Below are 144,179 nucleotides of genomic sequence, written 5' to 3' on the forward strand. Positions count from 1 at the left end.
CATAAATAAAATTCATGTTCTTTTTTTCATACAAATAGAGCTTTCTTTTGGGGTATTTGATCACCTCTGCAGTTTTTATTTTTTTCGATATAAACAAAAAAAAACAATATTTTTTACTTTCTGCTATAAAACATACCCAATAGAAAAACTGAAAAAATCTAATTTCTTCATCAATTTAGGCCAATATGCTTTCTGCTAAATATTTTTGGTTAAAAAAAAAACAAAAAAAAAAAAACAATAAGCGTATATTGATTGGTTTGCGCAAAAGTTATAGCGTCTACAAAATAGGGTATAGATTTATGGCATTTTAATTTTTTTTTTTTTTTTGGCTCCCCACGCTGGCCACAGAACACCGTGTACGAACCTGATGTACACCTTACGGCGATTCGCGCAGCAGAGCCAACCTGCTGTAGTGTAACTGTGGCCGCTGGACGACAAGCAGTTATTTATTTACTTTTTAAACGGTCCGTTTTTGTTTTCATGCATCCTGAATTCTTGGAAGCGGACCACAATTTTAATTTTGGTGCGCCGCTATAAATAAAGTTCTAAAAAAAATAAAATGTGCATCACACCGCCCCCTTCTGCACATTACTGCACCCCAAAATGGACTTCTGCCCTGGTTTAGTGTGCGGGGCCCTTAGTAATTGATGTGGCTATAGTCAATGCGGCATAAACTGTATGTAGCATTAGGTGCAGTACTGTGTTCCAGCAGTATATTTAAAGTATTTTGTTTCGCTCTAGACAAACCCTCCCTCTATACCTTTGGCATTGGGTGCCAGCTCCTGGCGGTCATAAACTGTTCCATATACATAGCAGTTCAATCCTTGCAGAAGTGAGGGGGACACCGCTCACCATTTTAAAAGCCAATTGTCATATTTACTGAAATATCCAGTGTACAGACTGTATCACCTGGCGCTTATAACCCAAACGTGATCACAGGGTGTGATCAGGGAAATGCTAATGGGTCTTCCTGTCTGCAGTTGGAAACAAAATCAAGTTGGGGTGAGAGCTTTTCAGCCATTCACAGGATGCCCTTTATTTTTATCAGTGAATACAAGCCCTCCTCTGATTGGCGATGGAGGGGCAGGCAGATGACGTCAATACTTCCACCTCAGCCAATCAGAGTAGGTGCGAACAGTCCTCAGGTTTGGCTTTTACATTATTCAACATTTTTAAAACCTTCAGTGTTTTATTACCTCCCAGGGCCCCATGGCTGCATAGGCTTCTTTTCTTTAAAGGGCACTTTCACCCCCTTCCTGCCCAGGCCAATTTACAGCTCTCAGCGCTATCACACTTTGAATGACAATTGCGCGGTCATGCAATGCTGTACCCAAATGAATTATTATCATTTTTGTTAACAGAGCTTTATTTTGGTGGTATTTAATCACCACAAGTTTTTTTATTTTTTGCTAACGAAATGAAAAATACTGAAAATGTGTTTCTGTTACAAAATTTTGTAAATAAGTCATTTTTCTCCTTCACTGATGTGCGCTGATGAGGTTGTACTGATGGGCACTGATAGACTGCACTGATGGGCACTGATAGACTGCACTGATGAGGAGGCACTTACATGCGGCACTGATGGGCACTGAGAGGCGGCACTGATGAGGAGGCACTAATATGCAGCACTATTAGGCAGGACTGATGGACGGCACTGATAGGCGACAATGATAGGCACTGATAGGCGGCACTGATGGGCACTAATAGACAGCACTGATAGGCAGCACTTATAGGCAGCACAGATAGGCGACAATGATAGGCACTGATCGGAACTAATAGACGGCACTGATGAGGAGGCACTGATAAGCATCACTGATGGCCACTGATTGGCAGAACTAGTGGGCACTGTTGGGGCTGCACTGATCACCAGGACGCTAATGATTAGTGCCCTGATTGCCAGTGCACATGTCCCCGCTGGGGAATGCTGATTACCAGCTCTCCTCTCCTTGCGTGCTGTCAGCGTGAGGAGAGGAATACCGATAACCGGCATCTCCTGTTTATGCTGTAATCAGCTGTGATTGGATGCAACTGGTCACCTACGTCATAGGCTCTTTACCGTGATTGGTGATTTGCTATGTCCGAGGGACATGACACACCACCGATTGCCACGCTGTGCACTCCCCCCCGGGCACGCATGCATGGCAAGAATGGGAACCAGATGCCGCCCGAATCCAGCATGTCACTTGCCACTGTCACCTGCCACCCATATGCAGTTTGTCACTACTTATACTACTTCTGGCAGTGGCGTCTGAGTGGGTAAACTTCCACATGCGGGCGGGCAGTGAGAGATGATGTAACTACTGTATCTCTCTGCTCACTCATGGCTGCAGCTCTGACAAGGGGACAGGGGGAGGGGGATCTGACCAATATCAGTAATATCGGTACGTTTCTGACCGATACCGATTTGAAAAATGTGAATATTGGGCCTAATAATTGGCCGCTCCGATAATCGGTCATCTCCCAGTCCACGTCTCTCTTCCTCCCCTCCACGGCTCTGAGCTCTGCACCACTCACCCCCCATCCTCCACCTGTGCGAACATCTCCCCACCCACACCCCCAAAGCTGCTCCCCACACAAGGCTTCTATGTTTATAGGTGACAGTGGGGAGCGGAGGGTGGGAGCCTCCGAGAGGACAGCTGTCTTTATAAACACACAAGGTTTCTATGTTTCTAGGTGACAGTGGGGAGCAGAGGATAGGAGCCGCTGAGAAGACAGCTGTCCTTGTAAACACACAAGGCTTCTATGTTTCTAGGTGACAGTGGGGAGCGGAGGGTGGGAGCTGCCGAGAGGACAGCTGTCCTTATAAACACACAAGGCTTCTATGTTTCTAGGTGACAGTGGAGAGCGGAGGGTGGGAGCTGCTGAGAGGACAGCTGTCCTTATAAACACACAAGGCTTCTATGTTTCTAGGTGACAGTGGGGAGCGGAGGGTGGGATCCGCCGAGAGGACAGCTGTCCTTATAAACACACAAGGTTTCTATGTTTCTAGGTGACAGTGGGGAGCGGAGGGTGGGAGCCGCCGAGAGGACAGCTGTCCTTATAAACACACAAGGTTTCTATGTTTCTAGGTGACAGTAGGGAGTGGAGGGTGGGAGCCGCCGGGAGGACAGCTGTCCTTATAAACACACAAAGCTTCTATGTTTCTAGGTGACAGTAGGGAGTGGAGGGTGGGTACCGCCAGGAGGACAGCTGTCCTTATAAACACACAAGGTTTCTATGTTTCTAGGTGACAGTGGGGAGCGGAGGGTGGGAGCTGCCGAGAGGACAGCTGTCCTTATAAACACACAAGGTTTCTATGTTTCTAGGTGACAGTAGGGAGAGGAGGGTGGGAGCCGCCGGGAGGACAGCTGTCCTTATAAACACACAAGGCTTCTATGTTTCTAGGTGACAGTAGGGAGTGGAGGGTGGGTACCGCCGGGAGGACAGCTGTCCTTATAAACACACAAGGTTTCTATGTTTCTAGGTGACAGTGGGGAGCGGAGGGTGGGAGCTGCCGAGAGGACAGCTGTCCTTATAAACACACAAGGTACCTATGTTTCTAGGTGACAGTAGGGAGTGGAGGGTGGGAGCCGCCGGGAGGACAGCTGTCCTTATAAACACACAAGGCTTCTATGTTTCTAGGTGACAGTAGGGAGTGGAGGGTGGGTACCGCCGGGAGGACAGCTGGCCTTATAAACACACAAGGTTTCTATGTTTCTAGGTGACAGTGGGGAGCGGAGGGTGGGAGCCGCCGAGAGGACAGCTGTCCTTATAAACACACAAGGCTTCTATGTTTCTAGATGACAGTGTGCCCAAGGTGCTGGAATGGAGTTCTGCCACATTCCGGGTGAAAACAATCCCTGGATGAGAGGGCCACATGAGATGGCCTGGGGGGGGGGGGGGGATTGTGTTTATCACATTTGCTGTAAATGGTGCCCTTGCCAAATGGGCAGCCTCCTGTGTTCAGAAAACAGCAGGGCAGCTGTAAGGAAGCCAGTGGAGCTGTCTGTACATTACAATGACCTTCAGTCTCCAAGGAAGCCCTCAGGTATGGCACACTGTCACATACATTGCTGGACCAATAGAACTTTGCAAACATTTCTGGAATTTGAGCTCAGCCTGTAAAATGACCTTAATGCTGCAATTGGTACACAACAAACTGGGGTCAGTCGGTTTAGTTCGTTGAGCAGGTATGGCGAGCAGGAGTGACTGCTCCTCCCCTGTATGAGGGTCTCTGTACCACACCGAGTACACCTCTCCATTCTGTCTACCGCACTCTACCTCTCCACAGCTGGACTCCCGCATCCGGCAACGCGCAATGGACCCTCACATGGCCGCGCACGCCCCGGAGCCCCGCCTTCTCCACGTCACCAGACAGGCCGGGGCAGACATGGCGGAGCGGAGAAGACACAAGAAGCGGATTCAGGTAAGTAAGGTGATGCTGGGTAGTTGAAGCCTTCGGGCTGGTCATTACAGGGCTGCTGATGTGAGTAGGTGTTGTGTGTTTGGGAAAGGGGACCCCTAGGGATATGTCGGCATATATGTGAGGGGAGGGGGTACACCCCCCATGACTATGGCGGATAAAGGCCCTGCGAGTCCTGGGATGTGATATCCGCTGTCCTGAGAGGATGGACAACCCTACCGGAAGATTCCTCTACATCTGTACAAGGCATAGGGCTGCTGGGATCTCCAGATGTGGCCGCTTGTGTCATCTACACACATCCTCACAACAGCTGGACCCTCTCCTCACTCATCTCCTCACCACTGGACCCTCTCCTCACTCATCTCTTCACCACTGGACCCTCTCCTCACTCATCTCCTCACCACTGGACCCTCTCCTCACTCATCTCCTCACCACTGGACCCTCTCCTCACTCATCTCTTCACCACTGGACCCTCTCCTCACTCATCTCCTCACCACTGGACCCTCTCCTCACTCATCTCTTCACCACTGGACCCTTCCCTCACTCATCTCCTCACCACTGGACCCTCTCCTCACTCATCTCCTCACCACTGGACCCTCTCCTCACTCATCTCTTCACCACTGGACCCTCTCCTCACTCATCTCCTCACCACTGGACCCTCTCCTCACTCATCTCCTCACCACTGGACCCTCTCCTCACTCATCTCCTCACCACTGGACCCTCTCCTCACTCATCTCCTCACCACTGGACCCTCTCCTCACTCATCTCTTCACCACTGGACCCTTCCCTCACTCATCTCCTCACCACTGGACCCTCTCCTCACTCATCTCCTCACCACTGGACCCTCTCCTCACTCATCTCTTCACCACTGGACCCTTCCCTCACTCATCTCCTCACCACTGGACCCTCTCCTCACTCATCTCTTCACCACTGGACCCTCTCCTCACTCATCTCCTCACCACTGGACCCTCTCCTCACTCATCTCCTCACCACTGGACCCTCTCCTCACTCATCTCCTCACCACTGGACCCTCTCCTCACTCATCTCCTCACCACTGGACCCTCTCCTCACTCATCTCCTCACCACTGGACCCTCTCCTCACTCATCTCCTCACCACTGGACCCTCTCCTCACTCATCTCCTCACCACTGGACCCTCTCCTCACTCATCTCCTCACCACTGGACCCTCTCCTCACTCATCTCTTCACCACTGGACCCCTTCCTCTCATCTCCTCACCACTGGACCCTCTCCTCACTCATCTCTTCACCACTGGACCCTCTCCTCACTCATCTCCTCACCACTGGACCCTCTCCTCACTCATCTCTTCACCACTGGACCCTCTCCTCACTCATCTCCTCACCACTGGACCCTTCCCTCACTCATCTCCTCACCACTGGACCCTCTCCTCACTCATCTCTTCACCACTGGACCCTCTCCTCACTCATCTCCTCACCACTGGACCCTCTCCTCACTCATCTCTTCACCACTGGACCCTCTCCTCACTCATCTCCTCACCACTGGACCCTCTCCTCACTCATCTCCTCACCACTGGACCCTCTCCTCACTCATCTCTTCACCACTGGACCCTTCCCTCACTCATCTCCTCACCACTGGACCCTCTCCTCACTCATCTCTTCACCACTGGACCCTCTCCTCACTCATCTCCTCACCACTGGACCCTCTCCTCACCACTGGACCCGCTCCTCACTCATCTCCTCACCACTGGACCCTCTCCTCACCACTGGACCCGCTCCTCACTCATCTCCTCACCACTGGACCCTCTCCTCACTCATCTCCTCACCACTGGACCCTCTCCTCACTCATCTCTTCACCACTGGACCCTCTCCTCACTCATCTCCTCACCACTGGACCCTCTCCTCACTCATCTCCTCACCACTGGACCCTCTCCTCACTCATCTCTTCACCACTGGACCCTCTCCTCACTCATCTCCTCACCACTGGACCCTCTCCTCACTCATCTCCTCACCACTGGACCCTCTCCTCACTCATCTCCTCACCACTGGACCCTCTCCTCACTCATCTCTTCACCACTGGACCCTTCCCTCACTCATCTCCTCACCACTGGACCCTCTCCTCACTCATCTCCTCACCACTGGACCCTCTCCTCACTCATCTCTTCACCACTGGACCCTTCCCTCACTCATCTCCTCACCACTGGACCCTCTCCTCACTCATCTCTTCACCACTGGACCCTCTCCTCACTCATCTCCTCACCACTGGACCCTCTCCTCACTCATCTCCTCACCACTGGACCCTCTCCTCACTCATCTCCTCACCACTGGACCCTCTCCTCACTCATCTCCTCACCACTGGACCCTCTCCTCACTCATCTCCTCACCACTGGACCCTCTCCTCACTCATCTCCTCACCACTGGACCCTCTCCTCACTCATCTCCTCACCACTGGACCCTCTCCTCACTCATCTCCTCACCACTGGACCCTCTCCTCACTCATCTCTTCACCACTGGACCCCTTCCTCTCATCTCCTCACCACTGGACCCTCTCCTCACTCATCTCTTCACCACTGGACCCTCTCCTCACTCATCTCCTCACCACTGGACCCTCTCCTCACTCATCTCTTCACCACTGGACCCTCTCCTCACTCATCTCCTCACCACTGGACCCTTCCCTCACTCATCTCCTCACCACTGGACCCTCTCCTCACTCATCTCTTCACCACTGGACCCTCTCCTCACTCATCTCCTCACCACTGGACCCTCTCCTCACTCATCTCTTCACCACTGGACCCTCTCCTCACTCATCTCCTCACCACTGGACCCTCTCCTCACTCATCTCCTCACCACTGGACCCTCTCCTCACTCATCTCTTCACCACTGGACCCTTCCCTCACTCATCTCCTCACCACTGGACCCTCTCCTCACTCATCTCTTCACCACTGGACCCTCTCCTCACTCATCTCCTCACCACTGGACCCTCTCCTCACCACTGGACCCGCTCCTCACTCATCTCCTCACCACTGGACCCTCTCCTCACCACTGGACCCGCTCCTCACTCATCTCCTCACCACTGGACCCTCTCCTCACTCATCTCCTCACCACTGGACCCTCTCCTCACTCATCTCTTCACCACTGGACCCTCTCCTCACTCATCTCCTCACCACTGGACCCTCTCCTCACTCATCTCCTCACCACTGGACCCTCTCCTCACTCATCTCTTCACCACTGGACCCTCTCCTCACTCATCTCCTCACCACTGGACCCTCTCCTCACTCATCTCCTCACCACTGGACCCTCTCCTCACTCATCTCCTCACCACTGGACCCTCTCCTCACTCATCTCTTCACCACTGGACCCTCTCCTCACTCATCTCTTCACCACTGGACCCTTCCCTCACTCATCTCCTCACCACTGGACCCTCTCCTCACTCATCTCCTCACCACTGGACCCTCTCCTCACTCATCTCTTCACCACTGGACCCTTCCCTCACTCATCTCCTCACCACTGGACCCTCTCCTCACTCATCTCTTCACCACTGGACCCTCTCCTCACTCATCTCCTCACCACTGGACCCTCTCCTCACTCATCTCCTCACCACTGGACCCTCTCCTCACTCATCTCCTCACCACTGGACCCTCTCCTCACTCATCTCCTCACCACTGGACCCTCTCCTCACTCATCTCCTCACCACTGGACCCTCTCCTCACTCATCTCCTCACCACTGGACCCTTCCCTCACTCATCTCCTCACCACTGGACCCTCTCCTCACTCATCTCTTCACCACTGGACCCTCTCCTCACTCATCTCCTCACCACTGGACCCTCTCCTCACTCATCTCTTCACCACTGGACCCTCTCCTCACTCATCTCCTCACCACTGGACCCTCTCCTCACTCATCTCTTCACCACTGGACCCTCTCCTCACTCATCTCCTCACCACTGGACCCTTCCCTCACTCATCTCCTCACCACTGGACCCTCTCCTCACTCATCTCTTCACCACTGGACCCTCTCCTCACTCATCTCCTCACCACTGGACCCTCTCCTCACTCATCTCTTCACCACTGGACCCTCTCCTCACTCATCTCCTCACCACTGGACCCTCTCCTCACTCATCTCCTCACCACTGGACCCTCTCCTCACTCATCTCTTCACCACTGGACCCTTCCCTCACTCATCTCCTCACCACTGGACCCTCTCCTCACTCATCTCTTCACCACTGGACCCTCTCCTCACTCATCTCCTCACCACTGGACCCTCTCCTCACCACTGGACCCGCTCCTCACTCATCTCCTCACCACTGGACCCTCTCCTCACCACTGGACCCGCTCCTCACTCATCTCCTCACCACTGGACCCTCTCCTCACTCATCTCCTCACCACTGGACCCGCTCCTCACTCATCTCCTCACCACTGGACCCTCTCCTCACTCATCTCCTCACCACTGGACCATCTCCTCACCACTGGACCCTCTCCTCACTCATCTCCTCACCACTGGACCCTCTCCTCACTCATCTCCTCACCACTGGACCCTCTCCTCACTCATCTCCTCACCACTGGACCCTTCCCTCACTCATCTCCTCACCACTGGACCCTCTCCTCACTCATCTCTTCACCACTGGACCCTCTCCTCACTCATCTCCTCACCACTGGACCCTCTCCTCACTCATCTCTTCACCACTGGACCCTTCCCTCACTCATCTCTTCACCACTGGACCCTCTCCTCACTCATCTCCTCACCACTGGACCCTCTCCTCACTCATCTCCTCACCACTGGACCCTCTCCTCACTCATCTCTTCACCACTGGACCCTCTCCTCACTCATCTCTTCACCACTGGACCCTTCCCTCACTCATCTCCTCACCACTGGACCCTCTCCTCACTCATCTCCTCACCACTGGACCCTCTCCTCACTCATCTCTTCACCACTGGACCCTCTCCTCACTCATCTCCTCACCACTGGACCCTCTCCTCACTCATCTCCTCACCACTGGACCCTCTCCTCACTCATCTCCTCACCACTGGACCCTCTCCTCACTCATCTCCTCACCACTGGACCCTCTCCTCACTCATCTCTTCACCACTGGACCCTTCCCTCACTCATCTCCTCACCACTGGACCCTCTCCTCACTCATCTCTTCACCACTGGACCCTCTCCTCACTCATCTCCTCACCACTGGACCCTCTCCTCACTCATCTCCTCACCACTGGACCCTCTCCTCACTCATCTCCTCACCACTGGACCCTCTCCTCACTCATCTCCTCACCACTGGACCCTCTCCTCACTCATCTCCTCACCACTGGACCCTCTCCTCACCACTGGACCCTCTCCTCACTCATCTCCTCACCACTGGACCCTCTCCTCACCACTGGACCCTCTCCTCACCACTGGACCCTCTCCTCACTCATCTCCTCACCACTGGACCCGCTCCTCGCTCATCTCCTCACCACTGGACCCTCTCCTCACCACTGGACCCGCTCCTCACTCATCTCCTCACCACTGGACCATCTCCTCACCACTGGACCCTCTCCTCACTCATCTCCTCACCACTGGACCCTCTCCTCACCACTGGACCCGCTCCTCACTCATCTCCTCACCACTGGACCCTCTCCTCACTCATCTCCTCACCACTGGACCCTCTCCTCACTCATCTCCTCACCACTGGACCCTCTCCTCACCACTGGACCCGCTCCTCACTCATCTCCTCACCACTGGACCCTCTCCTCACTCATCTCCTCACCACTGGACCCTCTCCTCACCACTGGACCCTCTCCTCACTCATCTCTTCACCACTGGACCCCTTCCTCTCATCTCCTCACCACTGGACCCCTTCCTCTCATCTCCTCACCACTGGACCCTTTCCTCACTCATCTCACCACTGGACCCTTTCCTCACTCATCTCACCACTGGACCCTTTCCTCACTCATCTCACCACTGGACCCTCTCCTCACTCATCTCACCACTGGACCCTCTCCTCACTCATCTCACCACTGGACCCTCTCCTCACTCATCTCACCACTGGACCCTCTCCTCACTCATCTCACCACTGGACCCTCTCCTCACTCATCTCACCACTGGACCCTCTCCTCACTCATCTCACCACTGGACCCTCTCCTCACTCATCTCACCACTGGACCCTCTCCTCACTCATCTCACCACTGGACCCTCTCCTCACTCATCTCACCACTGGACCCTTTCCTCACTCATCTCACCACTGGACCCTCTCCTCACTCATCTCCTCACCACTGGACCCTCTCCTCACCACTGGACCCTCTCCTCACCACTGGACCCTCTCCTCACCACTGGACCCTCTCCTCACCACTGGACCCTCTCCTCACCACTGGACCCTCTCCTCACCACTGGACCCTCTCCTCACCACTGGACCCTCTCCTCACCACTGGACCCTCTCCTCACCACTGGACCCTCTCCTCACTCATCTCCTCACCACTGGACCCTCTCCTCACTCATCTCCTCACCACTGGACCCTCTCCTCACTCATCTCCTCACCACTGGACCCTCTCCTCACTCATCTCCTCACCACTGGACCCTCTCCTCACCACTGGACCCGCTCCTCGCTCATCTCCTCACCACTGGACCCTCTCCTCGCTCATCTCCTCACCACTGGACCCTCTCCTCACTCATCTCCTCACCACTGGACCATCTCCTCACCACTGGACCCTCTCCTCACTCATCTCCTCACCACTGGACCATCTCCTCACCACTGGACCCTCTCCTCACTCATCTCCTCACCACTGGACCCTCTCCTCACCACTGGACCCGCTCCTCACCACTGGACCCGCTCCTCACTCATCTCCTCACCACTGGACCCTCTCCTCACCACTGGACCCGCTCCTCACTCATCTCCTCACCACTGGACCCTCTCCTCACTCATCTCCTCACCACTGGACCCGCTCCTCACTCATCTCCTCACCACTGGACCCTCTCCTCACTCATCTCCTCACCACTGGACCCTCTCCTCACCACTGGACCCTCTCCTCACTCATCTCTTCACCACTGGACCCCTTCCTCTCATCTCCTCACCACTGGACCCTTTCCTCACTCATCTCACCACTGGACCCTTTCCTCACTCATCTCACCACTGGACCCTCTCCTCACTCATCTCACCACTGGACCCTCTCCTCACTCATCTCACCACTGGACCCTCTCCTCACTCATCTCACCACTGGACCCTCTCCTCACTCATCTCACCACTGGACCCTCTCCTCACTCATCTCACCACTGGACCCTCTCCTCACTCATCTCACCACTGGACCCTCTCCTCACTCATCTCACCACTGGACCCTCTCCTCACTCATCTCACCACTGGACCCTCTCCTCACTCATCTCACCACTGGACCCTTTCCTCACTCATCTCACCACTGGACCCTCTCCTCACTCATCTCCTCACCACTGGACCCTCTCCTCACCACTGGACCCTCTCCTCACTCATCTCCTCACCACTGGACCCTCTCCTCACTCATCTCCTCACCACTGGACCCTCTCCTCACTCATCTCCTCACCACTGGACCCTCTCCTCACTCATCTCCTCACCACTGGACCCTCTCCTCACTCATCTCCTCACCACTGGACCCTCTCCTCACTCATCTCACCACTGGACCCTTTCCTCACTCATCTCCTCAGCACTGGACCCTTTCCTCACTCATCTCCTCACCACTGGACTCTCTCCTCACTCATCTCCTCACCACTGGACTCTCTCCTCACTCATCTCCTCAGCACTCCAGTGAACCTCCTCACTCATCTCCTCAGCACTGGACCTTTTCCTCACTCATCTCCTCACCACTGGACCCTCTCCTCACTCATCTCCTCACCACTGGACCCTCTCCTTACTCATCTCCTCACCACTGGACCCTCTCCTCACTCATCTCCTCACCACTGGACCCTCTCCTCACTCATCTCCTCACCACTGGACCCTCTCCTCACTCATCTCTTCACCACTGGACCCCTTCCTCTCATCTCCTCACCACTGGACCCTCTCCTCACTCATCTCCTCACCACTGGACCCTCTCCTTACTCATCTCCTCACCACTGGACCCTCTCCTCACTCATCTCTTCACCACTGGACCCCTTCCTCTCATCTCCTCACCACTGGACCCTCTCCTCACTCATCTCCTCACCACTGGACCCTCTCCTTACTCATCTCCTCACCACTGGACCCTCTCCTCACTCATCTCCTCACCACTGGACCCTCTCCTCACTCATCTCCTCACCACTGGACCCTCTCCTCACTCATCTCCTCACCATTGGACCCTCTCCTCACTCATCTCCTCACCACTGGACCCTCTCCTCACTCATCTCTTCACCACTGGACCCCTTCCTCTCATCTCCTCACCACTGGACCCTCTCCTCACTCATCTCTTCACCACTGGACCCCTTCCTCTCATCTCCTTACCACTGGACCCTCTCCTCACTCATCTCTTCACCACTGGACCCCTTCCTCTCATCTCCTCACCACTGGACCCTCTCCTTACTCATCTCCTCACCACTGGACCCTCTCCTTACTCATCTCCTCACCACTGGACCCTCTCCTCACTCATCTCCTCACCACTGGACCCTCTCCTCAATCATCTCCTCACCACTGGACCCTCTCCTCACTCATCTCCTCACCACTGGACCCTCTCCTCAATCATCTCCTCACCACTGTACCCTCTCCTCAATCATCTCCTCACCACTGGACCCTCTCCTCAATCATCTCCTCACCACTGGACCCTCTCCTCACTCATCTCTTCACCACTGGACCCCTTCCTCTCATCTCCTCACCACTGGACCCTCTCCTTACTCATCTCCTCACCACTGGACCCTCTCCTCACTCATCTCCTCACCACTGGACCCTCTCCTCGCTCATCGCCTCAGCACTGGTACCCTCTCTTATTACTGGACCCCCTTTCTCCTCTCCTCATTACTGGACCCCCTCTCTCCTCCATCTATTCTGTACTGGATCCAAACCCCATGAGGTTGTGTCTGGGCCCCACGTTCCCCAAGTGTATACAGTATCTCACAGAAGTGAGTACACCCCTCACATTTTTGTAAATATTTTATTATATCTTTTCACGTGACAACACTGAAGAAATGACACTTTGCTACAATGTAAAGTAGTGAGTGTACAGCTTGTATAACAGTGTACATTTGCCGTTCCCCTCAAAATATCTCAACACACAGCCATTAATGTCTAAACCACTGGCAACAAAAGTGAGTACACCCCTAAGTGAAAATGTCCAAATTGGGCCCAAAGTGTCAATATTTTTTGTGGCCACCATTATTTTCCAGCACTGCCTTAAAGCGGGGTTCCACCCAAATTTTGAACAATATCTGTATGTATTCTCTTCCTTGCCTAGATACTGACATGCCGTTTAAAAAAATTTAAATCGCTGTAATTAACTTTTATTTTTCTATTCTTCTTTGCACTTCCTGGTTCTCCTCCCGTGGGAGTAGGCGTGTTTCTAGCCTCTCCCAGACTCCTGGGAGCTAGTCTCAGGCTTCCCAGGATGCCACTGAGCATGTGCGGGAATGAGCGGTGAATGCTGGGAGCACAGCATTCACCACATCCAGGAAATAAATGCTTGTGGGCTTCAAATGCCCACAATGAAGATGGAAACCGCCTGCAGTGAATAATATAAGTTATTCTTTCCGACGAAATCTGACACAGGCGGACATATTACACACAATATGTGAGTATGTAATGCTGAGAAGAAAAGTTTGTGAATGAACTAAAAAAAAAAAAAAACGATAGATAGGTGGACCCCCGCTTTAACCCTCTTGGACATGGAGTTCACCAGAGATTCACAGGTTGCCACTGGAGTCCTCTTCCACTCCTCTATAACAACATCACGGAGCTGGTGAATGTTAGAGACCTTGTGCTTCTCCACCTTCCGTTTGAGGATGCCCCACAGATGTTCAATAGGGTTTAGGTCTGGAGACATGCTTGGCCAGTCCATCCCCTTTACCCTCAGATTCTTTAGCAAGGCAGTGGTCGTATTGGAGATGTGTTTTGGAGTTGTTATCATGTTGGAATACTGCCCTGCGGCCCAGTCCCTGAAGGGAGGGGATCCATGTTCTGCTTCAGTATATCACAGTACATGTTGGCATTCATTGTTCCCTGAATGAACTGTAGGTCCCCAGTTCCGGCAGCACTAATGCAGCCCCAGACCATGACACTCCCACCACCATACTTGACTGTAGAAAAGACACACTTGTCTTTGTACTCCTCACCTGGTTGCCGCCACACACACCATCTGAACCAAATAAGTTTATCTTGGTCTCATCAGACCACAGGACATGGTTCCAGTAATCCACGTCCTTAGTCTGCTTGTCTTCAGCAAACTTTTTGCGGGCTTTCTTGTGCATCATCTTTAGAAGAGGCTTTCTTCTGGGATGACAGCCATGCAGACCAATTTGATGCAGTGTGTGGCGTATGGACTGAGCACTGACAGGCTGACCCCCCACCCCTTCAAACTCTGCAGCAATGCTGGCAGCACTCATACATCTATTTCCCAAAGACAACCTCTGGATATGATGCTGAGCACGTGCACTCAACTTTGGTGGACCATGGCGAGGCCTGTTCTGAGTGGAACCTGTCCTGTTAAACCAATGTATGGTACTGCAGCTCAGTTTTGGAGTCTTGGCAATCTTCTTATAGCCTAGGCCATCTTTATGTAGAACAACAATTCTTTTTTTCAGATCTTTGCCATGAGGTGCCATGTTGAACTTCTAGTGACCAGTATGAGATAGTGAGAGCGATAACACCAAATATAACACACCTGTTTCCCATTCACACCTGAGACCTTATAACACTAACGAGTCACATGACATCGGGGAGGGAAAATGGCTAATTCGGCCCAATTTGGACATTTGGGTGTACTCACTTTTGTTGCCAGCAATTTAGACATTAATGGCTGTGTGTTGAGTTATTTTGAGGGGACAGCAAATGTACACTGTTATACAAGCTGTACACTCACTACTTTACATTGTAGCAAAGTGTAATTTCTTCAGTGTTGTCACATGAAAAGAGATAATAAAATATTTACAAAAATGTGAGGGGTGTACTCACTTTTGTGAGATACTGTATACACCCAATCACTACAAACTTACACTTACTGTCAATGTTATTCCTAAGTTATGGGTTGTCGCTCAACATACACATTAGTCTGGTAGTACAATCTCCATCATGGTGGCCATACAGGCTTCAATTTTATTATCCAGTCAATGAGCAATTTTAATCAGTTGATCAGCCAGGGAATAAAATTATCAGTCATGTTGCATCGATTGACAGCACTGAGATGCTTTGGGCATGGATTTGTATTCTCAATCGATCAGATGATTCGATTACATGGTATAATCAGAGATAAGATTGTAAATTAGCTATCGCATCTTCCGATCTTTGATCTAAATCCACCTTCTCGTGTGTGTGGCATAACGATCAAATCGGTTGTTGACTATAGATCAACTATTTATATTAGGAGAGATTGGAAAAAAAATATAATTTATCAATGCATGTATGGCCACTATAAGATCTACCAAAAAGTAAGTAGTACAAGAGGCTGCCTGATAGTCCAGATTGGATACTTTATGTGTATCCTCATTGAATCGTTTTTGTTATGTATTGTGTGTGTGGTGAGCTTTATATTTGCAGCATCCACTAAAATAAAACCCGCTGATTCTACTACAAAGGTCCTTGTTGGAGCACTTCTTGTTATTGGGTGACAACTAGAGCTCCACAATTAATCGTCAAGAATCGTTATCGTGATATTGACTAAAGTGTTTCACAATTCTTTCTATGCAAAGAATTCTCTCTGCTCTTCTGAAGCCACAGCCATCTTAAGAAAGGAAGAGAAAAACTGGGCAGTCTGCCAAGGATCAAAACATTCTTTATCAGTTGAACTTAAGTATAAACATTGTAACAATTTGTCAATGGAATAGACTTTGTTGTAAGTGAAAAAAGTTTAACCACTTAAACACTAAACCTTTTTCTTGCATTTGTTGGTTTTAAGTTAAAATCATTTTTTTTTTTTGCTAGAAAATTACTTAGAACACCCAAACATTATATATATATATATATATATATATATATATATATATATATATATATATATATATATATATATATATATTTTTTTTTTTAGTAGACACCCTAGAGAATAAAATGGTGGTTGTTGCAATATTTTATGTCACACTGTATTTGCGCAGCGATCTTTCAAATGCAATTTAAAAAAAAAATGACTTTAATGAATTAAAAAAAAAAAAAACAGTAAAGTTAGCCCTTCTTCCTTTTTTTTTTTTTTTTTTTTTTTTTTTGTATAATGTGAAAGATTTTACATCGCGAGAATCGTGAGAGAATCATGATCTTTTTATTATAAGCAAAAAAATCGTGATTCTCATTTTGGCCAGAATTGTGCAGCTCTAGTGACAACTGCTGTGTCCTGTGTTGTCACCATGTCACATGCCCTGGTGGAGATTGCAAGGGGTTGTGCCAACACACATTACCTAAACATGGTCTCCTGTTGTCACAATCACTATCCTGATAAATATGATGCAACAGTCTTTTGGGGGTGTGTGCGTAGATGGGAAGTGGCTACAAAGAGGTTCCAGGAGATCAGCAGCACTGAAATACAACACATTTTTAATAAAAGTTATTTATTGAAGTCCAACTCGGAAGAAAGAAAGAAAATTATCTCTTTTGCAGTGAAGCTGTGCTAGTTTTCTGCAGAGGAGAGGAGAAGCAGTTTTTTTTTTTTTTTCTTTTCTGATCCTCCACTCCTCCCTGATCTGGCATTGGACTGTCCCTCAGCATCTTTGTGTCCTGAGCAAGGTTATGCACCCTGCTTTGCTTTTGATGACATCCTGACCCTAGAGCGCAGGGATGCAGAAGTCGGGTGACTATCTAGCTGCAGGGAGGAGCAGAGGATTGGGTAAGTATATTTCCTTTTATTGTTCCCCCAAACATAATTGAGTAATTAACCCCTGCAGTGCAGGCACAGTTCCACTGCAAAGGAATTTTTTTTTTCTCCTGATGTTGGGCTGTAAAGCTGGTATGATCTACGTTGCACTCTTACATTGGTCCTGCTTGGCACAATGTGAGTATTTGTATCTCATGCCCGAGGGGCATGAATACAAGTTATATTCTAATTGATTGAGGGGCAGTGACATCACAATCTCTACTCTAGTCCAATCAGAGAACACATATTCATTGAAAAAAAAAAATGCAAGGTTTTCTGTGAATGGTGATGATGCAGTGTGAGTGACCCCTGTGGTTCGTGTACAGAGGTTAAGCCACTTGCACAGAACTTGAAAGATCCCAGAGATCAGTGTATTATTACCCCCCTACTACTACAGTGAATGTCAGTTTCCCCAGCGGCCCCTCAGTTATGAGATATGCATACTTGCTTTGTGCTAAGCTGCACCAATGTAAGTATGCAATACATATCATACTAAGTTCAAGTTGTTTACTGCACAGAATTCTTTAGCGTACTAAATGTCATTCATATAAAGTGATTGTAAATAAATAAAAAAGAATAACAAACAGGTTTATACTTACCTGCTCTCTGCAATGGAATCGCAGAGTGGCCCCGAACCACCTCTTCTCGGATCCTTCGCCTGTGCTCCTGGCTCTTCCCCTCCGCTGAGGTCCCCAATAATAAGCCACTTTCTATGGGAGCACTCGCGTGGGCTCGCTCCAGATCCTCCCTGTCTATGTCTATTGACACAGACAGTGGGACTTGGCCCTGCCCCCTGCTCCCTTCAATGGCTCTCACTGCCTCAGAAAAGCAAGTGAGACCAGGAAGTGTGGGGAGAGAGGAGCTGCAGGGTAAAAAAATGTTTAGGCTTTATTACCACTTTCAATATCATTTTTAAAGTCACTTAAGGTAAATTTCAATAAATCTGCAGCTTCATTAAAATATCTGGTGATCCTGCCAAGAAGGTCCTTTTTCGGACACTTCCTGTTAAAGGGTGACAACTGTCTCCCAGTTGTGTTCCTGTGTTGCAACCCTTTCACATGCTCCCTTGGCGGAGGCTACAAGTGGCTGTGTTGACTCACATAGTTCAGGTATGGGCCACCATTGTACTTATCGAGAATATAGAATAATGCCTCAATCAAAGGGGTATAAGGGCATAGGGGTGGGTACCATCATCCTTGAACGTAAAGTGATGAGGAATAAGGGAGTGTCAGGGGCTACTCCAGAAAAATGCCCCACTACAACAGGAATTGGTTATGGACTATCTCGGTACCCAGAAATCAAACAAGGTAAATATAAAATTATTAATTTATTGAAAAGAACAAGATTAGAAAAACATTTGATGCAATAATATTAAAATATATTGCATACTATAACACTTGGTGCAAACTAAGCAATATAAACCCCACAATATAGCGGAGAATAAAAAGATGTAGGTCAAGGCGTTATCCTCGACACGTTTCGCAAAACAATTTGCTTCTTCAGGAGAAGTTGACCTTTAAACATCTATAGAAAGATATAATCTTATAGTTATATAGTCACATGTAGTGAAAAAATATATACATATACAATTTGCATTAAAAAAAAAAAAAGTTAATCTGATAATTGGGAGTGATTATGGTCGGGCATGGCTTACCAATGGGGACCCAAGAAAAGGGTAACAGGCAGCACAAGTTTGATGCACCCTGACTGTGTAATTCCCCCCCCCCCCCCCCTCGCAGCGGACACTGAAAGATGCAATAACTTAATTCAAAAGTATTTTAGAAATATATATAAGAGATATGTGGGTGTGTGTGGGGGGGGGGGGGCGCGAAGGAACAACAAGAGGGAGGTGGGGGGAAAGGAGGATGGAAAGGAGTGAAAACACATTGATACAGTTAAACATTAGACCCACCAAATAGATGGCGTATGAAGAGTACAACATCCGGGGACCAGGAGCAAGGTTCAAAACGTAACCACGCAGCAAGGAAGGGCAGATGGGTTATAGCGCAGACAATATCCAGCATTCAAGTACTGTCTAAAGGTAGTTCCCCTGCAATCATTAAACTGAAAGTGGGTACAATGAATATATGCAGGAGGCAGGACCGCCAGTCATTGCCTGCCACAACAGTATAAAGCGAGGGACAATAAGAAGTATCAAGTACTCCCTCTGCAGAGATGTACATTTGTAGCCATCAAATGAACCAGTCCTACCTTGCGATTGCTGAGTTGAAACCTGTCCCCGGGTGGCAGCCATCTATGTAAAGGCCACCATAGGCATCTTTTTTTTATAGTGCCTCTAACCATGCACACGCCAGTACGCTGTCTGAGCGCCGACGACTGACGTCACCTGGTTCGTCTCGCCCACGGTGCACGCGTGATGCTTGCGGTGAAGTAGCCACCGTGCACGATGCGCATGCAGGTGACCCACACAAGAGGGCGGCGCAGGGCTGTCCATGAGGGAAGGAGGAGGAAGGGCCATCCTAAAGTTTGGAGGCCCACCTCCCAATGGCAAGGCGCATGTCCGCCACTAGGGGGAGTTTCCGCCTCAAGCTGCCCCAGATCCCAAGGCAAACCATACCGGACACCAGAAATTAATTGTGCAACAGTAGTTAGCAAAGCAGTGTGTGCATCTCACAGACACGGCCACGGCAGGAATTTCCTCCTGGTTCATGCTCAAGATGCACACAAAAGCCAGGCAGGTACAGCATGTATTTAACACAAACAATGTGTCACCAGTCAAAATCTCACCATAGAGGATCACACACAGTTGCAGATGGATCCTAAGATTAAAATGAAGAATTATATTAAAGTATATGCATAACCCAGTTAGCATTCGGTACCCGTCCTGGTCGTCAAAGGCACAGATACATGGAGAAGGGAAAAAAAGAAAAATGGATGAGATGCAAAACAGAGAAAAAGGAAAATAGATGAGATACAAAGAACAGAGCAAAAAGGAGGGAGAAAGAGACCACAATCAAGGATTAGCAATAACAAAAAGCAAGACCCAAAAATAGGAACGGAGACCCAAGGGGACATGGCCAAAATTGAAAAAAGTGGGATCGGGGGACATGTCGTTCATAGGTAGATTTGTATGAAAGGGATTCATTGAGACCAGGTGGCGTGAGGGCATTAAGCCGCTCAATCCAGATGGTTTTGCGTCTCGACCCCCCTAACCCCCCCCCCCGAGGGTCTTCTGGGACAGCTTCCAAAGCAAGGAGTTTAAGGAATTTGACAACTCCTGGTGCACCGTAGTGAGCTTGCCATTAGAGGCATTATATAGATGGTCTCCTATTCTTTGCCTAAGTTCTAATGGTCCTGCCTACATAAAATGCATTGCAGGCACAGACCATTAGGTAGATAACTCCCCTCGTGCCACAATTGGCATGTTGAGGGGAAGAAAAAGTCTCACCATTTGGAAGGATGAAGGTTGAACCTTCCTGGATCCAGGGACAGTGTGGACAATGTCCACACCGAAATGTACCATGTAGATCTGACCCAGCTAATGACAGCTGATCACATGATGTAAACAGAAGCTTGTAATTGGCTGATAGCGTGAGGAGAAAAAAATAAAGCCGATTGCTGGCTTTTGTAAAAGGGACATCAATCCCACACAGTCACCAGCATGCTGCTAACCATGGCCCACCAGTGCTCCTAATCAGTGCCCATCAGTACTGCTAACCAGTGCCGCCTTATCAGTGCTGCCTCATCAGCGCACATAAATGAAAGAGAAAAATTTAAAACTGCGTTTGAAAAACCACTGCGCAAATACAGTGTGACATAAAAGATTGCAAACTCCACCGATTTTTTTTCTATAGGGCCTCGCTTTAAAAATATATATAATGTTTAGGGGTTCTAAGACATTTTCTAGCAAAAAATACTGATTGTTGGTCTGGAGTTGAAGTGGTTATATTTGTTACATTTATTTACATAGCATAACTTTAAAAAAAAATTAAGCATTGCTGCTCATCCTAGACTTGTACACTGTGCTAACGAAAGGTTAAAGATCTCAAAGTTGGGTGATGGTACATTGTATGTTAATGTACTTTTCTGCTCTTTTCTGCTCTTTGGATACAGAGGAAGCTATCAGACTGACAGCACCTGAACACACTGAGAAGACCTGACTTGCAGAATGGAGCTGCATATTAGCTACAGGGTGGCAACTAAATTTACACATATTATCCATATTCCGCAAGGAGGGCGGACATGGACATCCTCCCGTTTCAGTGGTTACACCTGGATGATGCCTGCACCTACAGGCATCATCCTGGTATTGCTCTTCTTAGCCGGCGGTTCTCTTCAAGGCAAAAGTGATCTGAGTGGCTAAATAGCTACTCAATCACTTCTGCGGGTGGCGGAGGGGGGTCCCACCCACCGCCTCTCCGGTCCCACACGGAGGCCGGGAATAATGCGGCCAGTGGCGATGGCTGACATCATTCCCCTCTCTCTGTAACCAGGAGCAACAAGCAGTTTGTCACTTCCGGTTCCGACCCTTTTGTTTACCTGTCCAGCAATGGCCAGGTAATTAGCTGATCAGACCGATCTGTGTCTGATCGGCTACATGGGAGGCCAGAGGAGAGATTTGGGGTCTGATAGACCCCAAATCTTTCCATAAAGAGGACCTGTCACGGCCCATGCTATCACAAGGGATGTTGTTAATCCCTTGTGATAGCAATAAAGTTAGTACAAAAAAAAAGTGTAAACAAATTTACCTAACAAATAATAAAAACTTTTTTTCAAAGTGCCCCGTCCCATCGTGCTTGCGCACAAATGCGAACGCGTCCGTTACTCCTGTACGCATATGTAAACGGCGATCAAACCACACATGTGAGGTATTGTCACGAATGTCAGAGCAAGAGCAATAATTCTAGCACCAGACCTCCTGTGCAACTCTAAACTGGTAACCTGTAAAAGCGTTTAAAGCGTCGCTTATGGAGAATTTTAAGCACTGTAGTTTGCCGCAATTCCACAGGCAGACGTCATTTTAAAGCGTCACATGTTTGGTATCTATTTACTTAGCGTAACATCTTTCACAACATGCAAAAAAATTGTGCCAATTTTTTTTTTTTATTATTCATGAAAGGGTTTTTTTTTCCCCAAAAAATTGTGTTTGAAAAACCGCTGCGCAAATACTGTGTGACATAAAAAATTGCAACACCCACCATTTTATTCTATAGGGTCATAGGGCTAAAAAAAAGTATATATAATGTTTGGGGGTTCTAAGTGCTTGTGCTGTGTAATTTGGCCCCTTCTATCAACTGCAAAAAAAAAAAAAAAAAAACCTGGCTAATCCTGCATGGCTGTACCCTCCCCCTTGTAAACTGCTCACCGTTTATCATGGCTGCTGAGCCCTGACACCATGGTCAATTTACATGCCTCCGTCATCTGTAGCCCTGCTCTGTCCTTCCCTGTCCTCTCCACCCTCCCTGCCTGTCTGCTCATGTCAGTGTCCGTCCCTTCCCGCTGCTATCATAACTACAATGAAAACCTCCTATCCCCTCTGTAACATAATGTGTACCTATATCAGTGCTCGCGTGACTCCTTTGCTCTCTCTCTCCTCTCTTCCCCTCCTCCCCAGCGGACGTAATCGGGAGTGCTCTGCCCCACCTGCTAGAGCTGTCAGCCTGGCAGGGGAGATAGCCGAGGTGTCACGTGAGCGCTGGGAGCCACTCAGTATATTTTTTATATATTACAGACACAGGGACACATATTATTATGTTACAGAGGGGATGGGAGATTTTTATAGTAGTGGGTTAACAACCACTTTAACAATATTTTAGCCTGCTTGCTGCTGCCTCCCTGCTGCCCATTAGGTATCTTCATGCTGGAAGGCGGAGACAGACTGTGTTATTGACTTTCTCAGGGGTCACATGATCTGGAGCTTGTCCTGTTAGCTCCAGATTGTAACCAGTGACCTGAAGCAATCTGTTACAGCTCAGTCACTGTGGTGTGTGGCCATGCTGCTTTATATCTGTGTTATGTGGTTGGCAGGAAGTCAAAGTAATTTTACTATTTACTAAGAATAGTGGTGGTATAGATGCACTTTATTATGACGTATGGCCTCACGGACCAGTAGTGCAGTAAAGGGGGGGTTGAGATAATCTTTTTCAAGAAAAGTTTGCGTATTATTCCTAATGCTAAGATAAGTCAGTCTGCTGATCATGTTAAGGGCCTTTTCACACCAGGTTCGGTAGCAGTGTGTTAGGTGGCTGTTTTAGTGCAATCTGGCTGCAGCAACAGTGACTACGTGGTTAGCACTCCACCCAGCAACAATAGGGTTTTTGGTTTGAATCGAACCACAGCACTACATGCACAGAGTTTGCACATTCTCCCTGTGCCTGCGTGGGTTTCCTTTTGAGTACTCCGGTTTCTTCCCACACTCCAAAGAAATGCTGGTAGGTTAATTGGCTCCTGTCTAAATTGGCCTTAGTATGTGTATGTATGAATGTGAGTTAGGCACTTTTTTTTTTTTTTTAGTCGCAGCAAAAGTACATTGTAAACAAATTCTAGTAAAATGTCCATACAGCATACTGTCATTACAGTTGAAGACCATACAAATGAGATCACAAAAAATTCCAGATAAGTAGTAAACAAGGCAGGAAAAATTGTGTGCTTTTCCTATAGACACTGTGTATTATATGAGCAAGTAAGCTACCCAGATCCTGGCCTATATGTCTAATCTGGAGCAATAGATTGTGAGCTCCTTGAGGGCAGGGATGAATGTGAATGTGCAATATACCAGTATATGCAAAGCGCTGCATCAGTTGATGGCACTATATCACTACCTGTTATAAATAAGACAAGGCAAAATGCCTAGTAGAGCTGCACATTTAACCGTTAAAAAATCGTGATCTCAATTCAACCCCCCTCACAATCTCTATTGAAGAGTTTCCCGATTCTTTCATGTAACAAGTGTAGAGACTTCTCTGCTCACTCAGCTGTCCAAAAAAAATGGAGCAGTCTGCCAAGCTTTTAAAGCAGAGTTCCACCCACTTTTGAGAGGTGGTCTTAAATGAAAGACCACCTCTCCACCGCTCATTTTTGTCTACTGGGACATGTGTGCATCTCAGAAGACAGCCGGCCATTCACAAAGCGCCATGCGCAGTAGGGAACGGGCAATGAAGCCGCAAGGCTCCACTGTCTGTTTCCCTTAATTAGAATGGCGATGCCGATGGACAGATCGGCCTCGGGGGGTGCCGACATCGCGGGCTCCCTGGACAGGTAAGTTTCCTTATTAAAAGTCAGCAGCTACAGTGTTTGTAGCTGCTGACTTAAAAAAAAAAATTGCTGGTTTAACACCGCTTTAACAAGATTGTCAGTGCTAGTAGATAACTAGAAACATTGTAACTCTTCCTTTTTAGATCAAAGGGATAAACTTCTGTGTGTAAATGCAGGAAGTTTAAGGACTTAAAGTGGTTGTAGACCCTCCCTAGTGACTTTTAACTATAGGTAAGCCAAGAATAAGGCTAGGGGAGAGGTCCCTGTTTCCAGGAGGAGGAGGAGGACTGTGATTGGCCACTGCTAAAGCCAATCACAGTCCTGCTAGCCCTGGCCACCATCTGGAGGAAGAGGGATTTCACTATGATTGGGAAAACCACAATCGGGATATAGTTTGTGGAATTACTGTTGAGCTTCTGGGAACTTTGTTGAAATTATTCCTAAACCTTTGTGTCACTTGCTACTGAACCCCTGCACTCTTTGTCCCTTTAAGGCACAGCCAGTATTCAACGTAATGAAAATCACACCCAACCACTTTTTCTTAGCTGCGGGGGCCCAACTTATGATCCTGCACACAGGCCTACTACTTTCAGAAAATGCCCCTGACCTGAGCTCATCATTGCACATCCATTCCAAATGCTTGTATGTGACATCACATTCACATACATCACATACAAGCACGTGGGCTGGATGCGAGAGTTGGATCAGCAGGATGAGTGTGCCAGCACAGGTAGATGTGTCTCATGTCTGCTTCCTTTCACCATTCTGCATATCACACACATCATAGATGAGAAGAGGGTACAGCAGTGGGGAAAATGAGCAGGAGGGATTCAGAGGTGGAACAGAAGAGCAGGGGGGTACAGCGGTGGAAGAGATAAGAAGGGGGTTCAGCAGTGGGACAGAAGAGCAGTGGGGTTCAGTGATGGGCCAGATGAGAAGGGGGTTCAGTGTTGGGGCAGAAAAACAGGGGGATAAAGTAATGGGGCAGATGTTAAAGGAGGTGTATTGGTGGGGCAGGAGAGCAGGGGGTACAGAGGTGGGGCAGAATAGCGTGGGTACCGAGGTGAGACACATGTGCATGAGGTACATTGGTGGGGCAGATGAGAAAGCGGGTTACAGTGGTGCAGCAGATGGGTTCAATGTTAGGACAGATGAGAAGGTGATTCAGTAGTGAGACAGAGGAGCATGGGGATTCGGCAGTGGAGCAGATGTGCAGGGAGGTACAGTGGTGGGCCAGATAAGAAAAGGGGTAAATTGATGTGGCAGATGAGCAGGGGGGGTTACAGTGTTGGGACAGAAGAGCAAGGGGGTACAGTGGTGAGGCAGATGTGCAGGAGGTGCAGTGGTGGGAGGGATAAGAAGGGGGTTCAGCAGTGGGACAGAAAAGCAGGGGGTTACAGTGGTGGGACAAATGAGCAGGGGGTTCAGTGTTGGGGCAGAGGAGAAAGGAGGTACATTGGTGGGACAGATGAGCAGAGGGTTACAATGTTGGGGCAGAGGAGCAGGGGGTACAGAGGTGGGGCAGATTGCAGAGGAGAAAGGAGGTACATCGGTGGAATACATGAGCAGGGGGTTACAGTGGTGGGGCAGAAGAGTAGGGGAACAGAGATGGGACAGATGTGCAGGATGTACAGTCGCAGATGAGAAAGGGGGTTACAGTGGTGGGGCAGATGAGCAGATAAGTTCAATGTAAGGACAGATGAGAAAATGGTTCAGTGGTGGTGCAGATGAGAAAGGGGGTACATTGGTGGGGCAGATGTACAGTGGTGGAACAGATGAGCAGGGGGTAAAGAGTTGGGGCAGATGTGCAGGGGGTTACAGTGGCGGGGCAGATGTGCAGGGGGTTACAGTGGCGGGGCAGATGAGCAGGCGGTTACAGTGGCGGGGCAGATGAGCAGGGGGTTACAGTGGTGAAACAGATTTGCAGGGGGGACAGTGATCTGAGGTGTGAAGGTGCATAAATTGGGGCTCATTTGAGGTGTGGAGTTGCAGGAATTGGGGCTCATCTGAGCCGTGAGAGTGCAGGATGTTCATTTCTCACTACTAAAGTGGTTTACAGAATTTTTGAATTTACTTTATAAAAAATCCTTTTCGTGATTGAGTGTGTGAAGTTGAAATTTTTTTGTTATAAAATCGGAACGCTCAATTTCTTTGAAAACATTTTTCGGCACACTGTGCTCAAAAGGTTGCCTACCCCTGGTCTAAAACTTTTTCTGACACTTTTTTACAAAGTTTACAAACCTTTTTCTTACAAAGTTAAAATGAGTATATTTTGCTAGAAAATTACTTGGAACCCCCAAACATTATATATTTTTTTTTTTTAGCAGAGACCCTAGGGAATAAAATGGCAATTGTTGCAATATTTTATGTCACACTGTATTTGCACAGTGGTCTTTCAAACGCAATTTTTTGGCAAAAAATACACTTCAATGAATTAAAAAAAAAAAAAATGTTTAATGTGAAAGATGATGTTGCGCCGTGAGAATCATGAGAGAATAGTGATCTATCGTCTAAGCAAAAAAATCATGATTCTCATTTTAGGCAGAATCGTGCAGTTCTTATGCCTAGTCTCCTAAATGGCCAGAAAAAAAAAAGTGTGGCACGCAGTTTATTTTTTCCTTTGTGTAGGAAAGTGGAAAGCAATACACCGCCTTTCAACAAGTTGCAGACACTTGAACTTAAAGCCGATCTTAACTGCATCTAAGCCAAAAACGAAATTTAATACATTTTTAATTTTCAGAGCAAACTCCCCCATCCATCAATGTCTCTTTATTTTGTTGAGAAACCACTTTGAAAAACAACCCCCTAGCATTTCTGTCTGTGGCCATCTTAAGGAAAAATTATTAATTTAGCATTTACTTCCTGGAATCCATCTGCCCTTAGCTCAAGCATGCATGCAGGAGAGTGTGCTTAGCTGAGAAAACCTCCCCTCCCCTCCTGAAGACTCCTGGGATGTATGACAGTTTGCCTAGGCAAGAAACCAGAAGGTAACTGAAGAAATGTAAAACAAAAAAAAAAGTTTAAAACAAGTAAATATGATAAACTTTTCTATCTATCTATTAATGCTAGCAGCATGAGGATTAAAATGTAATTAATGTTGATTGCAAGAGGGAAGTTCCACTTTAACCACTTGCCAATGCAGCAGGGCGGCTCTATTGCGTGAATCACTGTACCAGCACAGCGTTCTGTGTAATGGACACAGTGGGCACGCTCAGGGCGCTGGAGCCGATGCGCGTGTCCGGCGGCCGCAATGTCCACCGGCCACCTGTGATCGCTCCACAGAGAGGCAGAATGGGGATCTGCCAGTGTAAACATAGCAGATCCCTGTTCTGTCAGGGGAGTACAGTGTGATCGTCTTTTCTTAGTGATTAGGAACAGCGATTTCTCTGTACTCCCAGTCAGTTCCCTCCCCCCACAGTTAGAAACACCTCCCTAGGACACACTTAACACCTTGATCGCCCCCTAGTGCCATCCCCTTTTCTTTGCCAGTGTAATTTATACAGTAATCAGTGCATTTTTGTAGCACTGATCGCTGTATAAATATCACTGGTCCCAAAAAAGTGTCCACTCTGTCCGCCACTATGTTGCAGTCCCGCTAAAAATCGCTGATCACCTGCTAAAAATCGCTATAACCTTTGCACAAACCAGTCTATATACGCTTACTGCGATTTTTTTTTTTCTACCAAACATATGTAGAAGAATACATATTGGCCTTAGCTAATGAAGATTTTTTTTTTTTTTTTGGATATTTATTATAGCAAAAAGTAAAAATATATTGTTTTTTTTTTTTTTTTTCAAAGTTGTCTTTCTATATTTTTTGCGCTATAAAAAAAACCCAAAAAACTGCAGATTTGATCAAATACCACCAAAAGAAAGCTCTATTTGTGGGATAAAAGACACCGATTTTGTGTGGGTACAGTGTATAACGACCGCGTAATTGTCAGTTAAAACGACGCAGTGCCGTATCGCAAAAAAATGGCCTGGTCAGGAAGGGGGTAAATCTTTCCGGCCCTGAAGTGGTTAATGAAATGACATTGTGTGATGTTTCAATAAAGCTTGTTGAAAAAAAGAAGTAAACCTCAATTGGCACATTGGCACTGCTGTTTTCACTACTGTACAATGGTATGAACCAGCCCTCATCAAAGCTTTTTTGCTTATGTATCCTATGTATTTTACAATCATGAGGTTAGTTTGAATTTCCTAGGAGTGCGATAGTTATAAAATGGTGTTCGTTGGAAAGCTTATTTTAGATCTTGTGTGTGTTTTTTTTTTTTTTTTTTTTTTTTGTAAGTTGTGCGGAAACTATATGGTGTAGACCTAATTTTATTTTAGCTTTTCCGAAGGAAAATACTTGTCAGTTCCTTGTGGTTTAAAACTGCCATCCATGTAAACCTTCAGAGTACTTTTTCAGTTTGGCACAGACATACATTTTTATACAAAGGACCCTTTTTTATTGGCCAGACACCTGAAACCCATTTCAGCTTTGATTTCATATTAGTAACTGCCTTTTATGATGTGAGTCAGTTCACATATGTCCTGATCTGAGTTCAGTTAAATGTGAGTAAAAGTTTATGCTCCATTTTAAAACTGCAGAAAATCTCAAGCTGGCAGAGGATGCAGTCTGTCTTTTTTTGACCTCTCTTACTCACTAAAAGAAATTACAAGTTTCTTTCACCCCTCGAGTCAGTCCAATGTACTGCAGAACTGTCACACGTAATGCTAGACCTCTTACCCTTCTACACAGTGTGGGCTCTGTTGGAGTCCGCCTCCTCAGTGAACAATCTGTCCGCTGATCCCCGCTGAGCAGGTGGGTGGCTGGTCTGCTCCGCTTTGCAGAGCAGACATAGTCGCACCCCACTCTCCACTCTCCCCTGTGGGCAGTTTGATATACTGCCATCTAATCTGCCAGACCGATGAGGAATTGGATCCCCATCCGTCTGTTTTTAGCGTATAGGATCGGATTGGATGTGAGTGGGTGTCAACGTACACATGTTGACAATTGCTGTTCCATAGAGGAGACTGGAGAGTCCGCCTGAAAAACTGACAGGCGGACCCGATCAGTCTGTTAGTGTGAAAGGGGACTGTGTATAGTGTGTAGCAAACATGTTACAAATCTTTCCTTTTATTGTACAGTGGAACCTTGGTTTGTGAGCAACGCGGTTAACGGGCGTTTCGTAAAACGAGCACTGTATTTCTAAAAATCCTAACTCAGTTTGCAAGTGTTGTCTCGCAAAACTAGCAGGATTCAGGCCAAAGCGGTTTGCAGTACCGCTTTTGGCCTGAGGTGGGGGGCGTCGGAACCGAACAGCGCCGATCGTCGGCGTTTGGAAATGCACGGAAAGGCCCGAGGGCAGTTCGGCTGACCTCGGAAAGGCTCGTGAACGGTGTCTTTCCGAGGTTTGCCGAGGTCAGCCAAAGTGTGCTCGGGCCTTTTCGGCCGTTTCCGAGGCTCTCCGGCGCTCCCCGCCTCTGGCCGCATGCGGTATTGAAGTCAATGCGGAACGAATTATTTTAATTTCCATTGACTTCAATGGGAAAACTCGCTTTGATATGCGAGTACTTTGGATTACGAGCATACTTCTGTATGCCGAGGTTCCACTGTACTAATATGCATTGACTGCATTCCCATATGAAATTTGTATAGCTTCTGCTGAATATCCTGATTCTCTGTATTTTTAGTTCTAGATGTGTAAAATCAAATGGGAATTGCTTGAGGGATAGATGCATCAAGGCAGGATTTTAATAAAGTGCTCTCATGGATCAAATTTATGGTGCTAAAAAGCCCCATGTATAAAATTAAAATATTTTTATAGCGTCATGAAATATTTAATATAATTTTTTTATTTGCAGAAGGCCATATTAGACATGTGATAATACAGTTACAAAATGACTACTACAAGTACTGACCCCCTGGTGTGTTCCAATTTGTACAAGGAAAACCATGTTGGAATGATTTTGGTACTTTGAACATTTCAAGAGATTTTCAGAATCCAAATGAAATGAAAAAGTGCTGGTCCTGGAAAAAAAGCTGATTCCTAGCCTATATTTCTCAGTGTTTTGCACTGTAAGCACCCTCTGATAAGCCTACCCGTGTACAAAAGTGTCTAATGTTCCCATTAATGATACTGTACACTCTAGTCAGTATAGAAAGTGAGCCTTCACCCTCTAGATCCGGGCTAATAATTAAAATTCACGGAGGTCTAATCAATAACATTTTCTTCCAGCAGAGGTCTAAATCGCATTTTTGTGCGATGATTCACAATTTACATCACAGCCATCTCCTTCTGTATCACAGTCCCATGCTTACATCAGTGTCCTCAGTCCCCCACTTCACATCACAGTCTCCCCTTCACATTGGTGTCCTCTACCCCAGTGGTTCTCAACCCTGTCCTCAAGTACCCCCAACAGGCCATGTTAGCAGATTTTCTTTTATCTTGCACAGGTGCTTTAAATCGGAGTCAATGGCTTGGTATTTTGGACAGCTATTTTATCTAAGGGAAATTCCCAAAACATGAACTGTTGGGGGTACTTGAGGACAGGGTTGAGAACCACTGCTCTACCCCCTTCATAAAGCGGAAGGTGTGAGGCAGAACAATTCTGGATGGAGAGTGGGAGCTGGAGCTGCTGGGGTAACTTTTCATATTAACAAGCTGGTGATTGGTTGCTAGGACCACCCTAAGGCCCCTTTCACACTGGGGCGGTTTGCAGGCGGTATTGCGCAAAAAATACCGCCTGCAAACCGCCCCTAAACAGCCTCCGCTGTTTGTTCAGTGTGAAAGCCCGAGGGCTTTCACACTGAAGCGGTGCGCTGGCAGGACGGTAAAAAAAAGTCCTGCCAACCGCTTCTTTGGAGCGGTGAAGGAGCGGTGTATTCACCGCTCCTTCACCGCTCCTGCCCATTGAAATCAATGTGACAGCGCGGCTATACCGCGGTAATACCGCGGTATAGCCGCGCTGTACGAGCGGATTTAACCCTTTTTCGGCCGCCAGCGGGGGTTAAAACCGCACCGCTAGCGGCCGAATACAGCCACAAAAACGACTGTAAAACAGCGCTAAAAATAGCGCTGTTTTACCGCCGACGCCCCCACCGCCCCAGTGTGAAAGGGGCCTAAAGCTACTTTCACACTGAGGCGCTTTACAGGCACTACAGCGCTAAAAATAGCACCTGTAAAGAGCCTCTCCTGTCTCTCCAGTGTGAAAGCCCGAGTGCTTTTACACTGGAGCGGTGCGCTTGCAGGACAGTAAAAAAAGTCCTGCAAGCAGCATCTTTGCAGCGCTGTAGGAGCTCCTAAAGTGCCCCTGTCCATTGAAATCAATGGGGCAGCGCAAAGCGGCGCTTTGCTGGCAGTTTTAATTTTTTCTGGCGCTAGCGGGGGTTAAAACAGCCCCGCTAGCGGCCAAATAGCGCCGCTTTACCGCTGACGCCCGCCCGCCCCAGTGTGAAAGTAGCCTTAAACCAATTACCTGCTGGTCAACTTCAAAAGTTCATTCAGGCAGTTCTCGCCCTCCATCCAGTGCTGCTGTGCCTCCCAACCTCTGTCCAGAATTGTTCTGTCTTACGCTCTCCGCTCTGCTGTGATAATGACTGCAGTGGAGGCTGGGGGAAAGAAGTGACTCCTAAATAGTGCGACCATGGCAGTCTGGATCCAGATCGTGGTCCGTGATTTAGTGATGCCTGCTCTACATGTACTGGGCTCTTTCTGCAATGTAAAATGTCATTTTTTTTTTTCTTTGCCTGCCCCCCCAGCCACCATTCTTGCCAAGGCGAGAATGAACATCTCCAGCACTCCAGAAGTCTCCTGGGATGTACAGGCTTGGTGCATGTCATCAGGGGGCTGGGCTACCTGAACAAGGAAGAGGCTCTGGGTTCCGCTTTAATGAGGCTCTGGGTTCCTCATTAAAGCGGCGTTCCACCCAAAAATGAAACTTCCACTGTCTCTGGATCCCTCCCCCCCCCCAGTGTCACATTTGGCACCTTTCAGGGGGGAGCAGATACCTGTCTAATACAGTTATTTTCTCGCATTTCTGGCGAAAGATCGCCGCGGTATCCGTGGCCATCTACTCCATGTCCCCTGTCTTCTGGGAGACGCACAGGTCCCAGAAGACAGCAGGGACCACTCAGAACGCGCAGCCAATTCAGAACGCGCAGCGCGACTCGCGCATGCGCAGTAGGGAACCAAGCTGTGAAGCCACAAGGCTTCACTTCCCGATTTAGCTTACCTAAGATGCCGGTGCCTCCACCCAGAGCCGAGGACATCGCAGGATCCCTGGATGTGTAAGTGACCTTATTTTAAGGCCTCATGCACACTGGACATTTTTACAGCAGCTGTTTTTGGTTTCAGATGTTTTTTTCTACAGTCAATAAACTCCCCATCATGTTATCCTATGTGTCCATGCACACATAGGCTGTTATCAGCAGTTTTTGGCTGGGGCGTTTTTTGGCTTTAAAAAACCCAAAACCTAGTGGGTTCTGAGAAGAGTTTTTCAGCTGTAAAAATGCTGCAACGTCAAAAAACTCTGATAAATGCTCAAAAACGGTGCTCACCACCATTTTTGACGTTTTTGATCCATTGAAAAAAACGCTAAAAAGCACTATTGCAAAAATGTTGAAAAACTCACTGCAAAGCTACTGCCATTTTTATAACTTTATTTTAATGTCCTGTGTGCATGAGACCCAAAAGTCAGCAGCTATAGTATTTGTAGCTGCTGACTTTTAATTCACTTATTTTTTTCAGGCGGAACTCCTCTTTAACATCTTTTAGCCAAATGAAGTTGAGAAGTTTGTATTTTAGTCTAGCATGAGTAGCACACTTCAGTAAGGGCCGGTTCACACAGGGGCAACTTGTCAGGCGACCTAGTCGCCTGACAAGTCGCCTCCCGTTCTGTGCTACGGAACCGTTCTAATAGGAGCGACGCAAGTCGCTCCGACTTAGAAAAAGGTTCCTGTACTACTTTGGGGGCGACTTGCATAGACTTCTATGCAGAAGTCGTTTTGCAAGTCGCCTCGGAAGTCGTTTGCAGGTCGCCTCGCTGAGGCGACCTGCAAGTTGTGCCGCTTCTAATGTGAACCGGCGCTTAGAGAACTAAATTCAGTATCTGAAAATACAAACAGCAAAAATATTCAGAAAAGTTGACAGTTTAGGAAGGGCACAGCAGCTGTCAGGTGCTCATCAGTCTTGGCTCTGTGCAGAAAAATGTGTTGCGTTTACTTCATCCTGAATGATAGAAGAGTGGTATGTCCCCACATTTTTAATGAAAAAGATGTTTTATGCCTTGTACAGTCAGCTTTGAGTGATGTGTTCCACTGCATTGCTACACAGTCCGAAGGTTTACAGTAAACAGAGCAAGCTAAACATTCACCATTATCTTTCTGCAAAACATGGTCTCTGAACTAGCAATCAATCTTGTTTACTTCAGTGTCAGAACACCAGGTGCTGCTGTGTAGTTTTTCCTGTGGTTTCCTTTAGAGTCAGTTCACACTGAGGCAGCACGACTTGCAGCACGACTGCCTCAGACGACTTGAACACGACTGCAGCTGCGACTTGCAAAACCACTTCTATATAGAAGTCAATGCAAGTCGCCTCAAGTCGCCCCCAAAGTAGTACAGGAACCTTTTTCTAAGTCGGAGTGACTTGCATCGCTCCGATTAGAACGGTTCCATTGTGCAGAACGGGACGCTACTTGTCAGGCGGCTAAGTCGCCTGACAAGTCGTCCTAGTGTGAACCGGCTCTTAGTGTAGTACTTACAGGTCGAGTAAAGCCATAATCCCATGTGAGAAACATGGTGTCATCTAACTACTTCCCTACCGGGCCAATTCTGACCGTGTCAAAAATCTAAGTTTTTTTGCTAGAAAATTACTTCGAACCCCCAAACATTTTATTTATATATATATATATATATATATATATATACACGCACACAGTGGGGACGGAAAGTATTGACGCTAAGCACACAGCTAAAATAACAAAGGAGTGGCTTCACAACAACTCCGTGACTGTTTTTAAATGGCCCAGCCAGAGCCCTGACTTAAACCCAATTGAGCATCTCTGGAGAGACCTAAAAATGGCTGTCCACCAACGTTTACCATCCAACCTGACAGAACTGGAGAGGATCTGCAAGGAGGAATGGCAGAGGATCCCCAAATCCAGGTGTGAAAAACTTGTTGCATCTTTCCCAAAAAGACTCATGGCTGTGTTTTTCTGTCAATATGGGGTGCTGTGTGTACTTTAATGAGGAAAAAAATGAACTTAAATGATTTTAGCAAATGGCTGCAATATAACAAAGAGTGAAAAATTTAAGGGGGTCTGAATACTTTCCGTCCCCACTGTACATATACACATAGCATCTCACAAAGTGAGTACATCCCTCACATTTTTGAAAATATTTTATTATATTTTTTCATGTGACAACACTGAAGAAATGACAGTTTGCTACAATGTAAAATAGTGAGTGTACAGCTTGTATAACAGCGTAAATTAACAGTCCCCTAAAAATAACAACACACAGCCATTAATGTCTAAACCGCTGACAACAAACGTGAGTACACCCCTAAGTAAAAATGTCCAAATTGGGCCCAATTAGCCATTTTCCCTCCCCGGTGTCATGTGACTTGTAAGTGTTACAAGGTCTCAGGTGTGAACGAGGAGCAGGTGTGTTAAATCTGGTGTTATCGCTCTCACTCTCTCATACTAGTCACCGGAAGTTCAATATGGCACCTCATGGCAAAGAACTCCCTGAGTATCTGAAAAAAAGAATTGTTGCTCTACCTAAAGATGTGAGATACTGTATGTATGTGTGTATATGTCCAGTATGTGTATATATAATATATATTTTTTTAGCAGAAGCCCTATAGAATAAAATGATGGATGTTGCAATTTTTTATGTTACACAGTATTTGTGCAGCGTTTTTTCAAATGCAATTAAAAAAATAAATAAATACACATAAATACAGAAATTTTATTGCACACAAACACAATATAATACCCAATTTTTGGTAAAATGTAAAACATGCCTAGTAAATAGATTCCTAACATGTCACACTTTAAATTGTGTACGCCTGTGGAATGGCGCCAAACTACAGTATTTAAAATTCACCATAAGTGACATTTTATTTGCCTTTACAGGTTACCAGTTTAGAGTTACACAGGGTTGGCTCTAGAACTTTTGCTCTTGCTCTGACATTCACGGCGATACCTCACAAATGTGTTGCGATCACAGTTTACATATGCGTGCGAAACTTGCGTATGCGTTCGCATTTGCTTATAAGCACAGCGGGCCGGGGTGCTTTAATTTTTTTTTTTTTTATTATTATTTATTTTATCTAAAATGTTTTTCTTTACATTGTTTCTTTAATTTCTTTTTTTGTATTAACTTTATTGCTGTCACAAGGGATGAACAACAACCCTTGTGCCAGCTTGGGCTGTAACAGATCCTCTTTATGGAGAGATCTGGGGTTTATTAGACTCCAAATCTCTCCTCTGGCCTCCAATGCAGCTGATTGGATACAGATCAGTCTGACTACTTTACTGGCCGCTAACGGCTATGTAAACAGAGAGGCGGAACCGGAAGTGACAAAATCTTCGTCGCTCCCAATTTCCAGGGACACAGAAAGGGAGGAGCAATATCAGTTCCTCTCTCTGTGTACTGCAGCCGTTACTGCCAGCTACAGCACTCCTAGGCTCCGCAGTCGGACAGGAGAGCACCGGGAAAGGCCGGGAAGGGGGTTCCCCAATCATCTTCCAGGACAGCAACCTGAGAGTTAATTGGCTCTTCCCTCGTCAGGAAACACAAGCCAGCAGCAGTGTGACTTTTGTTGTTTTGTCCTGATCAGGTATCCGTTAGGTTAGCGGAGTGAGTCCCTCTTATGATGCAGATCTGTACACACAGGGTAGCACCACTATAACTGTCCTCCAATTATGCGTGTTGGTTACTGGTACCTTCACTGCAGGTTCAGACGACCTCCCACTCATCACAAACTCTGAATATGGATATATGGAAAGAACCCGCACTGTGGAATACGTCCAAATTCTTTATTCGATCCATTAGTCAATGCAATTGGCTATAGATGAGAATCGCTATTGTATAGAGACTCTCTGAAGTTAAAAAACTTTTTTTGCATAGATTTAAAATGCATTTATACATTGACACAAAAAAAATGAAAAAACAATGATAATAATCTTCATAGATTTATCGTACATGAATTCTGTGATATGAAAATCTGAATAAAAACCATTAAACAGTTTTGTGGGTCAAAACCAAGATTTCTGGAAAAGAACTGATTCATAGTGAGAGGTATTGAGGCAAAATTAGGGCATATGAATATAGATGAGAAAATTACACTTCCAACATATTGGATGTGGTTGTTAACGTAAAAATACATCAACTTGATGCAGATCTGCCTAGTTTGTCTTGGCTTGGCCTTCTGCCTAGATCAGGGAGTTCCCATTTTTCTTTACCTCCTTTCTGCATGTTCCCTGTGAGCACATGTGCATGAAACACACTTGATTGGTTCTTAGTGCTGCCCCTCCTCTTTCCCATCTAAGTACTCCCTGTACTTAGATGGACTAAGTACAGGGAGGGGCACTGCACTAGCCTGCACGGTAAAAGGATGAGTTTTACTGTGCAGGCTAATTTGAAAGCAGCCTTGCTTTTTTTGTTATGGCAGTCCTGGCACTTTTGGTGGTGTAAGCAGGAATTTCACATTCAGTGAAAAAATCATGAACAGCTATACACACATAATCTTTGTGCATAGAAACTGATATAAACGGCTGACCATACAACATGCAGCATTCTCAAAAGCTAGTACTAATGCATGCTGCTCATGTTTAGCTGAAGAGCCATATTAGAGTTTCTCAGCCAGTTAATCTGTACATCATACTGCAAAACCTTCTGACTATACAGGTATTTATATATTTTACCCACAGTTTACGTGGGTACACATTTATATCAGTCCCTGCCCTCAAAGAGCTTTCAGTCTAAGATTCCTATCTGGCATGCATACACAGGGCCGCAGATAAGGCAGTACAACCAGTTCTGTTGTACTGGGCTCATACCCTACCAGCTAAACAGGGGAACCCAGGCATCGTTATTCATGTCTGCTTAAATGAATACATACAGTGGGGACGGAAAGTATTCAGACCCCCTTAAATTTTTCACTCTTTGTTATATTGCAGCCATTTGCTAAAATCATTTAAGTTCATTTTTTTCCTCATTAATCTACACACAGCACCCCATATTGACAGAAAAACACAGAATTGACATTTTTGCAGATTTATTCAAAAAGAAAAACTGAAATATCACATGGTCCTAAGTATTCAGACCCTTTGCTCAGTATTAATACAGCCATGAGTCTTTTTGGGAAAGATGCAACAAGTTTTTCACACCTGGATTTGGGGATCCTCTGCCATTCCTCCTTGCAGATCCTCTCCAGTTCTGTCAGGTTGGATGGTAAACATTGGTGGACAGACATTTTTTGGTCTCTCCAGAGATGCTCAATTGGGTTTAAGTCAGGGCTCTGGCTGGGCCATTCAAGAACAGTCACGGAGTTGTTGTGAAGCCGCGTTATTTTAGCTGTGTGCTTAGGGTTATTGTCTTGTTGGAAGGTAAACCTTCGGCCCAGTCTGAGGTCCTGAGCACTCTGAAGAAGGTTTTCATCCAGGATACCCCTGTAGTTGGCCGCATTCATCTTTCCCTCGATTTCAACCAGTCCTGTCCCTGCAGCTGAAAAACACCCCCACAGCATGATGCTGCCACCACATGCTTCACTGTTGGGACTGTATTGGACAGGTGATGAGCAGTGCCTGGTTTTCTCCACACATACCGCTCAGAATTAAGGCCAAAAAGTTCTATCTTGGTCTCATCAGACCAGAGAATCTTATTTCTCACAATCTTGGAGTCCTTCAGGTGTTTTTTTTAGCAAACTCCATGTGGGCTTTCATGTGTCTTGCACTGAGGAGAGGCTTTCGTTGAGCCACTCTGCCATAAAGCCCCGACTGGTGGAGAGCTGCAGTGATGATTAACTTTCTACAACTTTCTCCCATCTCCCGACTGCATCTCTGGAGCTGAGCCACAGTGATCTTTGGGTTCTTCTTTACCTCTCTCACCAAGGCTCTTCTCCCCCGATAGCTGTTTGGCCGGACAGCCAGCACTAGGAAGGGTTCTGGTCGTCCCATTTAAGGATTATGGAGGCCACTGTGCCGTTAGGAACCTTAAGTGCAGCAGAAATTTTTTTGTAACCTTGGCCAAATTTGTGCCTTGCCACAATTCTGTCTCTGAGCTCTTCAGGCAGTTCCTTTGACCTCATGATTCTCATTTGCTCAGACATGCACTGTGAGCTGTAAGGTCTTGTATAGACAGGTGTGTGGCTTTCCCTAATCAAGTCTAATCAGTATAATCAAACACAGCTGGACTCATATGAAGGTGTAGAACCATCTCAAGGATGATCAGAAGAAATGGACAGCACCTAGGTTAAATATGAGTGTCACAGCAAAGGGTCTGAATACTTAGGACCATGTAGTATTTCAGTTTTTCCTTTTGAATAAATCTGCAAAAATGTCAACAATTCTGTGTTTTTCTGTCAATATGGGGTGCTGTGTGTACATTAATGAGGAAAAAAAATGAACTTAAATGATTTTAGCAAATGGCTGCAATATAACAGAAAGTGAAAAACTTAAGGGGGTCTGAATACTTTCCGTCCCCACTGTAGATTTTACAATATCACACTCCCATTCCTACTTGCTTTCCAGGGCTTAAATACGTTTTTCTGGGCCCCATCAGGTCAAGAGAGGGGCCCAAGCAGTGTTATCACAGGAGGGACTTTTTCTTCATTTTTGGAGCGTAGGTGCATACAGTGAGGGGGAAAAAGTATTTGATCCCCTGCTGATTTTTTATGTTTGCCCGCTGACAAAGAGACGATCAGTCTATAATTTTAATGGTAGGTTTATTTTAACAGTTAAAGAGAATAACAACAACAAAAAAAATCCAGAAAACGCATTTCAAAAAAATGTTATAAATTGATTGGCATTTTAATGAGTGAAATAAGTATTTGACCCCTTCGCAAAACATGACTTAGTACTTGGTGGCGGAACCCTTGTTGGCAATCACAGAGCTCAGACATTTCTTGCAGTTGGCTACCAGGTTCGCACACATCTCGGGAGGGATTTTTTCCCGCTCCTCTTTACAGATCCTCTCCGAGTCATTAAGGTTTTGAGGCTGACATTTGGTAACTCGAACCTTCAGCTCCCTCTACTTCTTTTCTATGGGATTAAGGTCTGGAGACTGTCTAGGCCAGGGATCCTCAAACTACGGCCCTCCAGCTGTTGCGGAACTACACATTCCATAAGGCATTGTAAAACTCTGACATTCACAGACATGACTAGGCATGATGGGAATTGTAGTTCCTGAACAACTGGAGGGCCATAGTTTGAAGACCCCTGGTCTAGGCCAGTGGTCATCAACCCTGTCCTCAGGGCCCACTAACAGGCCAGGTTTGCAAGATAACTGAAATACATCACGGATGATATTATTTGCTGCTCAGTGATTGCAGTATTCTGGTCTGCATTTCCCCAAGGTAATACATAAAACCTGGCCTGTTATTGGGCCCTGAGGACAGGGTTGATGACCACTGGTCTAGGCCACTCCAGGGTCTTAATGTGCTTCTTCTTGAGCCACTCCTTTGTTGCCTTGGCCATGTGTTTTGTGTCATTATCATGCTGGAATACTCATCCATGATCCATTTTCAATGCCCTGGCTGAGGAAATTAGGTTCTCGCCCAAGATATGACAGTACATGGCCCCATTCATCATCCCTTTGATGCGGTGAAGTTCTCCTGTCCCCTTGGAAGAAAAACACCCCCAAAGCATAATGTTTCCACCTCCATGTTTGACGGTGGGGTGGTTTCTTGGGGTCATAGGCAGCATTCCTCCTCCTCCAAACGTGGTGAGTTGATGCCAAATAGCTTGATTTTGGTCTCATCTGACCACAACACTTTCACCCAGTTCTCCTCTGAATCCTTCAGATGTTCATTAGCAAACTTCAGACAGGCCTGTACATGTACTATCTTGAGCAGGGGGACCTTGAGGGCGCTGAAGGATTTCAGTCCTTCACAGTGTAGTGTGTTACCAATTTGTTTTCTTGGTGACTATGGTCCCAGCTGCCTTGAGATTATTGACAAGATTTTCCCGTGTAGTTCTGGGCTGATTCCTCACCGTTCTCATGATCATTGAAACTCCGCAAGGTGAGATTTTGCATGGAGCCCCAGACCGAGGGAGATTGACAGTAATTTGGTGTTTCTACCATTTGCAAATAATGGCACCAACTGTTGTCATCCTCTCACCAAGCTGGTTGGCGATGGTCTTGTAGCCAATTCCAGCCTTGTGTAGGTCTACAATCTTGTACCTGACATCCTTGGATAGCTCTTTGGTCTTGGCCATGGTGGAGAGATAGGAATCTGATTGCTTCTGTGGACAGGTGTCTTTTATACAGGTAACAAGCTGAGATTAGGAGCACTCCCTTTAAGAGAGTGCTCCTTATCTCAGCTTGTTACCTGTATAGAAGACACTTGGGAGCCAGAAATCTTGCTGATTGATAGGGGATCAAATACTTATTTCACTCATTAAAATGCAAATCAATTTATAACTTATTTTAAATGCGTTTTTCTGGATATTTTTGTTGTTGTTCTGTCTCTCGCTGTTAGGCTAAAGCTACCATTAAAATTATAGTCTGATTATTTCTTTGTCAATGGGCAAACGTACAAAATCAGCAAGAGTTCAAATACTTTTTTTCCCTCCCTGTACAGTACCCGCTGCACTGGATATAGTTCCGGCCAGCCGCCCGCCCGCCCATTGCCTATGCTATGCTTTGTCCAGAAGATAGAGTAAGCATGCTATGACAAACAAAGCATTGAGATTTTCTACAATTGCACATCTTGTATGACGGGGGCTAAAGAAACAACTGTTTTATCCAGAACAATGAATATGCTTCTTTCTAGCAATCAGCTTTTTTCCTTCTCAAGTTGATTTACCAGTCAGCTTCTAAAATTCCGCTTGTTCAATTAAAGTGATTGTAAAGTCTTGTTTTGTTTTGTTTTTTAAATAACAAAATGTAATACTTGCCTCCTCTGTGCAGTTTGTTTTGTACAGGGCAGCCTGGATCCTCCTCTTCTTGGGTACCTCTTCGCTGCTCCTGGCCCCTTCCTCCTGTCGAGTGCCCCCACAGCAAGCAGCTTGCTATGGGGACACCCGAGCCGAGTCACAGCTCCATTTGTCCATATAAACACGGAGCCCTGACCTGGCCCGCCCCCTCTCTCCCCTGATTGGCTAACTGACTTTGACAGCCATGGGAGCCTATGGCTCTGATGCTGTGTCTCAGCCAATCAGGAGGAGAGTCCTGGACGGCTAAGAAACTAGTGGGCATCACTGGACAGAGAGGATGCTCAGGTAAATAATTAGGGGGGCTGCTACACACAGAAGATTTTTTTTATCTTAATACATAGAATGCATTAAGATAAAAACCTTCGGCCTTTACAACTCCTTTAAGCTTTAACAACAAAACCTGGAAGCTGATCGTTATTATGCACAGCTGCAGCAGATTCTGTTCCAATAATTTTTTATTTCAGAGTTTTCAAAGAAAGGATGTACACATAATGAATTTCATTAAATAGTACAGCAAGGATATTACATACAGTAACTTTTACAAATATATTGTTAATTCAGAAAAGAATAGATGTGTGTCAAATCTGCAATTAAATTCTCACCTTTTATATGTATAAGAACAAATAATATAGCGTTGATCTAATAGATATGCGTATATCGGATTAAAAAGTTATTTAGAATAAATTTCCAAAATACATTAATGTAAAATATCTTTAAGTGCTATATGGATTCTAATAATCATGTATTTTTACAAAAGAGCATGAATTTATCATCTAGTTATTATAGAGAAGTATCACATTGGGTCCAACAGAGATCTTAGGTAAACAAAAGAGATACCATATAAAGGTAAGACTAGAGAGAAAAAGATAAAAAAGGAAGAAGGTTAAAGTTATCAAAGTAACGTGTACCGACTATGCCAATTTTTAAGCAATTCTCAAGTGGGAATATCTCTAGAACCATTAGTCTGATATTTAATCCATGGATTCCAGAATTTCTCAAGTAATGGAATCTTGTCATTTAATATAGCTGAGAGATGTTCATTGACCATAATCCAGGACAATTTAGCCTTTAGGGTGTCAAAAGGTTTAGTTGTTTTCCAGGACTTGGCTATAGTAGTTTTAGCTGCTACATATATAAGTTATCAATCTTCTTAAGTGTTTTGGGACCTTCCCCACTTGTTTAAATCAATGCTGCAGCAGATTATGTGTGCACCAGTTTTAGTAAATCTCCCCAGGTGTCTAAAATGAGAACATACTGAGTTGTATTTTTTTTTTTTCTAACCTGTGCAAACAGAATAGCAGAAAGAAGCCAATTAATTGTTCTGGCCAAAACAGTTGTGAGTTCAACTGCTTGTCTTTGTTGCTTTAGGCGTTTTTCTTTCAAAGTACCACATATACTTATTTAGGCTGCATTCACACTAGAGCGTTTCAAAGTTGCGCGTTTTTACCGCGGTTTTTGCTGCAATTTTGTTCAAGTCACTAATGTAAAAGGCAGAAAAACGCCCCTAAAAATCTGCCCCAAAGAAGCTCATGTTCTTTTTTGAGCTTAGGGCATTTTTCAGGCGTTTTGCTTCAGGTGACAAAACACTCAGATGTGAGCCATTGAAATGAATGGGATTTTGCTTGTTGGCCATATTTCAGGTGTTTTTTCGGGCGTTTTTACGAGTGTTTCATGAGCTGAAAATGCTCAGGTGTGAATGCAGCCTTAAATGACTATTAAGGCTGGGTTCACACTGGTCCGACAAACGCTCCGACATTGGGAGCTCATGTCGCATGACGTGTGAAATTCAATGTTTCCCTATGGGAGCCGTCCTAACTGGTCATTTTTAAAGTCGTTCCGACTTTAAAAATGCTCCCTGTACTACTTTGGTCCGACTTTGATCCTACTTCAGCCCATTGACTATCATTGAAGTCGGATCAAAGTCGGATCGCCGTCTCGCATGATCCGACTTCGGCATGCCACTTGTGCTCAGATGATCTTGAGGGGGAACTCAGCTCCAAATTTTAAATAAAAAACGGCATGGGTTTCCCCTCCAAGAGCATACCAGGCCCTTGGGTCTGGTATGGATCTTAAGGGGAACCCCCTACGCCGAAAAATGGCGTGGGGGTTCCCCCCAAATCCATACCAGACCCTTATCCGAGCATGCAGCCAGGCCGGTCAGGAATGGGGGTGGGGACGAGCGAGCGCCCCCCCCTCCTGAACTGTACCAGGCCGCATGCCCTCAACATGGGGGGGTGCTTTGAGGCCACCCCAAAGCACCTTGTCCCCATGTTGATGAGGACAAGGGCCTCTTCCCGACAACCCTAACCATTGGTTGTCCGGGTCTGCGGGCAGGGGGCTTATCGGAATCTGGGAGCCCCCTTTAATAAGGGGGCCCCCAGATCCTGACCCCCCCACCCTTTGTGAATGAGTATGGGGTAAATCGTACCCCTACCCATTCACCTAGGGAAAAAAGTGTCAATGAAAAACACAGTACACAGGTTTTTAAAGTCATTTATTAGGCAGCTCCGGGTCTTCTTCCGACTTCGGGGGTCTCTCCGGCGTCTCCTCCCGGTGTCCTGATCTTCTACCGGCTCCTCCGCTATCTTCTGCAGCTCTTTTGCTAGCAGTGGCCCGGACTTCTGCCTTCTGCCTTCTTGTCTTCTTCCCTCTTCTCTTCTTCCGATGTTGATAGGACGCTCTCTCCAGCTGGAATGCTCTCTGAGCGCTCCACAATGGACTTATATAGGCGGTGACCTCGCCCCCTTATGAGGTCACAGTCCCGGGGCATGCTGGGACTGTGCTGTCATATGGGGCGTGGTCATCGGGTGATGTTGACCACGCCTCCTTATGACAGCACAGTCCCAGCATGCCCCGGGACTGTGACCTCATAAGGGGGCGGGGTCACTGCCTATATAAGTTCATTGCGGAGCGCTCAGAGCATTCCAGCTGGAGAGAGCGTTGTGTCAACATCGGAAGAAGAGAAGAGGGAAGAAGACCAGAAGGCAGAAGTCCAGGCCACCGCTAGCAAAAGAGCTGCAGAAGATAGCGGAGGAGCCGGCAGAAGATCAGGACACCGGGAGGAGACGCAGGAGAGACCCCCGGAGTCGGAAGAAGACCCCGGAGCTGCCTAATAAATTACTTTAAAAACCTGTGTACTGTGTTTTTTCACTAACGCTTTTTTCCCTAGGTGAATGGGTAGGGGTACGAGGTACCCCATACTCATTCACAAAAGGTGGGGCCCGGGATCTGGGGGCCCCCTTATTAAAGGGGGCTCCCGGATTCCGATAAGCCCCCCGCCCGCAGACCCCAACAACAACAGCCAGGGTTGTCAGGAAGAGGCCCTTGTCCTCATCAACATGGGGACAAGGCACTTTGGAGCCCCAAAGCACTCACCCCCCCCCATGTTGAGGGCATGCAGCCTGGTATGGTTCAAGAGGGGGGGGCGCTCGCTCATCCCCACCCCTATTCCTGACCGGCCAGGCTGTGTGCTCGGATAAGGGTCTGGTATGGATTTGGGGGGGACCCCCATGCCGTTTTTTTTAGCGTAGGGGGTTCCCCTTAAGGTCCATACCAGACCCAAGGGCCTGGTATGCTCTTGGAGGGGGAACCCATGCCGTTTTTTTATTTAAAATTTGACGCGTAGTTCCCCCTCAAGATTCATACCAAACACAGAGCCGGGCATTGGCGGGGATCCAAGTCGGATCCCCGTTCATTGAAAGTCGGACGCATGCCGGCTTCATGTCGCAGGGCAAATTCGGATCCAAAGTAGGACGGCTGTCGTTTCGCACCAGTGTGAACCCAGCCTAAAACTAATTTCGGTTAATCTACCAGTTCCAGTAAGAGAGAGATGATGTGATGTGGTAAACTGAGATTTGAGTTTGAAATGTACAACTTTTTTAACAGATTTCATTTTGTGTGTTTTACGTCAGGAAGTCGGTGAGCCAACCAAAGATGAAAAGGCCATTGCAAAGTACTTGCGCTTCAACTGCCCTGCAAAATCAACCAACATGATGGGCCACAGAGTGGACTATTTCATTGGTAAGCATTTTGAGTTGGTGTAAAAGGTACACTACTAAATGTAATATTAAGACTTGGACCGTGTTTGCTGTGTGCATTTCATCTTCATACGACTCCTTTGTGTAAATTGCCCCCGAGGGTCCTTTTTTAGTTTTGTTTTTTTGTTTTGTTTTTAACTCAGGTACTGCTCAGTAGGGCACCGGGCCATCCTGCAGCTTTAAGTGTACTTCCAGCTAAAACATTGTTGTATTTAGTTCTGGATAGAGTAGGGAATGGTTAAAATCCTCGTGGGGGACTTTTTTTTTTGTTTGTTTCTGTGTCCCCCATTAGGGAGACTTCCCATAATTTCTTGTCTCAGAGCCAATGGCTCCTCTTTCTATCCATCTTCCCAGTCAGGAGGGAGAAGCAGAGAGAGCTACTGCTGCATAAGTGCTCGATCAAAATCTGGCTCAGGTAAGTATAAGGGGGGTGAGGGGGGAATTCTGTGACACAGGTGGTTTTTTTCTACGCATTAAGGTAAAACATTTAGGCTTTAGAACCACTGCAAGATGAATGCAGAACATACTGCATTCATCTTGCCATCAATTTTTACCAAATTTCCTGTGCCTTTTGTAGCTCACACATCCCCAAAACATCAGCGATCCACCTCCGTGTTTCACAGTAGGAATGGTGTACCTTTTATCATAGGCCTTGTTGACTACACTCCAAATGTAGCGTTTATGGTTGTGGCCAAAAAGCTCAATTTTGGTCTCTTCACTCCAAATGACTTTGTGCCAGAAGGTTTAAGGCTTGTCTCTGTGCTGTTTGGCACATTGTAAGCGGGAAACTTTGTGGCATTTGCGTAGTAATGGCTTTCTTCTGGCAACTCGACCATGCAGCCCATCTTTCTTCAAGTGCCTCCTTATTGTGCATCTTGTAACAGCCACACCACATGTTTTCAGAGTCCTGTATTTCACCTGAAGTTATTTGTGGGTTTTTCTTTGCATCCCAAACTATTTTCCTGGCAGTTGTGGCTGAAATTTTAGTTGGTCTACCTGACCATTTTCCACTTCTTGATTAGAGTTTTAACACTGCTGATTGACATTCTCAATTCCTTGGATATCTTTTTATAGCCCTTTCCTGTTTTATACAGTTCAACTACCTTTTCCCGCAGATCCTTTGACAATTCTTTTGCTTTCCCCATGACTCCGAATCCAGAAATGTCAGTGCAGCACTGGATGAAAGATGCAAGGGTCTGTCAGGAGTTCAGGAACTCATTAACCTTTTATACACACACACTAATTACAAGCAAACAGATCACAGGTGAGGATGGTTACCTTTAATAGCCATTCAAACCCCTTTGTGTCAAGTTGTGTGCATGTTATCAGGCCAAAATCACCAGGGTATGTAAACTTTTGATTGGGGTCATTTGGGTAGTTTCTGTTGTCATTATGATTTAAAAATAGTAAACACAGTTGATTGATGATAAATGGCTTCAGCCAAACACTAACCAGGAGTGAAAGAAATGTTTTTGTGTTATTTTCATATTCTCTGAAAAATGGGCAAGAAATAATAAATTCTGCCAGCGTATGTAAACTCATGAGCACAACTGTGTATATATGTATATGTATGTATATATAATATGTATGTTGGGACCCACCCAGATTCCTGAGCGCCAGTTTGTCAGCCTCTTGGCATGCTGCTCCTACTTGATGCTCCAGTGTGCGCTGGAGGGGCAGGGCAGAGAGACAGTCGCCACTCTCTGTTCAGAGGGGACCGAAGAACTGGGCGACCAGCGGTCACATGATCGCCTAGTTCTTGGGCTTAGAGGTGGTGGGGAACAACTGCATCATCGGAATGATGCCCACCCCCCTGGGGAAGGCAGGGCGTGGGTTCCTCTTCCTGCACCCTTTGTCAAATTTCAAGTTCGATGCGATTGTAAATGAATGAATGAACTAGAAGTTCCATCTGCCACCACGCCAGACAGCTTGTAGTTCTCAATGGACTACGCGGTAGCTGATGAGCGCCCTCATTTTTCATTCACAAGCCCTGCAGCTTTCAAACTAACAGCCCGTATGGAGGTACAGGCAGAAAGCTGTAGGACTTGTCTGGAGGAGCCTGACATTGCACCATGCGATCCACTGATTGCAGGCTCCTTGGGAAAAAATAATAAATGCACATTTTTTTTCTTCAAAAATATATGCATTTTATTTTATTTTTTCCCCCCAAAGGCTAACTTAAAGTGTTTGTTGCCCTAAAAAAAAAACACACAGATCCTGTTCCTATGAATAACAGCACAGTGCTTGTGCTGTGTAATTTTGTCCCTTCTACCACCTAAAAAACCTGGCTGATCCTGCCTGGCTATACCCTCCCCCTGTAAACTGACCATGGTATATCATAGCTCCTGAGCCCTGACACGGTGGTCAGTTTACGTGCCTCCGTCAGCCGCAGCCTTGCTCTTGCTCTGTCCTCCTCTCTTCCACTCCCTTCTCTGCCTGTCTGTTCTGTGTTAGTGCCCGTCCCCTCCCCTCTTGCTGCTATTATAACTACAAAAAAATCTTCCCATCCCCTCTGTAACATAACTTTATGTGTCCCTGTGCCTGTGTTATATAGAAAAGCTGCCGATCTGTACCTATGGCAGAGCGTCTCCCGGCGCTCACGTGACTCCTCGACTCTCTCCCTTCTCTCCTCCCCTCTTCCTCGGCCAGCAGGGAAGAGAACCGGGAGATGCTCTGATATAGGTAGAGATCAACAGCTTTTTTATATAGCACAGGCACAGGGACACATAACGTTATGTTACAGATGGGATGGGATTTTTTTTTTATTCTACTAGGTCAGTGCTGGCGAACCTTGGCACCTCAGATGTTTTGGAACTACATTTCCCATGATGCTCCAGTACTCTGCAGTGTAGTTGAGCATCATGGGAAATGTTGTTCCAAAACATCTGGGGTGCCAAGGTTCACCATCACTGTACTAGGTTAACAACCACTTTAACTTTTAAATATGTTCTCAGCACTTTCTCCCTTCACACACAAGGTGCCTAGTGTTTATTCTTCTGAATGTTCACTGTTTATGCAAGCATGTATTGATTTTGGGCACTGTGGGCTGGCCTGGAAGTTTTACAATCTGGCAATCCTGAAGGTGTGGAGCCTTTTATGGGAATTGTAACTCTCTGCTGTCTTTCGTAAGGAGTGTGAAATTTCTGCAGCAAGCAGATTTTCACATAATGCAGATTGCCTGTGTTTATTTATCAGAGTAAAAGGTGATAACTGGGTCTATTTAATGTGTTTTTTTCCCCCTCCAAATCAATAGAAAACTTAACAAAATCTGTGTGTTGTGTTTATCTGCCTGACATTGAACTTTAATCCTTGTGTTGTGTAATGATGGTCGTGCGCGCTTTGATAAATTATCGATTTATTTTCCAAACTATATCCCCCAATAGGTATAACCGATCTATAGTCAACAACTTATGATATTGTTATTGAATAAGACACAAACAGGGAAGTAGATTTCGATTGATAATTGGACAATATGATTGCATTTATGAACAAAGTATCTCTGTGCTTGGCTGATTAACTCACTTTGATCAAATTGAATCTAAATTGTGTTTTAAATTGATTGGAAGGAAAGTTATGCCTATTGGATTGTTTACCACTTTGATCGAATCACACATCATTTGGATAATGGCTAGCACTGTGGCTAAGTGGTTAGCACTTCTGCCTAGCAGCAATAGCGTCGTCGGTTGGAATCTCAACCAGGGCACTACCTGTCTGGAGTTTGCAAGTTCTCTCTGTACCTGCGTGGGTTTCCTCCGGGTACTCTGGTTTCCTCCCACACTCCAAAGACATGCTGGTGGGTAAATTGGCTCCTGTCTAAATTGTCCCTAGTATGTGTATGTATAAATGTTAGTTAGGGACCTTGGATCGTAATCTCCTTGAGCGCAGAGACTGTAAATGTACAATATGTATATGTAAAGCCCTGTGTAAATTGATGGCGCTACGTAAGTACCTGTAATAAATAATATAATCTACCAGTGCCACCCATGAGTGCCCATCAGTGCCGCCTGTCAATGCCCATTAGTGCTGCATGTCAGTGCCACCTCATTGGTGCCCCCTTATCAGTGCCCGTCAGTGCTGCCTTATCAGTGCCCATCAGTGAAGGAGAAAACTTACTTATTTACAAAATTTTATAACAGAAACAAAAGAAAAACTTTTTTTTTTCAAAATTTTAGGTCTTTTTTTATTTGTTTAGCAAAAAATAAAAAATGCAGAGGTGATCAAATACCACCAAAAGAAAGCTCTATTTGTGGGTACAAAATGATAAATATTCTGTTTGGGTACAGCGTAGCATGACCGCACAATTGTCATTTAAACAGCGACAGCGCTGAAAGCTGAAAATTGGCTTGGGCAGGAAGGGGGTATAAGTGCCCTGTATTGAAGTAGTTAAAAACCAAACTGGGTCAAGATCGCTGAACCAGTATTTACTAATCCAGTCCTTTCGAATGGAGTCTGTCTGCTTAGTTGTAACCTCGCTCCAGATGGAAGACTTTTTAGCCTCCATCGATATAAAGGACGCATATTTACACGTACCTATCTTACAGCATCATTAGAGGTTCCTGCGATTTGCAGTAGAGGAACGTCATTTTCTGATGTGGCTCTACAATTCGGACTTGCTACAGCTCCCCGGATGTTCACAAAGGTCTTAGCACCAGTACTGGGTCTTTTAGGGGCCCAAGGGATCCTGGTGCTTGGGTATCTGGATGACCTCCTGCTCAGAGATCATATTATAGGCTCTAGAACAGAGCATAACATGCACAGTGCGGTATTTGAAAAGCTTAGGCTGGATCAGAAATACCAAAAAGTCAGCCTTGAAACCAGCTCAAGGTCTAAAGTATTTAGGTTTGAGCCTAGATACGGTCCAAGCAAGAGTATTCTTGCCACCTGCAAGGATCTGTGCCCTGAAGAATCAGGTGCGTCAGATAAGGGGCACCAGACAACCCTTCATTTGACTCTGTATGAGTCTTCTAGGAAGGATTGTATCCTCCTTCGAGGCGGTGCCCTATGCTCAGTTCCATTACAGGCCTCTACAACAAGACATCTCGTTGGCTTGGAACAGGAGAGGACAAGCCCTGGATTATCCAATGTTCTTATCTCCTCGGGCACGCTTAAGCCTAAACTGGTGGTTCCAGGATCAAAACCTGCGAAAGAGAAGATCCTTCCTCCTGGTAACTGGACTGGAGAGTACTGACTACAGATGCCAGTCTCTCAGGCTGGGAAGTAACCCTAGAGGGGCTCACAGCTCAAGGGAAATGATCAATGACAGAACAGATCCTGCCCATCAACGTCCTGGAATTACAGGCAGTATGACTGGCCCTACAGTCATGGACGGTGGAGCTTCAGGACTGCCCTATCAGAGTTCAGTCCGACAATGCCACTGCAGTGGCCTATATAAACCACCAAGGCGGTACCAGGAGTCGATCAGCTCTGAAGGAGGTGAACCACATACTAGCCTGGGCAGAGGGACATGTGCCGATTCTATCGGCAGTCCATATCCCGGGAGTAGAGAACTGAAAGGCAGATTATCTCAGCTGCCAGCAGATATGCCCGGGGGAATGGTCCCTACACCCAGGGGTGTTCTAGGAAATTTGACAACGTTGGGGGTGGTCAGAGGTCGACCTACTGGCATCCAGGTTCAACAACAAGCTACAGCAGTTTGTGTCCTGAACAAGAGATCCTCTGGCAATCGGAGCAGTTCCATGGAGCCAGTACTCCCTGGTTTATGCTTTCCTTCTGATCCCTCTCCTTCCACATTTGTTGCTCTGGATTCAGAGAGAGGGAGTTCCAGTCATTCTGGTGGCACCAGCCTTGCCCAGAAGGCCCTGTTTCCTGGAGATTGTGAGACTGACAATAGACAGGGCATGGACGCTTCCACGGCGCCCCGATCTACTGTCTCAAGGTCCTATATTCCACCCCAATTTACAGTCTAAATTTGATGGCATGGCTATTGAAGCCAGGGTGTTAAAGGACCGTGGCATCTCGGGACCAGTGGTATCTACCCTAGTGAATGCTAGAAAAGCTGTCATTAGGAAGATCTATCATAAGGTCTGGAACACTTATATTGCTTGGTGTGAAGCCAAAAAATGGCATCCTCGGAAATACGTGATTAGGAGAATTCTCTATTTTCTACAGTCAGCTGGGAAAATCAAATTGGCATTGAGTACAATCAGAGGTCAAGTTTTGGCCCTATCAGTATTCTTCCAAAGGCCTTTTAGCCTCCCATTCACTGGTCCGAACCTTTATGCAGGAGGCAACTCGCTTGCTTCCCCCAATTGGGTCACCTATGTGTCTTTGAACCATTTGAACCTATCAAGGAAACTCCATTAGACTTGCTGTCACGCAAGCTAGCCTTCCTGATGGCTATCACCTCGGCTAGAAGGGTGTCGCAGTTGGCAGCCTTTTCAGGCAGGGAACCGTACTTGATCCTTCACCACGACAAGGTCGTGTTACGACCTTTTCCATCCTTTTTGCCAAAAGTGGTGTCGGCCTTTCATTTAAATCAGGACATTGTTTTGCCTTCTTTTTTCATTCAGCCTTGTTCGGCGGAATAGAGATGACTGCACTCCTTGGACGTTGTCTGGCAGCCAAGGTTTATTTGTCTAGATCTGCGGAGATCCGAGGATCAGACTCGATTTTTGTTTTGACAAAAGGACCCTAGAAAGAGCAGGCAGCTTCCAAGCTTCCATTGCCAATTGGGTCCGTCAATTGGTCATTCAGGCCTACGGTCTGAAACGTAAAGCTCCTCCCTTTAGGGTGAGAGCTCATTCTACCAGGGGTGGGGGAACCTTCTGGGCTTTACGCTAGAGCTGCACGATTAATCGTCAAGAATCGTTATCGCAATTTTTTTTCCAGTTACGATCTTGATAAATGTTTCACATTCTTGCTATGCAAAGAATTCTCTCTGCTCTTCTGAAGCCACATCCTTCAAAAGAAAGTAAGAAACAAACTGGGCAGTCTGCCAAGAATCAAAACATTCTTTGCCCTCATTCCCACGAGGCGGATCCGCTGCCACGGAGTCCACCTCTGTCCGCCGACTTAGCGGGAGATCTCTCCGTTGATCTCCGCTGAGCCGGCGGATGACAGGTCCCTCTCTGCTCACTGAGCGGGGAGGGGCTTGTCGAGCGCCACTGGTCGCTATGGAGAGATAGGACGAAAATGGACAGTATGTCCGTTTTCTTCAGATCTCACCCGATCCGATCCGCCAGGGACGGATGTGAAGGTAAGGCCATCCGTCTGATTTTGGCGGATCGGACCGGGTCGGATGTCAGCGGACATGTCACCACTGATATCCGTCGCTCCATAGACTTACATGGAGCGCCCGTTCAGGTCCACCGACAAAACTGGCAGGCGGACCTGAACAGTCCGTTCATCTGAAAGGGGCCTAGATCAGTTGAACTAAGTCTAAACATTGTAACAATTTGTCAGTGGAATAGACTTCTTGTGTAAGTGAATTAATTATTACTTTAATGAATTAAAAAAAAACAAAAAACTAACTAGTAAAATTAGCCCAATTTTTTTTGTACAATGTGAAAGATTTTACGTTGCGAGAATCGTGATCTTTTTATTCTAAGCAAAAAAATCGTTATTCTTATTTTGGCCAGAATTGTGCAGCTCTACTTTACGCCATCAGGTATATGTGGCTCAGATTTGTAAGGCTGCCACCTGGTCTTTAGTGCAAATGTTCACAAAATTTTATCAAGTTGATGTTTGAGCAGCGGAGGATTCAGCTTTCAGCCGCAGCGTAGTGCGGACTGCCGTATAAGTTCTGATGGCTGTTGTTTGGCAGGGTGTCTCCCTCCCCTCAAGGCTATTGTTCTGGGACATCCCAGCAGGTAATGAATATTAGCCTGACTCTGTGTCCCATGATGTATGAAAAAGAAAATAGGATTTTTTCGTTGTACTTACCTGTAAAATCCTTTTTTTGAGTACATCATGGGACAAAGAGATCCCTCCCCTCTTTTTTGAGGATTCAGTGCTTGCTACTAAACTGTAGTGCTTCCTGTATGGGAGGGGTTATATAGGGGATCACTTCCTGTCTAAAGACCTTTGGTCTACCAGTGTCCATTCACCTGGAGATTAAGTATAACCCAGCAGGTAATTAATATTAGCCTGACTTTGTATCCCATGATGTACTCAAAGAAAAGGATTTTACAGATAAGTATGACGAAAAAATCCTATTTATTTTATTTTTTTAGCATCTACATCAGTGTTTTAGTTCTTCCTCCGCAAACCTTCTACTTCACGAACCACTCAAATAATGCAGATCACAAAAGCTATTCTAAAACCCTCCTCAACCTGGCATTGTGTGTTCTATAATCCTGGCTGTTGTCAGGTTTAAAGGGTTTGTTCACCTTTTACTGACTTTTGCCAAAAACATCCTAAAGATTAACAGCATTCTCAGAAGAGTCATTGCAGCACTTAGCTTTGTTCACTACCCACGCATGCGCAGTTTGCTCGTTCACCAAAGAACACTAAGCCACAAGACAGAGCAGACTACACATACATGGATAGAGAATGAAGCCAAGTGCCTGTTCGTGAGTTTTTAGCACCATGCATCCAACACATGATATGTCTTTTTCATCTGCAGGGTGGCGAGAGAGCAATAAAATGAGCAGCTGAAAAAGTAAACTTTCTTTTACCAAACAGAGCACTGTATGTTAATGTACTGAGAACTCTGTAATGCTTGGGGATGTTTTTGGCAAGTCAGTAAGGCCCTTACCACATGGGACCGCCTGTCCGTTTACACCCGACTGCCTTCCAATGTGATCAGTTTTTAGCAGGTAGGATCGGATGTCGGCAAGCATCAATGGACACATGTCTGTTGACACTCACTGCTCCATAGAGGAGACTGGAGGGTCCGATCGAGTTAGTCTAAAAAAAATTGACAGAACCATGTGAAAGGGGCCAACAGTGGCTGTCTATTTACATCCAACCACCCATAGAGGAGAACAGGCTGTGTCTGTGTCCGCTCTGCCAGCTTAGCGGACAGATTCCCAGCTCGGCAGACGGTCTCCATTGGAGCCTCCCCGTGCGGAAGGGACCTTCAAATGGTTTACAGCAGGCATGTCCAAAGTCCGGCCCGCGGTCCGGTTTTGAACGGCCCGCCTGGTTATCTAAACCAGCCTTTCTCAGCCAGTGTGCTGTGGGATCAGGGCTGTCAGATGAGCCCGATCCCCTGCCGAACTGTACATCGGCACTGTGAGAAGCTCCGTCAGCCTCAAAAGTGAAAGTAAAGTGCAGGGGAGTGTGCTGTGCTCTCTGCTTCCCCCTACAGTGCAGTACCCGGCTGAATGAGGAAGCTAGAAGGGTACAGTACTGTGATTGAAGCTAGATTCGTTTTAGGGCTTTATTCATGTGTCTGTGCACGTGTGGGTGTGCATGTGTCTGTATGTGTGTGCATGTGTCTGTATGTATGTATGTGTGTGCATGTGTCTGTATGTATGTATGTGTGTGTGTGCGCATGTGTCTGTATGTATGTGTGTGTGAGTGCATGTGTCTGTATGTATGTATGTGTGTGCATGTGTCTGTATGTATGTATGTATGTGTGTGTGTGTGTGTGTGTGTGCATGTGTCTGTATGTATATATGTGTGTGCATTAGTCTGTATGTGTGTCTGCATGTGTGTGCATGTGTCTGTGTGTAAATATGCGTGTATGTTACTTTTAATCTGCCGCCCCCCCCCCCCCCCCCCCCCAATTCCTGTACCATCAGAACTGCTTTTGTAGGGCTTGTTTGTGATAGCAGCCAGGACTGCTGCTCCTCTGAAAAGCAATCCATGCACAGATCGCTTTTCAGAGGCATTTGACAGGTGGTAAAGAGGCTCAGGTTTTAAGCCCGTAAATGCAGCATCACTATACCGCAACCGTGCAATGCACACAGTTGCGAGATAGTTGCAGTGCAGCCCCATTCAGCCTGGGTATACCTCCAGCTGCAGCCATAGCATGTGTACACCCCCAGCTGCTCCCTCTGCAGCTAAAGGGGGAGAAGTTGGGGGTGGTAAAACCAGCTTAACCATGTGGTTTTACTGCCCCTCCAGCCTGACATGTGAACAAGCCCTTGGTTCACATCTGTGTGGCTGCGTGCTGCGTGTAGGGCAGCCCATTCATTTCAACGGGCTTCCCTACCAGCAAAAATGCAGGGAAAGAAGTCCCTGACCTTTTCTTTTTTTTAAATTGCACTGCACCAAAAGTACCCCACGTTTTCCAATGTGTGGGGTACCATTAAGAATTAACGGTACCCCTAAAGAGCAGAGCATTCGTCTGTGTGTCGGGAACAAGCACGACAAAGGCAAGAGAATTCTTGTTGGGCTGTGTATTAGTGCTCGAACGAACACACTTAGACTGAATTTTAATGGTTCAAAGAATGTCAGGCAAAATGGTCGGCCCTTACGCATGTTCACTTCATCAAATCTGGTCCTCTTTGAAAAAAGTTTGGATACCCCTGGTTTACAGTGTTGGAACAACTTGTGTAAAATATTTGTTTATTAAGCAGTCTTCTCTTGTGTTTGCAGCTTCTAAAGCAGTGGATTGTCTTCTGGATTCAAAATGGGCAAAAGCAAAGAAAGGGGAAGAGGCCCTGTTCACAAACAGGGAGTCTGTGGTTGAATTTTGCAACAGGTATGTCTGGTTGAAAAAGCCTGTTAGAGGGCTATGCACTCCTAAACCTTTTGCTGCCAGAATATATATTTTTTATGCATGCACATGTTAAAGTACCCATATATTTTCTGAAAGCAAAGAACCTGCTGTATTATAATTGCACAATTGTTTATCAAATCGAAATTGTTCATAAAAAATTACACTCATTTTGATTTAATTCAAACAAAACCAATATAATAGCCAATTAGCAAGTAAATAGTCTCCAAATATGTCTTGTTCCTGTGCAATGAGAAACCAAGCTTATTTAACGTGTTTTTTTTTTTGTGATTTTATTGTGTTATAAGAATTGAAAATCAATCTTTAAAAAAATATATATATATATATATATATACATATATATATATATATATATATATATATGAATATTTTAATATAATCTCAAGCCTCAAAATTGCGTAACTCTGTAAAATGGTGAAAAACAAATACCATGCAAAACACTGTAAAAGCTTGTACAGTTGATTGTCAAAGTTAACAGTGAATTATATTGCTCTCACTCTTGTATGCTCTGTTACTTAAAATGGAATTAAACTCTCCTATAGCAGTCAGAAGTTTTATTTATATAACGGTGCTGCCACAGCCATAATGATTGTGTTTGCAGCAGTGAAAGGGTTAAAGCTTGCATTCCAGCATCCAATGTTTTATTATTTTTTTTAGTGAACCTGAAGTGAGAAAATTACATAAACTACTGCTGACACTGTATAACAGTCACGTCCAAGTACCTGCATGCTCAAGCTGAGCTCAAGCCTCAGACTAAAATATGATGATATGTGGTTTACCCCTGTAGGCTTAAAGCTCCAGTCTTGCAAAGCTCTACAGGCTCCTCTCTTGTACTGAAATTACTACACACTGTGAGCTTTTCTTCATCAATCATGGAGACTCAGCATTACATGTAGGCATTACCTAAGGTGGTCTGCATGCACATCACAGCTGCCCATCATTGGATACATAACTCCTCCCATGTGTCAGCCCACTGCTGAGAGTTCTTGATAGGAGTAACTGAGACATTGTGCTGTGATGTTTTCAAGAGGCTGTGTACAGCACCATAGCAACCACTGCCACCAGCCCTGATCTGCCTGCATTGCGTAGATGCACAGAGACCTATTATTGTCAGAGTCTAAAATAAGGTATTTTTTTAAAATGTCATTAGCATTTTGATGAAGGGGAACCAAGGAAGGCAGAATATATACAGAATATAAACAGACAAGCTTTAAAGTGTAACTAAAGGCAAAACTTATTTTTCTCAGTTTGAAACTGAGAAAAAATACACTTAAATGAATTTTAGTGCACACAAACACCATATAATACCCTTTTAAAAAAAAAATGTCAAGATTTAAAAATGTGTCCAAAGAGGCGTGTCCTGACCTCCATACATATTATGTTGCTGCCCTGTTCACTCATGCTCATAACTGGCTCATGGGGGACGAAACAAATGCTGCTGTAGTGCTGTAAGCAGCCTTTCTAGGGTCTTACGAAGTGCTTCGTTGCTTGTTACACCAGGTAACCTCAGTGCCCCTTTACATTACTCAGTCAATGAAGTCTCTTATTAAAGCCTGGCGCCTTCTGAACCCTAGAACCTCACACCCCTCTATGGTATAATCTAGTGATGCACCGAATGGGTTTTTTGGTGACAAAACGATACCGAAAATAAATCTTCCTTGATCCCTAAAACCGAAACTGACACCGAAACCGAAAGTGACTGTTTTTAAAAAATATTTTTATACAGGATATGGTCAGAGACTGGGACATGGTACAGGAGATTGTCAGAGACTGCAGACATGGTACAGGAGATTGTCAGAGATTGCAGACATGGTACAGGAAATTGTCAGAGACTGGGTACATGGTACAGGAGACGGTCAGAGACTGCGGACATGGTACAGGAGACGGTCAGAGACTGCAGACATGGTACAGCAGACGGTCAGAGACTGCAGACATGGTACAGCAGACGGTCAGAGACTGCAGACATGGTACAGGAGACGGTCAGAGACTGCAGACATGGTACAGGAGACGGTCAGAGACTGCAGACATGGTACAGGAGACGGTCAGAGACTGCAGACATGGTACAGGAGACGGTCAGAGACTGCAGACATGGTACAGGAGACGGTCAGAGACTGCAGACATGGTACAGGAGACGGTCAGAGACTGCAGACATGGCACGGGAGACGGTCAGAGACTGCAGACATGGTACGGGAGACGGTCAGAGACTGCAGACATGGTACGGGAGACGGTCAGAGACTGCAGACATGGTACGGGAGACGGTCAGAGACTGCAGACATGGTACGGGAGACGGTCAGAGACATGGTACGGGAGACGGTCAGAGACATGGTACGGGAGACGGTCAGAGACGGCAGACATGGTACAGGAGACGGTCAGAGACTGCAGACATGGTACAGGAGACGGTCAGAGACTGCAGACATGGTACAGGAGATAGTCAGAGACTGCGGACATATTACAGGAGATGGTCAGAGACTGCGGACATATTACAGGAGATGGTCAGAGACTGCGGACATATTACAAGAGATGGTCAGAGACTGCGGACATATTACAGGAGATGGTCAGAGACTGCGGACATATTACAGGAGATGGTCAGAGACTGCGGACATATTACAGGAGATGGTCAGAGACTGCGGACATATTACAGGAGATGGTCAGAGACTGCGGACATATTACAGGAGATGGTCAGAGACTGCGGACATGGTAGAGGAGACACTAGAATATGATAACATTTGTTACTGTTTGAAAATTCAACCAGATATGAAATTTTATCAGAGCAGCGCTTCTGTCAAGCTAAACACATTGACTGGCTAACATGTACTTAACCATATGCAGTCAATAAATACAATATTTAATACACAGGCACAATGACCAAGGAATAAATAGTAGAATGATAATAGAGTGAATGATGGAGAGAAAAAAGTCTGTAATGAGTTAGATTGGTGCACCTAAAGAAGTCTGCTGGCGGGTGCACCTTTCACCAAAATCCTCCACATCATGTATTGGTGTATGAGGCAGGATATCGTGGTTTTTTGAGGCTCATTTTTATCATCAGTCCGGTGAGTTTGAACCCCAATGGGGTTTGTGGAGCACATGTGGAGGATTTTGGTGAAAGGTGCACTCGCCAGCAGACTTCTTTAGGTGCACCAATCTAACTCATTACAGACTTTTTTCTCTCCATCATTCACTCTATTATCACTATTTATTCCTTGGTCATTGTGCCTGTGTATTAAATATTGTATTTATTGATTGCATATGGTTAAGTACATATGTTAGCCAGTCAATGTGTTTAGCTTGACAGGAGTGCCGCTCTGATAAAATTTCATATCTGGTTGAATTTTCAAACAGTAATAAACTTTGTCATATTCTAGTATTTACGTTGTTTTAAAGTGGCCGCTGATTAAACACATAGGTGTTTTTTATTAATTTTAAACATTTGTTGATTATTTTAATTTGTATTGCCTATATGATCCAAACTAGAAACCCATAGCGCTGAGATAGGAGGAAGTAAGGAACAGTTTTAGATATTTTTCTTCCTTTTGTAATATAGTAGAGGAGACGGTCAGGGAATGCATACTTAGTACAGGAGACGGTGAGACTGCAGACATACTACAAGAGATCAACGCAGCCTCACCAGTTCCCCTCATGCAGCCTGCCAGTGCTCATCATATGCAGCTTGCCTGTATCTGGATGCAGCCTCACCCGTGCCTGGATCAGAGCGGCATCTCCGTGTGTCCTGGAGCTGTGAATTGAATTGCCCTGGCGGCTGCAGTAACAATGTCCCGCCTCCTGTAATCACGTCACGCTGATTCAATGTCCAGCCATTGGATCAGTGTGCCATCTGTCACAGGAGTCGGGACATGTTACTGCAGCCACCCGGGCAATTCAGCTCCGTGATACACGGAGATGCCGCTCTGTGGGGAAGGAGGAGGGAGGACTGGGGCGAGCCAGGAAAACGCCCCCGCAATGGGCGGAACCAGGGGCGGGGCCCTATTCAGGCCCCGCCCCCATTTTCGGCCCCATTGGCAAGATTTTTATTTCGGCAATGCGCAGAAAATACCATTTTCGGCCGATATGTTTCGGTGGCCAAAATTTCGGTGCATCCCTAGTATATCCCTTGTTGCCTGAATTTCTTAGCTTTCAGGACTCCACAGTTTGGACTAGCAAGGGGATCAAGTACCTTAATCAATTTTGTGAGAATGGTATTCTCAAGACGTTTGATTCTCTTAAGTCTCAATTTGCTCTACCTAACTCTGCTCTATTCCATTAACTCCAACTGCGCCACGCTTTCCAAATGCAATTTCGAGGCCATCCACTTACATTTGTGAAATTTGGATTGGAGAGTAATCTGCGAGACGACACTTTGGAAAAACCTCTATCCACAATATACAAAGCTCTCCTTTCATCTATTCACGATGGCCTTGACAGACTGCTGGTGGGCTGGCGCGTAAAGGCCCTGAATATGGACTCGGAGGTTTGGGAGGGTGTCTGAGAATATCCTATGCATCAGCTAGTCTCAGCAAGAGGCAGATTAATCCAATTTAAAATACTACACAGGGTATTTATCACCCCTCAAAAATCGGATGTACCCAAACATTCCAGCTAAATGCTGGCGCTGCCCAGAAAATACATGTATTCCAGTTATGCCCAATGGTCCAATACATGGAAAATATATGTATTCAGGTTATGCCCAATGGTCCAATCCTTTTGGAAAGTTGTTATGGAGAGCATTAAAAAGTGCACTATGATCTCTGTACCACTGACGGTGGATGTCTGTATACTTGGTCTGGTTCACCTACTGGCCATATCCAGAGCGATGAGAACACTGATAGGGTTGCTATTGCTTTATGCCTGCAAGGCTATACTGCTCAAATGGAAATCCCCATTGGCACCAACTCTCGATTTTTTGAAAACTCTGGTTAAGGCAGCAATACCGCTGTATAAGTTCATGTTTGAATCTAGGGGTTGTCCTGGGAAATTCACCAAAACATGGGACATCTGGGGCACCTCCCCTCTCTGATTTATCTCTACTGCCCTATTGAAGGCATCTGTAGGGTAGTGCGGATTAGGTGGTGCCCTTTTTTTGTTTACGCCTATACGAAGGAGCTGTTTTCATATCTGACATTTTGATTGCCAAGTGAATAGTTGTTAGTTTTGTTTTTGTTTTGTTTTTAGGTCTTTGTTTTATCTTATACGCCTGGATATGCCCAATAGGCTTTGTTTTGTACCTTAACCTCAAAATACTTTAATAAAGAGTATCTTTAAAAAAAAAAAAAGATCTAAAATTGCGCATGCCTGTGAAATGGGGACTAACTACAGTGCCTAAAATTGTCCATAGGTGATGCTCTAATCACAGTTTATATGTGGGCCTGACCTATAGTGGATATAAAAAGTCTACACACCCCTGGTAAAATGTCAGGTTTCTGTGATTTTTAAAACAATGAGACAAAGATAAATAATTTCAGAACTTTTTCCACTTTTAATGTGACCTATAAACTGTACAACTCAATTGAAAAACAAACTGAAATCTTTTAGGGGGGAGTCAATATAAACAAAAAAATAAAATAATGTGGTTTTCGAAGTGTGCACACCCTCTTATAACTGGGGCTGTAGCTGTGTTCAGAGTTAAGCAATCACATTTAAACTCATGTTAAATAGGATTCAGTACATACCTGCTATCATTTAAAGTGCCTCTGATTAACCCCAAATAAAGTTCAGCTGTTCTAGTAGGTCTTTCCTGACATTTTCTTAGTCGCATCCTACAGCAAAAGCCACAGTCCGCAGAGAGCTTCCAAAGCATCAGCGAGATCTCTTTGTTAAAAGGTTTCAGTCAGGAGAAGGGTACAAAAGAATTTCCACGGCATTAGATATACCATGGAACACAGTGAAGAAAGTCATCATCAAGTGGAGGAAATTTGGCACAACAGTGACATCACAAAGAACTGGACATCCCACCAAAGTGATGAGCAGACAGGAAGAAAACTGGGCAGGGGGGCTGCCAAGAGGACTATAGCAACATTAAAGGAGCTGCAGGAATATCTGGCAAGTATTGCCTGTGTGTTACATGTGACAACAATCTCCCGTATTCTTCACATGTCTGGGCTATGGGGTAGAGTGGCAAGACCGGAGGCCTTATCTTATGAAGAAGAACATCCAAGCTCGGCTAAATTTAGCAAAAACACATCTGAAGTCTTCCAAAAGCATGTGGGAAAATGTGTTATGGTCTGATGAAACCAAGGTTGAACTTTTTGGCCTTAATTGCAAAAGATATGTTTGGCGCAAAAACAACACTGCACATCACCAAAAGAACACCATGCCCACCGTGAAGCATGGTGGTGGCAGCATCGTGCTTTGGGGCTGTTTTTCATCAGCTGGAACAGGGGTCTTAGTCAAGGTAGAGGAAATTATGAACCATTCCAAATACCAGTCAATATTGGCACAAAATCTTCAGGCTTGTGCTAGAAAGCTGAACATGAAGAGGAGCTAAATTTTTCAGCATGACAACGAACCAAAGCATACATCCAAATCAACAAAGGAATAGTTTTACCAGAAGAAGATTAAAGTTTTGGAATGGCCCAGCCTGAAACCCATTGAAAATCTGTGGGGTGATCTGAAGAGTACTGTGCACAGGAGATGCTCTCACAATCTGACAGATTTGGAGTGTTTTTGCAAAGAAGAGTGGGCAAATATTGCCAAGTCAAGATGTGCCATGCTAATAGACTCATACCCCAAAGGACTGAGTGCTTTAATAAAATCAAAAGGTGCTTCAACAAAGTATTAGTCTAAGGGTGTGCACACTTATGCAACCATATTATTTTAGTTTTTTATGTTTACTTCCCTCCACCTAAAAGATTTCAGTTTGTATTCAACTGAGTTGTACAGTTTATATGTCACATTTCAAGGTGGAAAAAGTTCTGAAATGATTTATCTTTGTCTCATTTTTTTACATCACGGAAACCTGACATTTAACAGGGGTGTGTAGACTTGTTAACTCCACTGTATGTGTGCGTTTGCATTTATAATAGTTAAATGAAAAAAAATGTATTTTTTTTTCTTAAATAATAATTTTAAAAAAGGTAAAAAGGTAAAAGCACCCTTGTTAAAAGGGGAGAACAAGACCCCTTGTGATAATTTTGAGCAGTTACAGGTTATTTGGCCCCTGATGCCTCTACCTGTCTTTCAAGGCTTCTGAAAAAGCCTGGGAAACACAGCACTGAAACTAGAAGTGACAATCCCTGTCAATTCCAGCTTCAGTCGTCACAGGGGAGATCAGGGAACAGCCGGATTACTTTTACATGAAAGCAAATCTGCGGCTGAAAAAAAAATGCTACCAGGATCATGGTTGCAGCTGCACAAGTAACCAGCACAGGAGCTCACTGTTGAGGCAGCATCTTCTGAGTTATATAGCCCTGCTTCTCTGCTTCATTCCTTCAGGTTATAGTAGAGAGGATTGGATAGATGAAGAGGCTACATTGTCCATGTTGTACAGATCTGACTTCTCTAAATTCCTTATCATTCATTCCAGGAATGGCAAAAAGTTCTAGAGGGGACTTGAGTATAAATCTAGCACAGAGGTGGAGAGAGAGAGAGGAAGCCTGGTCACACTGGTGGATGTGCAGTCTTTTGTGTCTCTAGCACTCTCATATTGCTGGGATATTAACATGGGCTCCTGTTTTTCACATCTATGATATGTGTCCTTCCAGCAAAGGCCGGGAAGTTGTCTGCTCCCCTGTGAATGCCTACACACACTCCCACATACCCAGAGCCTGCCTACAAACACAGCCTGTATGGAAAAGGGCTCATTAGAAATGCAGGCAGTTGGGGGTGTGGCCTGAACCGGCATGGTGTAAGGAGTGAAGAACGGGAGCTCCACTTGCCTACTATCCAAATCCATATATCCTGGGGTTAAAACTGCCCATTATACACCCACCCTCGGGTTCCTGGCTACCCCCTGCCCACGAAGACCATGTCGGCGCCGAAGCAGAAAGCTGATTCAGCTGCTAAACTGGCAAAATATCGGCACACAGACAAGGATGCTGGGGAGGAAAATGGCGCTGGCTCCTCTTCCCACACAGACCCGGCTGCGGAGGATACTGCACGAGTACTGGAAGCTATTTCAGACTGCAAAAGCACACTGACTAGTAAAATTGAGGAGGTTAAAGTTGATGTCTCACTAATCCGCCAGGATTTACAAAAACTAAGAGACCGGGTCACGGAGACGGAAGCTCGCATCGGCCACGTGGAGGACGGGATACCGCCGCTACACGTTCATACTGAACGCTTACAACATCAGCTCAACATGGTGCTAGCTAAGCAAGACGATATGAAAAATCGTCTTAGGCGATGCAACCTGCGATTTGTTGGTCTGCCTGAGAGTTCGAAGGGTTCTGACCCCCCCTCATTTCTGGAGAATCTACTTATTGGCACCTTCGGAAGAGCTGAGTTCTCTGCCACCTTTGTGGTTGAGCGGGCGCACAGGCTGGCGGCTAAACCTCCCCCCCAGGGTGCGCCGCCACGAACATTTATTGCTAAAATGCTTAACTTCCGCGACCGTGATGCTGTTCTTAGGCTTACCAGACTGAAGAGCAACATCCCCTTTAAAAACAGCGAAATCAAGGTATTCCCGGATTTCTCGGCGGAGATCCAAAAGAAAAGAGCCCATTTCACGGAAGCTAAACGCCAACTGCGGATCCGTCATTATTCCTACGCAATGCTTTTCCCGGCGAGATTGCGGGTTGCAGGAGAGGATCGAGCATATTTTTTCAACACACCGGAGGCTGTCCTCGCCTGGCTGGAGGATAAAGCGGCGCCTGGCCGTGAGCCTGCCTGATACCCCAGGCCATGAGCGGTTGGCTCCAGGAATGGAACATGCTCTGCTACACCCGCGTGTCACTCAGGGAGCCTGAACTTGTCCCCCCTCGCAAGTACTGTACCTCGGTTACACATTATTCTCTCTCCTCCTATATTCCACACGCACATCCTTGTCACGAAAAATGACTTTCCCCCGGACCGAATTACTTCCTCCATCTCTGTCTGATGAACTCCTCTGATCTCCCCAAGATTCTATATTCATCTCCCCCCCCCCCCACCTACAATATATGCGTCCCCCGTGGTCGTGCTTCGACTGAGGCCCCGTGGGCGGTCATGCAGGACAACCCCGATCCCTAAATATTTGGCAAGTTACCACCCGCCATGATCCGGACGTTTTGTTCCCCCGACCAGAGCTCTTACTCCTGCTATTGCTCGCTCTACAGTGAAGTATCCCCCCCCCCCCCCCCCACCCCCCGTTGGTGGAGTCCCCATGGACCCCGTTATTTCTAATTTTCACTGCAGCGTTTGCTTTCAAGCACAAGTATGGTTTCCCTGGCCTGCCCGGTTCCAGCAAACTGCATTTGGTATAAATTTGATGCATTGCTTACCTGGGTACGCTAGAGTGTTGATACAGTTACATATAGAATGTTATTGTTGGTTCAATGTTTGGATTTTATACTACATGCTGAAGAGTAATGGATCTTGGTGTCTGCTTAAAAATACAGTCGCTCTGCATTATGGCAAGTCATTGTATGTTAATGGCCTACAGGACGTTTACTGGCTTCATCTGCCCTGTCCTATCTGGTCCATTTTGGGCTTTGGATGTCTGGTATTTAATTTTCTATTCCTGCTATCATGCTAGATGGTAAATGTCTTACATGGAATGTGAGGGTTTTATCATACCTTAAAGCACAATGTGCAGACCTCATGGTGTTAGTTGAAACTCATCTCACAGGTCAACTCCAGATGAAACTTAAAAAGCTATGGGTGGGATGGTTATATCAAGCTCCTTATTCTGCTAACTCCAGGGGTGTTGCCATACTAGTGGCCAAAACAGTGCAAATTATATTTATAACGCTTAGGTCTGATCCCCAGGGCAGATTTTTATTTCTGCATGCCAAATTGAATGGCCTAGAAGATATTAATACTAGCATTCTATATACCCCCTCCCTTCCAATTCAGTGTCTTAAATGAAGGGTTAGCATTTATGTCCCAATTTCCTACAGTTCCTGCGATCTGGCTAGGAGATTTTAACAATGTCATGAACAGGGAACTGGACCGACTTTCACTAACGCCTCGTGATAATCCGTCCCAATCATACACTAGATTTGGTAAAATCTTTACTGATCTTGCCCTTATAGATACATGGAGACACCGTAATCCTCTGGATAGAGCATATTCATGTTTCTCCACGACACACAATACCATGTCACGTATTGACCTCATTCTGCTATCCCGTACCCTCACTCCTCTGCTGGGAGTGGTGGGATTTAACCCACGCGTTTTATCAGATCACGCCCCATACTGGATTAAGCTCCGAGTCGATTCTCCCCCCAAGACATACAACTGGAAGCTTAATCCATTTTGGTTGTCGGTTGTCCCCGATTTGAAGGAAGCTGCCACTGAGTGGGATTTTTTTTTTCAGTCTAATAGAGACACAGCGTCTTTTGGTGTGGTATGGGACTCTTTCAAATCTCATGCCCGTATGATCCTATCCCAACGTATATCCCGCTACCGTAAGACTTCATCCCAGGTGATTGAACAAGCAGAACAGTCCCTCGTGGAGGCGGAAAAAAGCTTTACTGACAGCCCCTCTCCATCTACAGCAGACCAGTTGAAACTACAGGCCAGAATAGTAAACAACTTACATTTTGAGAAGGCCGATGGGAAAATATATTATAGCAAGCGGAGACAGTACGAATGCGGAGAATGGGCGGGTCGTCTCTTGGCATATTTGGTTCAGTTGGACCATAGACCCCCCACGGTGGTCTCCCTTCGAGCTGCCAGTAGCGTATTACTGACTGACCCTAATGAGGTGGCTGGAGAGTTCCGCTCCTTCTTCGCATCTCTATACTCATCTGCCACTAACAATCCTAGGGATGAGATAGTGTCACTTTTGTCGGATATACCTCACACAAACCCAGCTTGAGCTGCTAGAGGCCCCAATCACTGAAGATGAAATAGCAAAGGCGCTCTCCTTGCTCAACCCATCGAAGGCCCCAGGGTCGGATGGCCTGCCCCTTGAGTTTTACACAACCTATAGCGAGACCCTAATCCCCAGACTTCGTGAGCTATTTTCCTTTATGTTTGAATCCGATTCTTTACCCTCCTCCATGAGCGAGGCTTATATAGTACTGATACCCAAACCCGGCAAAAGCCTAGAACACCCCGAATCGTACCGCCCAATATCTCTTCTTCAACTAGATATTAAACTCTTGGCCTCAGCGAAGTGATTCTCACATTAATCCATCCAGACCAGACTGGGTTTATGCCTGCAAAAAACACGGCATATAACCTACGTAGACTCCATATGAATATACAAGCTGAACATGATACACTGGGCTCTAGAGTTGTGGTGTCTCTTGACGCCGCAAAGGTGTTCGACTCAGTTGAGTGGGAGTACCTTTGGGAGTGCCTTGCAAAATTTGGTTTTGGACTCAGTTTTATTAAATGGATTTGACTTCTATATCAAAGCCCATGCGCCAGGATCTTGGTCAATGGAAAAGTTTTTGATCCCTTTCCTCTTTCCAGGGGCACACGGCAAGGATGTCCTCTGTCTCCCCTGTTATATGCTCTTGCGGTGGAGCCCCTTGCCTCCTCCCTTAGAACACATCCAGTTATCAGTGGGCTGAGTCACGGCAACCTGCTGGAAAAGATTAGTCTATACGCAGACAATATGCTGTTATATTTGGCAGATGCAGGCCCATCCTTACAATTAGCCCTAGAGGTGATTCAAAACTTTGGCAGATACTCAGGCCTGAAGATTAACTGGGACAAGTCCCAAATCCTCCCGATAGATGTAAGCGCCCCCACAGAAATACAGTCCTCTTCCCCACTCCTCAGGGTTAGCTCCATGACTTACCTAGGAATTGTGATAACCCGCTCACCGGAGGAATATGTTCGCCTCAACATAGAACCCCTAATAGCAACGTTGAAATCTAAGATACAGACATGGGCCAAACTACCCCTTGGGGTGATGGGCCGTGTAAACCTAATTAAGATGGTCCTCCTCCCCAAATTTTTATATGTTTTGTGGCATGCCCCGGTTTACTTACCTTTAAGGATCTTTAAATCTATTGAGGCCCTCCTCAACTATTTTGTTTGGGGATCGAGCCGACATAAATTGTCCTGGCAATCACTGAAAAATCCTACTGAACTGGGTGGTACGGCGCTACCCGATTTTAATCTTTACTAACTGGCGGTGCAATTATCCCATTTTTTCCATTTAGATAAACATGACAGAGACCGTTATTTGACCTCGATATGCTCCCCTCATGGCCGTAGACTTACCCACCCTTTCCAAATTCTATTTAGCGGCGCTACGGGCAACGGCGGGATGTGCAATCGAAAAGAACTATTATACCATCATAGTAGAATTTTGGAGGTGGTGAGACGTAGATTGAGGGTACCACCCACCCACCCACTCCCACACACCCCTATGGGGCAATCCTGATCTAGGGGAATTATTAACGGTGCCAAATCACGAACTGTGGCTTAACCAGGGGGTGAGGTTTTTGGCGGATGTTTATTGCGATACTGTCCTAAAATCGTTCCAACAACTTAAAGTAGACTTTGGCCTTCCTAACACTATGCATTTCTGCTACCTCCAGCTCCGTCATGCCCTCAGGGCTCAATTCGGCGAAATTTCCCCTAATGTAGAGCAACTAGATGTCCTCTGCATTATGTTGGGGTCAGACCCCTGCAAACTTATCTTGGGGTTCTATAACGTATTGCTTCGCCCCACAGTAATGACCCTGGCATATATATTAAAAGATCTCTGGTCTGGGGATGTGGGGGGGCTGGAGGACGACGAGTGGGAAGACGCGTTAGACGCTTGTAAAAAAGTCTCCACTAAACTTTCGGATCGCCTTACACAACTCTACATTATACACGGGTCATATTTGACCCCTATACGTTAAGCCAAATACAAGCCTAATCAGAACCCACAATGCCCCAGATGTGATAGTCCGTCCAGTACCTTTTTTCATCTCCTTTGGTTATGTCCAGCAATACAAGACTACTGGTCCCAAATAGTGAAGTTTATCCACGATGAAATGGGTTCCCCCTTAACGTTGTGCCCTAAGCAATGCCTATTGGGGGTGTTCCCGGACCCTGACTCGGATAAATTTCATAAAATATTTTTTCAGGAGTGGTTATTTATTGCCAGGTTACTTATAGCCAGGAAATGGTTGCAGACTACACCGCCAATACTTCAAGAGTGGATATCTGCTATAAATAATGTCTTGCCATATTAAAAGGAAATCTACGCCCATAGGGGCTGCCCGGCCAAATATGGCAAAATTTGGGACACTTGGTTAGGTAATGCTACCACGTGCAATATGCTATCTGATTAATGTATCTGGGGACATGTGTATTTCTAAATATTGTTTCAAAATTTGCATCTGCGGTGTCCTTCTACTCTATAACTGCTTCAATATACACACTATGTTATTATTCATACGTATGCCCTGTCATATAATTCATTTATCTGGACTTCTTTGCTGTGATTTGAACTCAATGCTACTGTACTATTGCTCTATGTATACTGTATGCCATTTGCTCTTCAAATAAAACACCACGTTAACTGGAAAAAAAAAAGAAATACAGGCAGTTGATGACTGAATAAAATGTAGAATGCCTCAGTGGATCCCCCTATCCTTCCAGGTTCAGAGGTTGTGGGATTTTTTCAGCCCATTTTTTTTATTGTAAGGGGATAGGATGGTCATACTAGGAAGTTCCCCCATACTTGAGAATAAGTTTTTCTTTTAAAAGGTGAACCAATTTCCCTAGTGACCTTATACATTCCAATTTGATTGTTAGTTTTATTAAATATCCTGGAGCAAGACAACCATGATTGCCTATCTATAATATAACAAAATGTTATGGTGTCCTCTAATTAAAAATGTGCTCATTATTATTTTAAAATTATTTTCTAATTTTTCAAGGCTTCTCAAGAAACAGTTCTTCCATCGAGCATTAAAAGTCATGAAAATGAAGCCAGACAAAGATCCAAAGAAAGAAAAGGAGAAAGAGAAAGGGAAGACTGATAGTGGAAAGGAAGAAGAAAAAAAGGGGAAAAAAGATTCTTCTAAGGATGAGAAAATCAAGAAAGAGAAGGAAAAGAAAAAGGATGGAGAGAAAGAAGAAAGCAAAAAGGTAAGATCACAATGTCTGCCATTCATTTCTGTTACAGGTGTTTCTTTCACAAAGAAATGTATTTTTTAATCTCCCTGTTTATTAAGTACCATGCAATAAACAATGGCAAACATGTAGTAATCAAACCTGTTGCGGTAAATGGCATTATTAATGTGAATGTGACTGGTGGTAGTGGGGCGGTAGAATAAATTCTTACTGACACTTGGCTGCAATTCATCCATTGTATTCAGGAATAGTAACTTGATTTTAACTGCCAGTGCAGCTCACCTTTCCTTTACCTGCAAGGGTTTGTTTACATGTGCATCCATTTTTACTGCCCCTCTGAAAAGTGATCCACAGTAGATAGCTTTTTCAGAGGCATTTGACAAGCCGCTCAGTAGTAATATATTGCCTCCTCACTGCCTGTGCTAACCATTGAAAGCGTGCAGCACCGTGCTGCGACTGCTTGCATTACGCACATTTACAGTGTTGTGGTGCAGCCTCATTCATTTGAATGTATTGAGCTTGGGGGCAATACTGAATACTCAATGTGACCTGTTTACATTTTACTGCATTCCACACTCTCCAGGTGTATGCCCGAAACTAGAATTTGTGCATTCTAGGCATATCGTGAACATTTACAGCATAAATGCCCAGTGTGTATGTAGCCTAAGGCCTCTTAAACACTGACACTCCTGCAATTAGCTTTTCTAAGCAAAGGAGATGTTATATGGGAAGTAGAAACAACTTTTTAGGACTCACTTAGCTTAGCTGCATATACAGAAAATAAAATTGTGTGTATCCAAGTATGATTAGAACACATGTAAACACAGCTAAATATAGGAACATGCAACACAGGAAAAAGTGATCTGGAAGGCATAAAATTTGTTTACCAGATCTCTTTAAACTTTTAGATGTTCCTGCTTTAGGGCTCATTCATTCTGGAACACGGTGCGGGAAATCCGCACTCCCTACACTTTTCGCTTACATTCAAAATGCACTGGGTGTGCAATCTGCTGCAGGTTTCAACATAACCTTAATGACACCCCAAATGCAGACCGCAAATGCGGTGCGTTTGCCTGCACCGGATTGCATAGTAACACAGTGTCTTTTCAGCCCATTCAAATGAGTGGGCTAAAAGAATTACACCACGCTGAGTCGCATGAGAATTCAGGTGTGAACCGGCCCTTAAAACAGCTTTTTTTTTTAGGTGCGTTACATGTGTTTTACAGTGTTTAATCAGATCCTGGGCCAATAGAATTCTATTTTCTCCCAACACAGCTAAACTGCCCACACCTAAATTCAGGTAAACACAGTGTAAATGGCACCATTGAAAAAACATTACATGCATTTTAGAAGTGTACACTAAATGCAGGTTTGACAGTGTCAGTGTGTTTGCGACATTAGAGAGCCATTCAGAAAAGATCTCCAAGTAGTATACCTACATTAACCCAAGCCATTGGCTACAATCGGCCCATTTCACCGCTAGTCACCTTGATGTAAATGATTTGAATGAAGCTATGATGACCACACAGCTCCTGCCACTTTATCTGAAGGTTGTCTATATGTCTTATGGTACTAATATCACACCGCACTGAGTCGCATGGGAATTCAGGTGTGAACCGGCCCTTAAAATGGCTGTTTTTAGGTTAGGTTCCTAGAGGAAAAAACACAAGGGGAAAGGCACCTCTGGGTGTAGTATGAAAAACAATTTATTAAAAGCCAATGTGCAAACAACTCACATTTGGATGATTAAAAGACAGCATGTGGTAAAATGAAGGGATGATACATCATAAGAACAGTCCGTCAGATCAGTCACAATAGCCTCTGCTAGCTTGCCGTGCGTGTGGCTTGCTGTACACTGCTGAAGCCGGCCGCGGTGGTGATGAGATTCCCATCCCATCGGTGGTGATGAGATCCTGGAGCTCGGTTTCAGTTCTTTTGGAAAGCAGCCCTGGTTGTGGATCCCATACCACTAGTCTGTTCCCCCATGTTCCCAACATAGACTGTCATGGACTAATATATCATTCCCCTTCCTTCCAATATAACATTATATATACTTATAGTATTTGTGTTTAACATCTGCCAATCATGATGGTTTTATAATTTTCCAGTTTTTGCGCCTTTACTTGTGTAGGTCCCTAGAGGACCTGAGTTTAGATGTGTATGCTTTATGGTGCCCAGGCAATTCCAAGTACCACTGGATTATTCTCCCCCATTGAACCGGAACATGGACATATGTATATGCATTATGGTGCAAAGGAAATGCCAAGTGCCCCTGGATTTATGTTACCAAATGTACTTGAATATAGACCCATGTATGCTTCGTAATGCCCGATCAATACCAAGTACCACTTAACATTCCCCAGAGCACCTGAGCATAGATGTATGTATATGTATTTTGATCCTTGGGAAGTGCCAAGTGCCCCTAAATTGATTTTCAAAAGAACCAGAGTATGGAGACGTGTATGTGTCTCACAGTGCCCTGGCAATAGTTAATGCCCATGGGTTTAAGTTTTCCGAAGCGACAGAGAAAACACTTGTATTATATGCCTTATGGTGCATAGGCGGTGATAAGCGACTCGATTAATATTCTCCAATGACCTAAGCATGAACACACCAATGTACCATTATGGTGCCAAAACTGAATGCCCCAGTCATTTGTTTTCCAAAGAGGCAGAGCAAGCAGACATGTATATGCCAGATGAAGCCCAATGCAAAATGCTGCTGGAATCAATCCCAAAAGGGACCAGTCAAGGACATAATGCTATAGCTCGCAAGGTCCAGACAATGCAAAATACTTTTAAAATGAATCCTAGGTAAAAAAAAAGCATTGTTGATAAGGTGGGGTCCTGTAACCAACCATTGCCTCTGTCTATGATGGTTGTAGGTATCCACACTGTGCCAAATCCTGGAGTAATAGCAGTAGTTTGTGCCCCTGGTCTCACTCAATAAGGGGAAGTTTTAAGCAAAGGAATACTTACTACTTCCACAAGCTTCATCCTTACCATGCGAGCAGTCTTACAAAGCCTTACTTCTTACTTCTAGCCGATCATGTGGCGCAACCTCTCCAATGTCATAATATACAATGCAGAAGTAACCGTTCTACATTGTAAGTGATTACCTTGAGGCCCCACCTACAAACCAGAAGATGAGTTCTGGTTATCAAGGGGGGGTGTAATTTTGCAGTAATTTTATCATAAAAAAATGTATAAATGATGTACCTTTTTAAAGGTGAATACAGATATTTTCAATGTCTTATGTTATGGTGTTTAATAGGATGACACCCCTGGAACACCTAAAAAAAAGGAAACCAAGAGAAAGTTCAAGCTGGAACCCCATGAGGATCAGGTTTTCCTGGATGGCAATGAGGTGAGGCAGCCGGAAGAAAGTCACTTTTAAAGCCCCTTTCCAGCCACTGGTTTGTTTTGAAATATTCAGTTATATTGGGAGAACTTCAAGACTGAAAATGGTATTAAACCCAATGCCAAAAATATGTATATATTGCAGTTTACCAATCCTAAGATGTGGTGACTGCGTTTTCAGGCCTTTCCCCCTCTGTTATAACCTGGTGATCTTGCCAGTAACACTCCTACTGTATTAGAGTGCCTCCACTCTGGATGAATGAGGATAGGGGGAACCTTTTGGATAGCATTGTCAGTCTGGGGGTGAGAAGTGTTAGATGTACTAGCAGATTTAAGTACACTAACAAATTGAAACCAAACTCCATCTAACACTTTGTTAGCAGTTAAAGCAGGTTTTGCATAAATAAAAGCTGATCATTGTAAGCGCCCCTGTCATTGTTTAATAGTTTATCTCATCCCTATAACTGATACAGTCTGCAAGAGAGCTTGTTCTTTTGAAAAACAGACTTACTGGTTGGGTCACAAGATGAAATTAGAAAAGCATAAAAAAGAAAATGAATGCAGCGATCACATCTAACAATTGGTAAGCTGCAATATAAGAAATTTTTGCATTTAGGTTTAATACTGATTGAAGCAGTTGTCCAGGAATCTGCAATGTGTGAATTAAATCAAAATAAGTTTTATGCTATCCTATTTGTATCTGATCCATGGGTCAAAGATGGCTTTTAGAAATGCAGATCTGTTGTAAACAAAAGGGGTCCTTTTGGGATGTTTTTCATCCCACCTAATGGAAAATACAACCAAATTGCACAAATGATGTGCTACAAAATACTCAGACTGTAGTGTGCACTCCTCCATAGCAAACAGCAATTATAATTACATAACTCTGAAGATTTATGCATTATAATAGACATTAGGGGTAGCATAATAAGCATTAGCATCTACCATGGTAAAATTGACTTTAAATATGATACATGTTTAAAGTTTTTTTCATTTTGAATGAGTGAGAAGAGATTAAAATACCAGTTACATTTTTATTGCTGTCTGCGCCCCTGTAGATTCTCACCCTCTCTATGCGTCCTGTTTACTGTTAATACCAATAGTGAAACAATAAAATTCCATATTTTGGGATGTCACCAGAACAAAAATAGAGGGGAAATCTTCAGTTGGGGACACTAGTTCTGGTAACATTTAAAGATTCCCTCACTTTGTTCCCCAAGGGATTCCTTTCATTTGCAGAGATGTCATGTCACTTCTGGTTTTGGCTATGAGACAGGAAATAAAGGGAAATCAACCCAATGGGACACAGAAGGCAAAAAAGAAAAACTGACAGATTATTGCCCTCTCTCGCTCTATCCAAAATGAAAAAGTTTTGCCTTTAATGCTATTTCAAGTTGTTTTCACAATGTAGAGTACAGGATTAAAAGGTTTCTTCGTGTATCTTCTTGTACGTTGCAGAGCGTCTTTGGAACTCCAAAGCCCAGAGTTCTTCAGTGGGCAAAAGGCAACCTTGTTTTCTAAGGTCACACTCTGCTTTTGTCTTCTGACCTCCCATGGCTAATTATCAATCATTGAGGTCTCCTATAATGGATATAAATACAAATGGTGGATAATGTATAAAGCAAATAGTACATGCAATGGATAATAATAAACATAGTGAAGTGCCGGAGGCATGGGGGGGGGGGGGGGGGGTTGTTGGGTGGAGCAATATACAACTTTGTACTGATGTTGTGCTTTACATATTGAAGCGCCTAGGCTATCTAGTCCTCGGTGCTCTAAAAAGGAATGTAAATGTTTGAATACATCCTTTTTTTATTGTCCTACATTCAAGTAGCTACTAAGCAAGCACATTTTTATAGTAATCCTTTCCTTAGAGAACACCGAATGCTGCTAGTTGCCAAGGTGTTTTACTGACCCCCAGGCTTTAATAGTAATGCAGAACGAGTAGGTTGTTCAGAAAGTCAGAATAAAGTTGGACATATATTTCTCTATCCAAAATGTTCTTTGCTTTGTTTTAGATGGGTAATAACTAAAACTCCTGTCAGTTTGTTTTGCCATCTGTGTCCCATTAGGGAGATTTCTCTTCACTTCCTGTGTTGAAGACACACCAGAATGTAAGAGGAAATCTTTCCAACGTGAGGGAAATTCCTCACTGAGACAGTTTGCACCCCTTTTTATTCCTGTTCTGAAAAGCTTTGGATAGTCCCTTCATTTTAGTCTCTTTGACAATGCTCACCAGAACAAATAGGAGAGATTATAGTGATTGTGAAGGTTCGATTTATTTTTTATTTTATTTTATTTTATTATTTACTTTTCTACTAAAGTATCAAACATCTCATACTTGCCTGCTCTGTGCAATGGCTTTGTACAGAGCAGCCCCGATCCTCCTCTTCCTGGGTTCCCTGCCGGCGCTCCTGGCTCCTACCCCTCCGAGTGCCCCCCATAGCAAGCCGCTTGCTATGGGGCACTCATGCTTGCTTGCTCCCGAGCCCTGCTGTGTGTGTGTCCACAAGACACACGGAGCGGGACCTCCCTAACAACAACACCCCCCCCCGCTTCCACGTCTATGGCTGTGATTGACAGCAGCAGCCAATGGCTCCCACTGCTGTGTCAATGAGGAGCGAGAGAGCCTTGGCTCTCATGCACATAGCTGGATCGAGGACAGGCTCAAATATGTATTTAGGGGGCTGCAGAGAAAGCTGCTTGCAGAAAGGTAAAAAAACCTCCTGCATCTACAGCCAATTTAATCACCCCAGGGAGGACACGGACAGAAATTAAGATCCCTCACCACTCTATTCTATCTATCTATCTATCTATCTATCTATCTATCTATCTATCTATCTATCTATCTATCTATCTATCTATCTATCTATCCTATCCTATCCTATCCTATCCTATCCTATCCTATCCTATATATCCTATATATCCTATAAAATGTGCTTTAAAACACATTTTTTTAAATGTTTATTTCTGTAATGTTCATAATAAAATAATATCATTGCTAACTAGGGAAGGTAGTTCCCTCGGTATAGGAGAGACTTGAGCTATACATGCAAAACACAATTGTGTATGCAAGGGAAGATGAATATGATAACAAATAGGCAAAGTTTAATGAATCCTACAATAGAGAAGAAGGCAGAAAAAAGTGGTAGCATATCACTCCTTAGTAGATATTGGTTAACCACTGCACTGTGCAGTGATATTTGAAATCTAATAAAACATTCAAATATTCTGTTAAATGTTACTGTATGCTCCCACATGGCATGGCTGGAATTGTTTTTCCTCCATTAAACTTATTAGACATTTTAGATATTTTTTTTATCATTTTAGCATTGTATCCTTCAGTGTTTAAAAATGTTGCTTCTCATTTCTAAACTGTTAAAAAATGTTTTTAGGTGTACGTGTGGATATATGATCCAGTCCATTTTAAAACTTTTGCCATGGGGCTCATCCTTGGTAAGTGCATTCAGAAGTTTGTGGTACAGGTGAATGTGTCAAAAAGTTTTCTAAATCCTTTACAATGTTTAAGATTGTCTTAAAAATTGACAAGGCAAGCATGCATGCAATTCAGTTTGAACAATCCACCTTGAAAATATGGTACTATTGTATATATTTACTCTTTAGAAAAGTAGCAGTATTATGGCTTCAGTGCCCTCAAAATATGGCAGGTTTGATCCTTTTGGTGATGAATCTATATACGTGGGCCTTTATTTGAGGCTTGTTTTTTGCGACCTTTTGATGCAAACTTGGGTGTCCGTAATAATTTGAAACTTGTTTGAGAATTGTTATATTACCTCTCAGTAAAATATATTATTTTTTATTATTTGCCTACAGTATATTCTCTTCCAGTTAGAGCATATACTGTCAGTCTGCAAGGCCATCCAACCTCCTGTCTAAGCTTGGTGATGATAAATCAAAAAACTGTCAAAGGTGCTGTCAGGATATGTAAAAGAAAACATAAGGATTTCTTGAGGAATATGCATCTCCAACAGCCTGGACTAAGTGTAATTTATCAGCCCTAAGCTCATGCAGGTGGCATGTCCGCCTTCCCAGTGGCTTTGTAGTTTGACACAGTGCTAAAACGTCTGCCATATCAATGAAGACAATAAAATGAAATACCAGTTCTTGCAGTTATCCCAGAAAAGTAAATCTGCACTATTACGTATCTGGACACATTCCTACAAATGGACATTTGTGACTTAAAGGCAAAGTTCACCTTTAGGAGCATGTTACAGTCATATTTAGAGTGTAACATGCTCCTAGTGACCCGCCTCCAGCGCTCTACACTCTGTGAGAGCAGGCAGGGGATCTTCTCCCCGCACCCACTGTCACAATTTAAAAAACGTTTCCTGTAAATAAATTAACTATAACTACTGTCGGTCGTTGCGGCAGAGGTCTTGTAGTTTTCAATGAACTGCAAGGTGCTGGTAAGCGCACTTATTGTTCATTGATTCCTCCTGCAGTTCAGTAACTGTCTGCCCATACAGGAGGTATGGGCAGACAGCTGACTGAGTCTGCAGGATCCTGCCATTGCACCTGCTTTCTGCTGATGACAGGTGCAATTCTTTACACACTGCAGTTAAAAAAATAATAAATGGACATATTTTTTTACCTTAAAAAAAATGTGCATTTATTTATTTTTATTTTTTTGAAAGGTGAACTTATTCTTTAAAGTAGAATGAAACCCTCCTATCCTTTACAGCCAAGGAAGTTGTCATCTTAGACTCTTGTACTTGTACTGCACGTGATCAACTACGATAACAGCCATTTTAATGGCTTGACAGTCTGGTTGAGAGCTGACATAAGCACACTAGTAACTTTCAACCGTTATCAGTCAAAAAATGCCTTTTATATGACTGACTGAGAAATAGTTAATTGGGTGGATTTAGTTCTGCTTTCATTGAAATGTATAGAGAAAGTATTCATAATATTTTTCAGGACTAAAAACTATTTTTTTTATTGTTGGGTACAAATATGAAATTTTAATTTCCATTCTTCTTTCAAGCCAAAGAGAAAGTATTCATAATATTTTTCAGGACTAAAAACTATTTTTTAGTCCACACCCAAGCCCATCTCTGTTCTCCAGTACACTGAAATGTGAGCCATGGTAGCAAAAGCTATTCTGCGAAAACACTGCCATTAAGTAGGTTGCCGTCCTACCTAAACCTCTTCTGTTATTATTGGACAATGCACTTACATATCTATATGCCTCTCTGTTTTTCTTTCTCTTTCGTTTTTATGATTACTTAATATTTATTGTGATTGGTGTTTTGGTGGGGCACAGCCCACCTTTCTCAGGCCCTCAATGCGACAAACTATTAAAGAAGTTTTGGGTATAAATGTATAACTTAAAACTGATATCCTAATATCAGTTATGATATCTTAATTGTACATTATAGGGCACAGGCTGGATGTTCATAAACCTTTGGTTATAGGCTGCTACCTTCAGGCAAAGCTTTTGAATATGCCCTTGGGTGCACCTCTTTATCCCTACCCCACTCCAGGAGACCTCAGTTTTTTGGTAGTGTCCTTGGGTGTTTGGACATCTTATCCCTTATGGAGACAGTTCTGTGCTGAACATGTTTTTATTTACTTCGACTTCTTCAATGAACACTTCACTGCCTTCTTCTATAACAATTGTAGCAGTACATCCGGATCGGTACAAACTTGTAACGTTGCTTTGGGAATTGGACCCTGCTTGGCTGCTCACCTTGTTTTTAAGTGCTACGAGTTCTGTACAGGTCCAGGACAGTGGTCTATTCCTATGGTTCCTAGACCCTGAAGACCACTGTGGGATTGTGCCCACCACAACTGGTAAAGGCTGGAACCATACAAGGACCAGTGACGTGGAAAGGTAAGACTGGTTCATCCTAATGTTGCACCAATACTGTAGCCTTATAACAACTGTGAGGCATAATATCTCCATTATTTGTGGTACAAACCAACCCAAGGACAGTTGGATTTACAGACCATCCTGGATCACCTCTTGTTCCAGGCCCATTTAGAGGAACAATTCAAAGGATTCTATTCAAACCTGTTCACTTTACCAAAACCAAACAAAGGTATTTATCTTATCCTGCACCTAAAATCCCTAAACAAGTACCTTTTTGTGTTCCCAAGTTTTGCATGGGATCCATAATGTTGGTTATCAGCCTCTCTGAGACAAGGGGAATATGCCTACCTCTGTAATGGTATTTCCCCACCTAATCTGTGATTTCTACGCTTTATAGTAGGAGACAAACACTTCCAATTTGTCTTATTGTTGTTTAGCCTATCTTCTGTACACAGAGTATTCACAAAGGTGCTTACACTATCTTAAAAAACTTAGGGCATCTGGGTTACAGGGTACTTGGACAACCACCTTCTGAGAGATTCATCTACCTCAAAAATGTCTGAAAACACCCAAAGGACTTTTCAGATTCTTCATGTTATTGGTTGGGTAATCAACTTTCAAAAAGTGTGCCCTCCAGCCTTCCCTTCATTCGGCCCCTTTGGTCGAGGCAAAGGTTTTCCTTCCGGCAAGCAAGCTACTTTCCCCTCCCTAAGATCTCATGCTTGGACCTTATGATCCAAAAGACATCACTCAGTATGATTCTCCATGAGAGTTCTAGCCCTTATTTGCGGCTGTTTCCTTCTCTCGGTTCCACCCAAAAACTCAATATTCTGTCTACCTGGAACAAACGCACTCCATCTCTCAACTTTCCTATGCTTCTCTGCCAGTCAAGCAAGGAACTCCCTAGCTTGGTGGTTTTCCAAATTGGCCTTGGAAAAGTCGTTTCTCCCACACTTGTGGAAGATGGTAACAACCTATTGTGTGCAGTGCTCTATGTTGGTATCAAACTATATACAAAAAGCTTATGTGTAAAAGTCCAAAATGTGGTAGTAATGTCCTTGGATAATAATGTAGAAATAGTCTTTGATGTAACGTAAGTATCCACTATGTGTTTAAAAGATCATCCAGTGGTTCAATGCAGTACAGTTATGCACTCACCAGAAACAAGTGAATATTCAGCTCTAGACTGCCATTACATTCCACCCGGTTTTGTGAGAACAGAATCACCATCCGTTAGCCTCCACCAATATATGCACTCACCAGAAATTAAGCAGATATAAGCCTTATGCCCTGTACAGACGGTCGGACATTGATCGGACATTCCGACAACAAAATCCATGGATTTTTTCTGACAGATGTTGGCTCAAACTTGTCTTGCATACACATGGTCACACAAAATTGTCGGAAAATCCGATCGTTCTAAACGCGCTGACGTAAAACACGTACGTCGGGACTATAAATGGGGCAGTAGCCAATAGCTTTCATCTCTTAATTTATTCTGAGAATGTGTGGCACTTTGTGCGTCTGATTTGTGTACACACGATCGGAATTTCCGACAACGGATTTTGTTGTCGGACAATTTTATAGCAAGCTCTCAAACTTTGTGTGTCGGAAATTCCGATGGAAAATGTGTGATGGAGCCCACACACGGTCGGAATTTCCGACAACAAGGTCCTATCACACATTTTCCGTCGGTACAGGGCATAAATCAGTTCCTTGGGAGTTTCCTCACTCCATGCCTTTCTTGCCAAAAAGGTGCTAATATAGTGTAGTACTTTTATTTAAAATTGAATAAAAACAGGCACATCATCTGCTGACATCGCCGTGTCCTCATACTAGAAGCGGCGGCCATTACTGTAAGTCTGGCCAGTTTGAGTCGCATTTTTCTATGCTTCTATGCTGCAACATTGTCAATGTTCTTATTCAGTTTTAAATAAAGTACTACACTATATTAGCACCTTTTGGGCTCCTGGTGGTGAGCTTTTTTACACAGCTTTAAGGGCTTTTGGGATTTCTCCATCCAGTTGGCAAGAAAAGCTGGGAGATTACCCACTCCTTAGGAACTGATTAGGGCTTAGCTCTGCTTAAAGCGGCGCTCTACCCAAAAGTGGAACTTCCGCTTTAAGCACTCCTCGCCCCTTGACATGCCACATATGGCATGTCATTTTTTTGGGGGGGGGGGGGGGGTGAGTGTGTACCCTTTTTTTCGTGTGACTTCCTGTCCCACTTCCTGCTTCCTATCTTCGGCTGCCTAGGCGACTCCTCTCGCCCTAGGCGGCCCCTCCCTGCCAGCAATCTTCTGGGACACAACTCAGGTCCCAGAAGATCAGCTGGCCAATAGGAGAGTGCAGCGCGGCTTGCGCATGCTCAGTGCGCGCCCGGGCTGTGAAGCCATAAGCTGTCATGGCCGGGTGCTCACAGTTACCATGACGGCTCCAAGGAGAGGAGGGGGAGAGAGCTAGCCTCCGGGCAGGCACATCGCTGGACCGTGGGGCAGGTAAGTGTCGGTTTATTAAAAGTCAGCAGCTATGCTTTGTGTAGCTGTTGACTTTTAATAAACTAAAAAATGGGTGGAACTCCGTTTTACCTTCTGGTGAGTGCATATATTGGTGGAGGCTCACAGATGGGTATTCTGTTCTCACAAAATCGGGTGGAGTGTAATGGCAGTCTAAGGCTTTATATTCACTTGTTTCTGGTGAGTGCATAACTGTACTGTATTGAATCATTGGATGACCCTTTAAACACATGATGGATACTCACGTTACATCAAGGACTGTTTCTACATTATTATCTTGGGGACATTACTACCACATTTTGGACCTTTACAGATAAGCCTTTTGTATAAAGTTTGAGACTAACATGGAGTGCTGCACACAATTGGTTTTATTTGTCACTTGGGTAGTTGTATGATCACTCTTATGTGCTAGCAGCTGTAGTCCATATAGTGCTCACTTTCCATTTTTATTTTTTAACAACAGATGCCAGCCTCACAGGCTGGACAGGAGTGTCCCAATCTCTCACAGGAAACGTGGTCACGCAGGGAATCAAAGCTCTCCATCAACATCTTAGAGCTAAGAGCAATAAAATTGGCTCTGCACCACTTGCCCACCTTCTTAATGAACACTCAGTCAGGGTGCTATCAGACAATGACACTTCAGTGGCCTATATCGGTCATCAGGGGGCACCAGGAGTCAAGCAGCCTTGGAAGAAGTAAGTCTAATCCTCTCCTGGGTGGAAAAAAATGTCCAAAAATCTTGCCTATTTACATTCCAGGAGTGGACGATTGAAATGTGGATTTCCTCAGTCATTACTGCCTGGACCAAGGGGAGTGCTCCCTTTTATCCCAACATCTTCAATCTCCTGTGTCCGAAATGAGGCACCCCTGATGTGGACATTCTGCCTCTAGGTTAAAAAAAAGTGCTCCTGTTTGGGGTCAGGATCAAGGATCATCTAGCACTAGCATTGGATGATCTAGTAATTCCCCTGACTCCTTTCAAGTTAATATATGCCTTCCTTCCAGTACAGATTCTTGCTCAACTGCTCCACAAGATAGAAGCCAAGAAGAAAAAAGTGGTTCTCATTGCATCAAACTGGTGCATAGACATACTCTAATTTGTAGGAGAGGGCCCCTGGCTCATTCCAAATAAGCCAGACCTGCTGTCTCAAGGCCCCCTGCTCCATCCTGCTTCTCAGTCACTGGCTTTAAAGGCATGGCTGTTAAAACCCATGTCTTAAAGGACAGGGGTATATCTAACTATTCCAGAAACTTTTGAATTCAATTGATAAAACCTTCATTTATGTTGTCTCACAGATAAGACTCTGCAACCTATGCTTCCTTGGGATCTCAGTTTTGTTCTCTCTGTCCTGCAGAAACCACCCTTTGAAACCACCTGCAAAGTGGCCTGCTTGTTGGCTATCACGTCTGTCATATGTGTTTGCGGTAGAGGGCCCTATAGTAAGGAGCCCTTTCTGATTCTTTACAAGGGCAAATAGTTTTTTACGTCCAATACCCTCTTTTCTGTCTAAGGGGATATCGGTCGTCTACCTCAATGAAGACTTTTCTTTCCTTTCCTATTCCTTGATCCTAAGCATCCCAAAGAAATTGCTCTCCATTGTCTGGATGCGGTCAAAGCTAGCGGTCAAAGCTAGCTGTCTGTTTTAAGGCCAAGACTTCTGTCTAGAAAATAAAGTCTCTTGTTTTGCCATCAGAGTCTTCAAAGGGTCACCCTGCTTGCAAGTCTACTATTACTGGATGGATGATAGTACATTGTAAAAGCTTATGCTCTGAAGAATAGGGTACCTCCAGTATCATTACATACTCACTCCACCAGATCGGTGGAGGTTTGCTGGACATTTTCACATCAAGGATTCTCAGTTTTCCAAGGTTGCCACCTGTTCTTCAATTCACACATTTGCCAAGTTCTACCAGGTGGATATCTGGCCATCTGCAGATGCAGCTTTTGGTTTCTAGGTTCTTTCAGCAGCACTCTGAGTTGGGTCCTTGACCCGTGTCTATTTTGTTGTGCCTGTTGGCATGGTTCTGTTTGCCTTGCTGTTGCCCACCTCTCTGATTCATCATTGCTTGGGGACATCCCAGGGTCTGTGAATACTCTGTACTGTACTGCAAGAAATTTTGACGTATCTGTCACATTCAATTACTTGGGGTACAGTACAGGCCACAGGGCCTGTTGGTGTGCCCAGAGGGGTGTCCAAAAGCTTGTCAGTGTCCAGTCACCCGAGGATAGCAGCCTATAAACCCACGTCTGAATATGCAGCATGTGACCTGTACTGTACTCCAAAATAAGGGATTTACATGTAAGTCAAAATTCCTTTTTTTGGCATTTTTTTTTAAACTAGTTTCTTAAAGTGTTTTTAAGTACATTGGCTTGTTGGCATAAGAGAATTCCCTGCTTTAAGACTATGTTTCGTGTCATACAAGAATCAAGGATAAGAAATGCGAAGAAAAATATACTGCACATCTTTCGGGTATGTGAGATAGAACCTGAGGAGGTGAGGAGCAACAGGGAAAAAAAAAAAGATGTTGGCAATATCTATACCTATGAGTGTAGTTACAGGTTACATAAATTGTTACTTCTTGCCTCTGTACTTGTGTGCTTCTTTAATTCTTTTCTTTTTTTTTTTTTTTTTACAGTGATTGCCGTGATTGCTGCCACTCTTTTCCCTCTTTGGCCAGCAGAGATGCGTGTAGGGGTGTATTATCTCAGTGTGGGAGCTGGGTGTTTTGTGGCCAGTATTCTTCTCCTTGCTGTTGGTAAGCCTCTTATATAAATGTTATTTGCATTTGTCTGCTGTTGTCATTCTCCCTGGTAACCACTAGGTGTCCTCAACACTTCACATCACCTCTTCTGTTCTTTTTGATCTGTCAGTTATCTTTACTGGAAAGTGTGGCAGAAATTCATGAATGTGATAAAAAAAATGCTACGGTTGATTTTTCCAATCTAGCATTTTTGAGTGCCTGGGTAAAGTGCTACTTCTGTTTCACAGTACCAGTTATTCAGACTTGAGCATTTTCAGCTTTCCCTAAGACTGATTATGTTCAACATGCAGCATCCCATTCTTTCTGATTGTCATTGTTCATACTTGTGCACTCAGTTGCTCTATGGTCCCATGGGCCCTTTGCTTGCCTTTATCCGACTCGTGGGGCGCTATTTCTCTCACTGACACCAACAAGGGGGCACCATTCCTTTCACTGACACCAACATTTCACACGAACCCAACGTGCTTGTTCACTACAACGGAGATGTCAGAAAGCCAGCAATTTAAGTGCACGCCCTGTGGGGTCTGCATCTGCAATCAATCGGCTGTCTGATCATTTCAAGCACGGTATGTAGACATTTTTTTAAAAAGCATTGATAGCTTTCAAAATACATCAAAAGACAAAAGTAAAAGTAAGGAAAGAGAAAAATCCACAAAAAACTAATACATTTCAATAGACATAAATATCTATTAATACATGGAGAAATAAAAAAACAACCACAAGTCTGTTCATATAGGTGATTGGTATCTGCTGCTAATGTCTATCATAGTGCGTCCAACATGTTCATAAAATAAATGGGCTCATATGCCCACCGACAATCAGCACCACCAGTGTTGGTCCAATTCACAGCCATGAAAAACAAACAGGAACTCCAGGTGAATATTGCAAATTATACACACCATAATCAAATGTATATGTAAATACCTGGATGAAAAGTATATGGCAGTAAGATAATTTTAGTGGCGATAATCATGCATATAAATCTACACGCACTGATATATATATTTTAGTAATTCCTCCCACTGATATAAACAATTTGGCACTATTCCTCCCACTAATACCAACGATGGGGCACTATTCCTCCTTCTACTCACTACAGGCACTATGTCATTTTTTTTTTTTACTTGCACTGATGCTGAGGCATTTTCTACTTCCACTGGCCACTCCAGCCCCCCTAAAATCTGAAGGACCGTAAATGGCCCTTTGTTTAGATAGCAAGCCAAGCTGGGGTAAACAAACTATTTCCATTTACTAATACATGTGGCCAGTGTCAGCGCTATATACATTGTTGTGTTCCTGAAACAAAACCGAGTTGGACTAAACACTGCTTAGTCATTCACAAGAAGCTTTGTATTTTACAAGGCTTTCTCTGATTGGCTGGAGTGGAGCGGCAGGCATATAATGTCATGATCTCCACCTCAGCCAACAACTGGAAGCATTTTAGTCATTCATAAAAATACAAAGCTTACTGTGAATTGCAGAGCAGTACCATTCTGGGAAATGGACGATACGTCTTCGTCACGCTGCTGGAACACAGCGCTGTATACTGTATGTATCTGATGCTACATACGGTTTTTATAGTGCTGACACAGCGCATTTCATAGTGATGGAAATAGTTCTTTTGGCCAGCTTGGCCCAAACAAACTATTGAAAGTGAAAGGAAACCCGAGGCTTTAACCCCTTCCCGCCAAGCGTACTCGGCTTTCCGGGGTTATACCGGGATGATGCCCGCAGCTGCAGGCATCATCCCGGTACCATGTTGTAGAGCGGGCGATCGGCTATCCATGTATAGCAACCGATGCGGCTAAAAGCCGCTCAGCTGTTATACCGGAGGAGCGGTAGGGGACGTCCCCCCTCCCGCTGCTCTTACCGGGCCTCCCGATCCACCGGGAGGCCCGTTCGATGATCCGCCGCCTCCGGCGGCTGCTGCTGACAGTCTGGAACGGCTTAGTTCCAGCCTTCTAATTGTAAACGTGGAAGCAACGTCATGACATCACTTCCCGTTTCCTCGGCTGCCAATGGCGCCGGTTTTAAAAAAATATATAGTGTTCAGAATTGCCATTTTCGGCGATCTGAATACTGTGAAATGCAAAGGAGGGATCGGGGGTCTTTTAGACCCCCGATCCTCCATAAAGAGTACCTGTCATCACCTATTACTGTCACAAGGGATGTTTACATTCCTTGTGACAGCAATAAAAGTGATCAAAAAAATGTTTTTTTAAAAAAACACAATTTCTAAAAAATAAAATAAATAAGAAAAAACATTTTTTTTTAAAGCGTCCCCGCGAGCTCGCGCAGCAAAGAATACGCATACGGAAGTCGCGCCCGCATATGTAAACGGTGTTCAAATCACACATGTGAGGTATCGCCGCGATCGTCAGAACAAGAGCAATAATTCTAGCACTAGACCTCCTCCGTAACTCTAACTTGGTAACCGTAAAAAAAATTTAAAGCGTCGCCTATGGAGATTTTTAGGTACCGTAGTTTGTCGCCATTCCATGAGTGCGTGCAATTATAAAGCGTGACATATTTGGTATCTATTTACTCGGCGTAACATCATCTTTCACATTATACAAAAAAATTGGTCTAACTTTGCTGTTTGGTTTTTAAAAATTCATGAAAGTGTCCCTTTTCCCAAAAATTTGCGTTTAAAACACTGCTGCACAAATACCGTATGATAAAAAAATATTGCAACAATCGCCATTTTAGTCTCTAGATTCTCTGCTAAAAAAATATATATAATGTTTGGGAGCTCTAAGTAATTTTCTAGCAAAAAATACGGATTTTAACTTGTAAACACCAAATGTCAAAAATAGGCTTAGTCATGAAAGGGTTAAAGTGGTTCTAAAGGCAGAAGGTTTTTTATCTTAATGCATTCTTTGGAATAATATAAAAAACACTTTCTGTGCCCCTCAGCCCCCCTTAAACAAGACTTTAGCATCACTTTAAATTGGAGGTCAGCAACCAGTAGATCATGATCTACTAGTAGATCGCAGCCAGGTGACTGGTAGATTGAGGTCTGTGCTTGCTGACCCGCCATCCCAGAGCATCAGAGTGCAATGCAGAGGGACTACTTGTATAGTTGGAGCTGTAGTAGGGAGCAAGAGCTGCATAAGCCGTTGCCTCCTGTCCCATGCAAAGTGATACCAACTGCACTCCACCTGTTATCCTGGCTAGCAATCTCCAGACTGGTGCCAGCAGCAGGAAAAAAGAGATCTTCAGGTCAGTGTGAAGCAATACACTGAGCATAATTGTATAGGTCTGCTTTCACACTGATGCACCGCAGTTTACCTACATTGCGGGTGCAGTGTACCTGAGGTTTTGCTGTGCTTAGCCATAGACTTCTATTATATCCTGCGGGTTGGTGCACTTTCTGAATACAGGAGTTTTCATGCGCTTTCAGAGAAAGCACCACACATGCAGGATATAATAGAAGTGTATGGCAAACAAAGGAAAGATGCAGATGCACTGCGCTGCACCCGCAGTGTAGGTAAACTGCAGCGCATCAGCGTGAAAGCAGCCTTATAGGAGGCTCAGAACAGTAAGGGTTCATTTACATTTGCAGTTTGGGGGGATGGTAAAACCTCATAGTTAAGACATGTTTTTATAACCCCTGCCCCAACCACACCCCCTTTATCTGCAGTGGCCAGGGGTGTACAATTGGAGCAGCAGAAGTTATATGCCCTGTTCTGACCTTGGTGGGTGTAGCACCTGCCAAGCATGACCCATTCAAGTGAATGAGGCCACTCTGCAAGTGCCCTGCAACCGTGTGAGTACAGCAAACAAGGGGTTAAAGCAGGCAGCATTGTGTTGCTTTCTCTCCACCCGCTTTAACCTAACCCCTTGGACCCCACAGAAGCATGCAGTTTCAGGGCCCGTCTACTTGAATAGGTCGCGATTGGCAGGTGGTAGCACCCACCAAAAGCATCAGGAAGGTAGGGATTGGGGGCGGTAAAACTGAGACTCAACCGCAGGGTTTACCACCCCCCAACCTTATGTGTGAGCGAGCGGCTAAGGGTGCTGCTGTCAAATGCAACTAAGGACTCATTCATAAGTGCAGCAGGCACGGCTGCTCCCCTGTAAAGCGATCTGAGTGTGTTTGACAGGTGTCGAGGAGGCAATATGTTGCCTCCTCACCACCTGATTTAAACCCATGATTGCCGTGCAATGCATACGATTGCAACATTGTAGTGTGGCAATTGGAGGTTTAAATCGGGTGTGTGGACGCGACGCTGTGCTCAGTGATCTTTGACTTCTCCCATGTTGTTCAGGTAGATCTCCACCTCTTTAAGGTTGCCTACCCCTGCTTTAAATAATGCTGATCTTGTTCCACAGAAGGTTGAGTGTGCAATTATGGAAAATAGAATCTCATTTTAGTATTTGAATTTTCTGTGTTCTATTCCCAGCTCGCTGTATTCTGTTCCTTATCATTTGGCTCTTGACTGGAGGGAGACACCACTTCTGGTTCCTGCCTAATTTAACAGCAGACGTGGGCTTCATTGACTCCTTCCGACCACTGTATACACATGAATACAAGGGACCAAAGGCAGATCAGAAAAAAGATGAGAAAGGAGAGTTCAAAAAGCCTGTAAAGTCTGACAGTGAGGATAAATCTGACAGCGAGAAAAAGGAAGATGAGGAGGGTAAAGTTGGAGAAGCAGAGGGATCAGGCACAGACGGCTCAGGCGCCGACAGGCAGTCAGACACAGACAGTGACAGAAGAGAGGATGACGGCTCACAGCACAGTAACGGCAATGGCAATGATTTTGAAATGATCACGAAAGAGGAACTTGAACAGCAAACAGATGAAGGAGACTGCGAAGAAGACGACCAGGATTTAAAAGCAGAGCCAGAGCCTCTTTGTGATAAATCTTAAAACATTTGCCAGGCTGTAGGACTGATTATATACAAATGAAAGGATTTTTATTTCCCGTGGAGTGATCACCAAAACATTTACACACATCTCTTCACTGTTTTTTTCAAATATGCAGGATCTGTAGGGATCATCAAATTCACTAGGCTAAAAATGTAGTGTTACAAAAAAACAAAACTTAAAATCCGCTATTAAAGATATTTTGTGTTCCTTTTTTCTAGATAAAAATCCAAAATGTGAGGGATTAGATGCTTATTCTTATCCTGCTTGTCCATAGTGTTCAGTCATGTACAATCCATTGGTTTGTGGGTTAGATGAAGCTGATCTGACCTCTGCATGCTGTTCACACACATTGTTGCCTGTCTGGTGCATGTAATGCAATAAGGTCTGTTCATTTCAGAACGTGTTCGGGGTAAATCTCAGAAGATATCAGTTGTAGCAAAGTATTTAATTCTACGTCTGTTCTCAAGGGGTTAGCCTCTTTTATAAATGCTTGATCTAGTCGGTGTGTCAGCACCTGACAGTAAAGTGCTATTACCTTAACTGGACATCTGACTTTTCTGTTCATAAATGTTCAAAGATTAAATGTTCTTTTTATTGATTTTGATGATCCCTATTTAAATATAGTTCATATTATGTCTGTCCCTTTTTTATGTTATTAAAAATTTAGATTTTTTTTTTTTTTTTAATACAACCTTTATTCATTGACAACCTTTCTGTCTTTTAGTTGAATTGACCACTTAGGTTTGTTTTAAAGCTAAAAAAAAGTACTGCGTTTTTTTATGGTGTTGATGGTACGTTTTGCCACATAACTGCTTTCTGTGTGGTAGAAATACCATTTGTATATCAGAGATGTTCAACATTAAATTTATAGGATTCAGATTTAAAGGCCAGAATCTATTTTCTGCCACACTTCATATAGTAGAAACAGGTCACTGGGAAAGGACACTTTCTAATTTGACTTTATTACCTGTTTTATCCAATTGGGGTTATGTGAGTCCTTGCAGGATCCATTTTGTCCCATGAACAATGTTCTGTTTTTGACATGGGGAGCCTTTAGCCATTCATGGGTCTATGTTGAAAGGCAAAGTGCAATATCCTACCGTTACTAATCATTATTGGTGTTTCTGAAACTTGATTGGTAGGGTTAATCACACTTGGTATATCATCTCTGCTGTTTGCATTGCCTTATTGAAAAAGACAGATGGAAGTATTGATGACTTGATTGTCCTGACTTTCAGTAGGAAGTATGTCAGAAAAGGGAGATTTACATTTCAAAAACAGAATTTATTAGTGCTAAAGCACTTTACTATGCCTTCTGTACCTATGACAGAAATTTGCATTTCTTGCAGGCCTGTCATGTAATTGCAGTCTAGGCATCAATACCTGTCTAGGCCAAGTTTGGACGTTTTTCAATGCCCTACTCCATCTTCCCTGACTGCCACATACTTGTCTGTCTCTGTTTTTTGAACATCTTAGGCCTTGTTCAGCAGTGTGCAGCCTCTTTAGTCGCACCCTGCTACTCCCATATATGTGCTTTAATCTCTATTCCTATAGAAAGTTCCTGCTTTACCAGGGAGAGCAGCCTCACAGCTAAGATTTCGCTGAAGCAGGGATAGGCAAGTATGGGTTGCTGAGGTGGAGCTTTTGCAACCCACTAAAGGTAATGGAGCCCATAGCATTTATCAAAAGTCATCTTGTTCAGACTTGGTGTTGGTAAAATTTTCCTTTTTGTGCTGTTTTTTAATCGGACCATAGATGGTTCCTGCTGAACCGGCCAAAGATTCAAACACGTATGGACAGGCTGAATGTTCGATCAGCTTGGGCACAACCAGCCTGCCGGATTTTACATGCGATTATCGCAAGTGGCTGTAATAGCCGCTAGCAATAATCCCTGTGTTCTCCCTCTGATTCCTCTGTCAACGCTGTCTGTGTTGATGGGGGAACCATTTATGACCGGCCTCATACAACTAAAAATAAATATTTCACCTTTAAGCCTACTGAGCAAAAATCACTGCCTTATAAGCGATAAATGATGCAGACATGTGTTGGACATCCCAGATATACAATATTGATGACCAGGAATTTTTCCAGCATAATTGTTCTCTTTCTATGTTTTGCTTATCTTGACCAAACTAAAACCTTTTTCTGTCAGCTGGCTAACAAGCTTCATTCATGCCCCTTTGGCGTGATAAGGGTGCATTTGCTATTTTACACAAGGTACCTTTTCAGAAGAATGTGTTTTAAACAACAAGTTCTTTCTCGTGGTATTGACATTGTTAGTCTCTTAGATGAAATCATTTGAACAGGTAATTTGTATTTGCTGGAGATTGATTGTTTTAGAAAGTTTTCTCTATGCTATATTCCCTTTTCCTAATATGAATACCTACAATTTAGTATGTGTAGCTGTTATTTGTGTAAACGAATGTCACCAAGCAGGCCAAAATGATGGAAAAGCAGCCAATGGCATCTGGAGAGGCTCTTTCCTTTTTAAAATATTACTTATAGACCATAAAAAGGAAAGAGAATTGAGAAACATTATGATGTATTTGTAACAGTCTGTGCACCTTTTAAGACACCATTTTGAAATGTATAGTCATGTAAAAGCAAAAAAATACAAAAAAAAAAATACTTTAATGCAAACATTCAAGTTGGTTGTAATTCAATAAACTGTAATATCGGTGGTTGTTGCAAATGTTTGTTAACATGACTAACCCAGGGAAACTGACAAGTGAAATAGCTCTGTTACCCAGAATATGTCTCAGTACCACTTCCTTTGCTATATTGGCAACTAAGGTTTAACCTTGATATTCTGATAGTGTAGTCAACATTACCATTAGCCATATTAAATAAAATAAAAATAACTAATGTCCTTCTTCTGTGAGGAAGATACAGAACTGTCAAAACAGCCCATTGCTGGTGGATCCTGGAATGCGTCCTTCAAGATTTTAGAGGCACTCAGTGCAACATGGGACAACATAAGGTTACTATGCAGTCTTTTTTTGCTATGTAAATATGGCAGCATTGGAAAACATACAGTACATAAAGATTTTATGGACTAGATGTTATTAGCCACTCTCGTATGTGATTATATATTATCCAAAGCAAGCCCGGACTTGCCATCGGGCACACCGGTGTGCCCGGGCTGCGAGTCCTAACAAGAGCAGCTTGTTGATGACTGGGCCGCACAGTGGTAGGTAAGCGCCGACCGCAATCTGGACAGGACTTACACAGACCGCGATCACCTTCCGCTATGTGGCCATGCTTGTCTTCTCTCCCAGCTCTCCCGCCTTGCCAACAATGTCATCCTGTGAGCAGAGCAGGGGGCAGAAGGAGCTGAAGATCTGCACAGAGAGCGGGAGTCTTTTCATATTAACAAGCGGACAATCACTCACTTGTTAATATGATGCAGATCTTCAGCTCCTCCCACCCCCTGCCCTAGGTGACATTGTCGGCTGGGCAGGAGACCCTGGAGAGGACACACAGGCTGAAACCTGCCTCTGCCCTGCTGAATGTAGGTCTGCAGGGGAGGCAGAGAGTAAAAGGGGGGCACTGTTATTAGAGGGAAAAGAAGGGGGGGTAGGGCATGACTGCAAGGGGCACTGTAATTGGGCTCTGATTGCTAGGGGTACTGTAGTGTAAAGGGGGACTGCACTGTGAAGGGGCACAGTGCAGCCACCTTTATATCGCAGTGCCCCTTTACATTACAGTGCGGAGGACCAACTCTGTAAATATCCTGTCACCAACCGCCCCGCTTTTTTTTTTTTCAGTTGGTTTCAGGCCTAGGCCAAAATGATGCATCCTAGGAGTTGTCATGGGCATTTTTGTTTTTAATCCTTCTGAAGGAGGGGAGGCGAGGCTTTCTCAGATAATTACATAATTACGCCCGCCTGCCTGCATGCCTAAGCTAAGGGCAGATGGATTCTAGAAAGTAAATGCCACATAAATAATCTGCCTTTACTGAAGATGGCCATGGCTAGAAATGCTAGGGGGTGTTTTTCAAAGTGATTTCTAAACAAAACTAAGTGTGGAGACATGAATGAATGGGTGAGTTTGCTTTAAATATTAAAAATGAATTAAAAACGAACAAAAAAATTCAGCCGCTCCAGATGGGTAGGAAGTGCTCCAAATTAAACCGCTCGTAGGTAGGGGTGCACGCCCTGTGACTGCAGCAGAAATTGGTGTGAAGGAACAAAGGATGCCCGCACTCCCATACACGATGCAATTCGGATTTATTGGAAAAATAAAAACATCAGTACACAATGGTAGGGGGGACATGGGTGACGCTTTTCACACGACTTGCGTGCTTTGTCAGACCCTTACACAGAATAACCACCCCATAGATATATTTGTCAAAATATCACGTGATCAATTTTTCAATCAGGTGGTTAAGATCGTAGTTCTCAGCTCTTGTGTTATTTTCCCACACAAGAATATACACAGTTGTCCAATAATAAGATCAAAAACGTCTTAAATCTAAATGGTAGGAACATATACATGTCGTAAAAATCTGGAAATGTATGAAAATACTTCTTTCCAAAAAAAGAAAAAAATATATATAAAAATGAATATAAGAAGGAAAAGAAAACAAAAGAGACATAATAGCAGAAAAATGGATATATCAAACACACCAATCCAGACTATTGTGAATAATCATAAGCAAGTGATATAAATAACCACCTAAAATGAATTGGTATATGTATCAAATTACTCGTAAAAATGTGTCAAGTCCCATTCAAAATTGAGGCCCATTGGAATTCTGGTCCGCAAAGAAAAAATCCAGAAAACCTCACGTTTTTTTTTTCTTTTGTTTTTTTTGGAAAGACATATTATCATATATTTCTACATTTTTACGACATGTATATATTCCTTCCATTTAGATTTAAGAAGTTTTTGATCTTATTATTGGACAACTGTGTATATTCCAGTGTGGGAAAATAACACGAGCTGAGAACTACTATCTTAACCACCTTATTGGATAATTGATCACATGTGATATTTTGACAGACATATATATGTGTGAGGTGGTTTTTCCTTGTAAGGGTCTGACAAAGCACGCAAGTCGTGTGAAACACATCACCCGTGTCCCTCTGCCTGTGTACCATTGTGTGCTGATGTTTTCATTTTTCAATGAATCCGAATTGCATCGTGTATAGGAGTGCGCTCATCCTTTTGATCCTTCACACAAGTAAAAAAAACAGTTGGCAATGACAGCTTCCATAGTTCTATTTTGAGAAGTTCCTTTTAAGAAAGTAACTTTCCATTCATGGGATGTGTATTGAAGAACTTGATATGCCGTATATAGAAAAATGCATTTTAGTTTCACGTGGTTTTATTCAGTGTAATTTATGTGGTTGTATTTTACTGATTTTCTGCTGTCTTCTGTGTAAAAATGCTTCTAAAATGCTGTGTAGTAACATGAATGGGTGTACTTATTAGAAACCGGTACAGGTTCCTCCTGCAAGTTACAACTTGGTGGTTGAGCTATAATTGTGGTTAAAAGAAATTATAAATGTACATACTTTTGCAGGTAAAAAAAGTGCATTTATTTATTTTAACTGGAGCCTTCAGAGCATTACACCCATGATCAGCAGATTGTGGGTGCAATGTCAAGCTCCTGCACAATCTTCTAGCTTTGTACACCTATCTCCATACAGGCTTTCTGTTGCAAAGCTAGAGGAAGAATGAATGAACTATGACCATGCTGAGCAGCATGCTTGCATCCCATTCAGGCTACAAGTATGTTGGCCTCAGTGGCAGAGAGTATTTGTAGTTTTTTTCATTCACAGATCTATGAATGAATAACACACTTGTGTAGCCACATATTGTCTCCATCAGGGATGTATGCAACAATGCAGGTGGCCCTATTTATGTCCTCATAGCAGGATGGTGTTATGATAATGAAAGCTGCATATTTATTAAGACTGAAAACAACTTTTGGAATTACATGACCATGTTATATTTTGGGATTTTATTGTTGATTGGGTTTAGATCTACTAAAGTGTTTTGATTTATACACATAGGCACCTTGATGCAAACCTTATCAGTGTGTATCTAGTTGTAGCTATTCACATTGTCCTGTAATGTTAAAGACATTTCTTAGCTTATCCAAGCTTCATACTAGAATTAAAATATTGGCTTGGATAAGCTACAAAATGTCTTCAACATTACAGAACAAGTCCAGTTGAATGTGACTAACTACTACTAGCTATACCATGACCTGAATGAGTGAGAACCTTCAAACATATCAGTGTTAATGTTTTATTGATATATATATTGTTTTTAGGTGTATGCCTGGGGGCAGACCTATTGTCCTTTAATAATGTAAGTTCTGCTTTGTGCTCAGTAGTGCTGCTCACTGATGGTTCTTATTGTTTAGCTTATAGAGGCTTGTAATTATGTTTATGGTGTCCATATCCTAGAGAGGCTTACAATTACATTCAGAGTGTCCATTGCCTTGGTTAAAGTGGGGTTCCCATTAAAAAAAAAAAAAATTAAAAGTCAGCAGCTACAAATACTGCAGCTGCTGACTTTTAATTGGACACTTACCTGTCCCAGGGTCCAGAGATGCGGGGGATTGAAGCCCCGCTCGTCCCCCCCCTCCGCTCGGCGGCGCCAGCATTCTAACTGTGGGCGCCCGGCTTCACAGCCGGGCACCCACTGCGCATGCGTGAGCCGCGCTGTCACTGGCCCCGCAATCATCTGGGACCGGTCACGTGTCCCAGATGATTGACAAGGGGGGGGAGAGAGGCGATCGCCCTTCCTGTGCCGAGGGAAGTGACGTCAGGAGCCCAGGCACCGAAGGAGGCAGACTATGAGGGACCCCCTAGCAACAGGCATTTAGAGGTGAGTAAAAAAAAAAAAAAAAAATTCTCCAAATGTTTTTTTTTTAATTTTTTTTAAACACATTACTAATTTTTTTTTGGGGGGGTTGGAACTCCACTTTAAGTAACAAGTTTGAAAATGCCAAATGTCATTGATATGAATGGTAAAGTCTGTGCAGAAGATTACTACCAGAGCCCGAGTTGTAAAATATTCACATAGTGAGCTGATCTGTAACTCCCTTGTCTGTGTGCTGCATTGGTGGCACAAGAAAGGTTCACTGCATAAGCGCTGGGTGATGACAAGAAACTGCTTTCCTTTTTTTTTTTTTTTTTTTTTTATTGTTCAGCATAAGGGTAATTTCCTACCTTATACACAAAATGATATAATCTGTACCAATTCACTTTGTACACTATGTACTATATGTTATATGGTTTGAAACAAACAAAAAAGCCTCAGATGCTATAGCCACTTTATTTCTTGTTCCAATCTTGACTCAAATGGAAGTGCCACGCTTTCCTGCCCTCTTAAAACTGGGGTAGTCTGGACAAATTGCAACCATAAATAAACAGAGAGCGCACCAGCCTAGTGCATTATTTTTAAATATCCTTTATTGATAAAAATCCAAGAAGCTCTGAGGAAGAGGACATGTACCTCAAAGCTCTGTTAGCCTTCCAGGCTTGTTCTATTCCTCTGTGTGATGTAATGTGTTGAGATGATATACGGGAATCTTGGCAGTCTATACCTGGATTTGTTCTGATGAGCTTGTACATACATTGATTTGTGAGTATATAATACATTCTTTCATAGCATGGGAAAGACACATAGGAGAGGTATAGAGGCTGCACACCCCAAAACAAATAATTTAATATGGGAAGGTTCCCCCATGGGGCTTTAAAGCAGCAATACAGGCAAATTCAAAGGGAAATGTATAAAAGTATTTTATTGGGAACGTGAAGGTCAATGGCATGTTGCCGTTAAAAAAGTAGACTCTGGTTAGGGGATAACAAAAACATTCCACATTACAGAAATGCAAACACAAAATTACAACATCACATATCATTGGTCTGTTGTGATGATGCCCCGATGCGTTTCGCCCATATCACCCCAGCAAAACTCCCTCCCTAAAGCTACCATCTACCACTCACCTTTGCAGCCCTCATCCACCACTGTTCACCTCTGCACCCCTAACCCACAGCTCACCAACCACTGCTCACCTTTGTACCTTTACACCCCTTTTTCAATACTGCACTCTCCACACTGCTCTTCCACCACGATTCATTTTTGCACCCCTCTTCCACCAGTGTCCCTGCCACACCCTCTTTTCCACTACTGCTTACCTCTATACCCCTTTTGCTAGAATTATTGCTCTCACTCTAGCGATCATGGTGATACCCCACATGTGTGGTTTGAACACATGTACATATGTGGGTGCGACTAACCTATGCGTTCGTTTCTGCGGGTGAGCATGGAGGGACGGGGCGCTTTTAAAAAAAAATTCTTATTGTACATCATGGGACACAGAGCGATAGTAGTTACTATGTGGGTTATAGGCCACCTTCAGGTGATGGACACTGGTACACCCTAAGACAAGAAGTCCACTCCCTATATAACCCCTCCCACTACTGGGAGTACCTCAGTTTTTTCACCAGTGTCTAAGGTGTTGGTCACGAGTGAAGATGTGCTGTGCTGAGCTCCACTGGATCCATTCAAGGTGTCTTTTAGGCCAAATTGAATGGTGCCCAGGCCTCGTATCTGAAGAAACAAGGTTTTGCTTGTAAACGCTTCTCTTTTTAGAGAGCTGTACCCCGGGATCCAGTACTTTTGGTATTTAAGGCCATAAAGTTTTACTAGCGGGGTGCTATTACAGGTCCAGGATTGTGGGTTCCCTGAGGGTCCCCGGTTCCAGAAGGTTTGTTAACGGAACCCACCGTGAAGGGTGAAGATTGGGTCTGTTGGTTTTGCCACAGAAAACCCTGCGGCGGGAATGGTAAGTGGAGTTTTCTAAGAAATGTTTGAATTTTCTTATGAAATGTCTCCTTTAAGAAGTAAATGTTGTCATGTCTAAGTGTCACCACTGGGGGGGTGTATGGAGCACGTACCTTCTCATGCTTCCTCGAGAGATCACGCTGTGTCAGGAGCAGCGTGCTTCTTTTCTCCAGCTAGCAGGCAGACCTCCGGTAAGTCTGGGGGGGGGTTTCTTCACCAGACACCCTCCACCTGGGCTGTACTCTCCCCCTCTTCACGAGGCTGAGTGTTGGGAGGAAGCTGAAAAAAAAGAAAACCGATCAGCAATGCCTTTTTTTTCTTTCGCCGACCCTACTCGGCAGCGGCTTCCAGGTCCCCTACTCGCCATTCCTCCCTCACAGAACGATCCTGTATGATCAGAGGCCCACACTCGCGCTGAAAAACTCTTTTTTAAAAGAAAGAGGAGTGGGGCCAAATGCGACGGAGGAGCGGGGCTTAGTGCGGCGTTGGCGTTCTCCAACATAAGAAGGCATAAGAAGTTGGAATTCCTATTAAAAAACAATATTTCTCTGGCAGGTTCAGTGGTTCAGTCTGCTCTGGCAGTGATCAGTGTATGTCAGTCCTTAAGAGACCAGTTTATACAGCTGCTCAAGATTATTCCTGATCAGCAGGCCCAAGATTTGGTCAGGATACCAGGGGCGTTATGTTTTACAATAGACGCTATGAGAGATTCTATTCTCAAGGCCTCATGACTTATGCTCGGGCTGATGCATGTGCGTAGAGTTCGATGGTTGAAAAATTGGTCAGCCGAAGCGCCATGCATAAAGCTCTTGGCTAGTTTTCCATTTCGCGGTGAACGGCTGTTTGGGGACGATCTGGATAAATACATCCAAAGAATTTCTAATGGGAAAAGTTCCCTTTTACCAGTTAAGAAGAGGTTTAAGAAATTTTCTTTTAAACAAGCTTCTTCTCCATTGCCAGGAGCATCAGCCTCCAGGCAGTCATGACGGCCTCCACCGTCAAGTTCAAGAGGTAAACCTCAGGGTCAACCCCAGGGACAAAAGAGGACCTGGGGAAGGAAACCCACAAAACAAATTACTAAAACCTCCCTATGAAGGGTCGAGTGGGGGGGAAGACTTCTGCAGTTCTCAAGGGTCTAGCAGGAACAGTGTCGAGACGAATGGGTGGCTTCCTCAATATCTCTAGGATACAAACTAGAGTTCCGAGAGTTTGCGTTGCCTCGTTTTCTCAGATCAAACGTTCCCAGAGATCCAGAAAAAAAACTCTCTCTTACTAGCTTTGGACCATCTCTTGCCTCAAAAGGTGATATCTGTGGTCCCTATGGAAGAGCGAGGGTTAGAGTTTTATTCAAACCTTTTCACGGTACCAAAATCAAACGGGGATGTCAGACCCATTTTAGATCGAAACCAGTTTTAGAATATCCGCTCTTTTCGCATGGAGTCAGTGGTCTCCATTCTAGGTGGAGAACTGCTAGCATCAATCGACATCAAGAATGTTTACCTCCATGTACCTATTTTTCCTGCTCATCAGAAATATCTATGCTTCGAGATAGCAAATCTTCATTTTCAGTTTGGAGCTCTGCCTTTTGGTCTAGCTACTGCACCTCGAGTGTTTACAAAGGTCTTGGCTCCCCTTTAGCCAGATTAAGGGCTCAGAGTATAATGATTCTAGCTTACTTAGACGATCTACTCTTGATAGATCAGTAGGTAGCCCGCTTAAACCAGAGTTTGGTCACCATGGTCAGATACCTGGAATACCTAGGTTGGATTCTCAACCTAGAGAAATCTTCCTTAAAACCATCAAGGAGATTGGAACACTTGGGTCTGATCATAGATACAGCTCAGAAGAGGGTGTTTTTGCCCCAGGCAAAGATCAGTTTCATAGGGGAACTGATTCAGGTGGTCAAAGCAAAGAAGAATCCTGTTCGACTTTGCATGAGATTGTTGGGAAAGATGGTAGCTTCATTAGAGGCCGTTCTTTATGCTCAGTTTCATTCGAGACTGGTGCAAAACAGTATCCTATCAACTTGGAACAAGAAGGTCTAAGCTCTAGACTTCCCAATGCGTTTATCCCCAAATTTGCGTCAAAGCCTCAGTTGGCGGTTGATAACCAAGAATCTCCAAAAAGGAAAATCCTTTCTACCAGTTACCTGGAAAGTGGTAACAGATGCCAGCCTTCTGGGCTGGGGAGCAGTCCTAGAAGAAGCGTCTGTCCAAGGAAAATGGTTCAAATCAGAAATGACCTTGTCCATCAATATTATAGAGATTCGGGCAGCATGCCTGGCCCTGAAGGCCTGGACGGAATTGTCCTGTCAGAATCCAATCTGACAATGCCACAGCAGTGGCCTATATCAATCACCAAGGGGGCACGAGAAGTCATGCAGCCCAGAAAGAGGTGAATCATATCCTAACATGGGCAGAAAACAACATAGCTTGCCTATCGGCAGTCTTCATTCCAGGAATAGAGAATTGGCAGGCGGACTACTTGAGTCGTCAGCAGTTGGTCCCTGGAGAATGATCTTTTCACCCGGACATCCTTCTATCAATATGTCAAAGATGGGGAATTCCAAACGTGGATCTGTTTGCGTCCAGGTTCAACAAAAAGATTGACAACTTTGTGTCAAGGACAAAGGATCTGCTGGCATGTGGAACAGCTGCCTTGGTTTTCCTGAGGGGTCAGTTTTCACTGATTTATGCATTTCCTCCTGTTCTGTTGCTTCCACGACTTCTTCGCAGGATCAAGCAGGAAGGGAAGGCGGTGATTCTTGTGGCCCAGGAGATCTTGGTATGCATAGATCGTAAAGATGGCGGTAGGAGTCCCATGGACCCTACCACCACGCAAGGTCCGGTATTCCATCCTACCTTACAAATGCTAAATTTAACGGTTTGGCTATTGAGACCCACATTCTGAAGAAGCGTGGGCTGTCAGGTTCAGTAGTATCTACTTTGGTTAATGCTAGGAAGCTGGCCTCCAGAGTCATATATTTTAGAGTCTGGAAGGCATATGTCTCCTGGTGTGAATCCAGGGGTTGGCACCCCAGTAAATATGTCATAGGTAGGATCCTTGACTTCCTACAGATGGGATTAGAAATGAAGCTGGCCTTGAGTACTATCAAAGGCCAGGTGTGGGCCTTATTGGTATTTTTTTAACGACCACTTGCTTCACACTCTCTGGTTTGTAACTTTATTCAGGGAGTAATGCGGATTAATCCACTGGTTAGGTCACCCCTGAACCCTTGGGACTTGAATTTAGTCTTGTCGGCATTACAGAAACAGCCTTTTGAGCCAATACGACATATTCCCTTCGTCCTTTTGACAAGGAAATTCATTTTTCTGGTTGCCATATCTTCTGCAAGAAGGGTATCAGAGTTGGCTGCTCTTTCTTGTAAAGAGCCATATTTGATTATTCACAAGGATAAGGTTGTATTACGTCCTCATCCAAATTTCCTACCGAGGGTAGTGTCAGGTTTTCATTTAAACCAGGATATTGTTCTGCCTTCATTTTTTCCAGAACCTCGTTTTGCGGAAGAAAGGTCACTACATTCTCTTGATGTGATCAGAGCAGTCAAGGTCTACTTGAAGGCGACTGCTCAGATGTTTTGTTTGTGTTGCCGGAAGGTTCTAAGAGAGGACAGGCAGCATCGAAATCTACTATTCCTAAATGGATTTGTCAAGTGATTGTTCAAGCTTATGGTTTAAAGAGGAAAATTCCACCTTTTCATATTAAAGCGCACTCCACCAGGGCTGTTAGTACTTCCTGGGCAATGCATCACCAATGCTCCATGGCTCAAATCTTCAAGGCCGCAACTTGGTCTTCAGTCCATTCATTTGCCAGATTCTATCAAGTAGATGTAAGCGTTTTATGAGGATATCACCCTTGGGCGCAATATACTGCAGGCAGCACCTCTAGTCGCTTGGTGCGGTACTTTTGTTTTGTCTCCCTTCAGTTGGCATTGCTATGAGACATCCCACATAGTAACTACTATGGCTCTGTGTCCCGTAATGTATGATAAGAAAATAGGATTTTTAAAACAGCTTACCTGTAAAAATCCTTTTCTTTGAAGTACATCACGGGACACAGAGGTCCCTCTCTTCTTTCTGGTATACACGTGTATTGCTTTGCTACAAAAACTGAGGTACTCTCAGTAGTGGGAGGGGTTATATAGGGAGTGGACTTCTTGTCTTAGGGTGTGCCAGTGTCCATCACCTGAAGGTGGCCTATAACCCACATTGTAACTACTATAGCTATGTGTTACGTGATGTACTTCAAAGAAAAGGATTTTTACAGGTAAGCTGTTTTAAAAATCCAATTTTTTCTTATTTATTTTACTTTTTATTTTTACACTGTCCCTTTTAAAAAAACATTTTTGGATCACTTTTATTCCTATTACAAGGAATGTAAACATCCCCTATAATAGAAAAAAAGCATGACAGGACCTCTTTAACCACTTATGGACCGCCGCACGCCGATATACGTCCTAACTTTGAAGAGGAATATCGCTAGCTGCCATAACCCCGGTATCTTCTTCGGCCGGCGGTCCGCTTTCCGATAAGAGTGGTCCCTGCGGCGGAGTCGCTGCAAGATCACTTTTATCGGCGGCGGGAGAGGGGCCATGCTCCGGTGCCCTACACCGCTTACCGGATCCGTCGGCAGCGGATGTTTCCCCTTGCTGGGTATGGAGACGAGTGAGGGGAAGATGGCCCCCACCCGTTTCCATAACATTGCAGGGCGGAAGCGACGTCAAAAAGTCACTTCCGCCCATAGCTCTTAAAGGGCCATTTTTTTTTTTTTTTAAATGACAATTTTAATTTTTTTTTATTGCATTTTAGTGTAAATGAGATCTGAGGTCTTTTTGACCCCAGATCTCATATTTAAGAGGTCCTGTCATGTTTCTTTCTATTACAAGGGATGTTTACATGTAATAGGAATAAAAGTGACACAATTTTTTTTAAAAGAACAGTGTAACAATAAAAGGTAAAATAAATAAGAAAGAAAAATATTTTTTTTTTAACGCGCCCCGTCCCGCCAAGCTCGTGTGCAGAAGCGAACGCATACGTGAGTAGCGCCCGCATATGAAAACAGTGTTCAAACAACACATGTGAGGTATCGCCGCGATATGTAGAGTGAGAGCCATATTTATAGCACTAGACCTCCTTTGTAACTCAAAACATGTAACCTGTAGAATTTTTTAAATGTCACCTATGGAGATTTTTAACCACTTCAATACTGGACACTTATACACCTTCCTGCCCAGACCAATTTTCAGCTTTCAGCGCTGTCACACTTTGAATGACAATTGCACAGTCATGTTACACTGTACCCAAACTAAATTTTTATCATTTTGTTCCCAGAAATAGAGCTTTATTTTGGTGGTATTTGATCACCTCTGAGATTTTTATTTTCTGCTAAACAATTTTAAAAAAGCGCAAAAATTTGGAAAAAAAAATTTCTTTAGTTTTTGTTACAAAACTTTGTAAATAAGTACGTTTTCTCCTTCACTGATGGGTACTGATAAGGCGGCATCGATGAGGTGGCACTGATGGGCACTGTACACTAATAAATGTTACTGATGGATGCCAATCAGTGCCAAACAATGCCTGCCAATCAATGATGCACATTGTGGGCACTGATTGGCATCCATTGTGGGCACTGATTGGCATCCCTGGTGGTCTAGGGTGGCATATCTGGTGGTGACTAGTGGTGGCATCCCTGGTGGTCCTAGTGGCGTCCCTGGTGATCCAGTGTAGGCATCCTCGGGGGGGCTGCACTGATAATCGATCAGCACAGACCCCCCCCCCCCCCGACAGGAGCAGCCGATCGGCTCTCCTCTACTCGCTTCTGATAAACGCGAGTGAGGAAAAGCCGATCACGGCTCTTCCTGTTTACACTGTGATCAGCCGTGATTGGGCATGGCACACCCCAACAACAATCGCTGCGATGCGCGCCCCCGGGGGTGCGCAGTGGCTTGATATCCTGCGGCACGTCTCATGACATCCGGTCAGGATCTTGAAACCACTTTGCCGCCGTCATTTTGCTATAGGGCGGGCGGCAAATGGTTAAGGGTAAAAGTTTGTCGCCATTCCACGAGCGGGCGCAATTTTGAAGCGTGACAATATTGACGTAACAGTATCAATTTACTCGGCGTAACATTATCTTTCACAATATAAAAAAAAATGGGCTAACTTTACTGTTGTCTTATTTTTTAATTAAAAAAGTGTATTTTTTTCCAAACAAAATGCGCTTGTAAGACCGCTGCGCAACTACGGCTTGACAAAGTATTTCAACGACTGCCATTTTATTCTCTAGGGTATTAGAATCCCCCAAACATTATACATTTTTTTTCTAAGTAATTTTCTAGCAAAAAAAAATGTTTTTAACTTGTAAACCACAAATCTCAAAAAGAGGCTCGGTCCTTATGTGGTTAATGTGAGATCTGATCTACACTTAAAAGCAATAATAAAAAAAGTATTTTTTTTTTCCAATTAAAAAAAAAATTGTCCCTTTAAGGCCGTTGGGTGGATATGACGTTTGACGCAGCCGATGAAAGTGATCTCGCTGTGAATCTGCAGCGGAGACCACTTTTATCTTAAAGCAGACCGCCCTCCGTGAATAAAAATACCCGGGTTATAACAGCTATCTGAGATACAGGAGTAAGGTCACAAGAGATGGAGACTGAGAACAGGTCTTTGCTTAGGCAATTCCAAATGCACTGGTGTTTTGTTTTTTTTTCCCTCAGACATGACATCAGAGGAAGTGTACAGTAGCATTTGGTTTGTTCTTCAGAAGGAACATCTGCAAATACTAGCAATAGGTGGGGTTTGAAGAGTCTGACCTGTAAAATGTGCTGAGGACGATGAGAATAGAAAATCTCTAAATAATAGTGGTGTAGGTTTTCAGAAGTACTGCTGATGAGTTGTGTGTGCACCCTCGCATGATGTAATGCTTTCTGATTGGACATCAACCGAACAAAAAAAGATGCCCACCTGGGTCTGTCCCCCCAAATCTAGTGGATTGATTATTTTATATCTAGTGCTGGAATTTGATCTCTATTTTCAGATTTTACTCTTCCTACTATCTGCCAACAAAATCTGGTATTACAGCACCAACCACAAAGTATAAAACATCAGGAATCCAGTCTGCAGCAATATATTGTCTTATGCTACCTCAGTGCATCAGTTTTCCCTTTATTTTAATGTTTAAGGTTTTTACCTTAAAAATTGAGTTTACAAAAAAAAAAAAAAAAAGGTCACATGATCATTCTTGGTCATTCCTTCTTGCTCTGAAATGGCATATGGAGGAGTCATGTGGAGACAACACATTGCTGCAGTAACATTAAAGGAGCTGATTGTGCTGATCACATGCACCCTCCCAAGAAAAAAAAAATGCTCAAGCAATACACACCAAACTGAGCATGTTCAGAGTGCCTCCTAGGGCTCTGTACTATCACCAGATGGATTGGGGCTGTGGGAGAAGGGGGGATCAGAGAAGACAGGATCAAACAGCCTTTTTACACAATGCGCAGGATTACCCATAAGGTTCCATAGTGAGCATAACAAGCATGCTTTACTGTATATACAGACTGATTTTACTATCGCGGGTTTAGTAATACTTTACGTTCACAACTTTCAAGATTGTTGGGATTGATTGATAGGAGCAGGTTAGAAATAAAATTTAATGTGGAAAGGAATATACAGTGTTACATGTTGGCCATAGGTACAATAAAAAAAAATTCTGTTTAGAAAGATTATAGGAGTTACAGAGAAAAAGAGTTCTTCCATACTTTCATGAGCTCAGTAGCAGCAAAGAAACAATATAATACATTACTATTGAAATAATGAAGAGCACATGGATAATTTTTCAAGGATTTATAAGAACACCAAAGGTCATTTTTACCTTTCAAACTATTTAATGGGGTGGTTGCTGAGTCTTCATCTCCCTTGGTCTTTATTAGGGCCCGGCTCTCCAGCCAGGAACGACACCTTAGCTTGTATAGAAAAACAAAAAAGAGCAAATTTTATCTCAGTGATCACCCTTTTACTCACATAGCGGTCATTGTTTACCACAATTCCAATTCCAACGGTTAAAAATCTTCAAAATCTTATGCAACCAGATCAAGCTGTCTTATAGCCCAAAAAAGGGAACATTGGTGTATATGGCTAGAAGTGTCTGTGGATAGAACAGGTTAACCTACTGAAGAGGTCTGCAGTTGGACTTGACAGGATGCCACTCATGCCAGTTGGGCAGTCAAGAAGTTTGATTTATGGGAGGAAGGCTCCAGTACAATGGTTTTCCTGTCCAAGTTGGATTTCCTACCTCCTAATGAAAGACACAAATAAGGCTGGAGAACTTCCAAGCAATGCTGAGAAGAGAAACAACAAGAATTTTTTATATGGGATTTAGAAGTCAGGTTATATTGGTATCAAGTTGTGCTACTATGATACATGTTATTTTTTTCTCTCCAATAAGTACTTTTTTTTATAACACATATAGTGTGTTCGTAGCATCTTGGAGCTAAGCACTGGGTCATATTAATTGCAATACAAGTTAGAAAAAGGAGTGGCTGGGTTGAGGTAGTGGTAGTAAAGGCTTCCACTCTGGTAGGAGCAGGAGCCTCTCCTATTCATGTGACACCCCAGCAGTACACTATGCAGATTCTGGCTGCCAAACTGACAACCCAGCACTTCTAATTACAGTGGGAAAGTGGCTCTCCAGGTGTATTCCGCAAGTAATAAATGTTTCTGGGGTAACTAAGACAATGATGAAAGGTTACCTATACAGATCATGCTTGTCTCAGATACAGAGCTGTGCATGTGACAGAAACACAAAAAATAATTTGTTTAATGCTGAGCTATGGCGAAAGCAAAAATCCTGAGCTAAGGTGAGCTGCTCCTGCATGAAATATTTGTTTGCATCTAGGGGGCCATGAACATTCTTTTATGCTGCAAGACAGCCGCTTCTCCCTATGACATTATCAAGACTGATGCAGGGCCTTTAGCCCACTGCCAGAGCATAGGGGAGTACCATCAGCCAGGGGGTGGGCGGAGGATGGGGTAAGTAAAATGGAAAATTCTCTATCAAATACTTACAGTAATTTTCTTTACCTGATGGACTCCATGGCAGCATACATATGGATTTAGCTCCAACTCCTCTTCTACCCTATAGGACCCCACTCCCATAAATCTTTGCTCTGGGCTAGCAGCCGTGTTCTGTAACTAGCCTACTCTGGGAGGGGACTACTTCTGCCATGGAGTCCATCAGGAAAGGAAAATTACGGTAAGTATTTGATCGAGAATTTTCAGTTTTCCTGACAGACTCCATGGCAGCATATGTATGGGAAATAACGCGGCATACACACCCGGGTGGGCAAATGTTAATCAAAGAAAAGGTTTATTTGACACAGTCAAGCGACAGGATTTGTAAACTGAAATTAACCAAAGATAAGGCAGTTGGTTCTACACAGTAATGAGACATAAATGTATTGATTGAAGGCCAGGAGGCTGCCCTGCAGATCACTTCAGGGGCAACGTACCGTGAGGCTGCCCAGGATGTTGAGACACTTCTGGTCAAGTGCACAATCACTGCCTCTCTCCTGAATAATCTCCTGGTTTTCATAAAAAGCAGAAGTGACCTTGGGGTTTGACCCCAGAATAGGAAGTAGGGCTACTCTGTCAGGGAAGAAGGTTAGAAACGGTTCCTTCGAGCCCAGAGCTTGAATCTTGGATACTCTTTTTGCTGATGTGATGGCCACCAAGAAGGTAGTCTTGAGCATAAGTTCCTTGATTGAAAGTGGCTTGTCAAGATCCGACCGGAGCTCCAAGAAGAAGTTGAGGACCAACGGAAGATCCCATTTTGGGAATCTTGGCTTCCTCTGGGGCCTGAGTCTCACTGCCACTTTGAAGAACTGATGGATAAGTTCATGTCTGGCTCAAGACACTCAAGTGAATGCTGATATAGCCGAGACGTGCATCCGGAGAAAGCTGACTGATAGGGCCAAATCTAGGCCCGACTGAAAGAAGCCCAGGATGTCTTGAACTGTTGGGGCACTGTAAGAAATGGCTCTGGAGGATATGTGGTCCGCAAATTTTGACCAGATTCTTTCGTAGACTCTGTTAGTGTTCTTCCTACTGGCGTTTAAGAGTGTGGGGATGGCTTCCTCTGGACATCCTAAGGCCTCCAGCCTTCCCCTCTTAAGAACCAAGCCTTCAAGTGCAGGTGAGCCGAGCATGGATGTAGGGCAGTGCCCTGAGACAGTAAGTCTGGTCTGAGAGGCAGGGGGATCGGATCCCAGAAACTGAATAGCATTAATAGAGGAAACCACGGTCTGTTGGGCCAGCATGGGATTATCGCCACTACATCCACCTCTTCTGTCCTGAGACTCTACAGGAACTGGAGAATAATCGGAACCGGAGGAAAGGCATAGGTCATGCAAAATTTCCAGTGCTCTGTGAGAGCATCCACCCCGTAGGCCTGGGGATCTCTGAATCTCGAGTAATATTTTGCTAGTTTGTTGTTGCATGGTGATGCAAAGAGGTCGACCTCCGAAGTGAAACCCAGGGTCAGTACCCACTTGAAGACTTCCTTGTGGAGACCCCAATCGTTGTTGTCCAGCCGGACTCGAGAGAGGAAATCTGAACATTCTGGACTCCGGGAACATATTTTGCTGACAAGTTGGACAGGTTCTTCTGAGCCCCGGTCATATTCGCCTCTACTTCCCGTAACAGGGATCAGCGGCAGAATCCTCCCTGCTTCGTCATGTAGGCCATTGCTGTTGTGTTGTCTAATCTGAGCATCACTGGAGACCCCAATGTTAGATGACGGAAGGCCTGTAATGCCTGGAACTCCCGTAACCCCAGAATGTTTGAGACTATCCCATGAGCAGGGAAGTCCCATCTGCCCCATGCTATCTCTAATAGACAGTGAGTGCCCCAGCCTATATTGCTGGCATCTGTGGTTATTGTGACCCATTAAGTGGGTACAATCGAGTGACAATTGAGGAGATTCCTCCGCTGAAGCCACCAGAGTAGGCATTCTCTCATGGATGGCGTTAAGTAGATACGCTGGTCCTTGTTGTCTGGCCTCCATTGTTGGAGGAAGCCTTTCTGGAAAGGTTGCATTCCCCAGTGCGTCCATTTCACCATGGGAATCATGGTGCCGACAATCCTCAGACACTGCCAGGCATGGAGATGTGATGAAGAGAGTGCCGCATGTAATCACAACTGAAACTTTTTCCTCATGCAGAGAGATGGTGCCCCTCACCATGTTGAACTGAGCCCCCAAGAAACACGAGGGACTGCATGGTTCCAAATGACTTTGCTCTATGTTCAGGAGCCATCCAAACTCTTGGAGGGTGGAGATGACCTGAGCCCTGTGTTCCAGAAGTTGCTTCCTGTCCTGAGACAGGAGAAGGTCATCCAGGTAATGGTGTAAACGAATACCTCTGGCTTTCAAAAGGGCTACCACCGCCAATAAGACTTTTGAAAATATGCGAGGAGATGTTGAAAGCCCAAAAGGGAGACAGGTGAACTGTAGGTGAAGCTGACCTATGGTGAATCAAACAAACTGTTGAATGTCTCCTGCTACAGGGACATGGAAGTACGCATCCTTTAAATGTATCAATACCAGCCAGTCTCCTGGTTGGACCGATTGCTGGATCATGGACAATGTTTCCATTTTGAACCTCTCCTTGATAAAGCGGTGGGTAAGATGGGTAAGATCTATGACAGGCCTCCATGAGCCATTCTTCTTCTGAACCATAAATAGGGGTGAGTAGATCCCTTGTCCTAGCTCGCTGTCTGGGACGGGCATGGCCACGCCCTGTGCTACCAGAGAGTCCACATAGGACAGCAGCGTTTGTCTCTTTTTTTTCTGAGAGTGGAAGGCATGTGGGGACGAATCTGAGCCTGGAAGTACTGCTGAAGGTCCAGGCATGACCTGAGGAGACCGTTCTGATGTTCCAGAGGTTTTGGATTGAGGCCTCCCAGACATGCCAACAGAGAGGAAGGCGAACCCCTACCTGGCATGTCTGAGCGAGCCCAATCTCAAAAAGACTTAATAGCCTCTTGATCACCAGTGGGTCTGCTCTTAGAAGGTTTTCGAAAGGAAGACTCGACTTCCAGGTTCTCCCGAACTCTCAGCCAGGTTTGTAGCTATGGGCTTCCCTGGCCCCATCTGTATTCTGTTTCCTTGGAAAAGCCAGTTTCTGGTTTAGTAGGTGTCGGTCTTGGGGCATGAACCCAGACTTTTCTAATTTTTTGCCAAAGAGTGAAGAACCCCCTGAAAGGAATCCGGCACCACACCTGCTTGGAGGCAGGGTCAGCCAATCATGGCCGGAGCCATAGGGTGCGCTTGACAGTGACGGTGGACAGCATAACCCGGGCCACTAGGCAGAAAATGTCAATGGAAGCCTCCCCCAAAAAGGCAGACGCTAACCTTAACTCTTGCACGGCTGAGCTTCTGGCTATATATATATAGGAGGAGAAGGAAGGGGCCATTAGAAATCTTAATGCCCTGCCCCCACTCCCCTCCCTTCCAGCAGGTAGAAACAGGAGGGAGAAGTCCCTTTCAATACCTGCTGCGAGAGGGCTGGCCACGGGGGCAGTGATGTGTCCATCTTCAGGCAACACCAGGTGATAGGGGAGCTGAGGGAAGCCTAACCAGGTTAGCGGAGGAAGCACTATATTGTGCCAAACCAAGGTGTCCCATCCCTTCCTTGCCACTGAGTCCAGGGACCCGGGGAAGCTGCCACATAGCCCGCAAGCATTCCTGAGGCTCGCAGGCTCTGCAGGTAGTTTTAAAAGCAGTGCCTCCCTGGCATCACCGCTGGGGCCAAATGTGGCGCCCGTGTGCATGCGCGACTTGCCATCTTGATGGAGCCACACCTGCATTTACCAAGCCTCGTTCAAGAATCCTTGCGGCTGGAACAGGATGACAGCTTGGAGCGCAGAGCACTCCAGCCGCCATGCCGAGCACCACACAAGAGATGAGGGGGGGGGGGAGAAAAGAAGAGAGGAAAAGCACTGGTGCAAACAAGTGGAGATGTCAGGAAAAAGAAAACTTACAACATACACACTGCTGCCATATAAAGATAATCTCACCACTCCTGCCAGGATCCCACTAGGCCCAGGGGAGAGAGCTTGTCACACCGGCCTGGGGCAGATAAGTCGCCCACTAATAGCTGGGCTACACGGCCACCTCGCCACTTGCCTGCCAATGGCCATTCTTTAGCTCTTCTGGCACCTCTTCCATTGCCCCCTCCATACCCCACTAATAGCTAGGATTTATTGGAGACTCACAACCCATCTTCCTTTGGTCGCAGCTTGTCAGGCCTTGGTCATGGAGGGAATCTTCAGGGTAGGAACAATCCACTATTTAGGTCCTTCGGAGGAGGATAAAAAAAGAACACGGCTGCTAGCCCAGACAAAGATTTATAGGAGTAGGAGAGAAGAGGAGGCAGGGCTAAACCCATACGTATGCTGCCATGGAGTCTGTCAGGAAAACTGATTTTCACATCCCCTAGACCTTCTAACCCTTTCAGTGTGGGGTCAGCCCCACTTCAAGGGAAGCTTTTTAAATTGACCTAAACCTATCACCTATCCTACCTAAATCTAATTATCCCCAGTTGTCTTCCAGGGTAGCCCATGAGATATGGAGCTCCTCCCTCAAGACAGGAAACGCATTCCCAGAATAGGCTTTAAAAGGTGGTCTTTCAGACACCCACTTCAGTTTTTTGTATTTTCCATCTGGAGTAGATGCACTGCCTAGAGAGAAACCATCTTTTAAGTCCTGTTGGGAAGAAAGACCATTTTCTCAGTTGCTAGAAGGACTAGGTTGCATGGTATGAATCTGGGGATTCTCCCCTGATTCTCTTTCTCTGGCTCACAGTTTCTCTCCTCTGCACTAGTAGGAGGTAACCTGTTTACCCTTCTTCTTCAGTACCTGGAGAGGGTCAGTGTAGTGGTGGTATCTAGGTCCTCAGAGTTTTGTTCGCCAGTTGCTCGGACATACATCTACTTCTGGTGGTACTCACATGTTCTGTGAGCGCAAGAGATGGGTGTTCAAGCTTGTCACTGCACCTCTTTCCACGACTGGAGTACAAGGTAGTCCTAGAGTGTTTAAACTAGACCAGGTGTCCCTTCTAGGAAGATGTGCATCATCATTGGGCACCAAGGTCTGTGGTTCAAGCCTCAGGAGGTGCAGGGGAAGGGGTGGGGTTATAAGCTGGTGCATTTTTTGCACAGCTTTTTCATTCCAGCAGAGGCTGTGGAGATGCCGGTGGTAGGAGCAGTGGTAATGGAGTGCATTTATTTTTGCTGAAAATAAACTAAAATCGTTATTAGTGGACACAAACAACATAACTTGCCACCTTTCTGTTTTAAAAGATAAAACTGTATTGAGGTAATAAATAAAGCTCTGTGTGTGAATGAAGTCTTGGGACCTATTCACATGGATGCTGTGACCTGTACAGGTATTTTTATGTAGCTGAGGCTGTGGCCAGGCAGCCTATGTTATGCTATGGAGATGCAGCAGCTGTACGAACACAACTACAGGTCCCAATTTGACAGTTGTGTGGGAGCTGGTGTTTGGCCTCAAACACAGAAAGTGTGCATTCAGGGCCACTCTCCAGCACTGCACACGTGTCAAATTAGGACCTGCGGCAGTGTTCGTACAGCCCCTGTGTTCCCATAATATTAAGAGTAATAGGCGGCTCCAGCCACACAAATTGCTCTACAAAAACAGAGGTACTCTCAGTAGTGGGAGGGGTTATATAGGGAGTGGACTTCTTGTCTTAGGGTGTGCCAGTGTCCATCACCTGAAGGTGGCCTATAACCCACATTGTAACTACTATGGCTATGTGTTACGTGATGTACTTTAAAGAAAAGGATTTTTACAGGTAAGCTGTTTTAAAAATCAACTTTTTTCTTATTTATTTTACTTTTTATTTTTACACTGTCCCTTTTAAAAAAACATTTTTGGATCACTTTTATTCCTATTACAAGGAATGTAAACATCCCCTATAATAGAAAAAAAGCATGACAGGACCTCTTTAACCACTTATGGACTGCCGCACGCCGATATACGTCCTAACTTTGAAGAGGAATATCGCTAGCTGCCATAACCCCGGTATCTTCTTCGGCTGGCGGTCCGCTTTCCGATAAGAGTGGTCCCTGCGGCGGAGTCGCTGCAAGATCACTTTTATCGGCGGCAGGAGAGGGGCCATGCTTCGGTGCCCTACACCGCTTACCGGATCCGTCGGCAGCGGATGTTTCCCCTTGCTGGGTATGGAGACGAGTGAGGGGAAGACGGCCCCCACCCGTTTCCATAACATTGCAGGGCGGAAGCGACGTCAAAAAGTCACTTCCGCCCATAGCTCTTAAAGGGCCATTTTTTTTTTTTTTTTAAATGACAATTTTAATTTTTTTTTACTGCATTTTAGTGTAAATGAGATCTGAGGTCTTTTGGACCCCAGATCTCATATTTAAGAGGTCCTGTCATGCTTCTTTCTATTACAATGGATGTTTACATGTAATAGGAATAAAAGTGACACAATTTTTTTTTAAAAGAACAGTGTAACAATAAAAGGTAAAATAAATAAGAAAAAAAAAAAAAATTTTTTAACGCGCCCCGTCCCGCCAAGCTCGTGTGCAGAAGCGAACGCATATGTGAGTAGCGCCCGCATATGAAAACAGTGTTCAAACAACACATGTGAGGTATCGCCGCGATATGTAGAGTGAGAGCCATATTTATAGCACTAGACCTCCTTTGTAACTCAAAACATGCAACCTGTAGAATTTTTTAAATGTCACCTATGGAGATTTTTAACCACTTCAATACTGGACACTTATACACCTTCCTGCCCAGACCAATTTTCAGCTTTCAGCGCTGTCACACTTTGAATGACAATTGCGCAGTCATGTTACACTGTACCCAAACTAAATTTTTATCATTTTGTTCCCAGAAATAGAGCTTTATTTTGGTGGTATTTGATCACCTCTGAGATTTTTATTTTCTGCTAAACAATTAAAAAAAAGCGCAAAAATTTGGAAAAAAAATTTCTTTAGTTTTTGTTACAAAACTTTGTAAATAAGTATGTTTTCTCCTTCACTGATGGGTACTGATAAGGCGGCACCGATGAGGTGGCACTGATGGGCACTGTACACTAATAAATGTTACTGATGGATGCCAATCAGTGCCAAACAATGCCTGCCAATCAATGATGCACATTGTGGCATCCCTGGTGGTCTAGGGTGGCATATCTGGTGGTGACTAGTGGTGGCATCCCTGGTGGTCCTAGTGGCGTCCCTGGTGATCCAGTGTAGGCATCCTCGGGGGGGCTGCGCTGATAATCGATCAGCACAGACCCCCCCCCAACAGGAGCAGCTGATCGGCTCTCCTCTACTCGCTTCTGATAGACACGAAAAGCCGATCACCGGCTCTTCCTGTTTACACTGTGATCAGCCGTGATTGGGCTTGGCACACCCCAACAACAATCGCCGCGATGCACGCCCCCGGGGGTGCGCAGTGGCTTGATATCCTGCTGGACGTCATATGGCATCCGGTCAGGATCTTGAAACCACTTTGCCGCCGTCATTTTGCTATATGGCGGGCGGCAAATGGTTAAGGGTAAAAGTTTGTCGCCATTCCACGAGCGGGCGCAATTTTGAAGCGTGACAATATCGACATAACAGTATCAATTTACTCGGCGTAACATTATCTTTCACAATATAAAAAAAAATGGGCTAACTTTACTGTTGTCTTATTTTTTAATTAAAAAAAAGTGTATTTTTTTCCAAACAAAATGCGCTTGTAAGACCGCTGCGCAACTACGGCTTGACAAAGTATTTCAACGATTGCCATTTTATTCTCTAGGGTATTAGAACCCCCAAACATTATACATTTTTTTTTCTAAGTAATTTTCTAGCAAAAAAAACTGTTTTTAACTTGTAAACAACAAATCTCAAAAAGAGGCTCGGTCCTTATGTGGTTAATGTGAGATCTGATCTACACTTAAAAGCAATAATAAAAAAAATGTATTTTTTTTTTCCAATTAAAAAAAAATTGTCCCTTTAAGGCCGTTGGGTGGAAGTGACGTTTGACGCAGCCGATGAAAGTGATCTCGCTGTGAATCTGCAGCGGAGACCACTTTTATCTTAAAGCAGACCTCCCTCCGTGAATAAAAATACCCGGGTTATAACAGCTATCTGAGATACAGGAGTAAGGTCACAAGAGATGGAGACTGAGAACAGGTCTTTGCTTAGGCAATTCCAAATGCACTGGTGTTTTGTTTTTTTTCCCCCAGACATGACATCACAGGAAGTGTACAGTAGCACTTGGTTTGTTCTTCAGAAGGGACATCTGCAAATACTAGCAATAGGTGGGGTTTGAAGAGTCTGACCTGTAAAATGTGCTGAGGATGATGAGAATAGAAAATCTCTAAATAATAGTGGTGTAGGTTTTCAGAAGTACTGCTGATGAGTTGTGTGTGCACCCTCGCATGATGTAATGCTTTCTGATTGGACATCAACCGAACAAAAAAAGATGCCCACCTGGGTCTGTCCCCCCAAATCTAGTGGATTGATTATTTTATATCTAGTGCTGGAATTTGATCTCTATTTTCAGATTTTACTCTTCCTACTATCTGCCAACAAAATCTGGTATTACAGCACCAACCACAAAGTATAAAACATCAGGAATCCAGTCTGCAGCAATATATTGTCTTATGCTATCTCAGTGCATCAGTTTTCCCTTTATTTTAATGTTTAAGGTTTTTACCTTAAAAATTGAGTTTAAAAAAAAAAAAAAAAAGGTCACATGACCATTCTTGGTCATTCCTTATTGCTCTGAAATGGCATATGGAGGAGTCAAGTGGAGACAACACATTGCTGCAGTAACATTAAAGGAGCTGATTGTGCTGATCACATGCACCCTCCCAAGAAAAAAAAAATGCTCAAGCAATACACACCAAACTGAGCATGTTCAGAGTGCCTCCTAGGGCTCTGTACTATCACCAGATGGATTGGGGGCTGTGGGAGAAGGGGAGGATCAGAGAAGACAGGATCAAACAGCCTTTTTACACAATGCGCAGGATTACCCATAAGGTTCCATAGTGAGCATAACAAGCATGCTTTACTGTATATACAGACTGATTTTACTATCGTGGGTTTAGTAATACTTTACGTTCACAACTTTCAAGATTGTTGGGATTGATTGATAGGAGCAGGTTAGAAATAAAATTTAATGTGGAAAGGAATATACAGTGTTACATGTTGGCCATAGGTACAATAAAAAAAAAAATTCTGTTTAGAAAGATTATAGGAGTTACAGAGAAAAAGAGTTCTTCCATACTTTCATGAGCTCAGTAGCAGCAAAGAAACAATATAATACATTACTATTGAAATAATGAAGAGCACATGGATAATTTTTCAAGGATTTATAAGAACACCAAAGGTCATTTTTACCTTTCAAACTATTTAATGGGGTGGTTGCTGAGTCTTCATCTCCCTTGGTCTTTATTAGGGCCCGGCTCTCCAGCCAGGAACGACACCTTAGCTTGTATAGAAAAAAAAAAGAGCAAATTTTATCTCAGTGATCACCCTTTTACTCACATAGCGGTCATTGTTTACCACAATTCCAATTCCAACGGTTAAAAATCTTCAAAATCTTATGCAACCAGATCAAGCTGTCTTATAGCCCAAAAAAGGGAACATTGGTGTATATGGCTAGAAGTGTCTGTGGATAGAACAGGTTAACCTACTGAAGAGGTCTGCAGTTGGACTTGACAGGATGCCACTCATGCCAGTTGGGCAGTCAAGAAGTTTGATTTATGGGAGGAAGGCTCCAGTACAATGGTTTTCCTGTCCAAGTTGGATTTCCTACCTCCTAATGAAAGACACAAATAAGGCTGGAGAACTTCCAAGCAATGCTGAGAAGAGAAACAACAAGAATTTTTTATATGGGATTTAGAAGTCAGGTTATATTGGTATCAAGTTGTGCTACTATGATACATGTTATTTTTTTCTCTCCAATAAGTACTTTTTTTTTTATAACACATATAGTGTGTTCGTAGCATCTTGGAGCTAAGCACTGGGTCATATTAATTGCAATACAAGTTAGAAAAAGGAGTGGCTGGGTTGAGGTAGTGTTAGTAAAGGCTTCCACTCTGGTAGGAGCAAGAGCAGGAGCCTCTCCTATTCATGTGACACCCCAGCAGTACACTATGCAGATTCTGGCTGCCAAACTGACAACCCAGCACTTCTAATTACAGTGGGAAAGTGGCTCTCCCGGTGTATTCCGCAAGTAATAAATGTTTCTGGGGTAACTAAGACAATGATGAAAGGTTACCTATACAGATCATGCTTGTCTCAGATACAGAGCTGTGCATGTGACAGAAACACAAAAAATAATTTGTTTAATGCTGAGCTATGGCGAAAGCAAAAATCCTGAGCTAAGGTGAGCTGCTCCTGCATGAAATATTTGTTTGCATCTAGGGGGCCATGAACATTCTTTTATGCTGCAAGACAGCCGCTTCTCCCTATGACATTATCAAGACTGATGCAGGGCCTTTAGCCCACTGCCAGAGCATAGGGGAGTGCCATCAGCCAGGGGGTGGGCGGAGGATGGGGTAAGTAAAATGGAAAATTCTCTATCAAATACTTACAGTAATTTTCTTTACCTGATGGACTCCATGGCAGCATACATATGGATTTAGCTCCAACTCCTCTTCTACCCTATAGGACCCCTCTCCCATAAATCTTTGCTCTGGGCTAGCAGCCGTGTTCTGTAACTAGCCTACTCTGGGAGGGGACTACTTCTGCCATGGAGTCCATCAGGAAAGGAAAATTACGGTAAGTATTTGATCGAGAATTTTCAGTTTTCCTGACAGACTCCATGGCAGCATATGTATGGGAAATAACTCGGCATACACACCCGGGTGGGCAAATGTTAATCAAAGAAAAGGTTTATTTGTACTTTCACCTCTTTCTTCTCTGACACCTACTGGGTTCATTATCTATATACCATTATTACTTTTAATTATATTTTAATTACATTTCTATACTATACATACATTTTGATATTTGTTCCCAGATGGTCCTCTATGGATTATACACTGTGGTTTGTTATATGGATACCTCAGTCCCACCACACACGTCCCCACACTGCCCGACATTGCTTCTATGAAATATGCCGCCTCAGCTCCCGTGGGGGAGCTATGTACTCGGCCACCCTTATGCTGACTGCCCCGCATTGCATTTGCTGTCTGAATGGGTGAGTGTGGACGTTTTTTTAGTTTTATACATCTAAAATAATATATACGTATTCTATTTAGAGTATGACTTATTTCATCTTTACTTATATACTCCATAGATATGTCTATTGCATCTGCTCCTGACGAGTGGGAAAAACCCACGAAACGCGTCGAGCTACATCTGATGCCACAACTACACCTTATATGGACTGATACTTACCTATTTTACCATTCTTATTCTTTGATTTTATCTATATACTCATTTATGAATACATTTATACTATGTGGACGCATGTACCAGTATTGGGCTTTTTGCCATTATTATATATATGCTCATTACCTTACTCATACGTTGTCTGTATGTACTTTTATACATCTTTTTATACATCATGTTCAGGTCCTATGCAAACCCTGCTATATACAAGATGAATTATGTATTTATGTTACTCAAATAAATTATAATTTGCATATACCTCCACTACCCAGTTGTTTCATTTAAAGTCCCAACTTGTACTTTGAACCAAATTATCGGGATGGAGGTACCTTCGGGTGCTTCATTTAAAGTCCCAACCCCCCTTCTTGTTTACCACTGCCAGAGCATAGGGGAGTGCCATCAGCCAGGGGGTGGGCGGAGGATGGGGTAAGTAAAATGGAAAATTCTCTATCAAATACTTACAGTAATTTTCTTTACCTGATGGACTCCATGGCAGCATACATGTGGATTTAGCTCCAACTCCTCTTCTACCCTATAGGACCCCTCTCCCATAAATCTTTGCTCTGGGCTAGCAGCCGTGTTCTGTAACTAGCCTACTCTGGGAGGGGACTACTTCTGCCATGGAGTCCATCAGGAAAGGAAAATTACGGTAAGTATTTGATCGAGAATTTTCAGTTTTCCTGACAGACTCCATGGCAGCATATGTATGGGAAATAACTCGGCATACACACCCGGGTGGGCAAATGTTAATCAAAGAAAAGGTTTATTTGACACAGTCAAGCGACAGGATTTGTAAACTGAAATTAACCAAAGATAAGGCAGTTGGTTCTACACAGTAATGAGACATAAATGTATTGATTGAAGGCCAGGAGGCTGCCCTGCAGATCACTTCAGGGGCAACGTACCGTGAGGCTGCCCAGGATGTTGAGACACTTCTGGTCAAGTGCACAATCACTGCCTCTCTCCTGAATAATCTCCTGGTTTTCATAAAAAGCAGAAGTGACCTTGGGGTTTGACCCCAGAATAGGAAGTAGGGCTACTCTGTCAGGGAAGAAGGTTAGAAACGGTTCCTTCGAGCCCAGAGCTTGAATCTTGGATACTCTTTTTGCTGATGTGATGGCCATCAAGAAGGTAGTCTTGAGCATAAGTTCCTTGATTGAAAGTGGCTTGTCAAGATCCGACCGGAGCTCCAAGAAGAAGTTGAGGACCAACGGAAGATCCCATTTTGGGAATCTTGGCTTCCTCTGGGGCCTGAGTCTCACTGCCACTTTGAAGAACTGATGGATAAGTTCATGTCTGGCTCAAGACACTCAAGTGAACGCTGATATAGCCGAGACGTGCATCCGGAGAAAGCTGACTGATAGGGCCAAATCTAGGCCCGACTGAAAGAAGCCCAGGATGTCTTGAACTGTTGGGGCACTGTAAGAACTGGCTCTGGAGGATATGTGGTCTGCAAATTTTGACCAGATTCTTTCGTAGACTCTGTTAGTGTTCTTCCTACTGGCATTTAAGAGTGTGGGGATGGCTTCCTCTGGACATCCTAAGGCCTCCAGCCTTCCCCTCTTAAGAACCAAGCCTTCAAGTGCAGGTGAGCCGAGCATGGATGTAGGGCAGTGCCCTGAGACAGTAAGTCTGGTCTGAAAGGCAGGGGGATCGGATCTCAGAAACTGAATAGCATTAATAGAGGAAACCACGGTCTGTTGGGCCAGCATGGGATTATCGCCACTACATCCACCTCTTCTGTCCTGAGACTCTACAGGAACTGGAGAATAATCGGAACCGGAGGAAAGGCATAGGTCATGCAAAATTTCCAGTGCTCTGTGAGAGCATCCACCCCGTAGGCCTGGGGATCTCTGAATCTCGAGTAATATTTTGCTAGTTTGTTGTTGCATGGTGATGCAAAGAGGTCGACCTCCGAAGTGAAACCCAGGGTCAGTACCCACTTGAAGACTTCCTTGTGGAGACCCCAATCGTTGTTGTCCAGCCGGACTCGAGAGAGGAAATCTGCTTGAACATTCTGGACTCCGGGAACATATTTTGCTGACAAGTTGGACAGGTTCTTCTGAGTCCCGGTCATATTAGCCTCTACTTCCCGTAACAGGGATCAGCGGCAGAATCCTCCCTGCTTCGTCATGTAGGCTATTGCTGTTGTGTTGTCTAATCTGAGCATCACTGGAGACCCCAATGTTAGATGACGGAAGGCCTGTAATTCCTGGAACTCCCGTAACTCCAGAATGTTTGAGACTATCCCATGAGCAGGGAAGTCCCATCTGCCCCATGCTATTTCTAATAGACAGTGAGTGCCCCAGCCTATATTGCTGGCATCTGTGGTTATTGTGACCCATGAAGTGGGTACAATCGAGTAACAATTGAGGAGATTCCTCCGCTGAAGCCACCAGGGTAGGCATTCTCTCATGGATGGCATTAAGTAGATACGCTGGTCCTTGTTGTCTGGCCTCCATTGTTGGAGGAAGCCTTTCTGGAAAGGTTGCATTCTCCAGTGCGTCCATTTCACCATGGGAATCATGGTGCCGACAATCCTCAGACACTGCCAGGCATGGAGATGTGATGAAGAGAGTGCCGCATGTAATCACAACTGAAACTTTTTCCTCGGGCAGAGAGATGGTGCCCCTCACCATGTTGAACTGAGCCCCCAAGAAACACGAGGGACTGCATGGTTCCAGATTACTTTTCTCTATGTTCAGGAGCCATCCAAACTCTTGGAGGGTGGAGATGACCTGAGCCCTGTGTTCCAGATGTTGCTTCCTGTCCTGAGACAGGAGAAGGTCATCCAGGTAATGGTGTAAACGAATACCTCTGGCTTTCAAAAGGGCTACCACCGCCAATAAGACTTTTGAAAATATGCGAGGAGATGTCGAAAGCCCAAAAGGGAGACAGGTGAACTGTAGGTGAAGCTGACCTATGGTGAATCAAACAAACTGTTGAATGTCTCCTGCTACAGGGACATGGAAGTACGCATCCTTTAAATCTATCAACACCAGCCAGTCTCCTGGTTTGACCGATTGCTGGATCATGGACAATGTTTCCATTTTGAACCTCTCCTTGATGAAGCGGTGGGTAAGATGGGTAAGATTCAACTTCCAGGTTCTCCCGAACTCTCAGCCAGGTTTGTAGCTATGGGCTTCCCTGGCCCCATCTGTATTCTGTTTCCTTGGAAAAGCCAGTTTCTGGTTTAGTAGGCGCCGGTCTTGGGGCATGAACCCAGATTTTCTAATTTTTTGCCAAAGAGTGAAGAACCCCCTGAAAGGAATCCGGCACCACACCTGCTTGGAGGCAGGGTCAGCCAATCATGGCCGGAGCCATAGGGCGCGCTTGGCAGTGACGGTGGACAGCATAACCCGGGCCACTAGGCAGATAATGTCAATGGAAGCCTCCCCCAAAAAGGCAGACGCTAACCTTAACTCTTGCACAGCTGAGCTTCTGGCTATATATATATATATACTGCGGCAGGTTGGCTCTCCTGCGCAAACTGACGTACCCGTAGGGTCGCAGAGGGATCTCCCTTCCGGCACCCGTGACCTGCATCTCCAACAAGTTTTTTCTAAGGGGCTGGGGCAATGTGAAGACCTGGATGAAGGGCCCGAGTCCTTACTGTGACACCTAGATCCAGAGGGTGACCTGTGGCGCCCCTATCTGGAAGAAGAATGCCAGGGCTTTGATTTTGCTGAGTCGGTCTCTTTGCATGAGCTGTGCTGAGGTTCAGACCTAGAAGGGCTGGGAGAAAGAAGGAAGAAAAAAAAAGACAGAAGGAAGGGGCCATTAGAAATCTTAATGCCCTGCCCCCACTCCCCCCCCCTCCAGCAGGTAGAAACAGGAGGGAGAAGTCCCTTTCAATACCTGCTGCGAGAGGGCTGGCCACGGGGGCATTGATGTGTCCATCTTCAGGCAACACCAGGTGATAGGGGAGCTGAGGGAAGCCTAACCAGGTTAGCGGAGGAAGCACTATAATGTGCCAAACCAAGGTGTCCCATCCCTTCCTTGCCACTGAGTCCAGGGACCCGGGGAAGCCGCCACATAGCCCGCAAGCATTCCTGAGGCTCGCAGGCTCTGCAGGTAGTTTTAAAAGCAGTGCCTCCCTGGCATCACCGCTGGGGCCAAATGTGGCGCCCGTGTGCATGCGCGACTTGCCATCTTGATGGAGCCACACCTGCATTTACCAAGCCTCGTTCAAGAATCCTTGCGGCTGGAACAGGATGACAGCTTGGAGCGCAGAGCACTCCAGCCGCCATGCCGAGCACCACACAAGAGATGGGGGGGGGGGGAGAAAAGAAGAGAGGAAAAGCACTGGTGCAAACAAATGGAGATGTCAGGAAAAAGAAAACTTACAACATACACACTGCTGCCATATAAAGATAATCTCACCACTCCTGCCAGGATCCCACTAGGCCCAGGGGAGAGAGCTTGTCACACCGGCCTGGGGCAGATAAGTCGCCCACTAATAGCTGGGCTACACGGCCACCTCGCCGCTTGCCTGCCAATGGCCAGGCTTTAGCTCTTCTGGCACCTCTTCCATTGCCCCCTCCATACCCCACTAATAGCTAGGATTTATTGGAGACTCACAACCCATCTTCCTTTGGTCGCAGCTTGTCAGGCCTTGGTCATGGAGGGAATCTTCAGGGTAGGAACAATCCACTATTTAGGTCCTTCGGAGGAGGATAAAAAAAGAACACGGCTGCTAGCCCAGAGCAAAGATTTATAGGAGTAGGAGAGAAGAGGAGGCAGGGCTAAACCCATACGTATGCTGCCATGGAGTCTGTCAGGAAAACTGATTTTCACATCCCCTAGACCTTCTAACCCTTTCAGTGTGGGGTCAGCCCCACTTCAAGGGAAGCTTTTTAAATTGACCTAAACCTATCACCTATCCTACCTAAATCTAATTATCCCCAGTTGTCTTCCAGGGCAGCCCATGAGATATGGAGCTCCTCCCTCAAGACAGGAAACGCATTCCCAGAATAGGCTTTAAAAGGTGGTCTTTCAGACACCCACTTCAGTTTTTTGTATTTTCCATCTGGAGTAGATGCACTGCCTAGAGAGAAACCATCTTTTAAGTCCTGTTGGGAAGAAAGACCATTTTCTCAGTTGCTAGAAGGACTAGGTTGCATGGTATGAATCTGGGGATTCTCCCCTGATTCTCTTTCTCTGGCTCACAGTTTCTCTCCTCTGCACTAGTAGGAGGTAACCTGTTTACCCTTCTTCTTCAGTACCTGGAGAGGGTCAGTGCAGTGGTGGTATCTAGGTCCTCAGAGTTTTGTTCGCCAGCTGCTCGGACATACATCTACTTCTGGTGGTACTCACATGTTCTGTGAGTGCAAGAGATGGGTGTTCAAGCATGTCACTGCACCTCTTTCCACGACTGGAGCACAAGGTAGTCCTAGAGTGTTTAAACTAGACCAGGTGTCCCTTCTAGGAAGATGTGCATCATCATTGGGCACCAAGGTCTGTGGTTCAAGCCTCAGGAGGTGCAGGGGAAGGGGTGGGGTTATAAGCTGGTGCATTTTTTGCACAGCTTTTTCATTCCAGCAGAGGCTGTGGAGATGCCGGTGGTAGGAGCAGTGGTAATGGAGTGCATTTATTTTTGCTGAAAATAAACTAAAATCGTTATTAGTGGACACAAACAACATAACTTGCCACCTTTCTGTTTTAAAAGATAAAACTGTATTGAGGTAATAAATAAAGCTCTGTGTGTGAATGAAGTCTTGGGACCTATTCACATGGATGCTGTGACCTGTACAGGTATTTTTATGTAGCTGAGGCTGTGGCCAGGCAGCCTATGTTATGCTATGGAGATGCAGCAGCTGTACGAACACAACTACAGGTCCCAATTTGACAGTTGTGTGGGAGCTGGTGTTTGGCCTCAAACACAGAAAGTGTGCATTCAGGGCCACTCTCCAGCACTGCACACGTGTCAAATTAGGACCTGCGGCAGTGTTCGTACAGCCCCTGTGTTCCCATAATATTAAGAGTAATAGGCGGCTCCAGCCACACAAATTGCTCATTCACACTGTATGGGTCAGAGAACCTGTGTGACTGAGCCCTTCATTTTATTTATTTATTTTTTTTTTTTACAACTTTTTATCTTTTTTATTTTTTTAAAAAGTTATTTAAATATTTTTTTTCACCTGCTTATGTTGGATCCGGTTCAGATAGTGAGGACCAGGATCCAGATGAAGGTTTTTCTAAGTCTTCCATATAAAAACTGACCCTGTTAAAATCCATTTATGACGCTTTGGACATTGAAGAAGATAAGGTTCAACTATCCAGGCATGATTTATTGTACCAAGAACTAGTGAGGAAGAGATCCAGAATCTTTCCTGTCCACAGGGTTCTATCAGATTCTATACTGAAGGCATGGGAAAATCCTGACCGGAAACAATTTTTTTTTTTTTCAAACAATTTAAAACATAGATTTCATTGCTAATGAAGATCCTGCTTTAGGGTCAGTTCACACCTGAACTGCACAGGAACGCAGTCCGCATTCCTGTGTGGTTGTGTGGTGCGTGAAACTGCACTGGATAGCGCCCAAAGTAGTGCATGCACTACTTCTCAAAAAAACACACCATGCAATCTGGTGCAGGCACACGCTGCATTTGTGATCTGCATTTAGGGTGTTGTTAGGATTATATTGACACCCTCAGCAGCACCCAGTGCGTTTTGAATGCGATGTGGGAATTGCGCACAGAGCATGGGTTTCCCACAATGCTTTCTGGTGTGAATGAGCCCTAATGCCGCGTACACATGAGCGGAATGTCTGTCAGAAAAAGTCAGATGGGAGCTTTTCATTGTATTTTCCGACCGTGTATGCTCCATCTGACTTTTTCCGTTGAAAATTCTGGTGGACTTGGATAGTGAACATGTTCTAAATTTTTCTGACGGAACAAATTACTATTGGTAAAACCGCTCGTCTGTATGCTGTTCCGACGTACCAAAAACGACGCATGCTCAGAAGCAAGTATGAGATGGAAACGCTCGGTCTGGTAAAACTAGCATTCATAATGGAGCTAGCACATTCCTCACTCTGCAAATTCTGTGATCTTTTAATGCAGCGCATTCTTTTGTGCTTTATAATACTAGAAGAATGAACTTGTTTTGCTGCTGATATTCACACAGAGTTCTCACAAACGTATTTCTTTATTATTTCTCGTGATCTCATGAATAATCTTTTATTATTTTAAAGCCAGATCTCCAGAATAATGTTTTAAAATATTTTTTGTAGTCGTGTTTTTTTTTAATTTTTAATTTCATCAAGATTTTTTTGGATTATTGCAAAATTATCTTCTAGTGATCTCCATAATATTTTTTTGTTGTGTCAAGTTACCACAATAACATTATTATCTTGTATTTTGTAACCTCAAGGAGGTTGGTTGGTGTCCGTTGTTAATTTGACATTGTTTGTGAGTAGGCGGGTACATTTCAAAAAGACAATCTGTCCTATTTTAATAAAAACACATATAGGCAAGTATTTTCTCAAAATAAAATATCCATTTATTCTGGTTAACAAAATAAAGAGGAAGGCAAGGCTGGAGAAACTTTGGGAATTTGCGAAGCCTTTTGGCCCCAGGGCACAATTCAAGTCTGTGTAAACAAAAAGTTTTTTATCTTGAGGAGTCCATATAATTTTGAGCCCAATCTGGTCCAGGACTCCCGAGATCAGGACCAGCAGCAGATGATATCTATGTCCCCAAGCTGTGGTACTACACCAGCCTGCGTCTTCTGTCAGACCAGACTGAAGCCAGGCCATCACTTTCTTCTCTTGGATGCAACCTTCCCTCCACTCTTCCCTGCAGCCTTCCTTGTAGGCTGTGGCTCTGGTTGTGGACTTGTGGCAGGAGGAGGAGGAGGAGGAGGAGGATGGGTGAGATCATATATGGTAGCTGTTCTCTGTCAGCTGGCCCCTCAACCTCTTCTGAAGGCCTTCAAAAATAATTAGCTCACAGAGTAAGCGTTGGCCCTCCTCCAATTTCAACAATCTTCTGGCTATATAGCAGTCATAGGCCTCTTCAGCGTCGGGGGGCCTCTGAACACATCACTCGCTTCCCTAATGAGGCCCAGTGCTGCCTCCTCAGTCATTGTCCCCTTCCTGGGCCTTTTTGTTTGAAGGCAAAGGGGAGGTACCTGGGATTGTGTGAAGCTCCTACTGGGGCCAGCCACCTCCTGGCTGACACTGAGCCCGCCCATCTCCTGGCTGACACTGGGCCCGCCCACCTCCTGGCTGACACTGGGCCCTCCCACCTCCTGGCTGTCACTGGGGACAGCCTCCTCCTGCCTGCCACTTTCCAGACCCTCCTCCTGGCTGAGCTCATCCTGTGTATAAAAAAGAGACATATTTTTAGTTTTGGGTTCATCAATCACACACAATTTTAAGCTCCTGACTTGCAAATTGAATGTTAATAAACAGAAAAGACTATCATTCTGACCCCAGCATTTTTCTTTCTTGTCCCAAACATTTTGGCCACTACTGTCTATTCATATGTAAATCACTTTGTTTAAAATCATTAATTAGTTATCAATTATAACATCTAGTTAACCTCATTAATATTAGTATAATTAATTAATAATAATATACCTGGCTCCAGCTGGGCGCATTCACTTCTTCCAGGATGGAAGGCTCAGGTTGTTCCTCGTGAGCCTCTGCTGGGGTTGGGGGAAGGGTGGAGGGAAGGCTGCAGGGAAGGGTAGAAAGTTGATTCCCTGGCTTCAGTCTGGTCATTCAGAAACCGCAGTTTGTTGATGTAACACAGCCTGGGGACATACACTTGCGCTGCTGCTGCTCCTGATCTGAGTGATTTCTGGATCTTAGTATGCTCCTTCTTATACAGTGGGGACGGAAAGTATTCAGACCCCCTTAAATTTTTCACTGTTTGTTATATTGTAGCCATTTGCTAAAATCTTTTAAGTTCATTTTTTTTTTCCTCATTAATGTACACACAGCACCCCATATTGACAAAAAAAACACAGAATTGTTGACATTTTTGCAGATTTATTAAAAAAGAAAAACTGAAATATCACATGGTCCTAAGTATTCAGACCCTTTGCTGTGACACTCATATATTTAACTCAGGTGCTGTCCATTTCTTCTGATCATCCTTGAGATGGTTCTACACCTTCATTTGAGTCCAGCTGTGTTTGATTATACTGATTGGACTAGATTAGTAAAGCCACACACCTGTCTATATAAGACCTTACAGCTCCCAGTGCATGTCAGGGCAAATGAGAATCATGAGGTCAAAGGAACTGCCTGAAGAGCTCAGAGATAGAATTGTGGCAAGGCACAGATCTGGCCAAGGTTACAAAAAAATTTCTGATGCACTTAAGGTTCCTAAGAGCACAGTGGCCTCCATAATCCTTAAATGGAAGACGTTTGGGACAACCAGAACCCTTCCTAGAGCTGGCCGTCCGGCCAAACTGAGCTATCGAGGGAGAAGAGCCTTGGTGAGAGAGGTAAAGAAGAACTCAAAGATCACTGTGGCTGAGCTCCAGAGATGGGAGAAAGTTGTAGAAAGTCAACCATCACTGCAGCCCTCCACCAGTTCGGGCTTTATAGCAGAGTGGCCCGACGGAAGCCTCTCCTCAGTGCAAGACACATGAAAGCCCGCATGGAGTTTGCTAAAAAAACACCTGAAGGACTCCAAGATGGTGAGAAATAAGATTCTCTGGTCTGATGAGACCAAGATAGAACTTCTGGGCCTTAATTCTAAGCGATATGTGTGGAGAAAACCAGGCACTTCTCATCACCTGTCCAATACAGTCCCAACAGTGAAGCATGGTGGTGGCAGCATCATGCTATGGGGGTGTTTTTCAGCTGCAGGGACAGGACGACTGGTTGCAATCGAGGGAAAGATGAATGCGGCCAAGTACAGGGATATCCTGGACGAAAACCTTCTCCAGAGTGCTCAGGACCTCAGACTAGGCCGAAGCTTTACCTTCCAACAAGACAATGACCCTAAGCACACAGCTAAAAAAATGAAGGAGTGGCTTCACAAGAACACCATGACTGTTCTTGAATGGCCCAGCCAGAGCCCTGACTTAAACCCAATTGAGCATCTCTGGAGAGACCTAAAAATGGCTGTCCACCAAAGTTTACCATCCAACCTGACTGGTTGAACTGGAGAGGATCTGCAAGGAGGAATGGCAGAGGATCCCCAAATTCAGGCGTGAAAAACTTGTTGCATTTCCCAAAAAGACTTATGGCTGTATTAGATCAAAAGGGTGCTTCTACTAAATACTGAGCAAAGGGTCTGAATACTTAGGGCCTGTGATAGTTCAGTTTTTCTTTTTTTATAAATCTGCAAAAATTTCAACAATTCTGTGTTTTTCTGTCAATATGAGGTGCTGTGTGTACATTCATGAGGAAAAAAAATGAACTTAAATGATTTTAGCAAATGGCTGCAATATAACAAAGAGTGAAAAATGTAAGGGGGTCTGAATACTTTCCGTCCCCACTGTACCTGTGCCTCAAAATCCCAATTTTATTGTCCAAAAACTTCGTTTGCATCGGGGACCCAAGTCTTCACAAATTCCAGAAGTTTCTCCAGCGATTACCTCCTAGCTTGTTTATTATAATATAAGCTGTGTTTCACCTCCCACAAATTCCTCATCTCCCTCTATCTGTCTATGAAACTGGCCATGAATTCTGGGTCCTTAAAGTGATTCATCTTTGCTGTAAGACAATACAAGACAAAAACACTAATGTCAGCCTAAACTCTCATTATCATATCCCAATATAGGCCTCGATCTTGAAGCAGTATAGGCCACTGTGATGGGTCAAGTTCAAATTTTACCTTTGTTTAGGACGCTCTCGACTTCCGTTCGCCCTTCCTCCACACACAGATCATACGTACCACACATGCGTGTTAGCTTGATATAGACTGCGCATGCGTGAAACTCCGCTCGCATCACCCGCCCCGATGGTCTTTCTCGAAGATTCCCCGCCCCTTCTCTCTTCGGCGCTCAGTAGGAGCAACATGGTGGATAAAAAGCAGGTGTGTGGTAATTCCACTAACGAGGAGGAGGAAAGCCCAGAGCCCGAAAAGATCAGATCCTGGAGGAGGAGATTTAAGGCCTCCAATATGGCCTTTGAAGAGATGGTGGAGATGGCGTACATCTTGCGGAGGAACGACTATGATGGGAAGCATGGACCGTATCAAACCCTAATTTGCGAAAGGCCAAGATCATGACGAAAGTTGTGAAGAGTCTGCGGCAGAATTTTGGGGTACGACGCTCCAAGGAGCAAATAAGGAAATGCTGGTCTGACCTGAAACTGAGGGAGCCGGATCAGTATAGAAGAATAAAAAGAGTGCTTCTAAAAAGTAAGTACTTGTCGTGTGTTGCTATCATTATTATTACTTGCATGCTGCGCCATGTGCTTTTCTTTACTGTTGTACATTTTAAAATGGTGAAGTTCATGTTCGTGGGCACAGTAATCAGTCGTAGGAAACATTGTTCGCTCATTAAATACGATGTTTTGGGCAGATAAAGGTTAAATACATTTGGTCACGCCTATTTGTATAAAATTAAGTTTTGTACATTGCTGTCTAGATGTGTTTGTAACTAGAATACAATGCAAGCTTGATTCAGTGTAATGTAAGGAGAGGACACTCAGCAGCTGTTTACACATCTGGACTCAGGAGCACTAGTGTGGGACACAAGAACAAACTTTTTAAGGTGTACCACACAGGTGCTCCAATGGATACTTGGGGTGTCTCCATGTGTGAAAATTGTCACAAAAAGGTAAGTAATCCAGCTTTGGTAAGGTGAAAAATCATGTCTTCAGCTTGGAACTCTGCCCAAAACAGACAATTGTACCCCAGCAATGTTTCATATTCCTATGTCTGGACTCAAATATCTGTGTGCCATGTATACCTTTTGTTTCATTCTCATAGGGGAGAAAAGACTCGGAGAACACCACTCAGAGGACACCAGGGACTCCCCACATCACCAAGAAGGGGAAATCATTCCAAGACCCCCCGAGGATCTGGAGGAAGGAGAGGTGGAGGAAGTGGGCGAGATTGTCACCCAAACAGGTGAGTGTCTGACACCCCAGCTTCAGGTAATCTATGTATGCCTGCATATTTATAATACGTTTTTTGACCAATTTTTAGGTGATGTGCTGGTTGTTGAAGACCAAAGGCTCATCCACGACATCATGCTGTGGAATGGCGAAATAGACATTATAAGGAAGAAACTGAATGTTATGGAACAACAAATGAAGAACATGATCGATGTGTTGGGGAGAATATAAATTGCTTTCAAATCCCATCCATTTACCCATTTGTTGGACTAAACCCAATTTTTGTTTGTAAATTTTAAAAGCCAAATTTTGAAGATGCACACGGTGTGTCCACATGTGCTATCTGTCATCAGGGAATCTCAATGTATGCGTTTTGTGGGTGCAACCCCTTCCTCGTAACTCTAGTAGGTGAGAGGAAGGGCTGGCACCCCCCAAAACACGTCCATTGATCCCCCATGATGGGAGATAGCACATGTTGGCATTAGGCATGGAATCAGGTGGGAAATACCCATTTGGACTCCCAATTTGTGTGCATCTTCAAAATCTGCCTTTTACAGGGGTGACATCACCCCATCTGATGAAGGCAATATCAAGACATTTTTGACACTATAATGTCTGATAATGCCTTCAGTTTTTATATGTGAACTTTGTAAGTTCCAGAGTTGTGTATGTTATGTTTTAAAACATGCCTGTTTCTAAAAAAAAAAAAAAAAAAAATTGAGAAAAAAAATATATTTTTCTAAAAAATTTTACCACACACATATGAATGTGCACAGAGGAAAAATTTTGATAACAATGTGTGGCTTCTTCTTTCAATGCTCAATACCAGTTTTGTAAGTAATTTTGTGTTTACAGTGACAATGGGGCTTCTTTACTAAAGGAAAATCCACTTGGCACTACATGCACTAGGAGAACCTAGGAACCTAAGATTTTATCAGATTTTTTTTTATTATAAAAAATTAGACATTGTCTGGCATTGCAATGGCCCCCCTACCCATAAAATAATTAACATATTTCTCCCGAACTTCACGGGTGCTTTGGGGTGCCAAGCCAGGACAGCCAGTAACCACAGTATCCAGGCGTAAGAGGATTGGAAGCAAGTCCGGCCTCAGGCCCAACTGAGGCAAGATAATTGTGTGAATTTTTACGTAAAAATTTGTGCAATATGCAGCAGCATAAGATTATGTGGTTGAGTTTATATTCCACCATGTGTATGGCTGTCAGAAACAGGCGGAACCGGCTGGCCATTATCTTGAAGGCATTCTCCACGACTCTTCTGGCTCTGGCCAGCCGGTAGTTAAAAACCCTCCTCTCCGGCGTGAGGGTCCTCTGGGGGAATGGCCTCATCAGGTGCTCGCCCAGACTGAACGCTTCATCAGCAAGAAAGACGAATGGGAATCCATCAACGTTGTCTGCATTAGTTGGTAATCCCAGGCCACCACTCTGGAGCCCTTGGTAAAACGCCATCTGGGCGAAGACTCCTCCATCCGACATCCGGTCATTCTTCCCCACATCCACATAGAGGAACTCATATTGTGCCGACACCACCGCCATTAACACGATACTATGAAACCCTTATAGTTAAAGTATGACTCCGAATGGGGTGGCGGCACAATGTGGACATGCTTCCCATCTATAGCCCCTCCACAGTTGGGAAAGTCCCAAGGGTTAGAAAAATGGGAGGCCACAGTCTGCCATTTCTGTGGCGTTGAAGGAAACTGTGGAGTCAAAACAAAAAAATATTAGTACTTTTGCACATAACATTGCAAGAATATTAGACAAAAACACTCTTGGCCAACATCAGTATAACATTTATTTTAAGGAGTATTTAAAGACAAAAATATAAGGGCCACTTATCAGATTAATCCTCCCCCCCTCTGATGGCCCATTGTAAAAATTTTAGGGGGGGGGTAGGGTTCGAGATGAGTTTGGGCCCCCCAAAAAAAGCCTCTGGCACTCTGCCTAAATTTAAGGACAACAATAACATTTGTACAGATTTTAGGGGGTGTTTGGGGTAAAGCACTACAATGGAGCTGACAAAATACATTGTTAAGTGACTAGGCTATAGGTGTATATGGGCCCAGGATAGCATGCTGGGGAGGTTAGTGAAGGAAAATATGCATGTAGGCCAAAAAATTAGCATTAAAAGATTACAGCATGCATGGGCACAAAGGGGACATTCACAGCATATTACAATCATGGTAATTAGGGAATGATGAAAGAAATACAAAACATTAGCAAACATTAAATGCAATAGAATGTGATGTTAAAGGACAAAACTTACCATAATATAGTCCTTCTGCAGGACCTGAATAATAGCAGAACAGGTCTCTGGGATAATGATCCCCAGAGCCTGGGGGGAGATGCCTGTCGAGAACTTGAGGTCCTGCAGGCTTCTCCCAGTTGCCAAGTCCCGCAACGTGGCGACTAGCCTCTGCTCCGTGGTGATGGCTTGCCACATGCAGGTATCCTGCCTGCAGGGCCGGACTTACCATTGGGCTTGACTGGGCTCAAGCCCATGGGCCCCGTCCAATAGGGGGCCCCGCAGACCCCAGCCGAGTGTACTCGGTTATACTCAGCTAGTTCCGCTCAGTCACACGCCTAGTCCCGCTCTATGATGGACATAACAGGGACTGGGCGTGACTGAGTGGAGCTAGCCGAGTACACTCGGCTATGTATGTATATTGGCGGCGCTCGGCTCCGCTCACAGTCACGCACAGTCCCGCCATTGGACCTGTGTTATGTCCATCATAGGGCTGGACTGCAAAAGGAGCAGAGAAAAGCCGACAGGAGCCAAGATACACAGGACCGGCTCTGTGTATCTCGGCGGCGCCATATTTAAACTGCAGTGACACTGACAAGTCACTGCAGTTTAACTGCAGCCTGGGCAAGGCTGCAAATGACACAGACAAGGCTGCAGATGGAGGCTGCAAATGACACTGACAAGGCTGCAAATGACACTGACAAGGCTGCAATGTCACTGGGCAAGGCTGCAAATGACACTGGACAAGCATGCAGATGGACGCTGTGCAAGGCTGCATTGATGAGCATTTAAATGTAAGTTTTTTTTCCTTAAAATTCCTTAAACTCTTATCTTGAGGTTTGCTGATTGGTTATTGGCAGTTACGTAGTGCCTCGTTTACTGCCGTTGAGAAAACCTGTCTGCATTAGGAAGTGATGTAATGGCGGACAAAGTATCAGAGTGGCGCGCTTAAAAGAAAACTAAAGGTTTAAAGTAATGTATAGAAGGTAGGGCCCGAAAGTGACTCAAGCCCAGGGGCCCCCACCACCCTAAGTCCTGCCCTGCCTGCCTGCTAATATAAGGGGTTAGCAAAGCCAAGACGAAAGATGAAAAATGGGGTCCGTCATCCTGAGAAAGTTCCTAAAATCATCAGGATTATTCTCCTGGATCTCATGAAGCAAAGGCATATGAGAGAATTTATCACACTGGAGTAACCAATTCTTGGTCCATGAACTCCTTCCCACCCTGTTCATGGACTGGGCTTGGGTCAAAGAATGAACCCCAACACCAAGCCTCCACACAGCACAAATCTACGACGAGTACGTGCACACAACATGGCTTCAAAATAGTCGACTGCTCAGAACGCACTGAAGAACAGCAAGGCCTGTGAAGAACGAGCTGAAAATCAGAAATGAGAAGACAAGAACACACTGAAAAAACAGATGCAAACTGTCTTCACGCTCTAAAAAGCAGACACAAACCCACAAGCACAAACTGAGGAGCAGTAACAGACTGAAAAGCACGAAAGCTGAAAAGCGTGAATTGTCTCTCACCAAACTTCTACAAACACGAGATAAACACGGGATTAGCAGAAGGAGCCCAAACGGTGGTGTGATCGCTATTGCACTTCCTTTTTCTAGTCCCGTCGTACGTGCTGTACGTCACCGCATTCTGGACGGTCGGATTTTGACCGCTTCAGCGGAATTCCATTGGAGTTCCATCAGAGAAACCTTCAGAGTTTATTCCAACGGCAAAACCGTTCGTGTGTACGCAGCATTAGTGTGGAACAAATGTCCACGTTTGGATGCCTCTTGTTTTTTCTTTCTAATCGTCTAAAAAATCTGAGCTGGGGGTTGCACTTACGTAATTTGCCTTTTACAGGCGATTTACTTTTTGAGTCCCACCTGGAAGTGGCTTTGGATTGTACTGCCGATAGGAAGAGGGCTTTTCCAGAAAAGAAGAAGAAACCGTTTGGAAGGAGATTTTTTTTGTGCTCAGTGGCATCAGTAGTCAGCAGCTGCAGGAAAAGGATAACAAAACAAAAAAGCATTTTACAAGGCAGAAGTGTGAGGGAAAAGCAGGAATTGTTTTTTGACCCTCCTGACAAAACCTCCAAATCCCAATCACCACCTGGTTCCTGTGGGGAAGAAAATTGGAAGGCTTCTTTACACAGTGTAAAGAGATCACCTCAGCACATATACTGTATTCTGGATCTCACAGAGATCTGACATTTCTGATAACAGAGCTTCCAAAGGATCCAGAAAAAAACAGAACCCTTCCTGTTCTGATAAGCGAATTAGTGAATCAGAATATACTGATACCAAGAGGAGAAAGAGGGGAAGGTTTTTACTCTCACGGTTTCATGGTAAGTAAGCCTTCGGTAAAATGCTGCCTTATTCTAAATCTCAAGCCTTTAAACAAGACAATTAGGTACAAGAAGTTCCAAATGGAGTCCATTTTCATGGTCAGAGCTCTTCTTCAGCAGGATTGCTATATGACAAAATTATATCTGCGAGATGCTTATCTATATGTCCTTATACGATCTGCCTTGAATATAGGTTCAGTTGTACATCATTTCCAGTGCAAAGCTCTTCCATTGAGTCTGTCCTTGGGCCAAACAATTTCCTCCAAAGTCTTGGAGGAGGCTCTGGCACCCTTGAGATTACATACTATAACAGCCATTCTGTACTTAAATGATCTATTTGTGATGGCTTCTTCACAAACTCTGCTAATGAGAGATATCCTGTACATCCAGCAATGGCTGAGAAAACTAGGTATGTTGTGCAACCTGGACAAGTCAATGACAATCCCATCGCAGGGGACTTTTTGCAGAGGGAAAAGATTCTGAAGCAACCTACCCAGCTGTGCCTTGGCCAGGATTTCAGCAGAGACCCCTTCAGAATTTTCTCCCACATGTGTGGGAAGGGAGTATGGAGTCACTGCACCGACTAAACATTTTTCTCATAGAGTGAAATGGTCACTGTGGTGGTGGAGAAACAGCTGCTCTGCTTTGGAGATGGCCTATCTCAGTCAGATTAACTACAGATCCTAGATCCTGGGGCTTGGGAGCTCATCTGGGAGGAAAACATGCCCAGGACCAATGGTCACAGGAGGAATGGAAAAGGTCCTAAAATTGGAGAGCTGTATGGTGGGCAGGGCACTGCGATTTTTTGAGGATGACGTCAGAGACCAACATCCGCAAGTCCAGACAAACCACGTAACCACAGTAGCCTACATCAACTGATGGGGAAAAACCAAGAGTCCAATGATAACACTATAGAACAAAGCATTCTATTCTGGGCAGGGAAGAGTATAGCCTCCTTCTTGGCAGTTCATCTGAGGGGTGAATTGAATATGTTAGATACATCAGATCAATCAAGGAGAGTGGTCCCTTCACCGAGAGAGCTTTCATAGTCTAGTGGATCAGCAGGGTCAGCCCAAGGTAGATCTGTTTGCTTCCAGGAAGAATGCAAAGACAAAACTTTTTTCTCCCATGACTTGAGAAAAAGCAGCCTTGGAGGCAGATGTGTTACAGAATACATGTCCTTTCACACTCTGTTATGCATTCCCTCCTATAGAACATCTAATTCAAGTTCTTCAAAAGTTCTTGCAGGAACAGACCAACACGATTCTTATCACTCCCTTTTTTGGTCAAAGAGAGTGTGGTTTCCCTTCTTGGATACTTCCAGTTAGACAGGATCTCATTTCCCAGGGACAGGTATTTCATCCTCAAATTCAAAATTGGAAACTGGCTGCCTGGTTTCTGAAGAGGGGATCTTAAGAGGTCTTGGAGTTTCAGAAAAAGTAGTTAAAGCGGAGCTCCAGGCTCCTTCAGAAAAAAATTAAAAGTCAGCAGCTACAAATACTGTAGCTGCTGACTTTTAAATCTAGGACACTTACCTGTGAAGGAATCCAGCAGTGTCTTCATTAAAGCCGATTTTTCAATCAGCTCTCGGGTGCTGCCACTGCCATCTCGGCTAAAAGAAACAGGCAGTGAAGCCTTGTTGCTTCACAGCCGGTTCCCTACTGCGCAGGCCCAGCAGAGGAGGAGGGGGCGGAACTTCTGGCTGAGTTCACCACGGCGAAGTCAGCCTGAAGTGTAAGCGGCACCTATCGAAGCCAGGTAGCCACTCCCCCCGAAAGGTGCCAAATGTGGAAACGGAGGGGGGAGAGGTGGCAAACAAGCGCAGCTTCCCCTTTAGGGTGGAGCTCTGCTTTAAGACTGATAGCAAAAAAACAGTCACAAGAGTCATTTATGGTTAGGCTAGGTTCTCACAGGTCCGACTGCAGTTTGCCAGGTCAGGTGCGATTCAGGTGCAAAGTTTTACTTGAATTCGCACCTGAACCAGACCCAAAATCGCACAGGGCTTTTTTGAAAAATGAACCGCGGTCCACTCGCATATTTGTGAACCGAACCTAAAGTCTAGATTCTGGAAGAAGTTTAATTCCTGGATGAGTATGTTCTTCTTATGACAATCCTACCATTTTAGAATTTTTGCATGACAGAACAGACCAGGGACTGGCTCTCAGCACACTGAATGTACAGGTAGCAGTGCCTAGTGTATACTTTCAGAAATCTTTTGCTCGAGGACTCCTTTATTCTACAATTTTTCTAAGGCTTTATCTTGAAGGAGACCAAATTGAGACCTATCCCTAGTCTTGCAGGGCATAAGCAAGCCTCCATTTGAGCCAGTGTCTAGTCTTCAATACCTCATGCTTAAGATGGTATTTTTGATTACCATCACTTCTGCCCGCAGGATAAATGAGCCTCAAGCTCTCTATGTCAGGGAGCCTTTTCTGATGATTCTGGCTGATTGCATTATTTTGAAAACAGATCCAGGGTTCCTGTCAAAGATATCATCTACCTTTTGCAGAACATTGTGATTCCTACTTTTGCAAAAATCCTTCTAATGACAGAGAAAAGGTATTCATGTCTTAGTCGTAAGAAGGTGCCTATTTCCCTATTATAGGCAATCAAGAACATCCATTCTTCGTAGGCTTTGTTCATACTCCTTACAAGAATCAGAAAGAAAAACAGGCCTCTAAAACTGACCATGCATGGACTGAAATTCAGCTGTTAACCAGGGACCAGCTGAATTTGAATCCATATATGGGTAGGCTGGTTGTCGATTTGACTTGTGTACAACCAGCCTGTTGGAAAATGGTTTTATATCAGGGTATTCTGATATTGGGAAACACTAGTGCAGCAGGAGAGTTTCTCACATCCGCATCGAGTGGGTGAATGGAGGAATCTAGTCATTTACTTTCCTTCGGCCCACTGGTTGAGCTAAAGAAAATTACTTCCACATGGCCAGCCTAAGTCTGCTCTAGCAAGATAGATTAGAGATGCCATTTCAGAAGCCTGTTAGAGTATGGATGTGGATCCTTTTGCCTGGGGAATGCACACTCCACCAGAGCCTTAGCAGCATGGTGAGCAGAAAGAGCTGGTGCCACCCCAGAGCAAATGTGTAAAGCAGGAACCTCGTCTAGCTTTTCCATGTTCATTCGCCACTACCGATTAGAATTGTTAACTAGTCAGGATCAGGCTTTTCGGCATAAGGTCCTCCAAGCAGTGGTTCCACCCTCACTTGATAAGTTCTCATTTAACTCATGGGCTGTTCTGAAAGATGACTGGGGAAAACGGTAACGTCTTTTAAAACCTATTCTGACAAAATGTTTCCTGTCTTGGGGAATGAGCTCCAGATCTCATAGACCAGTGATGGCGAACCTTGGCACCCCAGATGTGTGGGAACTACATTTCCCATGATGCTCAACTACACTGCAGAGTGCATGAGCATCATGGGAAATGTAGTTCCAAAACATCTGGGGTGGCAAAGTTCGCCATCACTGTCATAGACTGTCGTGGAAGGCAACTGGGCAAAATCCGAGTAAGACTTACTGTACCTGTAACTCTGTGTCCAGTAGTCTTCCATTTCTTCCTGTTGAGGAACACCTGGGTAACACAGGATAGTACGTTAGCTATATAGGGTTCCGTCAACATGTTTGATATTTGTAATATTTGCACTACTAGAGTTGCAATGAAGGGTGTAAACCTGCCTTGAGCCTGCCATGTAAAGCACACATGGAGTACAGGAGGAAAAACACTACACAGGGGTTAATGCGTAAGAAGAGTCGGAGGGGGATCACAGTTGCTACAGGCAGCCAAGAACTGGTGGAAATGTATAGCAGCCGGTCAATGAGTGTGGTACCTGGCGTAGGTGACAGGTCTGCCAGTAGCGAGGGGGTGGGGGTTCTGGTTCCCTCCCTAGCAGCCAGTTCCCCAAAAGCTATTGAGACCGGACCCACAGTACGGAGATCCTATGTACCTTGCCGCATGCTACGGGAGAGCTAAAGGAGTTAAAGTGCACATATGAGGTCTGCGCTAGGTGCACGGCAAGAACCTCCAAGCTGGGGTACCACCTTAATGTTCACTTTCACATGACCACGGCCCACCTGGTCCCGGGAATTGATAAGTGCGTACACGAGAGGAGAGGTAATATACCCCCGTGCGTACATTGGCATGGTGGCCCCACCCCCAGGAATATGTACTGTTGTTCACTTGTTTTTTCTTCCTGTCAAGACTGAAATGGCAGCTCAATGTTAAGAATTCCTCAGGCTGAATGGTCTCCTGTCTTTTAAAACGTTGTTCCACCCACAATTTTTTTTTAATTTTAAGTCAGCAGATACAAACACTGTAGCTGCTGACTTTTAATAAGGACACTTACCTGTCCAGGGAGCCTGCGATTTCGGCCCCCTGAGGCCAATCTGTCGGTCGGGTCGGATGCAGGAGCCACCGTTCTAACTAAGGGAAACCGGCAGTCAAGCCTTGCGGCTTCACTGCCCGTTTCCTACTGCGCATGCGCAAGTTGCAAGTCCCTTTGTGAATAGCCAGCTTGTCTTCTGGGACACACAAAGGTCCCCGAAGATAGCAGGGGGGCTCGCCGCACAAAAAGGCTATGACGTCCTGCGCCTCAGACCAGATGTACTTCATAAAAAGGTACGTTAGAATAAAAAAAAAAAAAAATTTTAATATCCAAAAACGAGGGGTGGTCTTTCATTTGAGACCACCTCTCAAAAGTGGGTGGAACTGCGCTTTAAGTGTTGCTGGAGAAAAGTAAAACTCCATTTACAAAGCCATTAGTTTTCTGTCATGTAACAGCACCTTTCTTAAAGCCTGACAATTAGGCTCCATTCGCACGAACTGGAATGGTGGACAAAATCGCTACATGGCAATGACTTCACAACGTGCATTTGGGTGCTATTATCCTTTGATGGCACCCCAAATGGGATGCAATTCTGCAACGGCAAACCACACTTTTCAAAAATCGTGTGAAGCTTGTTGCCCCGAAAAGAAACTTGTGACAAAGGCGTGTAGGGCTGCCCATTCAACTGAATGAGTTGGCCCTATGCAACATGTATAATCGCCTGCAAATAACTCCATAAAATTGTGTCGCTGGAATGCTCGTTCCCGCTTAGCGATAATGTGAACGGGGCTTTCCCCTGAATCTTCAGCTTTAAATGGAAACGTACAAAAGTATATAAAAGTATATTAACAAAAATCCAGTAATTCCTAAGAGAATTTTAATAAAGTGCAACTCACATATTTTCAGAGGAAAATGTAATTCACACACGAAAGGCATTTAGTTCAATGGTGTGGGTTCATCATGCTGCATTACTGAGTGCAATAATGTGTAAATAGCTCTGTAGTAATGAGAGATAACAGGAAAAAAAGCACATGAATCATGAAGCGGGCATTTTTTTACAACTAGATTATCAATGTTTTTCTCGTATGTTGCGTAACACAAGCGTAAGAACAAATGTTGTTGAGCAGAACATACAAAAAAACCTGCAATAAAAGCACGTCACTACATGCCCATTAGGAGTGTAAAGAGCTTTTTCACCCCTTCCTCAATGAAAACGTTGAGCTGTAATAATGTTATACTTCACACATACACACTTTGCTTTTCAGAAAGCTCTGACTCCTTTTGTTTACTGTGAAAATGAAAAAAAAACCTGTTAGACTGGCTTATCAGCATCCTTGAACAGGTGAGCACTCTATATGGAACTCCATTCTTATTTGTTTTTGCACATGCTGTAAGCTTGTGGGGAAATTTACAATGGGGGAAGAGTACAGAAAGGGTTAATTTACTAATATATAATGCTATAAAGTTACTATCTGTGAATATTTAGTCTGTTGCTGTACCTTATAGGACAGGGTTATTGAAAATGAGAAAAGCATCATCAAATCACGCGTGTTTACACAGGATGCAAATGTCCAACATGCACCTGCCATAGCCTGAAAAGATTACACCCTCATTAACATTTACTTTGCTGCAAACCTGCTCTTACTGAAGTGCTGAGCCTGTTAAAAAGAAAAAAAAGTTATACCAAGGGCTACAGCTGCATTGAGTAACCACTTGCCACCCAAGCCAATTCTGGTACTTCTTTCCTACATGTAAAAATCATCATTTTTTTTGCTAGAAAATTACTTAGAACCCCCAAACAATATATATATATATATATATATATATATATATATATATAATATATAATATATAATATATAATATATTTATTTATTTTTTTAGCTGAGACCCTAAGGAATAAAATGGCAGTTGTTGTGACACGCTATTTGTGCAGCAATTTTTCAAATGCAAATTTGTTTGGAAAATACACTTTTAATCTTTAATGCAATAAAACACAATAGATATCCCAATTTTTGAGTAAAATATAAAAGTTGTTGTTACACCAAGTAAAAGAATACCAAACATGCGACACTTTAAAATTGTGCACACTGCTGGAATGGCGCCAAACTAGAGTATTTAAAAAATCTCCATAGACGACGCTTACATTTTTTTTACAGGTTGGTTTAGAGTTTACAGAGAAGGTCTAGTGCTAGAAATATTGCGCTCACTCTAATGATCGCAGCTCTATGGTAAACCGCCGCTGCCGGAGGATTTATTCTTCGGCTCCCTGATCGCACGGGAGAGACCAGAAGAAAATGTCCCTTCCCACCACCTGTAAAAGCAATCAAGTGGCTAAACAGCCACTAAGAGGGCTTTTACACTGTAGGGAATCACCGGCTGAAAAAAAAAAAATATCTGGATGGTGCCTGTAGCTGCAGGCTTCATCCAGATATTTCCACTCAAAGTCAATGACCTCCACCCGGGGGAAGTAGTTAATGCATACCTCCCAACTTTAGAACCTGAGAATGAGGGACAGTTTAGAGAGACACTAACCAGCGGTGTGCGTAGCGTACAGCCATGAAAAGTGGGCTTGGTTGGATTAAATAGAATTTTGGACGTGGCTTAATAGATTCTGATTAGAAAACATGAAGAGACCTGAGATTTAAGTTTACCAAAAGCTCCCTTCTGTGACGTTCCCCCACCCCAGTCCCCCGCACACACTGCCTCCCTTCCCACCAGTACACATTGTCCCCTGTGTGTAAACAATGCCCCCATCCACTTTAACCCCTGCATACATTGGGGGTTAAGGGTAATAGGAGCGAGGCAGGGTGGCATTTTGACTTGTTACCCTTCTCTCATTCCTGCAGAACATCACTCCTATCACCCCACTCCCAGCCCTGCAGAACATCACTTCTTTCACCCCTCTCCCATTCCTGATGAAAATCACTCATGTCACCCCTCTTCCAGCCCTGCAGAACATCACACCTGTCACCCTACTCCACATCTTGCAGAACATTGCACCTGTCGCCCATCTCCCAGCCCTAAAGAACATCACTCCTGTTGCCCCTCCCCCATTCCTGCTGAAAATCACTTCTGTCACCCCTCTCCAAGACCTGCAGAACATCACTCTGGGCTCTGTCCTCTAGCAGCCAGACCAGCCTCTTCTCTCGCAGGACAAGGTAGGAACTGCAGCAGACTCGCAGGAAGGAACAAGTCTGTTTCCAGAGCAGGGGTGAAGTACAGTTGAGCAGAAGATGCTGGCTCTCTCCTCCACTTTTACAGCTTAGCAATACAGAGGCAGAAGATGCTCCTACACCACACCACTGCGCTCTGGTGCAGCATGACACCGGAAGCAGTTAGTGTCACTTCTGCCTCTACTTCCTGGAGCCAAAAGTGAGAGGCAGCAGAGTGCAGGATTTCACTGAGATCTACAGGACCCCGGGACAGTTCTGCAGAATCCAGGATGGTTGGGAGGTATGATTAATGTGACACTCCTATTAGGATCTGTGTGCAACATTCCCAAAATGAAGGTGAAGGGTGCCTAAAAGGCTACAACAAAGCTGCTGTTTGCTTGCTGAAAGCTTTGCAAATGCTGCTTTCAAACAAGCTGAAGCCTGTGTGAAGAAGGCCTTAAGCCAGCCATAGATGGATTGAAATTTGCCTGGTTCAGCAGGAACTGGCTGAATTTCGATCCATCTATGGGCAGGCTGGTTGTAACGAAGTCAATTGTTCAATTGACTTCAGTACAGCCAGCCTGTCAGGCGTTTTCTTGTTCAATCACTGCCGGTGGCTATAATCACCGGCAGTGATCAGGGCTGGACTGGGACAAAAATTTGGCCCTGGACTTCATCCAGAGCGGCCCACTTTAATTTTGTGAAAAGGCACAAAACAGTATATAGACTATATGCAATTGCCCACTAATAACAGTCACTGTAATGCTACCCATATATTGCTATCCTTTTAACATGGTGATATAAGCTGACACCTATGCTACACATGTGCAAAGGTGACAGGATAGGATAGGACAGCAATAGGGTTGGCAATACAGTGACTGTTATTAACAGGGGGC

At 44.6% G+C, this 144,179-nt stretch overlaps 1 protein-coding gene across 1 annotated transcript; it reads left to right on the top strand.

The window, feature by feature from the left end:
• The first annotated feature begins 4,247 nt into the window (after positions 1-4,247).
• Positions 4,248-92,572, top strand: SEC62 (SEC62 homolog, preprotein translocation factor). The gene is made up of 8 exons (XM_073626172.1): positions 4,248-4,405; positions 45,606-45,714; positions 56,238-56,343; positions 70,350-70,560; positions 73,819-73,911; positions 77,300-77,360; positions 84,890-85,009; positions 89,422-92,572. Exons 1-8 carry the CDS (start codon positions 4,298-4,300, stop codon positions 89,889-89,891), a joined length of 1,278 nt encoding a protein of 425 aa, XP_073482273.1. The 5' UTR covers positions 4,248-4,297; the 3' UTR covers positions 89,892-92,572.
• Positions 92,573-144,179: the final 51,607 nt, after the last annotated feature.

Source organism: Aquarana catesbeiana, linkage group LG04 (genome assembly GCF_042186555.1).
Source record: "Aquarana catesbeiana isolate 2022-GZ linkage group LG04, ASM4218655v1, whole genome shotgun sequence".
Lineage (NCBI taxonomy): Eukaryota > Metazoa > Chordata > Amphibia > Anura > Ranidae > Aquarana > Aquarana catesbeiana.

Coding starts and splice junctions, on each gene's coding strand:
- SEC62 (XM_073626172.1), top strand. CDS start 4,298: ATGGACCCTCACATGGCCGCGCACGCCCCGGAGCCCCGCCTTCTCCAC. Junction 45,715..56,237: donor CAGAGTGGACTATTTCATTG/GTAAGCATTTTG, acceptor TTGTGTTTGCAG/CTTCTAAAGCAGTGGATTGT. Junction 77,361..84,889: donor TGCCATGGGGCTCATCCTTG/GTAAGTGCATTC, acceptor TTTTTTTTACAG/TGATTGCCGTGATTGCTGCC.